Below are 144,179 nucleotides of genomic sequence, written 5' to 3'. Positions count from 1 at the left end.
GAAGATCCTGCCATTACACAGCAAAAAACAGAATCCTGAACAGAACGATGAGAGGGGAAAAAAAAAACCTTTGCTGTGCATGTCCTACCTGAAATCTTCCACTGAAAACATAGCCTATGGCGAGTCCTGACTCTACAGTCATGAGGATTTTGGTGTGAAGCAGGACAGTGGGTCACATTGAGCCTTGGTGCATTGGTAAGATGCTGTGCATTTCGGGAACGAGAGATCAGGAGAGGAAGGGGATGCAGTATGCAGGCAAAAACGATGGCTACAGCAGCTCTTGTGATACCCAGCTGCAGGAGAGCAGCAACGAGTCACGTGACCGTCCCTGATTAATGCAGAAGCTGCTGTTTCAGTACAGTCAGATAATGCGGCCGGCAGATACGGCTAAAACAAAAAGGAAAAATACATCTCATTTTGGCTGGTTCTTTTACAGTGGAAATGAAGCCACCGAATAGAAGAGACTTCCAAATTATAGAATCAATTTTACATACCAATCTATGCAAAGTACTAAGCAAATACGTTTTTTGAACTGTCGGAGGAAAATGGTTCAACACAAGAGAAACTCGCGAATGTGGGGAGAACATACAAACTCCACACAGAATAGGCTCTGGTTGGAACAGAACCCACGGCCCAGGCACCGATAGGCAGAACAGAGAACTAAACTGCGCTTCATCCGTATTAACAGACCAAATCATGGTAGACAGACGCCACCAGCAGGACTTTAGAGGGCAGCTGAGGCCTAGTTCAGCCTAGATCCAAATAGCCCCATCCCATCCGAGAGCCAACAGCCAACAATATCAGTGTCCTAATCATACACCGGGCATCCCTGTAAGAAGATAAATGATCACTCGCTACCCGAACGTGGCCATCGGACCTCTCCTCACTCTTTCCCGCGCACCCATCCGCCATTTTTATCAATGGAGCATTAGGAATTTAATACAATAAAACAAAATAATGCAGGGGCAAACGCAGGATTTGTAGAGGGGGGGTTTCCACACCACGCCACCAGTGGGCGTGACCAGCGTGCATGGGGGCGTTGTTATAATATTAGACAGTGCTTGGCTGCTCTCCAACTCTTCCTATCCCCATAATATACACTGGCAATGCTGCATGCACTACTGTTAGGTGCACACAGCTCTCCCTTTTCAAGCAGAGCTGTGTTAAGCGGGAGTAGGGTCCAACCACCTCAATTATACAGTTCCCCAGGCTTGGAGGTGGGTATCCAGGCACTAGGAACCCCCCCCTTCTCGGTTTGCCTACGTCATGCATCCTTTCTACCGAAATATGCTGTAAAATTCAGTCTCATGTGATACTGGGATTTTCAAGACCATTAGCTACATCATATTTAAAGCTATTTATAATCAGAGACAAAATCCATCAAGTTAATTTGCGGATTTTCTACAGATGCATAATAACAAACGGTCAAGTTGCTGTCACGCATGATGAAGCGGGGTATATAGATCCTATTATTTTCTGCTGCCGGGATCTCAAGAAACATTTTTTATTTCCGAGAATATCTTGTGAAGATATATAATTAGGTTTGGCAACATCTAGTAATGTGGTGCCGATAATGAGCTGATTGGAGCAAGGTAGAAGGCAATTAAGCAAAAGTTGACACATTGTAAAACAGATCAGTGCGTTCTGTGGAAGCCGTTGTATCAACAGCGATATAATATTATGTAGAGATAGCAATGATACATAAACCAAATATGAATAGTATGGGCTCGATTCATTAAGGAACGCAATCTGAACGCAACTTGTGTTTAAATAAAAGTAAAAATTTGCATGCAACTTGCACGAGCGTCCGCCCATATTCAAATGCAAGGTGATCTCAAGAAACATTTCCATTTAAATCTGGATGTAAGAACGCTCTGGCTGGATCAGGGGCAAACGCAGGATTTGTAGAGGGGGGTTTCCACACCACGCAGCCAGTGGGCGTTACCAGCAGGCATGGGGGCGTGGCTATAATTTTAGTAATATACATGGGCAATGCTGCATGCACTACTGTTAGGTGCACGCAGCTCTCCCTTTTCAAGCAGAGCTGTGTGAAGCGGGGGCAGGGTCCAGCCACCTCAATTATACAGTGCCCCAGACTTGGAGGGGGGTTTTCAGGCACTAGGTAATCCCCCCTCAGTTTGCCTATGTGGATATTACTTGCCAAACACAGGTTTCGCACATGCATATGTGCAATATCAAATCCCATGACAATGAATGCACACACAAAACAAATATTTCATAAAATTAATTTGCAACTCGCAATACTATACTCATTAATAAAAACATGTATCTGAGAGATACGCTGAACTTGAACCCGCCCTTACTGTACATTACCTACGTCAGTCCTCCCCTTCACATCCCCCATTCCACCCTTCAAATTTCAGAGAAATTTTCCGCAAGATACGGCACGTACACAGCCTTACGTTCCTTATTGAATCAGACCCTATATGTACAAATGTATCATCCTTTGGCACTGAAATAACTGAGAAAAGTAATTAATCCCTTAACTCCTCCGTAAGAGTTAACTGATCTCTATGAAGAGATCACAAACAGAATTTGATTGACATCTGCTTTAAAGAGTCACCTGTCATCGGGTTTATATTTCGAACTTACGTGTGTACTCATTATTCTGACAGCTTGACGCTGTTGAACCTACAAACTGTACAGTAAATAGATATCCGAACAGACAACACATATCTGAAGGTTTGTGTATAACAGCTGTATAGATTCTCTTGGATTTACAGGACATTATTTATAGGTGTATTTGAAATGCAAAAAAAAAATGATTGTATGCAACGGCTCGGCAGCTAAGAGCCTCATTCACAGTTCAACACAAGCCCATTTGAGCCCAGTAAAAACGCAGATTGCATAATATTTCCTGCACTGTGTATAAGCACATTGTGCAACCATATTTTGAGTTGTATGTATCTGGCATCTCCGCCCACTTGCGCTTGGAGAGGAGGGTGAAAGCGGTTGACGTGTAAGTTCAGTACGCTATGGGCATGCAGATAGAAGACCACTGTGCCCCTCAGGATGTTTTGTATTGGATACATCTTAAAGCTACACCTTTTTGTGAGCAAATGTGTGACCCACAGGCTTGGTGCAAGATATGTATTGGTAATGATGACAGACACATCCTTGCATTAGATTGACGAACGTCTATGCAAAAGTCGCAATGTTGTTTTGGAAACTATCTTACAATGGTAACAACTTGGCCTTTGTAAAATTGAATCTCCTAGTCCAGGGAACTTTTTTACCTTTTACCCCCAAATATATTTAGATACGCCGACGTTACCTCCTTGATTTGAAATCATATATTATTAATTATTGCAATTCAAAATTTTATTGAATCTATTCAAAATTTCTTTGAAAACTTCCAAGTTTTGGAGAAATGATGTTGCTTCATTTTTGATACGAGGGCATCAATATTGGGGCATTTTGATGTCAGAGCAATTTGGATACAGTCTTCAGCGTCCAATCGATTTCTCTGCTTTGTTTTTATGTTCGTTAGAGTGGAAAATCCTTGTTCGCTAAGGTAGGTTGTTGCAAAAGGCAGCAACTTTTTGACTGCATCCTCATGTGCAAATTTGATGCCTTTGCAGCTGTTGACATCCAAAAATATGACAGATCTGCTTTGGTTTCAAATGCAATACGTGCTTCATTATTGCATCGAAGCTCAAGAAGTGCCTCTGCCAACCCATGAGGCTCTTCTGGTACAACAGCAATTTCACATTTAAAGGGGTCTACAATCCATCTGACAGCATGTGAATCGGTAGCATTACCCCCAGGAATTTCATTTTTACCCCATTTGGGGTAATTTAGCCCTGTTCCCTGACCACTGTCCTAGACTATGGATGAGATTTCCTGTTATTCAACTCTGAAATATGTCTTGCTTTTAAAAGTAATGTTAATAATATTACTGAGGATAAAAAGCTGTACGTTAATGGAAGCCTGAAGAGTTTTTCCATGCCTAAGTGCCAAGGAAACAAGAGGAATGCCACAAGAGACGGATGGCAGACCAGGCACACATGCCAGTGCGTGTGCCAAGCCAGCGTGTGCTCCCAACTTTCAGAACGATCCGACGCTGCACACATTTCGCCTCCTTCTGTACTAATGACAATGAGGAACAGAGAACATTTATTGTACACTCTGCCCGATAGGTATTCACTACCATCTCGCTACCCACAATGCCTTGCTGAGCCTTTGTCCATCTGATGCACAGATGTCTATAGACAGAACAAAAGTCTGTTTGGAGCACGTACAGAAAGCTGCCACCTCATCTGTTATAGTCTGAGCTATGCAGGCGCCTCACCAGTTACTGCCTGACAGACAGCTCCAAGCAGAGCTAAAAGCCAGGGCACTATCATTATTCCTCCAAAAATCTATGCTATAATGAGCAATAATGTTTGTTGTGAAGCAATGTACAAGCATACTTGCCAACTCTCCCTGAATGTCAGGGAGACTCCCTGAAATAGGGGTGATCTCCCTCACTCCCTGAAGAGTCTGGCATTCTCCCTGATGCTGAGCCAGTACAAGACGTGGTTGGCTTCGCCATCTGTGGCATGATGACACAGTTCAGAAATTGTGTCCTATGTCCATGTATTGATGCCTATGGAGGTGGCCATTTTAATGGAGACCAAGATTTAATGAAAGACTGACAGGTAAGACAACATGACTTCAGTAATGGAGACAGAAATGTAAAAGACACTTCAGTCTCTAGAGATTCATTGGCTGCTTTTCTTTAGCGTCTAGTTGCCTACACTCCCGGAATGTCCGGGAGACTCCGGCATTTCTGGGAGAACTCCCAGTTCTCGTCCCCGCAATAGATAAGTGACGGGGGAGGGGGTTTAATTACGGAAATATTGTCATCTTAGCCCCACCCCCTGCTGTAACTGTCCAAAATTGTGACAATCGTTTAGGGGCATGGCCAAAATGATGCGATTTGTCAAGCCCCGCCCCCGCACGCCCACCTCCCCCGGGATCTCCCTGAAGCCAACGAGGAAAAGTTGCAAGTATGATGTATTCTCATACTGTATATACAACGCATATACGTGAGCTTACCCAGCACCATCACTGTGTGCAGCCATTTTGGGGTGGACCAAGTCAATATTGACAAGGAAGCATCCTATTAATTCACCAGGATCTAAGGACATGTCTGAGGCATGAGGCACTCGTGTCATACTTGGGTGGATGTATAATCTTCTTTTAAAAGGTGCATGAAAACTATCAAAATAAGTGTATATATATATATATATATATATATATATATATATATATATATATATATATATAATATTAACAATCCCTAGGTTTCAATAAATCTAAGAAAATAAACCACACATACTGATCCTGGATCCAGTGTAATGATGAGACAAGGGGAATACATGTTAACGTTTACTAATGGAAATTGGGACATATTAAGCCCGGCCCCCATCAAAGTAAACCACGCCCTAATCCATAGCACCACACTCATTTTCCATCAGGCCACACCCCTTCTGGCCACAAGTTTGTGCCTTCAATAGAAAAACATTGCAACAGTGACACCTGCATGGCAAAATAGGTACTGCACTCCAAAAATTATGCAGACATAAAAATACCACAGCCACGTTCCAAGGGATTACAGATCGTGGTACTCTCAGCTACTGTAGTCCAACCATAAAATACTGCTACTACATGGAAGAGAATGTCTCCTCAATGGCTATTTTAGACCCCTCACATTTATAAAACACCAAATTTACTAAGCAGTTATGCCGGGGTACAGTGCCACTTACAGTATCGCCCCCTACAAAGATGGCGTACGTGCACATTATGCTATTCGTTAATAGGAATGACTCAACAATGTAAAGAAGAGAGTGCACACAAAGCCGTGTCAGCTGTGTTTGGCTTCCTTACACGTGACTACATGTATTTTATTAATGACATGTTAGAGATACCCCCAATTACAGCGTTCTCCTTCACTTCAATGAGCCGGCAGGATATGCTGTCAGACGTGAGCCAAGTAGATTTCTAAAGGCTGCTTCAGCCTGAGAACATTCAGAGACAGCTCAGATTCTACATTTAGATCCTCTGCGACAAAACTGCAGAAGAATTGTAATCATTTTTAATTCTTACTTAAAGGTGACTTTGCACCATAATATAGAATGATCCCGTAAACGGCACGCTACATTAACGAGAAGTTCCTTAGGCTGACCTTTAGGCACAAATAAAGAATACTATTGAATTGAAATAATGGCATTTAGTTGCTATTTTTACTAGACTGCTGAATGCTTTTAACAAGCAATGAAATTGAAAATTGAAAGTTATATTCTATTATACCATTATATATATATATATATATATATATATATATATATATATATAATTATATTTATAAACACGGAGTCTGATTCATTAAGGAAAGTAAGGCAAAAAAAATGAGTAAGTTTTCTGCTGAACAAAACCATGTTACAGTGCAAGGGGTGTAAATTAGTTTATTTTTTTGCACATAAGATAAATACTGGCTGTTTTTTTCATCTACCGCACAAATACTTGATAGCTTTATTTGTACACTGAAATTGAAAGTTGATCTAGGACGTGCCCTACCCTTAAAATACTCCACAGTCATACAGTTTTTCTTCATATATGGTAATGCCAGTGTTTAAGCAGGTAAGACCAGGTGAATTATTGGCCCCCGGGCACAATTTTAAAGCCTCTATTTTAGCAAAAAGTGTTATTAAACCTAAAAATAAACAACAGGTTTTGACAACATTTTTTTTACGGTTTGTTTTCCAATATCTATATTTTTATATAAATATAATAATACTCTGCAGACAACAAACCACAATTTTCTTTATTATTAAACTTACAGCAGCTCCTCTCAATTAGCAGCGCTGCAACGGAAAGCCCCGAGCTCTCAGCCACGCAATGATCTGAAGCGATAGCAGAAATAACACTGGTTTCTTAATAAAACCCTGAGCGGAATGTCACTGCGATACGTGATATTGAGGAATTCACACAGCTGGTTGTCATGGAAACAGAATTTTTATATAGATATATATATATAGAGAGAGATAGATACACTGTGCACAGTAGAAAGTAATCTTGAGGAGGCATCGTTGCTGTGGGGCAAAGACTGTGCCCCCACATGCCAATTTGTGCCCCATATGCCAGTCTGGCATGGGCACAAACTGGCACGTGGAGGGGCATTCCCTGGCATGTGGGAGCACAAACTGCTACATAGGGCACAGGCTGGCAGGCAAACTGGTATGTGAGGGTATAGACTGGCTTGCGGAGGAACACTGCCTGGCAATTTTTACACATTGTTCCAGAAGAAGAGAATTACAGACCTACGTTTTTTCATCATCATCATCATCACAATTTATTTATATAGCGCCACTAATTCTGCAGCGCTGTACAGAGAACTCATTCACATCAGTCCCTGCCCCATTGGAGCTTACAGTCTAAATTCCCTAACACAGACAGACAGACTAGGGTCAATTTGATAGCAGCCAATTAACCTACTAGTATGTTTTTGGAGTGTGGGAGGAAACCGGAGCACCCGGAGGAAACCCACGCAAACATGGGGAGAACATACAAACTACACACAGATAAGGCATGTTGGTCATGTTTTGATAGAATGACCATTTAAAGGGCTGGCTATGTACAGCATCTCCATTTGATCTAACGAGTCTTTAATGAGCAAGATGCCATTTAGCCCCAAAATTATTTTAAAAAAAGATCTGGCACAGCGACAGCAGAAATCCATCAGCCGTCCGTGGAAACTAACTGTGCCATTTTCCATCCTCTGTTTCCCCTTGACCTTGCGGTATAACATTCCGATAAAGAATACCTCATTCATGTGAGTGTATTTATACCTCATCTGTACACCCAGGATTTCAGCATCAAATCTTCCCTGTGTTTAGTCTTCAGTGTGAAAGATGTTAAAACACCTGGAAAGTTTCCCAGAAACTCTGTCTGTGCAGACGACTCAGGGGATTAAACGTGTTCCGTAAATCTTCTGAGTAACAGCAGCCTTTGTCACATTATAAAGAGCGTGGCAAGTTGTACCACATAAGTGCACCATGCAGCCGTCCTGTGGCTTTATCAAGACCTGAAAACATAGAGAGTCGTTGTCCTCCAGACAGAATTTAAAAAAGTATAGTTCAATAGAATATATTTTCTGCTGTCTCTGGGTAACCTGAAGGCTGTATTGCTGCAGCGGGTATCCCAAAGGCTGTATTGGTGCAGTGGGTATCCCAAAGGCTGTATTGATGCAGCGGGTATCCCAACGGCTGTATTGGTGCAGCTGTTATCCCAAAGACTGTATTGTTGCAGCGGGTATCCCAAAGGCTGTATTGGTGCAGCGGGTATCCCAAAGGCTGTATTGGTGCAGCGGGTATCCCAAAGGCTGTATTGGTGCAGCGGGTATCCCAAAGGCTGTATTGGTGCAGCGGGTATCCCAAAGGCTGTATTGGTCCAACGGGTATTCTAAAGGCTGTATTGGTCCAACGGGTATCCCAAAGGCTGTATTGGTGCAGCGGGTATCCCAAAGGCTGTATTGGTGCAGCGGGTATCCCAAAGGCTGTATTGGTGCAGCGGGTATCCCAAAGGCTGTATTGGTGCAGCGGGTATCCCAAAGGCTGTATTGGTGCAGCGGGTATCCCAAAGGCTGTATTGGTGCAGCGGGTATCCCAAAGGCTGTATTGGTGCAGCGGGTATCCCAAAGGCTGTATTGGTGCAGCGGGTATCCCAAAGGCTGTATTGGTGCAGTGGGTATCCCAAAGGCTGTATTGGTGCAGTGGGTATCCCAAAGGCTGTATTGGTCCAACGGGTATCCTAAAGGCTGTATTGGTCCAACAGGTATCCCAAAGGCTGTATTGGTCCAAGGGGTATCCTAAAGGCTGTATTGGTCCAACGGGTATCCCAAAGGCTGTATTGATGCAGCGGGTATCCCAAAGGCTGTATTGGTCCAACAGGTATCCCAAAGGCGGTATTGATGCAGTGGGTATTCCAAAGGCTGTATTGGTCCAGCAGTGCGGTCTCCTACTACCATTGCTCTGACTCAGACATACAGTGGTGTTGTTGATGTCCCTCTACATGGGAAGTTTATGGAAGATAACACTGTTTGCTTCTCTACTCTCAGACAGATGTTCATTGGGTTATTTAGAGTAAGACATCTGCGTGCTTCCCTATCCCCTACAGATTCCTTAAGACTTGACCCCATTTGAAGAAAAAAAAAACCCCAACAGGTAGAGTTGTGATCTCTATGATTTACATTTTACTTATGGAATCTCACGGTTAACATGAGATAGGAACCCCCTGACGAATCTTGTTGGGAAGAGGTCACAGAGGGAACAGCTACCAGCCAAATATCCACAGGTAAAAGAAACCAGTGTATAAGCTCTATTACAGATGGTATTATATTCCCAAATAACTAAAATGTTCCCAACCTCTGACTCGAATTGCTGGCGAAACGGATTTCTCAGAGCCACAAAACTCAAATCGACAATAATTGGAAACAACAGGACCCTCCCTCTATCTCTGCCCTCAAAAATGGCATGAAATGCATCACATACAGCCTCCGTGATAAACAATCTAAATGTGATGCCGTAAGGGCCGCCTGGTACTCTAGACCAAGCACCCTGGCCGATGTCTACCAAGTTCACCGACATCCCCTGAACTTGCACAAATACCCATCACACCATGTATGAAGGACACAAATCCTTCTTGATATCTAAGCTACCTCCATTCTATTATATGTGTTACAGCCATGACAGACCCTGCCAATTATATGTTTAGAATATTTTATTGTTAGACTAGATTTTGAAAAGATACCTTGTTCTGTGCCTGTATCCACCCCCTGCACCTCCTCCCCAGTTATATATAGGAGAACCAAAATAACAAACAACACTGTTTGTTGTTATAACATGTTCATTGTTATGCTGTATGCAAAGGTTTCTTCAATAAACACAAAGTTAAAAAAGTAAATAAAATAAATCAAAATATTATCTGAAACTTCCATTAATCCTGACTGAGCTGTTTTCATGTAAAGCCTTTTAGTGAAAGATATGAAGTCAACGGCTGTACCTCCAAAGACTGCTGTAAAGACTGGGTTTAGACGCCCGCCTATGTTTCATGAATAAAATATACGTGTGTGTGTGTGTGTGTGTGTGTTTGTATGTATGTGTGTGTGCACTATGAGTGGTCAGCTGGAAAAATACTGAAAGGTGTGAATATTTCACCTAGTTTCCGATGCTTCATAAATATCTCTTTTGGGAGCCTATTTATTTATGATCGGACTTTTGCCCCGTTAATTACCATCTGTCAATGCAGCAATGGCAGACAAATTAACGTGGCAATTTACTACTGAAGTCATGTATGGACAGCGCCTCCGATAGACCTCATACCCACTGGTGGTAATTTTCATGGGTATCACTAGCTGTTGTAATGCTAGTTCACATGTGGGAAGCACAGTGGCTGAGTGGTTAGCACTTCTGCCTTATAGCGCTGGGGTCATGAGTTCAATTCCCGGCCATGGCCTTATCTGTGTGGAGTTTGTATGTTCTCCCCGTGTTTGCATGGGTTTCCTCCGGGTGCTCCAGTTTCCCCCCACACTCCAAAAACATACTGGTAGGTTAATTGGCTGCTATCAAAATTGACCCTAGTCTCTCTCTGTGTGTGGGTTAGGGAATTTAGACTGTAAGCTCCAATGGGGCAGTGTGTTCTCTGTACAGCGCTGCGGAATTAGTGGCGCTATATAAATAGCTGCTACTGCTGATGATGATGACGTCTAACATTTGCCCACACCGCAGAGTATTATGGAGACTGCGGTAATTTGCCTAATGCAGGAGATATCTCAATTCTTAAAACAGTAAATTTGATTAAAAATTCCTAAATCATGCAGAAAAAGCCTTTCTGTTTCCGCATAGTTTAGGGCTTGATAAAATGGCAACTGAAACTCTCAAAGTAATCCATAATGTAGTACTTCCTCCCATCTCCAACTAATTTATCTAAGGCCACATGTCAGAGCTCTTGATGGCCATATAGCCTCTTGTAGAGGACAAGAATGCAAATGACAGGTCATAGGTCAGTTATGCTCACTGAGAAATAACCGGTCATACACACTTATACCACCACTTCCCGCAGAACATGGCTCTTAGCCAGGATTCTGCATTAATCACTCGCAGCAAAGTAAATAATGTTAGAGAAGCTTTTGCTCTACTAAGCAGAGTTTTAAAAAATCCACTTTCTCCAAAAGAGATGATAGATATAATGTCGGACAGATGTATATACTCTAATTTGAACTATTTCAGTTGTGTATGTATATTCAGCTCACTCGGACGGATATAGATTAATATCCCATATTGGGACTCTTGCTCTTTGAGCAGAAACTCTTTTCCGGCATGGAAAAATATTACCCAATTCTGGGAACTGTGATAATAAAAACATACAAAATAAATCAAAATGTACTTTATATGCAAGATAAAACCACAAGTAATCACCAGGAACACCCCAGCTTCCCCTCTCAGCTAGATTCCCAAAATTGATTATATTTTGCTACAAGTGCATAATAATAATTTGAGATTTATTAAACCAATGATATTTAATTTTTACTTGACAATGAGCTGAATTCTGTCTCCTGTTGTTTGTTCTGAGCCCTGTTATTATGTAATCAGACAGCGATATGTTTCCTATATTGTGGAAACTTTCTATACAAAATGAAAGGACAGAACATTCTCTGCACCATATTCGCAGCCACTGTACTGTTTTTAAGCTTGTACCTTTTATTCTTTTTTTTTTTTATAACTAATTGATGTTTCTCGTGTGGGCTGGCCTTGCATTCATTTCAATCTACTTGTCAGAGTCTGAAGGGTATAACATGACTCAGTACAGCACTGTAACGGAGTATGGCTAAAGACTCCCTGTACCACTCATTCTCAGGATGACAAGAGAGGTAATGATTGAGCAAAGGTCCAAGCAGATACGTTGTTACATTATCAGGCAGTAACAATGGAGAAGAGAATGATTATAACAGTGGCTTAATCATAAACATTTAAATGTTCAAAATAGTAACAAATGAAATCACCAAACCATGCCCACAGGTGCCAAGCCCAAATTTCGATAAACCCGCACAACTAAAATCTGTACTATCGGGACATATACCGTAGCTAACTAGGGGGTATATTTACTAAACTGCGGGTTTGAAAAAAATGGAGATGTTGCCTAAAGCAACCAATCAGATTCTAGTTATCATTTATTTAGTGCATTCTACAAAATGACAGCTAGAATCTGATTGGTTGCTTTAGGCAACATCTCCACTTTTTCAAACCCGCAGTTTAGTAAATCTAGCCCTAGATCTCTCTGCATAGATAGGGGCTGTTGAGGGTGAAACGTCGCCAGTTTGCCTAGTGTTTCTTGCATGAAAATGCTCTGCGCAAAACCCAGAAAGTGTGCGTTCCGCATATGCTCCTATGCAGACTAGCACGACTATAGCACTTACTGCCAACCTGCACAGTGAAAAGTGGGACATGGGAGTGATGGAGCGGAAAAACGCAGGTGGAGTACACTAAAGACATGTTCACATAAAGCAGCTCTTAAACCTGCAGAAACACACTGCCCTATCGCAATCATTTCACCGGCGCCTAACAGCGGGTTTGAAGAATCCGGTTACTCAGTTCAAGATTTTCTCATTTCTCTGATTAAACAAAGGAAAAAGCTCAGCTGACCAGAACTAGCATTAAGCGCTCAGCTGTTTTATATACACAGGATTGAGAAAGATAAGTAAAAGTAAATGGAACTCTAAATATAGCACACCATCATGTGAAAATAATTCCACTATTATAAGTCACACTGTGTAAACGGAGTAGTTTTTCATAAGGTACAATATAGAATGTAAACAGTTATAAATCTGCGTGTAAACTTAAGGATCTTTTCTGGGAAGTATACAAAGCATGCCATATATACAATGCATTAATAAAGCTCTGGTACCGCGTTCTTCCCTTGAAAGGAAGCAGTCCGCAGCGTCGTTTGTCAAAGAAACAAAATTCAAACAATTCCGGCTTTAAATAGGACACATGGTGTAAAAGTTTAGGCTCATTTTATTTATTTAAAACATCTATTGAATAAATAATTTACAATAATATTTCTCAGGGTGACTGTGAAAAGAAAACTAATATTGTAATCACCTTTTCAACCCTCTCCCTAAAATTACAGTGGCTGTCACTATCGTTCATTTCAAAACACTGCAGTGCCGGACAGTTTTGCCCTCACCTCGCTCTTAGTTAATTCCCCAATTGATAAGAAGACATTACACTTTTATTATTGTTATTAATATTTACGTTGCTTTCCTATGAATGTAAACCTTAAAAGTTGTCTTCAACCTATCAACGCGACTGCTGAAGAATTCATCTGACCTTCATCAAGTGAGTTAGAAAAAGTTAGTAGACTGGACTCACAGCCACCTTCTGCCCTACTTAGTGTCAAATTGCCGTTCCTTTGTCTTTCTTTGTTGAAACAATATTGTGACACGCTAAAAAGATTAAGTGGCTTGTTCACACATACCCACTATTTTTTTTTGTCTTTAAGACGGAAGAAAGACCAATTTGAGTAAACGGCAAACTCTCATTATAATATAATTTATTGGTAGAAGCGCATGAAAAGCACATAGAAAAATGCACCACAAAAGCACAGATAAGGTTTTTTACACATTTTCCCTGAGCGCATCTTTGAACAAGCCCCTAAACTTATCAACTTCTCTGTACTGTTTTTCAAACCATAAGACCTTATACCCACGGGTGGTAATTTTCATGGGTATCACTAGCCTTTATAATGCTAGTTTGCATGTGGGGAGCACAGTCCCTCAGTGGTTAGCACTTCTGCCTCACAGCACTGGGGTCATGAGTTCAATTCCCGACCATGGCCTTTTCTGTGTGGAGTTTGTATGTTCTCCCTGTGTTTGCGTGGGTTGCCTCTGGGTGCTCCGGTTTCCTCCCACACTCCAAAAACATACTAGAAGGTTAATTTGCTGCTATCAAAATTGACCCTAGTCTCTCTCTCTGTGTGTCTGTGTGTGTGTGTGTGTGTGTGTGTGTGTGTGTGTGTGTGTGTGTGTGTGTGTGTGTCTGTGTGTGTGTGTGTTAGGGAATTTAGACAATAAGTTCCGACGGGGCAGGGATTGATGTGAATGAGTTCTCTGTACAGCGCTGCGGAATCAGTGGCGCTATATAAATAAATGGTGATGATGATGATTATGTGAGCAATTCTGACACTGTCTTTAACATGGACATACCCACTTGCATTTATGCAGCAGAAAACATTGACTTATAAATCACTAAGTTGGGGTATATAATTAAGTAAAAGCTGAAAGTAAATGAGAGGAATGAAAAAGTAGTTTATGAATGAAAGGTTAGCATGATACAGAGGTAGTTTCTGATGTGCTGTAAAATAGCTGACAGACAAATTGGTTGAAGTCGGTTTGGGTTCCGATGCCAATTGGTTATAAAGGCTAGTTAGTTACCCACTACAAAGTTCACATGGGTAAGACTAGGTACACACTGAAGGATTTTCCGACCGACGTGTTATCCCAAACGATTGTACTTACGACTGAAAGTCCGATCAGTCTGACGATTCATCCATACACACTGACACAATTTACCTTCAGATCTGTGCTCTTCTTCTGGTCCTCTAGTCTTCAGAGAATGACAGCACAATATTCATTCATTCATTATTGTCACACTGATTAAACAGCCTTGTTATAGCGATCTACATGTCCTAACGAATTTCGTTAGCTTCTGTGACTCTGAAACGAAACATTCTGTCTCAGAATGAACAAATGAATTATTCCTTCTACAGCTCTCTCTACATTTATTCACCGGGACACTCATCACTAGCATCGGCTGAAAAGATCCCGACTCTGTAAACTCTATGGAGATCATGAGCATGATGAGGGCGTACACACTACATGATCAGTCGGTGATTGGTCGGAAAATATTACACAGTACAACCAACCAAATGAAACGATGACCGGCACTTTGGAATGACTTTTGACCATCGTGTCACTATACACACTAACCCGACTCCTGACTGAACGGTCGTATGTCGGCTGATTTGCCCGATTATTGGACAAAAACTCTCCAGTGTGTACCCAGCCTAACTAACCCAAATGTCCAATTAGCATCAGAAACCAAATTGACTTCAACTTTTTTCTAGTTGAATAAGACAAGACATCTCTCAGATCAAACACCTGGTCAAGACATATGATAGGGGGAGATAGGGGTCTTCCATAGAAAGTAATACCATCAAAGTATGCACAAACTGGTACCGCTTATTTACATAACAGTCCAGGACCAAATTTCAGGATAATATTGACCCCAGACCTTATGGACTGAAACTACACCCAGACCCGACAAAACCACACCCACACAGACCAAACCACACCCACCCAGACCCAACAAAACCACACCCACCCAGAAATGACCAAACTACACCCACGCAGACCAAACTACACCCAACCACACCTACCCAGACCCAACCAAATCATGTCCAACTTTTTAGATGGCAACTCACAGAATAAGCCCCGCCTCTTTCAACCATGACAATCCAGATTGTTGGGCACATGTAGAAGGTTTTTAAATGACCACTAAACCCATCATACAAAATGTTTTATATAATACACTAATAACAGTGATAGTTTCCATCCCTTGACAGAACTTTTTATCTAGATGCCTAGTTGAAAGCACAAATGAATTCTTGTGTTATGTGGTAGTTTCTCAGAGAGTTTATAATCTGCATCCTACAATAAATGTTTCAATCAGCGCATGTCCCATTGTCACAAAACAATTTACTGACTATCTACTGTATCCGCCAAACGTCCAATGTTGGAAATATTTAATGCTCTTACTGTAAAGAATCACTCTCTCTGGGTAATTTCTATCATTTCTTAGAAAACTGGCATATCCCAGTGGCCTTTCCTTTTCAGAGTCCCTAAAAGCCATTTCACAGTCACTTTTCTTTTTCTTCCCAAACACATGACCCCACTTGCAGGAATCCGAACAATTCACAATGTTTAGAGAAGAAAAACAAACACAACTGGGAAATGCGGAGATATGACGGCTCCACCAAACAGCTACTAGCAATGACCTTAAATAAACTGAGATTACAAAGATCAGTTACAGGCAAATCACTCTTCTTGCATTACACAAACCCAATTTAAGCAGCATCTCTTCTGCAATTATTAATATTGAGAATGGAGCCTTTCTGTATTCCCTGTGGTCATAATGTGTAAAGTCTGAAGAAAACAGCGCTGCGTCTTTAGCAGTTTGCCAAGAAGAGACTTTAATAAATATAACAATGACATTAGTGATAACATTTTCATGTGGCCTCTACACTTTTATTTAGATTTCGGACGCGTTTTTTGAGGCCGGCTCATATTATAAGCACCTATAGATCCTTCTAGACTCAGATAGTAAGACAGGCTCCATGACACACATCTTGCAGAGGCTGATTATATCTTTTTCTTCTAAGATGCAGCAATACAAATCCTTTCATGCATTGGAAAATATTTATATATATATATATATATATATATATATATATATATATATATATATATATATATATATATATATATATATATATATATATATATATATATATATATATATATTATGTGAACAAGTTGCTTCAAATCAGCAATGTACACGGGCCGTCTTAAGACAAAAAGGACATAAATGGTGGTGGTGGTGGGGGGGGGGTCCCGCACTAGACACACTGGCTCTGATTGGCTACAAGGTGGGTTAGTCGTCTTAACAGGTCAATGCTCTGATTGGATAAACGTACGTCTGGCCCCGTGAATATTATAATTTTGTGACGGACTAGCCCACTAGACATTCTAGTAACTTAAGCTGTTGTAGCGCCTAGATCAACGATGGGCAACCTGATACACCACATGGGCCACGTGGGGGCCCCTTTTACCTTCAAAAGGGCCGCACACTACCCGTAACCTCACTAATACTACATTTAATCAAAGAAAGAGACTCCTATCTGTAATAACATATCAGCAGGCGGAGCTGGGGGCCGCAGGGGAAGGTGCGGTGGGCCGTCTGTTGCCCAATTACTGGCCTAGATAAAATGTGTTACTGAGCTGCTTCTCCCCCTAGCCAGAGCCCCCAGGGCTGCTAAATGCAACCATTTTCCTGGGGCTCTGCCAGTTCTGTGATCAGCAACTCAATTAGGGACGGAGAGGTAAAAGCCTGAGGACCAATCAAAAGCCACAATCTCTTCCTTTCATTTTTTGATTGGTCCTCCCCACACCCAGCTTTCAGCTGGCACTGTAAGAGGAATACAGCAGCCATTTTTCTGGGGCTCTGCAGAAGGGACATTAATAGTTAAAAAACTTGAAACATTTTTACACAGCTTTTTTTATTAATTTGCTTTCTCTACGCTTTTATCTCTAAATGTGTCCCCAGAACGTATTAAGGGGATATCAGTTTGGGACAGACAAAACATTTACACAAGGCAGCTAGACCACCAATCACAAGATGTTGGTACTGAGTACATCTCTGGCCTATTTTACAACAAAAATGTACAAATGTGTCCTATTACTACCTATAATAACACGTGACTGGTGATTTCACACAGACAGAATGAGACAACCCAAATAACCTTTCAATATCTAATACCCACGCCAGCGATGAAATGGTTAATGATGGTGACCTTTATAAATATGTAGCACAAGACCTAACTATTTTACCCAGATATTTGTATTTTCATAGGTACACATTCATTCTCTATGCCCCTCCTTCCTTTAAGTGCACTCTTTGTCTACACACAGTGCAGGCAGACATTTTGTCGGCTTAACCAATAGTCGTAAAGAATGGAGCCCATCAACTTGCTAGGCACGCAGACAAAATGGCTGCCTTCGCTGTGTGCGCACGCGATAGGTTTTCTGTGACGCCAGCCACAATGCAAACTAATGGGAGAAAACAGATGGTAAAGGCATTCAGTAATTTAAATAAAAAAGAAGTATAGACCCGGGGGTAAATGTATTAATGACACTGCAAATTATAGTTAGAGTCCGATTGGCTTTAAAACATAAGGTAATCTTGCCTTCAAACACATTGCCGTTTTAAATTTAGCTGTCAAAGTCGCTAAATATCTTCGATTCGCAAAAATCGCCTTAATACATTTACAACTAAGGATCTTTATCATCATCAACACCATTTATTTTATATAGCGCCACTGATTCCGAAGCGCTGTACAGAGAACTCACTCACATCAGTCCCTGCCCCATTGGAGCTTACAGTCTAAATTCCCTAACATACACACACAGAGAGAGAGAGAGAGAGACTAGTGTCAATTTTGATAGCAGCCAATTAACCTACCAGTATGTTTTTGGAGTGTGGGAGGAAACCGGAGCACCCGGAGGAATCCCACGCAAACATGGGGAGAACATACAAACTCCACACAGATAAGGCCATGGTCGGGAATTGAACTCATGACCCCAGTGCTGTAAAGCAGAAGTGCTAACCACTGAGCCACCGTGCTGCCTGATATTAGAAAGTTATTAAACGATACATGTTTGTTATCCCTACCTCATGTTTTAAAGCCAATCAGATTCTACCTATCATTTGTAAGAATGTATTAGATAAATGAGCGCTAGAATCTGATTGGTTGCTATGGGCAACACTTCCACTTTTTCTTTTTAGAAGTTTTTTTTCTACCCTCAAATCTGCTTTGATTCAAGGTAAACTGGATTCATCATCATCATCATTTATTTATATAGCGCCACTAATTACGCAGCGCTGTACAGAGAACTCATTCACATCAGTCCCTGCCCCATTGGAGCTTACAGTCTAAATTCCCCAATATAGAAACACACTCACACACAGACACAGAGAGACACAGACAGACAAAGAGGGAGAGACTAGGGTCAATTTTGATAGCAGCCAATTAACCTACCAGTGTGTTTTTGGAGTGTGGGAGGAAACCCACGCAAACACGGGGAGAACATACAAACTCCACACAGATAAGGCCATGGTCGGGAATTGAACTCATGACCCCAGTACTGGGAGGCAGAAGTGCTAACCATTATGCCACTGTGCATGTTTAATGGGTATTCAGATATCCCAAGTGTGAATGCAAATACATATTCAAAGGGCATAGGCATCAATTATCCCTGCAGAATAATAATGCACTTTACCTCTTTAACACAGGTCAAAAGTAGATGTAATAATCTAAATATAGCCTAATGTACTGCACAATATTTTATATGGTGTTCACGTACGGTTACTGGTCGGGTAATCACACTGTGGGTAATAACGCAAAATTGGGACAAGCTGAAATATAGGCGGGGTCGCTTAGAGGTAAGTAAGTCTTACCAGCGGGTGCTGGATATTTAATTCTGCAAAACCTAGTACTCAGCATTGCAGAATTACTCACTTCATTCGTAGCAATGATCTGGATATTAATATTAAAATGAGATCAAAGCTTACATATTTAGGGCATAAAACGAGCTGGGAGATGCCCCATAGGGAGCGGTGTTCTGGTAAAGGAATTGTTATCACCAAAGCAAACCCCACAAACCAAAATGTGAAAATGCAAAAATAAAAAAAAAATAAAAACGAAATCAATTAATAGATAACATAAACAAACTATTTTATTTGTATTTAACCAAGGCCAATGTCGCCCGTGAGGCTGTGGTAGACGGGAGTGATTTGGGAATTTTTAATAATTTTCTTAAAAAAGGGGCTCAGTGGTTAGCACTTCTGCCTCACAGCACTGGGGTCATGAGTTCAATTCTGGACCATGGCCTTATCTGTGTGGAGTTCGTATGTTCTCCCTATGTTTGCGTGGGTTTCCCCCGGGTGCTCTGGTTTCCTCCTACACTCCAAAAACATACTGGTAGGTTAATTGGCTGCTAACAAAAAATTGACCCTAGTCTGTGTGTCTGTCTGTGTGTATAATAGGGAATTTAGACTGTAAGCTCCCATGGGGCAGGGACTGATGTGAGCGAGTTCTCTGTACAGTGCTACGGAATTAGTGGCGCTATATAAATAAATGGTGATGATGATGATGATGATGATGATGATGGCTACACCTAGCAGCAAACTTTATACCACTGTAACGGGTGGCTAGTGGCTTTTATAATTTTGAATACCTGTATGATGATTTCTCAATCAGTGTCTGTCCTTATATAGTATCCCCCCTCCCCCCCCCCCCATGGAATAAGTGGAGGTGGCTGAAAATGGCCATAACAATGTATTTGTTGAGACGACTATATAATGTTCTATTAAAAGTCTTTATATTTAGGATGTAAATATTTTTTTGCTTATAAGAAATTACAGAACAAATTTGTTATTTGAAAAATAGACATTGTGTTCGTTGCACTAACTTCTTCAGGCAGGATGAATTACTAGTTTTCCTTTAGGTAGAGTGATTGTTCAGCCAGAAAAAAATAAAACATACTAATTATAAAACATAAGGCATATTGCTATAAAAGTGTTATTTCATGGTGGTGATAAGTAAAACACGCGCACTATTTGCTCACCAGCAAAGGAAGTGGCGAAAAAAAGTACAAAAAATTGGTGACATGAGGAGTACGGAGAGCAATGAAAGTCAATGATAGGGACACGCTAATGCAAAATGATCCATTCCTCATCTTCCACAGAACACCCCTCAAAGAGAAATACACCCCCTATATGTATAGACCATTTAATTCTGTATATGGTAAAAAATTTAACTAATTTTAAGATTTAACAGAATATGATCTGCCCAATTTGTCATTAATATTCCTCATAAAAAAAATTGAGGATTTAAGAAAATAAAGATTGTTTTTGAAAAGTCATTTGCCAATATCTATACAACGTAAACATGCAATGTGTTACTTTAAGGGTTTTGGATAGTTTTGTTGGGGAGCAACTGGCGATTCTATAATAAATATTATATATATATATATATATATATATACACATACATACATACATACACATACACACACACACACATATATATATATATATATATATATATATATATATGTGTGTGTGTATGTGTGTATATATATATATATATATATATATATATATATATATATATATATATATATATATATATATATATATATATATATACACACACAGGTGTGTATATATTAGTGATGGGCAACAGACGGCCCCTTCTGTTTATTGTTTGTTATAGCTTGTAACACTTGTTTAAAATGATGCTGCTGTTATTACAGATAAGGTGTCTCTTTGATTAAATTAATCATGTAACTTATTATTGAGATTAAGGGTGATGTGCGGCCCCTTTGAAGGTTAGAAGGCCGGTTATGCAGCCCCTGATGTGCGTCAGGTTGCCCATTACTGGTGTATACACCGAGCAGCAACAATAAAACCACCTGCCTAATATTATGTAGGTCCCCCTTGTGCCGCTAACACAGTTCTGACCCATTGAGGCATAGACTCCACAAGACCTCTGAAGGTGTCCTGTGGTATCTGGCACCAAGACGTTACCAGCAGATCCTTAAGTCCTGTAAGTTGCGAGGTGGGGCCTCCATGGCTCGGACTTGATTTTCCAGCACATCCCACAGATGCTCCATTGGATTGAGACCTGGGGAATTTGGAGGACAAGTCAACACCTTGACCCCGTTGTCATGTTCCTCAAACCATTCCCGAACAATTTCTGCATTATGGCAGGACGCATTATCCTGCTGAAAGATCCCACTGCCATCAGGGAATACCGTTGCCATCCTACCTTGTGTCAAAGCTGCAGGCTGGTGGTGGCGGTGGTGTGGGAATTTTTTTTAATAACAATTGAGCATTGTTTAAAGGCCACAGACTACCGGACTATTGTTGCTGACCATGTGCATCCCTCCATGCCAACAGTCTACCCATGTTCTGATGGCGACTTCCAGCAGGATAACGCACCATGTCACACAGCACACATAATCTCAAGCTGGTTCCACGAACGTGACGACGAGTTCAGTGTACTCCAATGGCCGCCACTGTCACATGATCTCAACCCAATAGAGTGCCTCTGGGATGTGGTGGAACGGGAGGTTTGCAGCATGAATGTGCAGCCGCCAAATCTGCTCAGTACTAGAACATGTTTAAGTGGCCACTTAATGTGTATGTATGTATGTATGCATGCATGCATGCATATATATATATATATATATATATATATATATATATATATATATATATATATTTCTGTGTGCAATATTTGCACAAACCCCCTTATATCTGTAAAAGATGTACCATATTCCCTCTTTATGTCCAATATTTTCGACAAGTATCTCCAAATATATCTATAAGTTTACCATGGACCCGCCAATATCTTTAACTATTTCCCAAGTATCCCTACAATTTGTATATGTTTACTGCGCTTGTAAATGTTTCATTCAAATTTCTATACATTGTATTTTTACACCAATACGGTAAATTGTCAATACGAGTTCAATTTAAAAAAGACTGACACACCCCCTCGAGACTGTTTTACCTACCCCTGGGGGTGCAAGGACCACAGGTTGAGAAATTACGTCCTGCAGACAATGGAGGCAGCCATCTTTGTTGCTGGCAGCATTGGTAGGGGGTGATTCAGTATTCATAATAGACAGCTTATCAATTTAATATGACCTAGAGCCATTACTGAGGACTCTGTGCCTCAGTGATGTAGCTGAATCTTAGTGAACTAAAAGGCTGAATATTGGCTCGGCCAGAAAATGGCTGCCTCCATTGGTGTAGGTGACAGGTACAGTTTAAAATGAGAGTATATATATATAAAAAAAAACAAAAACTATCATAGATTGTGGTAAATTAAGTTGTGTTAGTGCTTTGTAAGCTATAAATAAGAAGTGGCGCATTAATCAGTGGTGACACGAACATCCCTGTGCCCACACACTGAACCCAAGGCCTTCGGACAAGAATAGCTTTTCCACCTCAGGACTCGTCATAGTGATTCTGACATCAAAGTAAAGACTGAACCACGACTGGACGGCGATGTGTCCTAGCGACAGCCAATGTGCGTGAGCTGCGCCTTTCATTAAGGTCATCACGTGAGCAACAAAGTCCACTGTCAAAGTGTTCTCATCGCAATGATGGTGCCTCGTGGCTCAGTGCCTCATTGCAGATATAAAGCCACAAGTGAGGTCCTTATAACACGTTTAAACATGCAATATAGTCCGACTGGTCACCACACTGGGCTCAAACATGTAACTTTGCACAAATTCCAATGTTCAATATCTCACTGGTATAATTAGAGAATTAAAAATCGGATTGTGACTGAACCATTTGGAAAGAAACCTCAGACATCTAAATATTTAAAAATTACAATATTAACAAAACTAGTTTGTCTCGTCACATGTGAGAATTAAATAAAAATCAGCCTTTTTGAGCACTTATTCTCTGAAATATCAATGAAATGACCAGAATACTGTATGACATGACACCCGGGCTTGTGATTATATATTCATTTTTCATTGTTAAATATGTGGTTTGTAATGACAGCCATATTCAGATACAATCTCCACATAACTCACAAAGATACTGACAATCATCAGACACGGATGGATAAAATTAGGTCTTTACCTCATTTCACAGCTCTTGTACCTATTTTAAGCATGGCCGCCAAGCAACCTTATGAAAGGAAAAATGCCAGTACAGAAATAATGGTCAGACAGCCGATATAAGACCACAGCAATGTGTGTCTGTCCCTGAAACACAGGACGGCCTCTTGTTGCAGGATTGTAATACTATTGTGTCACCAAATGCTCCTACCTATGTAATGACACAAATATAATCCCCCCAAGTGACATATACAACTGTCTTCACATCACAATACACACACACATATATATATATATATATATATATATATATATATATATAAATATATATATATATATAAATATATATTTCTATTATACAAATACATGCAATTCTTCACAAATGATTGCTGCAAATAATCACTTACTGTAAATGCATGTCTGTGTCTGTCTTCAGCATCACACGGTGTGCACTAAATGATGTCATTATATGGGACACATTTACATTGGTTTGCTGGAATGAAGGTTGTAACACTTCCACTGCCAGGCAGGGTATAGAAAGACAGGGCAACAGCACGGCCCACTGTGGCTGCTGAAGGGTTAAATGGACTCCTCACATCCTCCCTCCCCCCTGCCAATGCTCACCAATATATCACACTGCCTATGGAGGTGGTTCATTTGCAGCAGGGTAGGGGTTAAATGCATGATCCTGTCCATGATGGATATAAATGTGTGTCAGATTGTGCAGCACACAACAGCCCCCCTATTGCCTCCCTCCTTTCTGGTATTGTATGTATTTGTGTTGTCTGTACACACAGTGACAGTGTGCTCGGGGGGGGGGGGGGTAAACCAAGGACTGTTTGCCCCCACCTCAGAGCTGAGCAATGACAGGGGGTCGCTCCATTAAGCCCCCCTCTCCCTTATCTGACCACAAGCACAATGAATGGACTCCTCAATCACAGGCAGACATGTATGCAAGGCTCGGGCACTGCAGCAAGCACCATGCAATGATACTGTGCATGCATGCATGCATGCAGACGAAGGTGGGGGGGATCCTACCTCATTCTTGTAGGCTTCTCAACCCGTATTCTTCCTTAAGATGGGCTGTTATTGTGGAAGCTCACAGCTTTACTGTGAGATTAGTGGCTGATCTCCTCTCTGTGCCTGTGGACTTGCTGATCATGCATCTGCTGATGGAGGAGGCTGCTCATGGACTGTCCTTAGTCGCCTGGATGTGTTGCTGATACTCTCACTCCAGGCTGCCTTGAAGCTCATGTTTGGATCCAGGTTAGCTGCAGAGATGGTCCTGCCCGGCTGACAGCTGTTTCTGAGATCCTGCCATGTTTTTCTCTGAGGTGAGGTTGCTGCAGCAGTTGGATACAAAGGCAGCTGATCTCTACTGCCCACTGCTGACAGCCCTGTGTTATAGGAAGATCGGGATACACTGTAACACAGGAGCCCCCCACACCCCTCTGTGCCCCCCTTCCTCTATTGCACACACGCCTCAGACACCTGCACCAGCGCTGGATATTGGGCAATTAGTGGACTTGGAGTTTGCAAACTAGATTGCTCATTTGCCTCAGCTGCTGCAGGACTTCTTAGAAAAACTATTTTCCTTGGCGTTTCTGCAACAGCCGTGGAGTTTGCTTCACTCCTCTCTGATTGACAAGGATTCAGGTTCATTATTTAATGACACACTTTTGCAAATGTACTTACAGATAGCATTTTTTTTAATAAATAAATATGTATTTATTTTTATTATGCTGTCTTTACAAATATCAGAACTGAAAGTTGTAACAGCATCTAAAGGAGAAGTAAGTTCAGGGATTGTAAGTGACTAGTAATTCTATATGTCCCTACTTTCCAGGGACAGGGACGAGTTTTAAAGATTGACTTCTATTTTTCCAGTATTAAACAACTGCACTATACAATTCTAATTTATTATATGCAAATCTTACCATTAGTTCTTACTATCTGAGGTTTATGTATTGATATTTATCAAATAGGAGTATTTAAAATGTACGAAAGAATATCATAATCAAATTGTATAGTATTGTGCGTGACTATGAAACATAGATTTTGATTGGCCCATCTACTCAGCCCAATTTTTAACCTATGGTGACTTCAAACCCTATTTGATCCTCAGTTCTTTATAAGGATATCCTTATGTCTAAGCAAATCATTATTAAATTGCTCTACTGTATTATCCTCTACCACCTCCAATGGGAGGCTATTCCACTTATACACTACCCTTTCTATGCACCCTTTCTGTCAATACAGAGAACCTTCATAGAAACTTTTTACCCCAAGGACTATACACAGGACACATGGTCACCCCCTAAGATTAGAAGAGAGGAATGTTCCCCAACCAGCAAAGGAAGGGGTTCTTTACAGTAAGGGCAGTCAATATATGGAATTCACTGCTAGGGAAGGTTGTGATGGCAGATTCAATTGATATGTTTAAGAAAGGGTTAGACAAATTTTTAGCTGAAAAAAGTATCCAGGGTTTCAACTGTTAATTATAATGAAGGATAGTAGTGGAGCCAGAGAAATATAGGACTGCAATGTTGGGTCAGAGAGATTTTTCCTGATTGAATCAGATTGGCAGTTGCTTTATCTGGATCAATTTCAAATATAAGAGATGGATCGCAGGAGATCCAAATATGTTGATCTTGATGGTGTCTTTTTTTAACCTCATCAATTAGGCTACATGGAACGTTTAAATATTATGAACTTGATATAATGATCAAGGGCAGAAAAGAGATTGCTTAACTATGGTTGCTCAATCTGCCCTCGCACATATACAATTGTTTTTTCGCAAATGCTCCCGTTTGTATGGATCACCACATGAATTTGTTGGCCAACATGGTGGAGATGTCAGTGGAGTAGAAGTTTGCATAGTCAGGTGAAAGGAATGAGCTAGTTTAGGATGTTCCTTGTTAAGTGCAGATTAGTTGCAGGAGTGCATCCAAATTTGCATTTTGGTGCGATTGCTTTTAACATTTTTGCCAGTGGTTGGTGGTTGCCGGGAGTGACAGTTGGGAGTGGTTGCCGGGGGCGACAGTTGGGAGTGGTTGGTGGTTGCCTAGGGTGACAGTTGGGGGTGGTTGGTGGTTGCCGGGGGCAACAATTGGGAGTGGTTGGTGGTTCCCGGGGGCGACAGTTGGGGGTGGTTGGTGGTTGCCGGGGGTGACAGGGAGAGAGGAGTGTGATACTCAGGACCAGTGAGAGAGATCCCTGTGTCTGGATAGACTGAGAGAGAAAAGATAGGGACAGAATGACAATGGGACAAAGTGATATATAAGCAGATTTAAAATGAAGAAAGTATAAGAAGAGAAGAAGTGAGCAAAACAGAGGCCGAGTAATAAGGAAAGTGCTGATAATAAATAATCAGTAGAGAGATCTGTGAATACACAACAGAGACTGAGCTATGTACTGAGGACAGTGTGAGAGGACAGAGACAAGTTGGAGTTGTACAATAACAGTTATACAGACACAGATCAGTATAACTCCCCCCAGTACATCACTGACACTGAGAACATCAGCAGTTACTTAGACACATGTTACTGATCCCTATATAGTATATACTGATCCCTATATACTATATACTGATCCCTATATACTGATCCCTATATACTGATCCCTATATACTGATCCATCCCTATATACTGATCTCTATATACTATACTGATCCCTATATACTATATACTGATCCCTATATACTATATACTGATCCCTATATACCTGAACTGCTCACTATAAAGAGTCAGTTTTTTCAGACAAAATACAGAAATAGTGTTTTTCCCAAAATCTTCTTGTGAAGGTCGAAAACCACTTAATAAAGTGACTGTTCATAAAGTACAACGGGATAAAAAAAAAGATATTTATGGGCCCCAACCACGTGCACCACTTCTACAAATAGTTATTGAAATATTTTATGTAGGTCTTAAAGTTTTATTGAGAAATTAAGTTATATATTAATGTTAGGTAAATTATATATATATATATTTGAAGATTAATAATTTATTCTGGCAGAAACATCTATAGACATAGAATTCCAATAAGATATCAGTGTTATTAGTATGGCGAATGTAAAGGTTTTTCAATTGTAAATAGTTTTAAAGTGATAAGATATTGTTTACAGATAATTGTGCGCTTCTAAAATAAATATCAGAAAACTTCTTAATAATAAAAGAAAATTAGTTCAGAATTCACTTGTGTCATTTTAAATTTATCTGGATAAATCTCATTACCTCTCTGGTGCATAGAAAATCTGAAGTGTTGAAACCAGATAGAGAACTATCTAATACTGGTAAGGTGCAATTTTAATGTAATACTCTAAATAACACCACACGGGGTATTACAGTAGGAGCAGTTGGCAGCCAGGTGTTTGGTTATAAATGCAACGGGCATCATCCGTGGTCATGACCACAGTCCATCTCGTTAGCCAAGCGCCAGGAGACCTAGAACAATGACCCATAAATAACTATGTGATGTCAGGATCGCTCTTTGTTACTTAATTACTGTCCTGCTGCTGCAGCATCCGGAATCTTATTATTTTTAAATTCATTGTTTATTACAAAGTATTTTTTTTTAGTCTTTTTTTGTTTCCTTATTGGGTATATTTTGCACTCGCTGTCAGAACCTAAATAGATGTTATTTGCCTTTGGGGAGTGAGAAGAATTGCTGTCTTCTGCAGATACAAGTAACACTTCTGATTGTCTTTATATCTCATATAAATTCCATTTTATGTGATACTTCTGTTACCTACTGATTTCTTGAGACTCTTTGGCGCTGCTCCGCTCCGGATTTGAAAAAACAATATCGTTATTATTGTATTAATAATTCAGAGAGCAGTAAAGCGGATATTACTTTGTTGTTTGCAGGTTTGACAGCAGAAAGTTACCTGGAATATACACTGTATCTATAAATAAAGTTTCTTTTCACTGTGTATTTTTAAAATAAATCTTAAAGTGGCACAGTGGTTAACATTGTTGCTTCACAGCGATGGAGTCATGGGTTCGATTCCAACCAGCGCCCTATCTGTGTGGAGTTTGTATGTTCTCTCCGTATTTGCGAGAGTTTCCTCCGGGTGCGAAATGGCAAATGAACATATTACCAATATTCTTGGGATTTTGTAAATTCTAATCCAGAATGGAGGTAACCACCTCATTCCTCCCCATATCTCTGTTATCACAATTTACATTAACATTATACATATCAAGGCTATGTACGTATTTGCACCCTGACCGCACGCAGGAAATGATGCATGCACAAAATAATGCATTTAAGTATAAGATGTGTCCAGCTGTAGAACCTGTGTTTGACCCATTTTCCTTAGAGCTGAACATGCACCCTGTACTCCATTACCCCCAAGTCTTGTGCATGCAGTAGGTGGGGTCTATTATAAGAAAAGTGCTGGAAGAAACAGGCAATAACATTGTCGAAAGGTCCAGGGCATGGCAGGCAACAGGTAAGAAGAGTCAGAGGTCAGGGCAGGCAGCAATCAGAAATGGTCATTGTCCAGGCAGGGGTCAGTGCAGGCAGCAATCAGGAATGGTCATTGTCCAGGCAGAGGTCAGGGCAGGCAGTAATCGGGAATAGTGATTGTCCAGGCAGAGGTCAGGGCAGGCAGCAATCAGGAATAGTGATTGTCCAGGCAGAGGTCAGGGCGAGCAGCAATCAGGAATGGTCCATCTATGAGATGAGCCCACCTACAGCTGATTTACTGCTAGCGATCATGTGATTGCAACTTAAGTTATGGGCCTGGATGCTCTGAAGCATTCCTAGAAGGAGAGGTTGGTAGGATCAGAAAGCCACATTGGCGTCCACTTGTGGCCGCCACTGATAGGAGACATTAGTGGGTAAGAACCCTTAGCTGTGGTCAACCACTTGATGAACTCAGTTTAGACTAGAAGTAGAATAGGACCAATTCTCTATGGAGAAGTACTCACAGAACCAATGCACAAAATAGCGTTTTCATGCGAACAACACCAGTTGCAGCATTCTGTGGATACTTTTCCGTAGGAGAATTAGTGTTATCTGAGCTGTTTTCAGCAAGCGTGTGTATAACATGCACTTTGAGAATGACATTTCCCATCCAATAAAATAACATTAATTTGAGTAATTGACTTGTGCATACAGGATCAAGGGTTTTTCTTTAAAAAAAAAATAAAAAAAATTCTAAGAATATAACACATTGCAAAACAAACAAGAAGTCATGCAGCCAGTCCTACATGTGGTAAATGTTGCAATCATGATTTAATAATTTTCTGCTTCCTGCATTTTAATACCAAACATCAGGCTCGATTGAAGTTTTTTTTTAGTGGCTGATGGGCGTTTACCCGATGTCATCACTGAAACGCTACAGGCAGGAGATTAAAGGGTGGAATTAATGTCCCAACACCCATGTCATTTGAATCTATTTCCTTTAGATAACAAGATAAAGGATTACTTGTTATATTTACATCTAGAAGAACTCTGGAGCATTGTACAGAAAATATGTAATCATTCAAGTCAGTCCCTGTCCCACTCTAAATTCACTACAGCACATACAAACCCAGGGAAAACATTTAAACTCCATACAGATAAGGCTCTAGTTGGAATCGAACTCATGACCTCAGCACTTTGAAGCGGCGATGCTAACCACAGTGCTGCCCCAGTATGTAAATAAGCCACTTCATGAAACAGACTATTGATAAATACCATTTCCAGGGCAGCCCTTTGAATCACTGCTTTACCTAGAGCGTGAAACTTGCAGAGAATTCCCACCTGAACAGAGAGCCCTAGCCTGCACTGACAAGCCCTGCCCCCCAATAAGGACAAAACAGTCTGATTGCAGGAGTTATTCTGTCTCTGCGGAGTCACTGTAGTTCCCAATACAACACCCTGAAATGGGTGATTAACATTTTTTGGCCAATTCTACAGAATAATAAGAAATATTTTATTTGCTTTACTTTCTTTAATGAATCAGGCCCAATATGTAGATCTGCGGGTAAATGTATCATGGTCCGGTTTTTTCAACTCGCCGATTTCCGGCGAGTTGAAAAAAACAGACCATGATACATTTACCCCCAGATGTGAGATAGGTGTCTCTTGACTCCAGATTATTGGGAACAGTAACACTTGAAATATTCCCAGGTCTCTCCTGCAATTGTTGCTCTAACATTATCAAAGGTGACACCCTAACAAAACACTCCCTGTGATTCTGATCATATAATTTACATTATCAAATGCTCTTGGGTATTTCTAGATGTTGGGAAACCACCAGGAGGTAAATGTATCAAGCTGCGAGTTTCCAGTGGGTTTGAAAAGTGGAGATGTTGCCGATTTAAAGCGGCAATGTCGGGTTAAGTGTTTAAACACTTAACCTTAGGGGTCCCCACATTGCCGCTTTAAATTTCTATTGACAGACGTCGCGATGACATCAAGCTGCAGTGCCGAACACTTGTCCAATCGGAATAACTTGCTGTCGGTCGTGGTGATCCAATCGTAGATCTCCAGCGTCGGGTTCAAGGTAAGTCTGTTTATTTTCCAATCGGTTTGGCAGAAATTCGGATTTTATTTGTAGGGCTGGTCGATGTCTGATTTTTCCTCATCGGTCAAGCGTTCCCCACCCGTAAAAATGATGTAAAATAATTCTCCCGTTCATACAATACTTTACACCAGGGTTTCCCAAACCCAGTCCTCAGGGCTCCCCAACAGTGCATGTTTTCCAGATCACATGTGACATAATTAGGACCACCTGTAGATCTGTTACAATGTGTCAGTCAGTAATGATTACACCTGTGCTCCAGTAAGGAGATATGGAAAACCTGCACTGTTAGGGAGCCCTGAGGACTGGGTTTGGGAAACCCTGCTTTACACTATAGTTTGACTCGAGGTTGGCATTCCAATAGAAATGGCTCCACAAGGCAGGTTATCAGAAGTGGGTAGCCATGCACGTTAACACGAAATGTGACATTAAACACGCTCATACATACTGGAATTACAACCACACCTTTGGCACACAGAGAATAAAATTATTATTTTGGCGGAGTGCATTTTCTCATAACATTTAATTAACTAACTAATTAATTAACCTATTTGCGTTTCTCAAAGTGACTTATGTAATTTTAATATAAAAAAAACCAAAGTTTTGCAGAACCGGAGGAACAGGATAGGTTGATCGTTCCGACCTACTCCCCATAGTCACCAGTTTCTGGGGACAGACAGAGAAGAGAATCTATTTGTGAAATGTGATCAATGTAATAAAACGGATGCAAGATGTCTTTATGAGACTGGCTTATTGATTAGACTCCCTGCAAGATCTCGGCAAAAGACCATAATTTAAGGTGGACATCTCAAGATAAATTAACATTTTTTTAAATCAATACTGTCAAATTTTCCTTAAGTGATTGTATTCTTTCGCTTTATATAGATTATTTAATTTGCTAATGGCAGCGTATGCAAAGAAAAGGGGATGGAGAAGTGGTTTTGGTTTTTAACCTTCAGGTTTTTTAATATTCCCTATTTACATTAGGTCAATTACGTGGCCAGGAATGATGTCAGACGTGGAAACGATTTGTAGAATTCTTTATTACACACAAGCATTCGTATTGGTTGGGAGTCCTTAGGTAGGAAGGTATAGCAGAATAGCACCCTAGTAGCAGTGTGCCAGGAACTCAGGATAGTACTCTGATAGTAAGGTTTGCAGGAACACAGGATTGCACACTGGGAACAGAGTTTACAGGAACACAGGATTGCACAATGGTAGCCGTGTGCCAGGAACTCAGGATAGCAGGAACTGGACCAAATCAGCAGAATCAAAAAGTTAATTGCTGAGGAGTACAGCAGGAATCGCGTTGCTGCTACATTGCCGAAACAGCAGAAATCTAAGGTAAGCGCCACCTCTGGTGGGAGTACGGTATTACAAGTATGAAATCCACAGTCAGCAAAGGCCGCAGCTTCAAGTCCTAACATAAGCCTACTATACTGTATATTGAGCACATTACTATATGCCTGTCTATAACAGACTACACCTATCTAGTTCCAAAACCACAGCAGAACGATACAGGTTGTAAAGGCTTAAGTCATCTTGCTGAGGTTATACTATTGCCTTTTGATGTCAGCCATTTTAGGCTTGGAGTGGCTCCCTACAGTGTTCTTTAGAAAACTACCTATATGTACAGTGAGCCCGACTGCCAATTAGGCCACATTATGCTCAAAATGCTGCATTATGGGCCAAACATGGCTGCCAACTCGACATCGGATTGAGACTGAGGAGATAGATCTGGTCTTGTGGAAAATGCAGTTGCAACAAGTGCGCTATCTGTGATCATCACGTGACTGCTGATTTATAGGATACAGCCGTTCAATCCAAGCGCTGGAGGGACGAGTCGCTCACATGTGTGTCTCAGATCTGGGTCTGGCGGAGTAGGCATTACAGACCAGACATCTAAGGATAGATTTGCTAAACCTTTTAAAAAGGAAAAGTGGAGGCGATGCCCATAGCAACCAATCAGATTCTACCATTTTCTAGACCAGCGATGGACAACAGCCGGCCCCCACTTACCTGTGTCCTCCCCCCCCCCCAGTCTCGTTGCTCTGACCAGATCCGTGGGTGTCACTGTGCCGAATGCAGGAACCATCATGTCAGCCAATACGAATTGGGAGTGCAGAAGATTGCAGATCAGCACCATGTGACCAGACTTCTTAATCCCCGAGTCCTGCCTGATCAGGTAAGTGCACGTTATTGTGTAGTGGTAATTAATGGTTACAGTGGTCATTAGTTAATTAGCAGTTATTAGTTGTTAATTAGTGCAGGAGAGCATGCAGAACAGGGGTCTGTGCAATGTGATGAGTTTTTACATGTGCAGATCTGAGTGGCAGGTGGGGGGGGGGCATGAGAGGTATGTGGGAGGGGGGGGGAGGCAAAGGTAAATTTGTGGATTTATTTGCATTTTTGAAAAAAAATATTGTGTTTTTGCAGGCAGGTATGTGGAGGGAGAAAAAAGTGAGCAGAGAGAGGAGGTGTATGTATGTATGTATGTTTATTATCTGTACTTTCTTGTACATCTCTAATATATTTATTTTATTTAGCGCTGGGCCTGATCCAATGAGCAGTACAAGAGTAGAGAAGCCATCTCCAGGTACGGCAGAGATACACTGACATAGATTCTTGGAACGCTATATTAAAAATGCATATTTTACAATAACACTGTCCTTTGTTTTTACTAATAGGGAAGCGGACACATATCAGAGTGGAATCTCTTTCTTTGATTAAATGCATTGTTTTAATTCCTTACAATTAAGGGTGGATGGCCCTTATGAAAGTAAGGGCAGCACATCCAAGTGGAACAGGTTCCCTATCACTGATTTAGACTGAACTAGATAATGCAATTAGCATTTTCGTTTAATAGTTGTTTAAGAGACATGTGACTCAAACAAAGGGTCCATTATATATATATATATATATATAATTACTTTCAGTGCTACAGGCTAAACTTAAAGAATCTGTCCTAATCTACTCACGTGAAACAATGAGGCAATACCGGGGTGGTACAACAGGGTGAATAAGAAACTACCCATAAAGAAAATATTTACTGAAAAGACCAATACTAGATATGTACACATAAATTTAAGAAACATTAGGATTAATGCAATAGATTATAATTTTCTATGGCTCCTTATTATAGTCTCAAAGGTTTCCTTTTACATCAAATTCAATAAAAATAAATGACAAATGTCAGTGTTCCATCCAATCAGAGAAAAGTGTTAATTACCCAGTAAACACCAACATAATTATAAATCTGTAAAAGTAACCATTCAATGTGCAATAAATATATTTGTAATACAACAAATAAAAGCAGCATAAAAAAACACCAACATATCTCTGCACATAATACGTTTTTATGATTAAATTGCTGCAATTAAGAAAATGGTCCGGGACAAAAGACCGAAAAACCCGTATGACAATGGACACAGAGACCTATTATGTGTAAAACAAATAGATTAACCACAGGCCACAATTCAGGAATATTGATGAACGTAATCTGATATCCTCTAATATCGATACGAATAAAATGCAAAATGGTAATGTACCAACGCACCCGGCAATTGAAAATGTAATAATTCAGCAAACAGCGTTAGGCGCGCCTATCAATAGAAGCTGCAAATAACTAAATGTGACCTTAATCCGTCGATTTGTTAATACTCTCGATACAATTTTAAAGTAGTGAAATGATGATGCAGTAAACGGACAATGGATAAAGCAAAAATTATAGATGAAACAGCGCTACCTACGCAGTTGTTTATTAGACCACTAATATATTTATTGCATGTTGACGCCATTTTCTAAATCTAATTATAATCGTCTTTGGACTCTTGGGATTTCATTTTTCATTTTGTTGACACAGACTTGACGGCGCACTGATGGTTTTTCAATTATTTTCATTGAATTTTCAGCAGGAATCATGAGAAAAGGGACATTTATCACCATTATGAGGAGCTGTATAAAATGTACATTTGTCGTATTCATCATGTTTATTAAATGTATTATTGTAAGGCTGGGGTCAGACTAATGTTCTGCTAGTTGAATCATCTGTTCTTTTTCGCTATTTTATTTAATAAACTGCAGACATATAAAAACCCTTAATAGATAAATGTAAAACATGATTTCTCGGTCGTGATTTCCCCATGTACCAGCTACACGGGCCATCAAAAATAAAGTGATTAGCTGTAAATTAAATGCCATCCCACCCAATGGAATTATTAATATCCTAGTTGTAGCCGTCCTTAGTAAACACGGCATGACCTATTGTTCGTAAATATGTTATTATGATGGACCTTACTCCCCCGAGACCCCTCCTTTACCCCCAATGTTTGTACAGGGCCCCCTCTTTGTAGCGACCTCTTGAAACACAGGATGAAACTGTATAACTCCAGTTTCGTCCTGGGCTTCAAGCGGTCGTGTTTACAAAGAGGATTACATGATGACATTAATACACTTTAATGCCCTTTTGTGCAGGAAAAATACCTGGTGGTAGCCAGAGGGTTTTTTTTATTTAATGCAAAACATAAAAAATTTGGACAAACTTTAATTTTTTTAGCATGCATTTTACGAAGGTCAGAGCACATTTGGGTCATCTATTGTCATCCGATGCATATTATTTTGAAGTGGGCAGTGACAGAGCAATAAACAGCCAAAAATCACTGGTGTTTTACTCTTGCAGAAACTAGCAACCTGTCCAGCGGCGCGATTGTGTGAGGACAGGGCTGCATGTGACAGGGGCAGTGACATGATGTGAGGAGGGGAATGGAGGCAGCAGGAAGCCACAGACTGAGTTATATAGAAGAAGGAGCAGGGTCCCCAGCAGCACGGAGTATTTCAGGAGACAAGTGATGTGTCAGTGAAGACAGGGCAACAGTGACATGATGTGAGGACGGGAATGGAGGTAGTAGGAAATCAGGAGTTAGACAGTAGAAGGAGAAGGGACTCCCAACAACACAGAGTAGTCACGTGAGGCTTTTGTCAGGAGGATTCAGAAAGACTGAAGACAAACCCGCCTCTATATAAAACCAGAGTCATACATCCAACTTTACAATTGGCAGTATCATCAAACACAGACTATGTATAAAGAGAAGAAAAAAATCTAGATTGGAGTTGGTCATTTTCCAGTCAGCCCAGGACTAGATCTAAATGTCTGTGTGACCACTGACGAACCAATCGTACAGCTAAGTACGACAATTCAGGTAACAAGGGGACTTCCAGAGCAACTGCAGAAGACGCATCTTTACCTCCTATACACGCAGGATAAGTGCAGTTAATTTGTGCTTGTCACTAATTGGTTGTTAGCATAATTGGGGCGACAGTCATTTACACAGTCAGAAACGACATCTTCCCTCTGTGAGGTTAAAGGACCAGAAAAACACACAAGTCGTCTTCTATAAAACAGCTGCAGATAACGATTCGCAAATTAAATTCACGCTATTAGCGACCAATCAGGAGCTTCAGTTTAAATTATACAATAGGTGCGAAAATAAGTAACACCATTACACACCTGTCCTTGTACCCCAATAAGTACACACAATGACACATTGTATTCATTTATTGAATAACAAACTTCAGATTTAATTTGTTTCCTCCATATCCCCACCATGTAAACAATGCATTTCAAGCCTTTTATTTAAACATTCATATGCAATAAAGGTTTCTTTAAGCATAATATAAACTCTCCTAATAAACATGAAAAGCCGCTAAGTGTTCAAGACCAGGAGGTTTAAACAGTTCCTAGGTAAGTGTGTTCCCTTCCATGCAAACGTATTACAATAAAAAGGCTTTTACATGTGTTGCACTTTTTAAAATACAAATTTACAATACCTCACGGAAATTAAAATGTAAAGCGTAGCTTCACTCTTCAATAAAAGCATACAGGGAAAGCTCAGTACAGTATCAGTGATAGTGATAAGTATACATGAAATATCCTCTTGTAACATTCTTGTCATTAATAGCAATGTCTTTGTCATGTGACCGCGACAAATTATTCAACCAATGTCTGATGACGTATCAAAGCGCCACCTCGTAAGGTGTATTGGAATTGTAACACAGGAAAGGCACTTGGCTATATTTTTAATGTTCGCCGTAATTAAATATGCATTTTAAAAGGTTTAATTGAACAGTCTTGGCATGCATTTTAAAAGAAGTGCTAAAAGTTGGATAGTTCATATATGTAGAAGTTGTAAATAAACAGCCAATCAGCAAAGACCTTAGAGGGTGAAACCCAAAAAGTATCAGTTTTTTATGAAGTTGTAGAAGTTAATGTACTACTGCTCGGATCTTATTCAATCTCAGGACTGTTCCACACCCGACAATGCGTTTCACAATCTCTGCAGCTAGGGATCATATTCGGGTCCCCCAGTGCTCCGATATAAAGTTTACTCTTAGGCTAATATCAGCACTTGACGCTACCGCCGTACAGCTAGGCACCGTAACACGGCAGCTCTAAATTCTATACCAGAGTTTAAATGGTTTATTCCATCTAGTGTTAGAGTAAGTTGGTGCCATGTTCATAGATGTCTTATCTATAAGCAAGTTCATTTTATTATAACTGTTGCAAGTTCCAAAATGATGTCTTAAGGCATAAGGCAAACTATGTCCTGTAATGTTTTATTCGGGAGGCCAGTTCCTTAACTATTCAACATCACTGAGACTTTCTAAACCAAACATGATTTGAAGGCTTGTACCGATCTAGCAATGGTCAGCTTCAGAATTGTATCCGTCTAGAGTTCATCCACTATCCCCGTACATCAAATATCATTGCCGTTTCCAACTGACAGAACCATTGTTGTTTACGCAACGTGTCCACAATTGGCCTAACAAATGCAAGGACCAGTCAGATACGACACTGTACATCGCCACCATCTCCTCTTCTTACATAAGGCTATCTACTCCCATCCCTTCCCAAGCATATTGGACAAGGCCCAACTCCACTAAAATACCTGAAATGTGCCTAATATCCCCATTTCTACACCTGCAACATGTCCAGCATATCGTCTAGCCCAGTGGTTTCCAAACTTTTGCAGTTCGCGGCACCCTTAGAGTCTCCAAATTTTTTCAAGGCACCCCTCCAAAATAATTATTGAGCAGTCCTGTTTTAGAAGTAGTTGGGTCAAAAAAATGTAATAAGTATTTAGGTCAGGACAGAAATACTTATTTAGTTGTATGCAAAAATGCCCCCTTTGCATCCAGACACTCTGCCCCCTCTGCATCCAGACACTCTGCCCCCTCTGTCACGCTGTCCCCCCTCCTCTGCCCTCTCTCACGATGTCCCCCCTCCTCTGCACTCTGTTACACTACTGCCTCTCTCAGGCTGTGTCCCCCTCCACTGCCCCTCTCACGATGTCCCCCCTCCTCTGCCCCGCTGTCCCCCTCCTCTGCCCCTCTGTCACGCTCCCTCTCACTCCTCTGCCGCGAGCCAGCTATAGGAAAAAACAAAGAGCACAAACTTACCAATCCGCGCGGCGCCGGGACCCAGCAGACTCCTCTCTCTCCCGCAGCTGTCACTGACGTCGATATTCAGTGACAGCTGCGGGAGAGAGGAGTCTGCTGGGTCCCGGCGCCGCGCGGATTGGTAAGTTTATGTGCTCTTTGTTTTTTCCTATAGCTGGCTCGCGGCACCCCAGTGACAGCGCCGCGGCACCCCTGGGACCCGCGGCGCACACTTTGGGAACCACCGGTCTAGCCAACACCACCAAAAACGGGTCCAGCATATATATCCTCTAGCCAGCAGTCTCCACCTCTACACCAGAAATATGTCCAACGTATACTCTCCAGCTTGGACCCCTCCCCTCTACACCTGCAACATGTCCAGCATATCTTCCAACCCCACCACTTGAAACATGTCCAGCATATATCCTCCAGCCTATCTTTTAGCCACCAATACTTGCAAAATGTCCAGCGTATGACCTCCAGCCTGCGTCCAAAATTCAACACACCCGATGTGTCCAGCACTCCGCTCCGCTGCCTGAACCTTCACCACAAGTCCAGCGTGCATCGCTGCTGTTATAGGAACACCTTGCAGGCCACCTCACCCTCATGGGCCATTTCTGTACTTAATGTTACACCCCGCCGTATCCCGATTAGCACCAGGTGAAAAACAGACACTTTTGGAAATTAGGGGAATTGCCATGACAGCCGTGACAGAGCTAGAAAGTGTAAAATATCATTTAAGAAGCATAGAAAACATTATTGCAGGTTAGACCTCACTAAGATGAAATGCACAAAACAGATGTTTGCAAGATAACATTCTGCAGCACGGAGACATGTACAATGCCCAAATATTGTGAACAATCTCATCGGAAATTAAATTTGGGATGTGCCTACGACAGGACGAGGACAAGCAAATACATTACATGCCAAAAGTTAAAATGACACCTATAAAAACATTCACATTAACAGTTCCTAGTATGCGAAGGTAATTGCAACGTACCGACTCCTACCATTATTATCAGAATACTGTTCATGGCAAAACAATAAGTACACAAAGTCTGATTATTATTTTATGAAAGACTTATTGTAACACAAATTTACAGTACGTTATAAACATTTAACATTGCGTCAGAACAGAATATAAGACCTTCAAGCTTGTTGAGTTACAATGTAATGCGTATCATGTTTTGCAGGATTATGCTGTAAGTGTAGACTATCCCCCTTTTTAAAAGGACACCGAAAGGTGATTCCGTCAGGTCTGATGAACGGTGAAAGGGGGTCCGGTTCCTGAGTTCTCCTCTAAGACGTCTCCGAGACCCTTTAAGAAACAGCCCACGTCAGACACGGAAAGAAAGGCATGTGTTGGTGTCACAGATTCTGTTGGATGTCTCGAGGGTTTGTCCAAGCTGTGGCCCTAGAGAAGCCGCCACTGCATGATACTCATGTCTTTCCCGCCCGTAGAGATTAGATGGCGGTCTTCGTGTAAAAAGCTGACGTTGGTAACGTGGCTGCTGTGTCCACCGTAACCGTGGCTGGATGCCTACAAACAGAGTGACAACAGCTGAGCACAGGGCTAGAGTACAAATCCCAAAGTGTGTTTCAATAAAATTGGTGCAATGGGCAGCCTACAGAATATGCCCGCTGCCAGCTTGCCAGTCCTAACCAAACATTTGACCAGGCGGCTTGAACAAGACAACAGGATCGTGCTAAAGTTAAATTTTATGGTTACCAAACCGACCGCATAAGGTAAATAGGTTTTCACCTTCACACTACTAAATGGGGGTAATTAAATTAGAATACCAATTATTTTATGTACTTTCACACAAACACCCGTAGGATTTACGTTTTGCCTTTACAGAGTTAAATATAAATTCTATCGATTCACAACACATACGTTCACAACGACCGATGGCATGCAACACAGAGCGACTGGAGACTTTACACAGACGGATGGGACAATAGCAATAGGTGTCTAAGTTAATTATGAAAGTCACTTGTATCATACCCGGAACTGTGAACAAGGATAGGAAAAGAGATGAACTTTGCCGAAATCATCTCCTGTCGCCAGAAGCTTCTGATCCGTCGATCTGCAGATCGCGTTCAGGTCTGTTCCATCCGAGCCTTCCGGCCAGACTCCTGTAGAAACACAAAGTATAAACGGATTGGGAAGTACTCGGTAATCTGTTTTTTTTTCTTTTAAATCATGCAATTATTTATATGGCGGCTTCAAGTTAACGGGAATATACTACATAAGTTATGTCAAAATAAATGCTTACAAATTATAGGTGTATAAATAGCGAGTTTGGATGTCTTTACTTTTATTGTTCATTAAGAAAGCATTCGAATTAGAAAAAAAACAATGCACCCCAAATGTAAGTATATATATGTGGTGATTGGCGGACGGCTGAGAAGTGTCATCACGCCAAAAACAAAGGTTGTTTCAAGGATCTACTGGGCTACCATCTCTATTTGGCTGCCGGACCCACTGAACGGTCAGTGCTCTGAATCACGTGTCCAAAATCTAGAGGCTGCCTACACAACTGTCCCAATCTCCACTGAGCCACTCTCGCTCCTCCCGCCTCAGTTGTACCCTTGTTCACTGGGGTCATGAGTTCAATTCCAGACCATTGCCTTATCTGTGTGGAGTTTGTATGTTCTCCCCGTGTTTGCGTGGGTTTCCTCCGGGTGCTCCGGTTTCCTCCCACACTCCAAAAACATACTGGTAGGTTAATAGGCTGCTATCAAATTCACCCTAGTCTATCTCTGTGTGTGTGTGTGTGTGTGTGTGTGTGTGTGTAATTTAGGACTGTAAGCTCCAATGGGGCAGGGACTGATGTGAATGAGTTCTCTGTACAGCGCTGCGGAATCAGTGGCGCTATATAAATAAATGGTGATGATGATGATTAGTTAAAGAATGCTGAAAAGTGAATATCACAGGACTCAGCTGTGAAGTTAGTCTTTTAACTTAAAAACTTAATTTGTTCTAAATGGCCAAAAACAGTAGTAACTTTAAAAAGCTGAATTTAAAAGCCACGCATGTAAAGATCTGTGCCAGAAGTGGTAGTTTTTCCTATGACTTGGATACCAAGATGGACACAGAAGTAGCAACCAATTACACCCCCCCCCTCCCCCATACACACACATCCTAATTCTTAATCCTGCAGGCCAATCCCAAATGTCTTTCCCAGCATGCAGAGTAGTAACAATGGTTTTTAAAATGACAGCTAAACTACACATATCAGACTATGACAAACAGACGTTTGGAGATTTGTAACGGTTGATACTATAAACTATTGTAGTGACTGGTTTAGACAGCTATTGGTGTTTTGTTGCCAGCCTTAAGTGATATTCCGGGCAAATTAAAATCCAAACGGATCTGGACCATAGGCTCTGTGCGACTCTGGCTAGCTCCGTGCCTCAGAGCACACAGTATATCAAAGTCTAAGCAATAGTTTACGCTAGATATAAACTCCTTGTTTTCACTTGTACAGAATGTAAAAGGCATTGAAGAGAGGCTGAATTGAAACATATAGAAAGTGCATATTTGACTGCTTTGTACATAGCTGTGGCAGATAGACTTTACCACAACTAGTCCGGCTAAAAGAAAGGATTTTTTACTAACCAAAAACTTGGAATCCCAGAGTACAGGTGTGTGTGGCCCATTCCAAATCTCTGGTCGTTTCCACACTGACTACTTGCTTGCAGGCTGTGGGGATCCCTGTAACAGAATAGAATATAATAATACAGGTTGAGACAGAGCTGCTCACTGGCACACAGTTCAAGGATGGCCCCTTCAACTTTTATAATCAAAACTGTTAATAGGTAAAATACTTGATGTCTGTATTATAGAGGATACAATACACAGGTGATCACAGTATAATATCTGGTCGTGGTGGTATATTCTTCTGCGGTCTGACAGCATGGACAACAGGCAGTGTCTAACCGTAGATTGGCGTGTTCTCCCCTCACTGACTGTTATTGTGAACCTGACCCATGATGCATCAATCAAGTAACAGAGACCTGCAATAGCAGATCCACTGTACAAACATAAAGGGTCTTAATACCTTTGGCAAAACACACCTGCTACCTATTCATTTTATACTGGGATAGTTTGAAACAGCTTATGCTGTCATAGGCCGCCCAAAAAAAATAATAATAAAAAAAAAAATTCCCCAAACTGGCCATTACATGCCGCCCCCCCCCCCCCTCCCCCCCAACCCCCCATTCCCCAGCATTTTCCCTGGATTTGATTGGCTAAGTGCTCATCCAGCAATTCCTCTACTGTCCCCACAAACATTTTGTCCTAGACCTTTTTAATAGATCACGGTGGAATTTTTGACATGAAAGTCATTTGGTCATTTACTGAGAATTTCTAATTAATCCTAAACTTAAGATGGTTTAGGTAGATACTTAGGGTAGTTTTGTAAATCGACTATTTTTAGTAAAATCTGTTTAAAATAAAAAATTCCAGAAATCAGAACAAGTAATTTTGTGACACTCACAATACAAGATTTCGTAATCTCCGGAGTTAGACATCAAATACTGCGAATTCACGGACCAGTCCAGGTGAGTAATAAAACTGGAATGACCCTTAAGGAAAATAAAGGCAGAGAGTGTTACCATTTATTAATTATCGTAAAATTCAACAAGATCTGTGATCATATAAATGTGTGAGACCACACATGGAGAACTTTATAAACGCACAGAGCACCTTATAATAATCTTAATAAGACACCTCACTAATCTTGAAGGAACATGCTAAACCTATACCAGCCATGTGAATCAAATAGACTAATAAGGACATTTACACTTTTATAAAGTGGATTCACCTCTCTTTAGTACATGTTTGGTGAAGGTTGCTTTTGGGCCCCCCTAAAGAAATTGGGTCTTGGGTCAACCCAACATGCCGTCTGCTAAAGTTAGATCCTCCCTTGTGAAGGATCTAACTATGGTAGACAGCACAGCAAAATGAAAGGGGGTCCCAGGCATGGAACCCCCGACAAACAACTAAAAAGAGGAGAGTCCATATTACACAAGTACGAGAAAAGTGGAGTTGGTTTGTTTTTTTAAGGAAGCCTTACTGAAAATGTTTAGCTTATCATACTAGATTGTACCTTAAAAACTTGAAAAAAGTTTAGCATTTATAGGCTTGATTAAATGAACACCTACCAATGGACAGACTATTTCCTTTTTTATGGTTTAAAATGACACCATTGACAGTATATCTTGCCCTACTTTATTTCTCCATTTTCCTTGTGGAAGACAAGGTGAAGAGGGTGAGTGTTTACGCCCTTATTTTGAGCCTTCCAATGGACCATGTAGGTGGGAGTTTATGGTCTGCTTTCCCCAACATTTGTTGGAAGAGACAGGAGTATAAAGCAGACTCATCATTTGAAATACACAATAGCATACAATTCAAATGCAACAAATGAGGATATTGTGTGCAGTAATGAAAGTAAAATAAAACCAAGTATACATCATAAAAATGTTACCCCCCGGTGATGTAAAGAATGAACACTTTCCTCCAGAGACACAAGTGATATGATCACAATAGGGGTCATATGAAGTTGTTGCCCACCAGTAGGCCTACTGGGTACAGATGTCCTTAAACAGCGCACCAAGAGGCGTGACAACACATTTTACAACTGCATATGAAACACACTATAAAATATGGTTTTAATTCACTTTATTGTTCCTCATATGAGGTAATGTTGCAATTTTTTTATTGAGCTATAACAGTCTCCACAACAAATAATTAAGGGACATGAAAACTGGGAATATAAACCTTTAATGCCTCATTATAGCAGAATAACTCACTGAGCATTTGCCAATGCGACTGTATTTTCTTCCATTCTCATTAACAGCATAAATATAGATGTAGTTGTCATGGGAACCGATTGCAAGAGAATTTCCATCTATTCAGAAAGAGAGAGAACGACAATAAACGGATGATGGTCCCAGAAATGAGTCAGCAGATTGTTCAGCCAGTTCAATTAAATAAATATTATACCAGAATGGTGGTAGATACGCTCTATCCTCATTGATGCTCTCTCCGAGGGTCAGTGGATTACTTAAACACCCTTCCGTAATGCTAAAGTGGACGCATTGCCTAAACAATGGGAGGCGGCCATTTTGTCGTGGGCTGAACCAATAGGCAAATACAACCAATCAATTTCCTAAGCTCTAGTGACATCACCGAGGCACAAAACAGCCGCTTCCAGTATGGGTGGCAAAAGGTGAACTTCAGAGGTTGCACGGCCCACCGATTCCAATGTACGTTCTTGGTATGATAACGGGAAGCGAAGCTGGCAGCGTCTGGTGATGGGTAGGGGACATGGCACAGGATGGGCAACGTCGCTTTCACAGCTGCAACACTCCTAGTTAATTACAGTAGAGTTACCCATGAAGCACAAAGTTGAACCATGGTTCATTCATAACAACTTGACCTAACCTGGGTCTGTCCTTGAAGTTCCTAGTAAATTCAGAAACTGCCCATACAATCAGGCAGAACAACTGAATCGGTCTCCAATGTGCTCAGGCTAATCTCAAGGCATATCTCCTATGGAGCACCAGGGGCTGGCTAGGGGGCAGGGGGGCATCTGCCAGTCCCATAGTGGGCTACTTTGGACTGTATTTAACCCCTTTAAAATATTCCAGACTGCTGTGTCGAGACTCACTCCTCCCCAGGCTAAAATTTGTCAGCCTGCCCCTGATTAGTACAGTCACTCGATGACACGTCACACTCACATACAGGGGTTGCCCGATTCTCTGCCAGCCCGGTATGACATCTGACTGATCCCGGTCACATACTGATTGGGTCTTCATTTTGACACACAACATTTTGACCAAATTGTCGTTACAATCTCTGCATTTATGACCGTCTGCATAAAGCCAACAAAGTCTCTGGTGAAGACCTCTCTTGTGGCTAAAGATTCTCAGCCGGATTTCTACACTTGTCTGGGTTTAGAATTATTTTCATGGATAATACACTAAATACATGAAGTTTAAAGACTTTAAAATCAACTGAGCTGTAGAAGCTTTGTGTACGTGGAATGTTACATCTGGACACCAATCACCGCTCAGTGAATACAGAGCTTCTATATCGTGTGGCAAAACAGAAGAAGACACTAAAAATAACAGAAGTACAAGCAGCATGAATGAAACAATGCGATGAGATACAGAGATCTTCAAGCTCCACTCACTTGGTACAATATGTAAGTAAGCCACTAGTGCTCAGGTTGATAGATTGGGTTTTTCGATAACATAAGCTTGTGCTGCCTAGTTACCTAGAGACAGCCTGTTCTCCCTTGTTAGGGCTCATCAGTGCAGGATAGGTTTTTGGGTTTAACATGTGAAGCACTATAGATAGAGCCTTACTGAGACAATGAGACTAGTTAGAGCGCTATGGACACAAGCCAGCCACTTCTCTTTAGTAAATTAGTCTTCTAGGAAATTAAATTTACATTGCAGTCCTTCCAGGAAAAGGATCAACGTTTGGTATCTTTAAAAGCTGATGCATCAGTTTCTGGTATGAAAACTCAATTTTTGACGTCAAACAAGATTAAAGGGATACACACCTGGGGAGTAAGACATGACCGAGAGCTGCTCGTTCCCATCTGTATGTACGGTAACCAGATCTTTGGTCTCTGTGTCTAACACAAACCACCTGCCAAACAAAATGAGATGCGGAGTGAGCTGGGAGATGACTGATACAAGAGACAGGGGAATCAGGGCCGAGTATGGAACACAGACACCCATCACTGCTTACTAATGGTATTCTCCTGTACAATTACAGCTAGGTTGGTGCACCATACCATACACGGCTGGCTGTCACCAAGTGGTCGTTAATACAGTTATAACTAGTGATTGATCGACTAAAGGGTTTGATCAATGAAGCAATTTTATGGCGACTCTTCGTCTTTGCTGAACAATGAGCCGAGATATTTACTTGAGACGAAATTAAGGGCCACTAGGGGGCGTCCTGTCTGCTTATTACATCACGTCAGCCTGCACCAGTGGAGTTACCGTACTGCAGTATAAGGTGTAAGTGTTAAGAACTGAATAATTAAAAGATGAATATGGAACCTTTATTTTAGCAAATGCAGTTAAGATTTCGTGAAATGAGCGTTTGCATTACTAGAACAATTTTGCAGTATATCTCTTTAAGACATAAAGCACCTACCGGCCTGTGAGGGTCCCTATTGCTACAACAGAACCGCTAGGGTGGAAACCAGAGGACTGGGCCGGATCCTGAAATAGAACGTTTTTTATTAAGATAACAGGTAAGATGTGCAAGAGACAAGTTTTACACCCATATTTCCCACATTTCACATATTTGGAAATCTTCCAGTTGTTTTTCTGACCCTCCTGTGTTCCTGTACCCTCAATACATCCTGTTTCTACCAATAAGCTGAGTAATTACCTAAGCCGTATCAAAATCACACATATAATAATGGCATTATATCAATACTATTACTGAGATAGCGGTCTTGAGTCACATTTACATTTGTATTGGAAGCTATGCAGGAGGAGTATTAGGAGATATTTTAAGCAGAAACCTTACGGAAAAATAAAAAAATTAGAGCACGTTTAATGGTTTCATGTATGTATGTATGTATGTATGTATGTATGTATGTATGTATGTATGTATGTATGTATGCTGCCGTAGGCAATGGACCTCTACATATTGGGCTTGATTCATCAAAGCACGTATCTGGCAAATTTGAGCATATCGTACACAAAATCACTCTGCGTACGCCCAGAACAGACGGATACGACGGTGAAACAGAGAGATACGGATGTGTACACAAGCAATGTGCATGCGATAGTGAGCGCAAGGAGAACTTCGTACAACTTCAGGGAGTGAACTGGGTGGGGAAGGGAAGTTTTGTCGTAGCCATTGTACAGTAGGGGAGTGTCAAACTTGAGCGCAGTCGGCCACGTCCGAATCAAGCCCTGCGCACTTCAGTTATTTATTTTTCTGCTGTATCTCTTGCTCCAGCTACAGGAATAGTCTAAGTCCTAATCAGTAATGATGTCAGTCTTGTATGTATGCTGTAACATGAGCTTGCGATCACGAGCACTGTAAAATCTATTTTTATGTTCAGTAGATATTAACATTCTAATTAATGTATTTCATAGAAAAAAATAATAAAAATAAATAAATTAAAATAAAATATATATATATATATATATATATATATATATATATAATTTTATTTTTTTAAACTATTTTATCACTAATGCCTCAATTATTACCATGTGGCATTAATTCTATAACGTTTTTATTTCCCTGTCTGTACCTTTGAGAATTATAATCCGCATAGGATTTGGGCGTATCCTGCAGCATCTTGTGTAAGAGCAGAGCAGATCTACACCCGAATTCAACAGCGCACGTATCTAGAGATCTGTACATTAATGGATTCAGGAGTACACAGAGCCACTCGGAGTGCGTGCCCTAATGGATATGGCCCATGGAGTCTTTCTTGTACCACTAATCTCGACAGAGGGTTTGTACAGTCACAGTACACAGGTCTTACTCCCAAGATTATATGTGGAATGCCGTGTACTCACCTCAATGATCTTGGACCAGATTGGACGATGACTGGTGGCATCCCACAATGTTATCTGCTTGTCATGGCCACATGTCAGGAACTGGGGCTTCTGGGAATGTGCAGCTAACCCCCAGAGTTCATCAGTGTGACCCTAAGCAAACCAAAATATATCTCCGTTATATTAGTGGCTTGAACTGAGGAGATCAGACAAAATATATGACACAGTGTATAGAGGGGGAGAAGAAGGGGAGAAGAAGGGGAGAAGAAGGGGAGAAGAAGGGGAGAAGCTCGAAAAGGGGGGAGCAGCTCGAAAAGGGGGGAGAAGGGGAGCAGCTCGAAAAGGGGGGAGCAGCTCGAAAAGGGGGGAGAAGGGGAGAAGCTCAAAAAGGGGGGAGAAGCTCGAAAAGGGGGGAGAAGGGGAGAAGCTCAAAAAGGGGGGAGAAGCTCGAAAAGGGGGGAGAAGCTCGAAAAGGGGGGAGAAGGGGAGAAGCTCAAAAAGGGGGGAGAAGCTCGAAAAGGGGGGAGAAGGGGAGAAGCTCAAAAAGGGGGGAGAAGGGGAGAAGCTCAAAAAGGAGGGAGAAGCTCAAAAAAGAGGGAGAAGCTCAAAAAAGAGGGAGAAGCTCAAAAAAGAGGGAGAAGCTCAAAAAAGAGGGAGAAGCTCAAAAAAGAGGGAGAAGCTCAAAAAAGAGGGAGAAGCTCAAAAAAGAGGGAGAAGCTCAAAAAGGAGGGAGAAGCTCAAAAAGGAGGGAGAAGCTCAAAAAGGGGGGAGAAGGGGAGAAGCTCAAAAAGGGGGGAGAAGGGGAGAAGCTCAAAAAGGGGGGAGAAGCTCAAAAAGGGGGGAGAAGCTCAAAAAGGGGGGAGAAGGGGAGAAGCAGGTGAGAAAATGAAGGAGCAAAGAAGTTCTTCCCTCCAACACTGTTGCCTAGGTTGAGACTGGCACCTAATTAATTAAAAAAAAAAAAAAAAAAAATACTATTTAAGTTCATATTGTAAAAAAGCAATTTTAGACTAGTCAGACACTTACCTGTGTAATTGTGGTAAAGACTCCCGATAAAGTGCCCTGTAGAACAAAGTTTCTAGTGGTTCCGATCAGCACAACATCCCCCTTTCCTTCTGCAACCGTCCGCACTGGGCCAAACTGTTCTGGAATCTAAGAGGAGATATTAAAATAGAAATTCTCTAATGTGCAATTATCTGAATTTTATGTCAGTATGTGTAACTCAAAATTACAATTTACATAACTAAAAAAGTACACTGTAAAAATGGCAAAGGAAAACCTCAGAACTATATAGATCAAAACGATAAAAGATCTTTCTTTAGTTACTACAGTATTTAGTAAGAGCCAGACATGGTCCTTTGTCCAGTCTCTGTGGATACAATATTCATATATATGTACATAAAAGGGCCCAGATTCATCTTCAGACACAACCTGCAGGTAACGAGCGGTTTATAAAACAAGGGCACGGAACTTGTGCGGAGTTCTGACCGCATTCAAATTCAAGCAGATCTCAATATACGCTTCTATTTGAATCTGGGTATAAGTGCGTTCTGCCTATACGTTACTTGCTGTATTAGACAGAACGGATTACAGTATACGCATATGTCCTATATAAAGTCCCATCAGAGCGCATGCAAAATAAATATTTTAGAAAACAAATGAACAACTCTTAATACAATGATCATTAACAAAAACATTTGTAAAAAAAAAAAGAAGGAAAGTCTAATGTCAATGTCTACTGTACATGCAATGCAGTTTTATAGTCTACTTTATTTGCACACAGTTGTGCTAGCTAGCAGCATACATGTAGTTTTTAAAACAAAGAAGTCGTTTAGTCCTCACTATCAGTCGGCACTTACACCTGCAGCTGGTGCGAGTGAGATGTACTTAAGAGAAACACACAACTTGAGTCAGCCGCCTCTGTGTGCAACGTCCGTACTGTACGTGGCCTAAATTCATCTGCCCCGTTCCGCCTCTCAAGTTGAATGCGGTCGTGTCATTTGCAGACATGAATCGCATACAACTGTGCTCATTGGAGTGTTGTTTCTGAGCACGCGCAGAGGTATTGTATACAAGTAACAGCACGTAAACGGACAGATCAGCCCCAAAATCTCTATATAGTTACAGTGTGTACATCTGTATATACAAATAGTCCCCTCACCTCAGCTACATTAAGCTTGTGATAATTTCCATCCCAGGATATAAGTTTTCTGTCCTTCCCTCCGGACACCAACGTTCCGTCTCTCTGCATACAAAGTGCAAAAATGCCACCGTCGTGGGCTCCCTGGATGGCGTGGGTGATCCTATTTGTACCTACAAATGCAAAAATGGGATTTAAGTGTCAAAATCAGAAATATATGTTTTACAATATCCAAATAATCTTACAGATGCAAATCAGGTACTTGAAATGGGAAGAGGATATCCTCAAAACTACAAATTTCACTTTTTTTTTTTTATAAATGGCTTTCAAAATTTGCCCCTACCTCTCATTCTCCAAACCTGATTAGTGTATAAGACATGCAGTTTGCCATAGTGAATAACACCAAGCCAACCCTCCCGGGTTATCCAGGACTAATTGAGCTAGGACTTACAGATGTTCTAATCCGCAGAAGGAAAAAACGGCAATTACAAAGATTAATATCTTATCAAAAACAACAGATTTCTTTTACCTTTTCCCCAAACCAGGAGGTTCCCACTCGAGTCTCCTGTGATTGAGTCGCCGTTCTCTGAAAAGGTGACGCACAGCACGAACTTTGGTTTCTCTTGTTTCTGTGTTGAATTAACGGAAATATGGGTGAAATCACAGAGTGTCTTTAAGAACGCTACAAACACCTCTCGGAGCAATCCCTTTAAACACGGAGAGAACATACAAACTCCACACAGATAAGGCCATGGTCAGGAATCGAGCTCATGACCCCAGTGCTGTGAGTCAGAAGTGCTAACCACTGAGCCACCGTGCTGCCCAAATATCATTCATAAAACACACACTTATTGGTTATACCAGTGGTTCCCAAACTGTGCGCCTAGGCTCCCTGGGGTGCCTCGGCCAGGGCCAGTAGTAAAGCACGGCGGGGGACTACTTGGAAACTATTTTGGCTTAGGGGTACCTTGAAAAAATTTGGGAGACCCTAAGGGTGCCTTGAGCTGAAAAAGTTTGGAATCCACTGGGTTATACTATTCTTTGGTATCCCTATAAACTCTGCTAAATACACTTCGGATATAGATTTATGACCCTTTCTAAAAGGGAAAAGTGGAGTTCTAGTGGAATGTTCAAGATAAATGACAGCTAGACTCTGATTGGTTGCTATGGGCAACGTCTCTTTTTGCTTTTTAGAAGGTCTCATAAATCTCTTAGGGGTATATTTTTAGTGCTGTACTAATTTATGGCAATAATAAGAGGCAGAATCCACATTAAAAACAATTTGACATACTACTGCTCCTTTTCCCCTATCTAAACATAACAGAAAACATCAGAACACTATGCTAACAGAAATTTGGCAAAAAAACAGTATAAAACTCACTGGCAAAAACAGTCATTTAAAAAACAATAAAAAAAAATTCATTGCTGCACTACCAACACATGGCATAAAAGTGAAATTTGGTTTGGCCATAAAGACATAAAATAAACTTGGCGGAAAAGGGGACATTTTTTTTTGAAGCGTAAAGAGTGACTGCCTTAGCGGAGGAATAGATGGGCAAGGACCAGATCCAAGTGGGTTGATTCCAGGACATAAGCAGCCAGCACAGGTAACCTATGCATGGTACATATATGTGTATAATATGCAGCATGTATTAATAACCACCTTACTGTACCTCAAATAATCCTTGCTTCTTAATCAAAGAATTCCCTTCCAAGGTCCAGAAGTAGAGATGCGATTTCCCGCAGGTCACTATGATGTTTGTATCCGTGGGGTGGAAGTCTGACACAAACACAGCTTCATTGGAGCACTAGAAAGTGAAAGTAAATTATAACCATCATACAGATTGCTGCACTGGGACACAGCGCACAATACTTCAAAGAGCCGAAAATTCTTCTCATCTTGGGGAAAACAAGATTAGGAGACAGTGAGCCCTGTGTGAGCATAGAACTAAAAATAAAACCAGCTCACGCATACATCCCCCGGTCCTCTACTGCAGAGAATAGACCTCTTCATCTCCGCTCCCCGGCTGTCGTTGTTCTATGCTCAGTTCTAGGCTGCGATTCTGCCGGTATTAACAGAATAATATTGCCTTATATGTGGCCCCAAAACAAGCGCGATGACTGAAAATCATCTGCTTAAAATAATATACGAACTTCATGCGTTCTGTGGACGACGGCCATAATCTGTACGTGGCTACACCTGCTGACCGCATTGACAGGAGCCTGTGTGATCCCATCACTCGGCCACTGTGCCCAGTCTCTCCACAACGGCCAGGTACATGTGTGGCCGACTTGTGACAGGTTCAGTCCACATCTGGCCAAGCTTTAGTTGTCTATGGTATCCCTGGCCAGCTTATGGTACTTAACATCCTATCTGGACTTGTAGTTTATATACTTAATAATGAAATTCAGCAACTGGGCAGAAACCAGGAGATGATTCATATTTAGAATAGATTATTTTGCAGTCCGCAAAATGACAATGTAGTTTACATTGTACAAGGGCCGGTATGTAGGGATCAAGAACTACGCTTAAGGTTCCTGCCTCTAATGTAGACTAGTCGGGTGTGTCACAGGAGAAACAATATTTAATAAATCAGTCAGTCACTGAAGTGCCACGTATGCCTGCTGGTTGTGCCCTGTGTGAACAGCTTCCATATTTCATTAGCTTAGATGTATAATGAATTAGGGTTGGAACTACCTTTAGCCAAACCTAGGTCTTTGCCTAGGGGGCCAATGGTTTGGCGAGTGTCATAATGTCACTGATCTAGTGCTCTTAATGCCCCCCTTTGTGCCCTCACACAGGGTGCCAGGCTGGAGAAGGAGCTTCTTGCATGTACTGCTCCTGTCACAGCGCCACACCACCAGTCTGAGAAGCTGAGTTTGCCGCCCCCACCTCCCGGATACATAGAAAGCAGGTGGGTCTTGGATAGGGGAACCTGCATAGATTAGTCACTCACCAGTACCAATATCTCACCCAGTACAGGACCTACGGCGGATAGAATCCTGAGCCATGAATATAAATATGCCTGCAGCAGAGATTACTGGTTTTACATCCGTTACCTTAACATCTGCGAGCTTTTCTTCCTTCTGCCAGTCCCACACCGAGAGCACGTGGTCGTTGGAGTCATCCACAGAACACAGATTTCCTCCTCCGTTCTAAACAAACCAGTGGGCGACAGGAGGGGGTGGGGGGTGTAAAGTATTATCACGGCTCCAGCAAGACCTTGCTGTAAAACATTTCTTACCAAACGTTAGACTAGACTTTGGCTGTCATGGGCCATTTAAATATCATCATCAGTTATTTATATAGCGCCACTAATTCCGCAGCGCTGTACAGAGAACTCACATCAGTCCCTGCCATTGGAGCTTACAGTCTAAATTCCCTGACAGAGAGACTTAGGTCAATTTAATAGCAGCCAATTAACCTACCAGTATGTTTTTGGAGTGTGGGAGGAAACCAGAGCACCCGAAGAAACACAGGGAGAACATACAAACTCCATACAGATAAGGCCATGGGCGGGAATCGAACTTGTGACCCCAGTGCTGTGAGGCAGAAGCGCTAACCACTGAGCCGCCGTGCTGCCCATAGGTATAAAAATAAATAAATTGGAAACCATTCTCTAATCTCAATACTTGCTTGATTTATCTATTGTTCAAGAAAACAAGAATAAAGAACCACTAAAATAATTGCTCAACCATTCACTCAAGTCTAAGATTTAGAACTTTGCAAACTGAACATATCAGTTCTAGACCTGTGTGACACCAAAATTAGATTGCAAAGCCTGGTTGGGCTCAGGAATCAGTGTCAATTTTAAGTTATTGCTACAAAGAAGAAAATGATAATATAAATCTACACGGACATTTTCTTTTTGCATGCCCAACAACCAGTAGTGTTGGTCAATTTCTCTTTTATTACTTACGGATTTAGAGAAAGCAACACAGGTGACAGCTCGATCGAAGAAACCCATGCCGATGACGTGTAACGTGTTGAGCGTGACGGAATCCCAAACACGGACATGTGGCGGTAATTGCTGGAAAACAATGGAAGGAAAAAACGCAATATATAAAAGTATAAAATGATTGATCTGAAAGTTCTCCAAAATGATCTTTTGAGATTTTAATAAAAAAAAATAAAAAAAAAATACATAGAAGTAAATCTACATTTTGTGGTGTTTTCAGTCTGTAAATATTTTGACATTATACTAAAAGTTTTCTTGTAAATGCAAATCCTGCTATTACTTTACAGGGGCGGATCTAGACTTTATGTTTAGGGGGGCGAGTTTGCATAATCACGCCCCTCCGTTGCTCTGATTGGCTGGCCCACATTTAGCCCCGCCCCCCCGCTCACGCTTAGCCCCGCCCGTTTTAATCGGCGGCTGGGACCTAGCTTTTTGCTGCTAGAGGGGGCGAATGTTCCGACCGCCCCCCCCCCCCTGGATCCGCCACTGTTACTTTAGTTTCTTGACAAAATGTATTTTTCTGTACACAACTTTAGTGACAATGTAACAAAACATTTTCCCTAACCCACTTTTATAGAACCTCCATGTGAAGTACCCATCAGGCCATCAGAGAGGTATTAAAAGACCACATGAACCATAAAGGATACACAGCAAAAAAGTTTAAAACCTCAAACTTCTTTTCTTTGCATCACAAAGTCAGACAGTTACTGATTACCCTGGGCTCCCCCTGGTGGTAACTGTGTGTTATACACATTAAATATTTGGATTGATATTAAGTCAATATTGGTGGCACAGAATCATAAAATAATGGATCTCGGTTTGGTTGCTTCTCAGGGCATGTAAATAAGAAGGTTATATAAAACTGCTTCATTAAAAAGTATACACCGGTCACCTACACTGGTCTCATTATAGAGGCGTTAAGTACTGTGTAGAGATGACGGATACACTGTAACTATGAGAAGTACGCTCTGTGTTCTAATACAAGCCCGGAGCTGCTGTTCTCAAAGTGCACCTTATAATACATAGGGGGGTCACTTACTTTTCCATCCTTCGACGTTCCTGCAACCTGGCCTGTTGCTATGGTAATTTTATCCGGATGAATGGCGAGGCTGCGGGGGAAGAACATATGTAGACCACAGCAAGGCTATTAATAAATAATAAAGATTTTGTACAGACGATAAAATGACATCGGTCAGAGACACGGATGACTCACTGGCGGACCAGCATCTGCTAAGCACAGTCTTATCGTCAGCCTCCTATGGTGTAGTATTTCCCACCAAGAAAAACAGTTTATTCTTGGCTGAAGCCACAATGAATGTTCTTTAAAATACAAGTCCAGTAAGTTTGATGTAAGAAGTTCACACACACGTGGTTAGTACAAGTCCCCTCTGTGAAGGACATACGAGTGTTTTAGGAGTAAATTGCTACACCATTCTGTGGTAGGGTGTACCCCTGGGGTACATCAGACAGATACAAAGGGTACTGCCAGTTAAATTAATTTCACTTTACTTGTAGGTTAAACTATTGTTAATATACAAGTAAAGAAAACAAACAAAAATGAGAGGTTAAAGACAATTGGAGAACATTTACACACATTTGGGGGTACTTGTGAAAACTTCAGGGCACTGATGGACAACAGATGGCCCTAGGGCCACCAGGAACATGTGGCCCTGCCAGTTACTTGTGGCCCCTAGCTCCTTCCAGCTTTAAGCCCTCGTGCCAACTTATTTGAGCTTCTCTTGTGGCCAAAGTAACAAACTTCAGAATAAGACTGAATGTGATTGGAGCAGCTGACGTACGCATCATGTGACCTCCTACGCACAGCACATGGAAGATCAGAGTAGGAGGAGTCTAAACAACACAGTCTCCTCCTCCCTATGCTCCACCCACTACTAATATAAGATTAGTGACTAATTAGTGGTCATTAGTAGGGGATGGTCACTGGTACTCGCAGTGGGGGGGTTAGCCAAGCAATGTGGGACCTGAGGGCATGTGGGGCATTTTATGGTTAGTGGGAACAATCTGGGGCTAGTGGATCTATTTTGGGGCAAGTGAGCGACTGAGGTGGGGGATGCGGAGGACTTATTGGGGCAGTGATTTTTATTACCAAAATTAAGGGTACTATGTAGGGCTTTTGAAGGTTGCATTTGGGTTTATACACATTTGAGCTATGCAGGATAAATGTACTTATACAACAGAGGATGCTTTACAAACATTGACAGTAATAAAGTAGTAATGAGGAGTAAAGGTTGAGAAGTGTGTGCCATTAGACATTAGCTATGTTTGGTCGCCCATCCATGCAGCCATGGCACCCCCGATATACATTCCAACCCCCCAAATTAGGAGCAGTCACTGATGAAGAACCCGTCAGCCACGGTTTGGCCTCATTTAATTCCCCTGTGCTGCACGACAATAGCGGAGACCCATTCTGTTATTTTTGCTTTTTTCTTTACTTTTTAATTCAATGGTCTTTAAAGTCAATAAACAATAACAAACAAAAACAAAATATGATAAACTAAAAATTATAAACACACAAGTTATCCTGCCATCAAGTAAAAAGACATAACATTTTTCCAGACATGTGATCAGCAGACATGGGTAATCAAGCCATCAAAGAGGACTGCAAGTGCGTAGACAATGAGTTTATACAAGTTGCAACGACCGTCCTAGTTCACAAATCAGTACTAAGAAGAAAGAAAACGGGGCGAGACTTCCCAGGAGTCCAGTAATAAAGTTATACGGTATTTACAGACTAGGAGATTGACTAACTTCCAAGTCACCGGTGTAGCCTATATAGTGGTTTATACCAACGGGACCAAATATGTGGTATTTAGACTTTGCATTTCTACCAGTGTTCATGTATCGCTCATGGTTCATTGAATCATTCACAACCCCACTCCAGTTACGAAAATCAGGAGAGTCAGCAGTCACAGCCTTTGTACCAGTTCTGCTGTGAAATATTTACAGTCCTACAGCAATATAGTAGTTGGATAAAGGCCCAGAGAACCATCAGGGTTTCAGAAGAATTTTGCAATTGTTCATATTTATCTCAGGACACTTAATTTACCTTTATGGAGGAACAGCAATAAGCCCCCCCCCCCCCCCCCCCTTCTCTCACTACAGCCAGTAACAAGGGCATGATTTAGGATTCAAGCATTCTGTGGCTAATGAATATTCATGACCATGGAAAACTCTGCCACCTTCCCCCACCAGTCGCCAGCTAGCGGGATGCAAATATTTAATTCAACTGTTGGCACCACTTACAGGATATTTCACATAAGGTGTCAGATCTCTGGGAGCAGAACACATGATTACAATTAGTACAAGTTCCACGTACATCACTGATCTATTAGGACTTACCACTTCACGTCGTCATTGTGACCAGTGTAATGTCGTTGCAGCTGCTCTTCCACGTTATACAACACGACAACAGAAGCTATAAAATAAACCGTTTCCCCGGTAGGTAGCAGGTACAAGTTAGTGCGGCAGTCCCGGCCTCGGTAGCCATAGCTGGGGAAGCGGTAAAGGAAGAACAATATGGAAGGTGATAAGATACAGTTGGAAGAGACATAATTTTAGGGGCTTTACATGTGACTACTGGTCTTTACACGGGGGGGGGGGGGCCTCATATTACACCTACACAGTAGTAGCATCTCGCAAAGGACAAGAAACTCTTGGAATTCTAGACATCATTCCTTACACTTTGATGTCCATGCACTAGAATGAGGATACGCTCATAGCCAATAAGCTGGTTCTGCCGGAGAGACGATACCGGTATCTAAGCTTGAGTGGCCTCGCCGCTATAGGATTGTGTCAATGGGCTACAACATCACAGTCACTAGAAGAGACAGGTAAGGGGGTAGTGCAGAGGCGATTGTCAGGAGGGCTGCTCATGGCAGCGATGACCAACAGATGGCGCCATACTGCAGAAATGTGCCAATTACTAACCAACATCATCCAAAACAGACACATTTTTAGAGCAGCAAAAGTGTAAGTGGAAGTGTAATAGTATATTTGCATAATTCAACCCTAACAAATAAAACATCACCCTTCTCCCAACGGGCCTTTGCTCCCACAATCTCCATACAGTTCCTGTTTCACATCCTCCTAACCTACAATGAATAAGTTTTGGCTAGGTAAACTGGTAATTGCAGCCCTATAATCTAGATTGCATGCAGAATATTTGCAGATATAGATGACAGAAGATTGCCCTAAGTGTGTAACGCTTACTGGCAGCTGTGCCAAATAAACATGGAGCTTACGTATGAAACACAATGTGCCTGCTCAATGGTAAAAGATAAAACTTATCTGCTGCTCACTGTGGGCTCAGATGTATGGTTACTGCTGGAAGGGATTTGTATGGGATGGCTATATTACCCCTAGCATTTTTGCTGCCCTCCCCCATGTGACCCTTAGGGGGAAATTCAATCGAACGCGGGTTTTTCTTTTACACCGCATTAAGGTTATTTTAACTCGGTTTTGACTCATTTTAGAGCGGGTTAAGTTTACCAGATATTCAATTAAATTTTTAACACAGCGTTTTTTTTTCTTACACAAACGGTCCTATCGCGGACAAGTAGAAGATCCAGTGAAAGTATATGGAGGGAGGGAGAAGCGTTTAAAGCTATTCAATTGTTTTTAACGCGACGTGGTAAACTGTCAAATCTCCAGTTTTATCTCGCACCTCTCATGGCTGTGCAAAAAATTTAAAACATAAGAAATCTATTTGAAATCATGTAATAATGTAAAAAAAAAACAAGGATAAATTATATTTATCAGTAATGCATCACATGAAAAAGGCAATATTTTTTTTTTTTTTACAAAAAAGCATGTAAAAAAAATATTTCATAAAAATAAACACACTAATCACTAATCTATTTATGTTATTTGTACTAATATGTATGTACTAATGTGTTTTGTCATGATATAGATGATTGTATAGTAAAAAAAAAGTTAAAGTAAAAAAAAAAAAAATAGTAAAAAAAAAAAAAAGTACTGTATGTAGAGATTATAAAATAGAAAGGCTGTGTAATACAATAACATGTATGCCAATGCATTTTTTTTTATTATAGATGACCGCGTTAAACCCTCCCCTTCACTCCCCAAAAAAATCGCAAGCACCAATGATTAATGCGCGGGGGCTGACTTTCCTGTTTTAGAATTAAATTGCACGATTTTTATGCGATAGCTAAAAACAGTTGTGCCAGCGGGTCAAAACCCGCGCGGATCAAAACCCGCGCGGATATTTTTTTTTATTTTTTTTTTAACCCGGCAACAAAAAGAACAAAACAAAAAAAAAAACTGCGGTCAATTGAATTCCTCCCTTATACTGTATCTTGCTGATGGCGACATTGACCACCGTTTTATCCATCCAGCAGATCAGAAAGTTCTGAGATATATACGTAACAAGCAGTGTGTAACTCTCACTAGTGCAGGGGTAGGCCAACCTGTTGCTCTCCAGGTGTTGTGAAACTACAACTCCCAGCATGATTTGCCAGTAGATAACCAGCAGATAGGTGGCAAGGTATGCTGGGATTTGTAGTTTCACAACACCTGGAGAGCCGCAGGGTGCCTACCCCTGCACTAGTGCAACGGTCACTTCTTTCTTGATCCTAAATGACTTCCGGAGGAACAAAGCGCGGTCACGTTGAAAGGATAAGCTGCACTGTGCATGTAGACAGCTACAGGGTTAAGGCTTTATTTTTTTTTTTAAAGGATACACCCATTCCAGTTTAAGTCTTTTGGCTGGAAGTTCGACCTTCGCCTCCAAATTGTAGGACTCCACTCGATCTTTGGGCAGGTGCATGGTAACCGGGCGTCCTCGCAGGAACATTTTTACATAACCTTCCTCTAGAAACAAAAATCAGAATGACGGGAATTATACGCAGCACAAAGATAGTGAAACCGTCCTCTTAATCCTCTACACTTATCAGATTGTATAAGAGATGTAAAATAGCAATTTAGACTAAGCCAAAATGAAAATCATAGGGACATTTTTAAACAAGCGCAAAGGAAAAAAGAAAAGACACAAGACCACTTAAATAAGTTTAGTAATTCTTTAATAAAATTAGCAACATGCACATACAAAGTAAATGTTCATGGATGTGGAACCTACAATTAGTACAACACAAACATAAAACAGAAGTCTAGAAAAAAACAACACAATACACCAGGGATACACAAGCTCTGACACAGAAGCCGTTTCCTGGACTACAACGCCTGTACAGGGGAGAGGATCACTACTCTCATTGTCCTGCGTATCTAAAGAGGTATAGACAAGTGTCAAATCTGGGCCAACCGCAAGCCATGGGTGAACATACAACAACTACAGAATTCAATGCTATCCAATAAGTAACCAAGACCGTAGATATGTTGTAGGGGAGGATCAAATGCATGGTTTTGCCTTTCCATGAATATAGCCGTTTCCTCACAACATCAAAGTTGCCCAATGGGCGCTTCCATATGTCCGTGGATGTCTGTCTTACAACCCTAGCACCTAACTTGGATCAATCAATAAACTGCTTCAGTAGCAGCAATTTATATTACAGTAGATCCTTTTACCTGTTTAGCAAAGAGTTTCTTTTGTTGTAGAATAGTATACGATGGGAGAATATAAAACATGGGACCCACAATCTCTACCTACCTCCCCCCCGTGACCATCATCAGGGTCACAGTAAAAGCAGATACTGATGAACGGATGGAAGTCACTATATTAAATCAGTCTCACATGTACGACCTCTTATACAAGGACTTTTCATTTAGGGGTTTATTCCCCAAGCATGGACGAGTTGTAATCCAGGAGACAGAGGGGCAGAAATTGAGCATCACTGTTATAAAAAAAAACCACTTCATTTAGAGAAACAAATTCTGTATCATCGGGAAAACACAGGAGTGATATTGGTTATTGGACATTTCCTACGAAATCTGCCCTGTAGAGAACGTTAATAACAAAGCTGGAAATAGCTGCTGGAGGCCCGGGGGCTTTTGAAGCTGGGAGATGTGGGGAAGGGGGCACCGGTCTGACTGGGACTTTTAGTCAGTGGCAGGGACAGACTCTTGGGGGCGTTGAACGGCAACTGTCCGCATTCAGGACTGAACTCTTGCGGCTGCGCGAGGTGACCAAATGATTCGGCCTCGATCATACAGGCGTCAAGCAGTTGCGAAGCCATCAAAACCTGCACAGTTACTAAATTACAGAGCAGACACCACAAAGAAAGAAGACGGGAGGACACAAGGTACACGTTAATTCCATTTACTGCGCAAGAGGAGGTTATGCAGATATCAGTGGGCGACTGAGGTTCGTGTGGTGTTGTACAATAGGCCTTATTAGGGGGATATTGTGTTCAAGACGCTAACGAATTCCTCCTATGGAGCCATAACCTACACGGAGTGGAGCTGCCATATTGTGGGCGGTGCCTAGTAAGTGATAAGGCCACATATGGGTTCAATCTACAACATTGCCGCTCCACTCTTTAGGTGTAGAGTGAAAATGTATATAGCGGTCTGTCCACCACGCGTGAGCATGATATTTAGTAGAGAAATATGGCTGCCTAGAGCCACAATAGCCTTCGGCAAGTAACCTCAGCTGAATGTATTGTACAATTATGGGACTTGTTTACATGAGTGATTTTTGAAATGCAATTTGCAAATTTATTTTTTTGCAAAGTTAAAAAATTGTTTTCAACAAGTTACTTGCGGTTGCTCTCATTTTTTGCTCAATTTATCATCTTCTTCTATTTCTGCGTTTAACGCCATTTGAGACCTCACTATTGCCAATAGAGGTGTTTGTATTGTGATTTAATTAAACATTTAAAAAAAACAAACAAACCTCTAAATCCTCAAGAAACAACATAAAACTCAGCATGTCAGAACGTTTAAAAACACAAATATTAAAGACAACTATGTTTTTTTTTTCCAAATGGACCTAAAACAGTTCTATCGAAGTCAATTACTTAAAACCATGACACATTTTACAAGCATTTACGCAGGTTTTGAATGTGTGCAAAGCACTTAATAATGCGGAAAAATACACTCATATAAACAAGTTCTATAAGGTGGCGTTGAAGAACTTTATACTGTGTTTATTGCGCTGCTCAAGTACAACAGCCAACTGGGCATCACATGAAGATTCTATTTAGCAGTAGATGACCTAAGATTAGCCAACCTTAACGTTAAACAGGGCAGCATTACGAACCCCCAAAATTTGGGGTAGTGGAATAAATGAGGTTTTGTTCTTAGAGAATTGTGGGGATCAACATGTGACGGTACCTAATCAAAATCAATACCCCCCCTTTAGTAATACCAGCTACTGCCATAGTTTAGTGTCAGACATAAGTGTTGCAAGTTAAAATTAAGAAACAGATATAGAGGAGAACGCGTAGGATGATATTGGTAACTAAATCATCAATACTTAGATATACTGGATTTTATTAAACTATCTGTTATTATATATGTATTCATACATGCGAGTGATAAATGGGATGAGGTTGTACATATTGGATACAATACTGTATATACTGGGAGCAAAGATATGACAATATAAATGCTCTGCTTCATTTAAGGTTTGATGTGAAAGTAGATCAAGATGGTGAAATATCTGCTCTAGAAATTATTACTAGTAAAAGAGCAGTTTATTAATTTATCCACATTACTGGCTAGAGGTGTGGGATGGATTTTTACAGAAATATAGCAGCATGCCATGAACAACTTCTGAATACATTTTTCAGTAAACAAAGCTGTTATTCTATTAAAAAGGGAGGCGAGACGTTTACTCTCTTCTATAATATACCTGGGCTTCCAGGGCCACACATGTGCTGGGCCCCATGATAGACGCTGTAGAGCAGAGCAGGCCCTTAGAGCGAGAAACATCGCTTTTATTGTGACAGACGTATAATGCTCAGCCGCCACAGTGATAAATACTCCATGATGCTCTCCCTCACTCCTATGCAGCAGCCTGCCATCTAAGGAGGGAGGAGCTTCTCTATCTAGGCAGATAGTGAGACTGACAGGCTTGCAGACTTGCTGTGCAGAAATGAGTGGGATTGGTGTATTTGTTTACAGGACCAGTGATGTTACAGTAACTGAAATGCCTGTAGAATGAGAATATTTCACCCATATGAGACCCATTCAGGACACAGTTGTATTGGAAAGCCAGGTAAACACTGAACAATGTACTTTACCTCCATGTTTCATATCTAAATGATTTAATTTTGGAGTTTAGTGGACCCTGAATCTACATTAAACAAATGCAATAATTAGCAGAGGAGTGAGCAGATTGCTTGTTTTTGCTCTCCTCTTTGTCAGAACAGCTCTTACTACTGCTACCATATTTCTGTGACCGTCCATCCTACATACCTTAGTCACAGGCTGAGTGATAAAAATAAACAAAAAAACACCTTGTTAAGGATTAGTTGATTAGACATTAACCATATTAATAAGGATTAGGTGGTGAAAAAGAAAAAAAAAAAATGTGCCCGACATCAACAAACTATAACTGGTCATTAAACAAACTAGGATGGATTGTGCAAATCAGTATATCTGTTAATTTACATACTTTACATTACTAAAAGGCAGCAAACAGCATTTCATCTTTGTGAAGGGTAATGCGCCAAAAATCCAGTAGAGGGCGCCAAGGTACTAATCTAGATAACGTAATGTTAATATACATCCACAGTAGAGCAATGAACTTTTCTGCAGACTTACATTTCACCTTTAATTATTGAAAATTATCCTTCCATACATGAAATGCCATGCTTCCTGCCCATCCGTGTAAGAACTAAAACTACTGTATAAAAAAACGTCAGGGTGCATAATCTGTATTAAGGCAAATGACAAGCAGAGCAAAGCAAAAAACACAATGCTAAATAAAGACAGGAAAAGCAAACACTAGAGGTATCTAGGAGCTGCTGGCTACAATTAGGAAGCGGGTACACTACAGGCACAAGTCCCTGGGCAGGCACCACCTCTCGCTTGCCAAGGTTACACACCATTTGTTTATATTTTTTCCCCATATACTTTAAATATATGGGAAAATTTAGTAATATTCCATCTCTATTTCCCTTAGGAAACAAAGGCAGGGAATTGTATCATCATATTAACCCTGTCAGTGCCTCTCTGTTTGCGACACCGAAAGGCGTTAATAGGAACCGCCCATCACCTTGGCAACAGTGCCGCTCAGAGAGCGTGCCGGGCCCAACGCCAGAATCCTACCTTTGCAGTGCGTCACTCGCCGCTTCCCTTGTGATTACAGAGACAGAAAGAGAAATCCGGGTAAAGATGTGTTTATGGCAGCGGAGTTAGAGTCACCTAATGCCCATTTACCCTCTCTTGCTCCCAACGGGCCAATGGCACAAAGGAAAACGGACCTGGTGGGGTGAATGGGGCCCACAAAAAAAACAGTAGACGCACTGGACGTAATTTACGAAGCTCTGAGTGGGAGCCAAACTCAAGTGGAAATGACTGTTACCCTCTGCACAGCCTCTAAAAATGTGCCACTCACTACCCTTTTATCTCATTTCAATATTCTCACTCAGGGAAAGGAAATGTCATTTTTGCAGTGCTCCGAGAAATAGTTACATCTACTCCGTAATCAAATCACATGTGTTATATATTAGGGCATTTTAAAAATAATTCTTGTGAGTTGTATTATTACTAAAGTCGCTCCAAAAGGAGAGTAGATTTCTGGGTAATGTCATTTACAAGTTAAATGCCCCATCCTGTGGGCTTTAGGAGTTGGGGAGAGGTTAGACTCCTACATGCAGTTTTGTTCTTGTTTGGAATTTAATTTATTTCTGCAAGATGGGTTATGCTGGTCAGCATATGAAGCGCTATAGAAACACAGTCAATAAACATCCCACTTAAGAGAAATTAAAGCTCACATAAGCCCCCAATGACTGGCAGTACAAAGCCCTGCATGGGACTCCAATATTCTCCTGGCTAAAGTTGTCCTTGTTTTTGTCACCGAAAAACTTGTTCTCATAGAATTCAGAAGTTTAATAGACCTGGAAATAGTTTGACTGAAATGTAACATTCGGAAATACATGTATGATAACTTTAATGGACTTGGAAAATGCGCTTTCAAAAGAATTCTCCTGGATTTTTAGTCATTTGGGAAAAAAAATAATAGAAATAAAAGGCGTCTATGTAACTCTCGATGAGTCATGTTCTAGGAATACCAGCAACGCTCAGCAGCTGACTATGACCCAGAGAAGATGATGGAACCACAGAGAGAATCATAAAAGTGGAAGAAAAGGCATCGCACTGCATTCTGCAATAACGATATCGCCTTAAAAGGGGTTGGAGACAAACGGGTACATGATAATGTTTATCGTGATTGGCTGGCGGACTAGGCAATCCCAGGGTAAACCTGGCCAATGAGGGCGTCCCAGGATTAGATAGGAGAGTCACGCAATAACCTTATATCTAACCCAGGTACAAACCACTGCTGCTTAGTCCCCGGCCGCATTGCTCAATTTATTAAACTGTCAGTTCCCTGATCCTCTTCATCGCTGCAGCAAGTTTTACATTTCCATAATACATCAACTACTCCGGGAGAGACTTTATTACTTACTCTTACTTTATAGGACAAATAAGACCTTCTTGTTGGTATCATCTTGGAATTCATATTTGAATTTTTCGATATTATAAAACAAAAAATTAATAAGAAAACAAATCTTTGCACTGGGTTCCATTTGTTGCTAATGTACAGTTTGTGGAACCGTGTGTGGACAACTCCTCAACTCTGGAATTTTTTAAAGACCTAAAGAAGACTTATTAGAGCCAACGTGTCAGCTTTGCAAATTAAATACCAGCCTAATGTGTGCCACATGCACTGTAATATCAGGTCATCTGTCTAATATCTCTGTGCGTGGCTACCAAGTGATAACGAAGCCCAATAATGACTCTTCTGTGTTTGACAGAATGATTATTGGGAATGTCAGTAAATGCTGCTGAAAGATGATGGCTACGGAGACAGACGTGTGGTCACATTCTGACTGCCGACATCTCACGGTGACACCGGAAAGGATACGGCCACGTGGCTCACAGGTGTGTGGCCAAACTGGACAAAGATTCCATCATTCAGCTCTTGGGACCAGCAGCTGTATAGCCAGGTGTGTTGTCAGATGGAGTTTTGTTAGATACAGTACAGTCTCTATTGGTGCGTATCTAATGCTAACTGCAACTCAAGGGACGGGGGCATCAGTTTTCTGCATTTTTCCAGCCCCCACTGACACGCTAATCGTCCAACATCAGCAGTTCTGAAATTAGTGTAAAGCTAGGTACACACTACACGGTTTTCGTCCAATAATCGGCTCAATCAGCAGACATACGACTGCTCGTTCAAAAAGTCGGGTCAGTGTGGTCGAAAGTCTGCCCAAATGGACGATTATCGCCTCATTTGGTTGGTCGTACCGTTAAATATTTTCGTTCCAATCTCGTTTCCGCTGTGCAGAGTGTATAAACTTCCGACCGATCCCCAACAGTGAGTACGAAATTACAGTCATTGCTCACGACAACATGGCTGTAAAAAGTCGCTAACGGGACGTCCGCTCTTCCCTTTCTCGTCCTAAACAAGGCTAGTGTGTATGCAGTCCATGGACCGAGCGATCGGACCATCGATCGCATGTAAAAATCGATCGGCATAAAAAGTTGGTGGAAAATTCTGTAGTGTGTACCCAGCTTTAGTCCGCTGAATTCGGGCAGATGAAGCAATAAAGGCCAATTATTTGCAGAGAATATATCCTGCAGGTAATGTTAGATAAATTCTATTCTAGAGTGTATCTAACAAATGAAAGTTAGGCAGGTATTTGCAAAACTGACCTTTTGGTTCTAATAAGATTAGTTTACTAAAAAAAAAAAACCCAAACAATTATTATTTGGTCTTAAGAACAAAAACATGTAACTTATATTAGATGGATGAAGACTGATTGGCTGCTATCAGCACATGTGACCCCTGAGCCCCACGTAATTAATTAAACCTTATGTTCGGTTAGTGGACTAGATAAGGACTCACCAGCGCTGAACATCGGCTCCTTGGGTTTGCTGAAAAACATAAAAAAAAAAAAGAAAACAAATGTTTAAATTGTTTACATACACTAAATCAGACAAACATAGAAAACAATCCAAATTCTTCAGTCCATTCATCAACAATGACCTTCACTGTCATTTCACATTATTACAGAAAACTTAATTTATGGACATCTATGGTTTGATTTCTTTGCATGTGTGGATTGCAAGGATTATTGCTAACATTTAGTATAAATTTCATTACAATAGCCACATTATATATATATATATATATAAAAAAAATAGTTATTTCTGATGAAGCCAATATAGTCCGTTCTAGTAACTATGATGCAAAGTACTTACAGTCAAAGGGGTTAAGAACACAAATTTGATTAAAAAAAAAAAAAAAAAATGCAATTATCCCCAAAACTATATTATGGTCCCAGCTGCCACAGACAGAGGACATGTTTATTAGAGTGAGGATATTGGGCGTTGTACAGCATCACACAGATATACCGCTATGACCTGGCTCCTCTCCGCTCTCATCCAGTACAGGGATGAGCTCAGTGCACTCAATAGGATCCCACTGCAAGATCTTTACTAAATCCCAGAAGTATTTTGGTGGTGGTCCCTCTACTTAGCAGCACCCACCTATAGCCAGACCTCGGCCAATCACCACTGGCTCTCTTTGCAGCAGGAAACAACGCAGTGGTTCTGACTGGAGTGTTCCAGCTGCTGCGCACATCTTCTCTGCTCTACAGAGATCAGCGCAGCCTTGGAGGCGATCGCCAGAAATCCCGGGTATAGGAGAGCGTCAGGATCCCTTCCCCACTATTATTGGGAAGGGGTAAACTTCTTTAAAGTGAAAAAAACCTGTTCACAAATTGACATGTTCGGCCTACCGCCACTGTCTTCTTCTTGTAGTGCGGAATAGGCTCTGCGATATAATGCACTTGTCATGTGTCTGCAGTGAGGTGCACGACAGGCAAGTAATACACGTGGCTCTTCACGCACACACATCATGACTGACCTTCGCTCCTGAGTGCAGCTACAAATCAATACATTCAGCGCAGACGACCACATAACACAGGAGAAGCAGAGTGCAGGCTGCATACCTGCAGATATCCCCACTGTGTTTTTTAACGTGCTAGGAGCCTACTAATTCACTTATAAACCACTAAAATAAATGCTAGCCCTTCCCTCGTTTACATCATAATTATACCAGCCTGCTGTAATTTGTAGCAATAAACTGCATTGCAAGTGTAGATCGTAGCTGCATAAACTGCTCTCGTCCTGAGAGCACAAAACACTTTCTAGGCTGGAGTAAAATCAACGTTGAAATTAAGTCGTGGACTGAGACAACACATAGACACAGCTAAGCTTTCTAAGCATCAGTTTGAACTGCTCCTAAAAGTTAAAACCAGACAAGTATTTATTGACTTAATATATTGGGCTCTGTTGGTGTTGTATGCAGGCTTTTTGGGCTATAGAATACAATTTAATTTTATCATATGCCACACATTGTTAGGTATGATCTGCTAATCTAGAATACCCGATCCATAACGCACGTGGCTTGCAAACTTGCTGGCTCCTAGCCCTGCTCCGGCCAGTAATACTTTCATGTTACACTGACAGAATCTTCTCTGCGACCATCCATTAGATCCCTACCTTACATTGTGACTTATTCTCAGTCAGGGGAACAGCGGAATATGATCAGTTGCGAGAACATTACTAACCGTTTTATGCATCAAGCTTAAACCAACTGAGTCAACAAATTCTAAGTTTGCACAAGACGTTCTATAAAATGAACAGAAAAGTAAATATACACCACAGCTACAAATGACTTCCAAGACAGGACAAACTATAAAGAATAAATGTAAATGGGATTCCTGTATCTAGACGTGTGTCCTTGAAGAGGTTGTGATTTTATTCAATGATGGAACGTAGGAGTTGATAAAGAAATGGTTTTGGACTACCTCAAAGGCATTTTATTTTTGAGGGGACTCCGTTAATTAAAAGAGATTTCATTTTAGTTTAGCAGCTTGTAATTATAGTTAATATGCAAGTGCATCTTGTTAAATTAATACTTCACAGCCCCGATAGATGAGCTTTACCCGTATACTTTACTCACCAGTTTTAGACTCTACATTATCACTCAACAAACCTGGAGTAGCTATTTCTGAGTAGCAATCTCTGTGTAGTAGATTATAACAGTATCTTAGCAACAACGACACATTAGTTACTCATTAAACAGGTTTATCACTGCTAATGTTAGCAGGTGTGTTCCTAGCCAATGAGCAATGTTATCGTTATGGAACCATACAATGTAACTGCTGCTACCAAACCTCACAAGCCTTGGGCTGGATTTACACGGGACAACTTTTTAAGATCTGCAAAAACTGGGGCTTTTTTTGGAGCAATTGAAATCATGGATGATTTTTTCCCAACCTGGGTTTTACAGGTTAGGTAATGAGTAACAGTTAAATGGGCCACATGGTATCCATTATTTTGCATAGGGCAGATCTTTAGCTTTGCAGTGTTGATGGTAAATTCTTATTTGAGATATGGAAAGAAAAAAAAAAAAAGAATTATGTTGAATCAATTTACTGTAATCAGTGTGAACTCAACAGTGTAACAGCACAAATCGTTTGCAACCTGCAGATGGTAGAATGGAAGCCCTAATAAGTTTCCCTATGTAACTTCAGTTATGATAAGTTCCAGAAACTGTCCTATAAATATATATATTTATGAAGCGATTGGGTCATGAGTTCGATTCCGACCAGGGCCCCATGTGTGTGGAGTCTGCGTGTTCTCCCCGTGTTTGCAAGGGTTGCCTCTGCAACCTTAGCGTGTGCGTGTCCCCATGTGGCAGCAAATTTAGATTGTAAGCTCCACCGGGGCAGGGACTGAGTGATTAAATATTCTCTGTAAGGGGCTGAGTAGTATGTAGGCGCTAAATAAATAAATCTTAATAAATAACTGGTAGCTCGTTTGTGTTGCTGTCTTCTGTTTGCTGTAGGACATATCTATCCAGCATCCCATGTAACGTGCACAGCAAGAAGCCTTTACCAGGAGCAGGGCCGGATTAACCATAGGGCTAACTGGGCTACAGCCCAGGGGCCTATGGCATCCAGGGGGCCCTTGAAAGTGCTTAGCAGCAGTATTGATCGGTCGGGGGCGGGGGCGCCCCCGGTGCGATCAGTGCTGCTGAGCACTTTCACTGCGGTCCTTCTCCGGCGCGCTGTAGTCTCCTTACTGAGGAGATCTCGTGAGTCTCACTCTCATGAGATCTCCTCAGTAAAGAGCATACAGCGTGCCGGAGAAGGAGGTAAGTTTTTCAGCTCGGATCACGGGGGGGGGGGGGGGGGGGCTCACGGGGGAATGGAGGCCTCCTTAGCCCAGGGGCCTGCATTCCCTTAATCCGGCCCTGACCAGGAGCCAACACTTCCTGATTACAGGACACCGTCAATGTAACTTCCGGATGAGGAAGACGTCCTGCACACAACCACAGTTATTTAATAGCTGAAATATAAACACATCCATAGGAATGTCTACTAACAAAGAGAGATTGCATTCCAGGCTATAAATACATTTCTTGCTATGGACGTCCTCTTTGTGTGTGTTGAAAAAAAAAAAAACTAAGAATGCTGTAAAAATGTTGTATATCCACAAACAGCAGCATAGATTACCGGTATCATAAATGTACTTTCTGTGACCTTTAATAACTCGCACTAAACATCTTACAAAGAAGGTCATAAAAGTCACCAGGATAGTGTGACATGTACAAACACACACTACAAGAAAGTAGACTTAAATTGACAAGCTTCCTGGTTTACATAATATTTTAATAAACCACAAACTAAGGAATACAGTCAAATAAAATAATTGTATATTCTTATGATATGCACAAAAATGACACCTCTCCTTTTAGTGCATTACACGTTTACCCACAGTGGGAGCAGACATTTTGTGGGAGGAGCCAATACTCATGAGAATACAGCCTATTGGTTCACCGGGAAGTGACATCACAGAGTTCCTGGTTCCAAGTGAACCAATAGGCTGCTTTGGAATAATTGGTCCTGCCCACAAGGAAGCAGCATCCTCCGTGCATTTAAGCACTGTGCTGACAGAGGTGGTTGAGACAGATTACTGTTCCTACCTCTCACTGTTCTTTTTGCTGCTGGAAGAGCTGCTGGTGGACCCAGCGCGATTACGGCTGTTTTTGGGATCACCAGTGCTTTCTCTTCGTCCCCCAGGAGAGATGCGTTCTGTAGAGTTGGTTCTTTTCACATTGCTAGGAGCAAAGAGGACGATCAACATCATCAACAAGAAGGTACATCAAGACGGATATTTATGTATATACTATATAAATTACAGAAATCAGAAGGCAGCACATTAGGACTAAAGCATGTAATGGTCATCAAAATCCACAATGCTCCACTCTTCCCCCCCCTCCGCAAGGAGCTCTAATTGACCTAGCATCAAGACCATTGATCCCTATGGTAAATTAATCTTTAGTGTACACAAGGGTTTCTAGAAAAACCAATGACGCACCTAAAAACCCATAAACACAGTATCCACCACTTAACTGTTCATGATCCACCGCGCACTCTCTAAATACCCAATGTGTATACAGCACATTAGATCAGCATAAGGATCAATCACCCGTACTTCTGAACAAGTTAGTTGGACCATCTATCTACATCCGTAACATCAATAACAATAAGTATACTCGTTATTTTTTTATTTTTTATTTTATTTATTTATTCTTTTTTCCCAATATCTACTCAATTTTGTCTTGTTTGGGAAACCATAGCGCAAAAAGGTGATTTATACATTTTTTCTATCCGTAGGATTGCCAGAAATAATAATAATATGTAATATAGTCACATTTATAAAAATATTAGGTACTCCTGAATGCCATACTAGATTTCTTATTATTTTTCCAGTTACTAAGATGGGGAAGAGAGGGGGTATCACTGGTACCTTGAAAACAAAATAAATAAAAAAAAAAAATCTTATTTCATCTATTTTAGCCATTCCATGAATTCATACCATTAGTTCTCACAAAATAATGTAGTATTTTTTTCTAGCTACGAACCTTTGATGAAACTGCCACTGAAACTGGTGTATGGAGACAAAGAAACTGAGAAGAATTGTAATTCTAACACACAACTCCCTTCCACCCTCCCAATCTGCAAACCCTGGGGGTTGGAGTGTAAGTAAATGGGTTAATTCTACAAATACTTCAAAGGCAGGAGAAAGGTGTATAATTGGAGACATGTGGCATCCTCTGTAGTATGTGTCCTGTCCCATATTTGGAGGTTTATGTTTCAGAGACATTATGTCTCCCATGATTACAGATTAAATCAACACGTCAATATCAAGGATCATAGGCAGGCACCAAATGGTGGCGTCAAAGGAGGCAATGCTGTGGTCATTCTAAGTCCAGTCCTCGTAATTTCATATACTAAACCCTCCCCTCCCTCCCAGGATTATAAACTCATAGAGCCTTTCCACCTCACATTCTCCAGTGAGGTCACCAGGAGGGGGGCAGATAGGGGAAATGTGTTTAAAAAAACATGAACTGTAAAGAATTGTCAGATTTCCAGGGTTCAGTCTACTACTGAGAAGCTGTCCATTTTCTTACTAATCCCCTGGCACAGAATACATGAAGACACACGAGTTTGTTTTTCGGTTTTAGATCAGTTTATGTTTAAGAACTGTTTTGCGGTTATATATTGTGTGTCGTTTATGCTTTTTATATATAATCGTTCATTAATCATTGTGACTTTTTTCGTCATTTTAAAGTCCTTTTAATGACGCTCTGTCCGTGTTCTTAAAGGATTCATGTGCCAGATAAGTTTGGCTAGTTATAAATGCTACATAACTGGATGAATTGTTTGGTTTACAAAAACTGCTTTAAAGTTGAGAGAATACAGTGATAGAAGTCAGGGAGTAAACAATGGCTTCCTGTAAGAGGGTTAGCTCTTGAAACGAATCTTGTCGGTGGCAGTAGTTAAAGAGGGAGTGCGATATAGCATTTTGGGGCATTTTAGTCATTTTTACACATACCAGGTGGTTTGCCTCTGAGTAACCTTTGCACTCTTACAAGTCATACAGGGTCAGGTGAGTATTAGTGTTTTCCAAAAATGAGGATTTTTTGTAAAGCAATGTTTACAACTTTCCAAATTGACTTTTGAGAACTACTGGTTAATAATTTCTTCATAAAAAAATAAAATAAAAAAATACCATTTACCTTGTTGTGGCTTTAGTTATTTTACATGCATTCAAGAGACGTACAGACTTGCTAGAGCCAGAATGATGCAGGAAAGAAGCAGAGTGTAAATGAGTGAATTAAAAGTTCAGCAGATACAAGACAGACACAACAACACACAGAGAGAGAGACGTACAGCTTTACTCAACATAGAGCAGATTTTGTTGTTTGTCTGGAAAATCTGTCCATAGAGGGATAGTTCTTACAGGGGAGAAATCTCCTCCATCAAGAATAAACTATGGATCTATTTCTGGTGCTCTCAATTCCAGATAACTGAAACACAAAACTGTTGTCTGGAGGAATCAAGATTTTGGAACCCAGAACATTAAATAATTGATATAGAGGTGAAGCAATTCCAGAATTTGGATCAGGATTTTTTACATTCCGAAAACGTTTGGTTGAACCACTAGGATTAAGACAACAAAATCCACATTTCCTCTGCAATGTTAGCACGCAGGACACGGTCTGATCAAGATGACCAAGCTACAAACTCCACCTTATCTTTAATAGGAAATGATGGTTCAGGTTTCGTTGTCACATGACACTTTTGCAAAAGGACTTAATATTTGGCCAAATTCTAAAACTTTGATTCTGCGCATATCTAATCTTACACCTTCCATCTCCTTTTATTTCTGAAGGAAACGACTAACTGATGACCGTCTTCCAGAGAGGATGACTTAGGGACAAGGGAGGGAAACGTATCCATCGGCCACTTTGCTAAGAGGGTGGCGTGCGGCGGAATCTCTCCAAAGTGACCAATAACATCTATGTGAGCTTTTGTCTCTCCTCCATTTATCTGTCAAAAATCAACGCTTGTGTGTACTAGTCCTTACATTGACCAATCTAATTTTTGTTGCCAAGAGGAATACTCAATAAGTGAGAGTAGTGGCGGTGGGGGGGCCTGACAAAAAAAACCCAAAAAACTAAGTTTCTCTGGACAGAGAACATCTATGGAAGCCATACTGGTACAATATTATACTAACACTCTACCTGGAGGCAGACATATTGCTGCTCCCTGGAGGCAGACTTATTGCTACTCTCAGTTGCCTCCTGAGCTACAGAAGAAAGATGGACATTTATCTACTTGGTATTTGTGTAATAGGCTTCATGTGCAAATAACTAGATTGTGTCCTTACTGCAAAAACTAAAGATGGCTCCATATGCAGTTTAATAAGATATATATGTCTACAGGGGTAGGATCAACCTAACCAGAGAACAGACAGATTATCTTGTAGTGTGAGAGTGCAGCAAGCTAGTGAAGGGCTGACAATCAGTAAAACCTGCCTGGATCCCTGGGTTAGACTCATATTTTCGGCCGGAGCTCTTACCTTTTGGATGCTAGCGGAACAATATCTTTCCTGGTCCCTGAGGGAGATGGGAGAGTGCTGCTTGGTTTCTTTGGTAGGATGGTTTCACTGTTGACAGCTGCTCTCAGTGGCAACGTCTGGACCAGAGGTCTGGCTGTAAAAAATAAAACATACAATTACTAAATGACTTCAATACATTTATGGGGTTCATCCAAGAACAATGTGAGGCACGTTGTTAGTGAGCCCGGTGCTAGTTCTTAAATAAAACAAAAACAATTTAGTGATTTATGGAAAGAAAAAACAAATCCTAGTGATTTACCAAACCAGCAATTGTCAAAACAGGCCAAAAAGCATGAAATGACGGAATTAATGATACGAATGACACCGAGCAATGTTCACACAGCTGACACTAGGCACTGGCACAACTTCATCTAGTAATAAGACAGACATATCTTAAACACAGGGTTTACTGGTTAAACATCTACATAGCAAACCATCAAATTCATATCCCTCAATTAGTAACAGGATTTGCAAATCTTTGTAATTCAGCTTTCTCCTAGTGAACATAAAGCGCATACTAAATCATTCAATACAGGCCTGGCCATCCTATGGCTCTCCAGGTCTTGTGAAACTACAAGCCCCAGCATGCTTTGCCAGTAGATAGCCCACACTTGCCACCTTTGGCAAATAATTTTCCAGGAGGTCCAGGGGGGCAGGTGGGTGTGTGGGGCTCGAATAATTGTCAATGGCCCCGCCCCTAACCTGTCATCACCATTTTCGACCTATACCAACAGGGGGCGGGTCCGCGATGACACCTGAATTGCTTCATTAAGCACCGCCCCCCTCCATTTATTTTCCCGAACGCCCGGGATCCGGGAGGTTGCCCTGCTCTCCCGGGAGTCCAGAAGGACTCGCAGTAGTCCAGGAGCGGGAGTAGGCAACTATGTCAGTCAGTCCCTGGCAGGGCATGCTGGGACTTGTTGTTTTACAACAGGAGAGCCACATTTAATACTACTTGATGCTGATGGGAAATCCATATATTTTTTTAAAATTGTGTATCTTTATTTGAAAGTTTCCAATACATACAAAACATGTTATCAAGTAAGAGTGAGTGGAGAATAATGCCCCCAATTACTTATTTAGAGCGTCACAGAGTCTCGTTTGTATCGCTGTGTTCCATGAGGAACAAAGAACAAACAACTATAATTTGCAAATCAACTTATTAATTGGAGGATACAAATTTACAATCAAAAAAGGTGTGTTTATCCCCCTTTAATCATGATCAAAGTCAATTCTTCCTGCAGTTAATCATTCCCACAAAATCCTCAGTGAAAAGGTGCATCGGTGAACAGACAAGGTCCCTATGTCAGCGTCACCCAGTACCATGTTACCGGTGGGAACATTGCAGGACACCAACTCCTATTACAGTGCTTTACAAGTCAGAGTCAAACTGTGCGGAATGGACAATGTGAGTGGGTGGGATCTGCTTTATGGGTACACACAGACAGCCAGACAGGATGGATGAGCCCCTACGTAGTGTCACATGGCAGATCACACAAATGTTTATAACAATCCCCAATACATTTATATTGGGGTAAACAAGTGAGGAATAAGAACATTGTTGTGTGAGCCCCATTTCTATGGTTACATTAAAAAAACATGCATCATTTCATCACATTGTTTATCACTAGCATGGACTCCAATGAAACAAATAAGAAATCGTATTGGAAGACGTTGCTTGTAGATTACCTTTTTGTTTTTCCTTCCCAAACACGGACGCTGTATGAAAACAGATAACACCTCATATTTTCTAGAAGACTGGGTGTGTTTTTAGCACATCGTATAGTTAAAAATGTAAAGAAATAAAGATATTGCGAACAGATTTAATAATCATCATCATCTTAATTCATTTAAAGGGCGTCACCAGATCTGCAGCACACTCAGCAGAAATAAACAGAACAAAAAAATAAGATAAGGGACAAGAGAAACAATAGAATGTGTACAAATCGATACAAGAGACTATAGAGAAAGCAATTACATAAGACACAACTAGGACAAAGGAAACATCACAGAGAGGATGATGGGATAAGGAGGTAGAGGGGGCCAAACTTGTGAGAGTAGGAGGATTAAGGTAGTGAACGGAGACGATAGATGTGGAGTGAAGGGGCGGGTGGAGCATAAGGAGGGGATGGTCTACGGATTGGGCCGGTAGGTATTTTAATGACCTTAAAATATTGCACTGTATCTATATGCCATTCTTTACTAAGATAATAACAGCAAACAACGACATTTCATTGAACAAACTTCCTTTTAGGAGGAAAGCTGGGTAAAGTGTTTCATCACCTACAGCCAATACAAGCAGCACCAACATTCATCTCAATGCAGTCAATCAATTCTTCTGGACCCAGTGACATCACTGAAGCATTAAACCCTGTAGAGGCAGCTGGACCAACAGCCACACGACTGCAGCCAATCAATTTACCAGAAACCAATGACATCACTGAAGTGCACAGTAGTGGCAGTGAAAGAGTGATGTCACTGGTTCCTAGGAAATGGATTAGCTGCTTGGTCATAGATATTGGTATAGTCCAAGATGGCTGCCTCCATATAAAAGCAACATGCACTTTGCAAAGCCTTGCATATGCAAGGAAGATGTTAATACAATGGCCTTTGCTTTTCAAGACTATTGTTTACAACAGGAATGCAATATAGGGTCTATTATATATGTTAAAAAGGGACATTATTCTGAAATGCTGTTATTGCTTATTCTGTAATGTTATTGATGCTTTAAAGAAACAAGTTCCCTTTTTTTTTTTTTATGAGAGATGCTTTGTTAAGTGGAGGTAACTCTACCATGTTTCCTGAACATTATAATCCAGTTGAACAGTATTCAAAATACACAAATACTGCAAACATGCACATGAAATTATGAGGATCACCACAAGATACATATTGCAAGGGTTAAATAAGATTACAGTTTTCTGTTTAAAGCTCCATTACCACCTAGGAAACACTTTTTTCCCCCCCAATATGCCCTCTCTGCCCTAGCTGAAGTCCTGGAAAAAACGGGTGACCCAACAGAAACACAGAACCAGCAAGTAACTGAAGATCACCCTCTTTATTTAGAGACGGAGGTGGGGGTCAGCAGAATGACTAGTCACCAGCCGCAATATGTGGCTTGTGATTGGTCCTCCTGCTCACACCCCAAAACCCCTTCCCAATTTTCGTCTCGCAGCCCAAATTGCTCCAATCAGGAAAAAGGGGTGTCCTAGGGAAACATTTTCCTACGGGGTAATGCAGCTTTAAATTCCCCTACAGCCAGGAATTTCGTGCAGTACTTATTAGAAGATAGAGGCACACCTTACCCCAAAAACACTGCATATTAGAACTATGTTAAAATGCACATTTATTATTAATAAAAATGACACTTGCATATGCCAAAAATCCGTTTTAGTGTTCACGCAGTATAATTCCTTATTATCTTACCTGAACCTGCAGAACTGCAATGCCTGTCAGTATCTGACCTCTTATGAATACTCTGATCTAGAGAGTAACGGGGTACTCACATTATAGGGGGTAGAACACAAAAACACTTTAAAAGAGAAAAAGAAACAAAACAAGGATAAAATTCTGCAATCTCTGTAACAATCACAGAAATTCTACAGTTTGAGAAGAAACTAAATATGTTGTGACTATAATATTAGGAGGCAGCCTCTGAACAACTCGGGGAAAAGATTTAAAGGGACATTTTTTGATCGATATGATCTTATAATATCCCAAGTACAGACTCAATAAGAATTTACATGAATTTGTATCAACTATTTTACTGCACACAGAAGATTTCTATTCTCTCCATCCTGCAGTAACTTTTGCTATCCCAACGTCCATAGGACAATGAGAGGTATATAAAACCAGCTTATATCTTTCAAGACAGTTCATCATAGCGAATTCTTCAAGCGACATGACAATACACTACTTAACCACTCTCAATAGGGCTGTTAAATGCTAAAGATCTATAGTTCTACCCTCACCACTTTACAAGCTTTTCTTTTCACATCTACCATCCTGTTAACAAAACACTTTTCTCTGCTCTACAAAATTTTTAACTAAAGCTGAATGAAGCTTTTTTTAAGTGACTGGATAGCCACAATAAATGGGAACTTCAAGCGATCCGAAACAGAAGCCATAGCTGTGAGAAACTGTGGCACCGTCTTCAGCGAGACGGAATTCTAAGTTGTGCAAAAGATCAGGACAAGTTCCACACGAACGCCACAAAGTTGGCACGAGAACAAAGCCAGTGAGTCAGCTCACATCCACGTTGGATGCCTGAAAATATATTTTAGGCGCTATGAAGTCAGGATTCACTCTGAGCCTCCCACACGTTATGCAGCCAATGTCATCGTGTGAAGTTATTTGTTCTGGGACTTTCAAAGTTTATGGTGGAAATGTAGGATGACACAGCGGGAAAATAAAGGCGGATAGAGAACAGTTACCTTGCTGTAGGCGGTCATAGCAAACACAACTACCTCTCCCTAGAAAGTGCATAGTGGTTATTCTATTTGAAAATACACATTGGGCATAGAAAAAATAAATCTAGCTGCAAGAATATACAGTGGAACGAGTGCCACTACCAGCATTTTACAGACCTTTTTGCTCAGTACACTTTCCAATGAAGGATTACATCACTATGACTTAGTGCGACAGTAAAAATAAATAAAAATAATAATAAATAAAATAAAAATAAAATAAATAAATAAATAAATAAAAAATAAATAAAAAAAATAAATAAAAATAAATTATATATAACTATTTGCAGAGTCTGTTCATACAAACGGGAAGCTGGGGATACAATATAACGCACCTTTGGTGGGTCCTTTCCGGCTCTGCATGGCCTGCTGCTCTTCCGAGACATTCAGCCGTCTCACGACATCAGCCAAGGCCGACTTCAGCAGCTGTATCTCGTCCTCCTGGATCTGCACTCGCTGCTCCAAGGATGCAATGCGATCGGTCACCTCCATACTGCTGGAGGCAGAGGCGCTGTCATCTGAAACAGGAGCAGAGTTCAGGACACCGGTAAACACACAGGCTGGGCACACGCTTCAATCTGCTACTGGGCCATTTACTAAATACGTCCTACCGACTTTCTGCCAACGACACACAACATAACTAGCTCCAAACTGGGGAAAACAGAATCGCTTTGTAATTACAAATAAATATTACAATATTATAGATATGCCAAGACTCCACTCTTGACCCACTAAAAGGTAATTATTGCAGTAAACTGGTTTGATTAGCAACTGGACAAAATCCAAGAGGTCTTTGAAAACACTTAGCACAAATTCAAGTGTGAACGCGTGTTGGCAAAGTTAATGCAACGTCTCAGCAAATTATCACCAGCCGTTCTGGCCGAATGCCAGAGATATCTAAGGATCGTCTGTAAAAACAGATGAGCCATAATTAAGGTGGAAATTTAGGCTTACCTTAAAAATAGTGAAAAACCACAATCACTGATACTGTAGTATTTTAGTAAATATGGTTGTTGCTTCTGTCAACTAAATCATTTGTGCTGCCACACAATCCCATACAAACTACTGTGTCTTGTAACAAATTGTTCTTTGCCAGATAGAAAAACCCTGTGACATTTATTATAGGTTTTCCATTCTGAATTGAATTTAATTTTTCCACCACCGACTTGAATGTTATGAAATGCATCTCTTGACCCCTCATACAGCATCCAAGTAAACGCATGACCTCATCCTCTCCCACACCATTTACTGTAACATCCTCATTTAATCTGTCCTCTCTATTACGTCGCTTAGGATTTATTCCAAACCCCACTGCTCAGATCTCTTGGCACAACTGGCTTTTCCCCTCTAAAACTATTTCATCCATCATCCAATTATATCTTTGAAGAATCTATACTCTCCTACTCCATTTATTTTAATTAGCCGCTCTCCTTGTCTCCTTCGTCTAGCCTAGCTCTCATCATTTCTTTAGTAGTAGAACGAGAATCCACTTAATATTCAAGATGTACTTTCTGGTCTTTTTCAAATCCGATCTGTAAATTCCCCTCGGAAAAGAATGCTCGAACTGATCTGCACGGTGCAGGAAAACCCCAAATTAATTCATTTCCCTGAACTGTGCACCTGCTACCCTGCCTGACAGGTCAGTGATGGTCATACGGTGAGGAGTGTCTGCATGTCAAGTGAAGCACACGCCTCAATTATAGATGCACATGGGTGACACATGTAATCCGTACTCACTAGTCCATGGGAGAATACAACAGACTGGGCTGGGTTTTCTTGGAAAATGCCATATTGTCCCATGGGAAAGTGGGAATAGAGGGCTTTAGTCCTCGGTACGGATGTGGAGTGTAATATAAAAGCTTGTCCCTGTTTTTTCTTTATCTGGCTTAGTGAGCATATGATACAGAATTCATAAATGCACACAAATTGCAAATGTAAGCCTATGTGCTTTGAAACTACACAGTACCACTTCCCTAGTCCTTTACAAAATAGGAGCAGGTGTTTAGAGTTATATAATGAACTAGGGAAGAGCGCTCTGCAGTTCTACATCTTATACAGACAATAGGAGGGTTTCTGCAGTGAGGTTTGAAAACTTGTCTCAGCCACATCAAAGTACTTCCAAAAGTGCAAAGCCGTAATACTGACAAACTGCAATGTCCTCGTTTTTTTATGCAATGTCAGCATCTATTTCTATTTTCTTTGTAAACTAAAGTTCTACTGAAGTTTAAAATCAAAATACGGTGATCACATTCATACCTCCCACACAGTGTCCTGAATATTTACACTTAAGCGACCACGTTACCTGTCTATCTTATCATATTCTGACTGGCGAGGCCGGATGTTATTCTATATTGTTCAACCTTACATTTATACAGTAATGCTACCACTATGCTTTAATGAAGAAAAACAAAAGTAGTAAAAGACTAACTGGCTTTAGCATTGAAGATCATTTATGTACAAGAAAGAAAAAGCAAATCCTGATTTATATAATGTGGCCCTTCCTGTGGCCCTGTTTACACAGTAAGCGCATGGATTTATATAACCATAGGGTGTAGTGTGCTGGGGTGTAGAATTCTGCATCTTCTGATTGGATGAGCTGGATGGATGGGATTGGGGAATACAGGCCGGACCCACTTCTCATATCGCAGCCACATACAAAATCTACATTTTATTGTATGGGACAAGATGAGAATTGAGGCGTTTACAAGCGACACAGAACTTTTTTCTCGTCACTAATGGACGTTATTTTTACACATCCTTAGAAGTGGTGCAGACAGACCCCAGTCTGTCAATGGGGACACCATTGTAACCTCCCAAGCAAACTGTACAAAGGAAAGCGCACTTAAAAGGGGAAATTCTAACAATGAAGTAAAACGTACAATGGCAGCATCCGTGATAAAGACAGAGGAGATGTCCCCTCACATGATTAATGTAAGTTATAATCAAAGCTAAACCGAGCAGTAAAGATGAGAAGGGGGAACCAGCGGCGTGGTCCTAAAATGATAATAGACCGGACTTTGCAGTGACATTTTCACTCTCTCTACAATGCGCATTTTCAGCAGGAACCACAATGAGACAGAAGCAGGTGCAGAGTGAGTTCTGGGGACAGTTCCCAAAAGCAGGATGCGGGCGTACGGACAAATAAGCGCGGTGTGAAAAATTAAAATGTACTATGGGGGAGTCTATCCCCGGGATTATACGTTACCTCCATCCTGTCTACTCACCTAAACAGGGTTTCCCACTTCCAGATGGGAAAAGAGTTTGCAAGAGAGCATGTATAAATCAATAAAGTAATCAGAGGGTGGAAAGGTGCTTGAAAGGCGCGATAAATATTGTACCACGCATGTACACGCCATATTCTTTTTATTTCTTTTAGCAGAACAAGTTTGAAGCAGGTGAAACACTTAGAACATCCATAATCCATTACGGACTTGATAACCAATACACTGTAGCAGAGAATTCCAGTCTCACGGTCGCCTGACGCCCAGTAATTACATAATGACTTCGGATCAACTTTTTGACGGAACAGAAACTAGCACATAAGAAACATCAAAACAACAACAACGACTACAGTAAATGTTACACGTTGCTGAAGATAGATCTCATTCCTGAGTGACGATAATATACACGTATTTGAAGTGAAGCCAAAATGTTGTGGTTATGTTCAGTTCCTCTGCATTCCTCGTCCTAATGTCATAGTCAGCACTTTTGAGTCTACTGTAAAGATTTTCTGGGTGATCTTATTTAGAACGATTGGGGTACATAAATTCCTGTTGTCCAGGGTACATTCCGCAGCTTCAGAATGTGGATAGAATGGACTTCAAAATATGAAAACATTGTTCTTAACGAAGATAATTCTGTCAGTACACACTGACATTCAATGCAGAGGCAGAATGAGTCACATCTCCCCTCACTGGGGGATTCTAGTGGCTCTGCCGTTCATCTGAGTGTGTTGCAGAGTGTTGTGTGGACGATTTCCTTCTGTCCATGAAGTCACATCCACTTTCAGTTTTGTGAGTGGCATCTAGAGATACCATTTGTCCTATTGCCAAGCCCAAATCACTTTCTAATGCCCACACAATGGGCACGGATGCAGTTTCTTATTGAGCAAAACATAAAGGCTACCTGCTATTTCTGTAGTAGATATCATTTAGAGTTCAGCTAGGGCGTGTCCCCTCTAAACTCTAAATCATACTGGCCTACTCTCAAAATCATATCTTCTGTTCCCAAATGAGACCTAATCTTTGCACAGTTGTAAGTAAACAGCATTATCCTCCAACTTCCTGGGAGCCGAGCTGATTAAGCGAGATCTCTTTGTGGAGGTCTACCCACAGGAACAGAATTTGCCTGCTTTTTCATGTATTTCGTCAATGCAAATCCGCACCAAGGCTCCTATGGCCACAAAATGCTGAACCAATATGAAAAGGTCTGAACAATAAACCTCCTGCACAGTGCACAGATTGTATACTTGTACCGCAAGCTTAATATAGGAGACTGGGCACAGTGCATGTTACCTAGACATGTGCAATTATTCCCAATGCCACCTGCAATAATTAGTGTCACAAAGTTGTATAAATCTGGGTGTTGCACAGTTCGGGATAAAAGACAACCTCCCAATAACCTTGTTGTTCAATAAATGACACATTTCACCATAATCCTAGTCCCTGGAATGTCCAGGAACTAAAATTGCAAATATAAAACAAATGGTTTTTGTGATGCAAGAATCAAATCCAGCATCCCTTAAGGCGGAAGTACTGGTTAAAGTACAGTATCTAAACAGAGGAGGCAGTGTTCAAAAGAACACAAGAGGGTTTGGGGCCACTGGCACCAGTAGGCTTCACCTCTATAACTGGTCACATGTATTTACTAGGTTTAAAAATTCTAGTTAAAGTATGTTTTTATCATAGTTGCCAACATTGGCAACTTGTGTTCCGGGAGGTAGGTGGGTGTGTGGGGGTGGTGCTCGAAGAATTATGTCGTTAGTCCCACCCCCAAAACCACATCACTTTTTCCAGGCCAATAAAAAATAGGGGGTGGGGCCACAGTGACGCGTACATGCCACCACTAAGCCCCACCCCCTCCATTTAATTTGTAGAGCCGGCCAGGAATCGGGAGAATTGCCTGCTCTCCTGGGGGTCCGAGAGACCAACCCAGACTTCGGGAGTCTCCCATTCCAGGAGAGTTGGCACATATGTTTTTTATGCCAGTGGGCACAGACTAAAGCTGGGTATACACCTATGCAATTATCGTGCAAATCACATAATAAAGGACCATTTGGTCAGATATTGCAAGAGTGTGTACACATCCACGATCATGTTTTATCTTGCAAAACCACATCACATCGTTTGATTTGGTTTTATAAACTTCCTAAAAATTACAATCAGCAATGGAACGATGTCAGACAAACGTGGAAGTGTGTACGCACTCACGACCAGAAGTGTAGACAGATATCTGTAGCGTGTACAGCATACTTGTCAACTTTTCCTCGTTGGTATCAGGGAGATCCCGGGGGAAGTGGGCGTGCGGGGGCAGCGCTTGACGAATCGCATCATTTTGGCACCGTCCCCTAAACGATTGTCACAATTTTGGCCAATTACAGCAGGGGGGGGGCTAAGATGACAATATTTGCGTTGTTAAGCCCCGCCCCCGATCTATTGCGGGGGTGAGAACCAGGAGGTTGCCCTGCTCTCCTGGGAGGTCTCCCAGTATGTGGGAGTCTCACGGATATTCTGGGAGATTAGGCAACTATGCGTTATAGAAAAGCAGCTAATGAATCTCTAGAGACTGAAGTGTCTTTTACATTTCTGTCTCCATTACTGAAGTCATGTTGTCTTTCCTTTCAGTCTTTGATTAAATCTTGGTCTTCTTGAAAATGGCCACCTCCATAGGCATCAATACATGGACATAGGACACAATTTCTGAACTGTGTCATCATGCCACAGATGGTGAAGCCAACCACGTCTTGTACAGCATCAGGGAGAATGCCAGACTCTTCAGGGAGTGAGGGAGATCACCCCTATTTCAGGAGAGTTGGCAAGAATGGTATACAGAGTCACTATCTTCTCAGCAGAAGGTTATGATGGACTAAGATCACAGATCTGAAGGTAAACTGTGTAGGTGTGTACACATGAATCAGTAAAATAGTAACAGAACTCACATCTGATGTAAGGCTGCATAGGAGTGTACCCAGCTTAAGATAGATAAAAGCGCAGTTTATCTCATACACAACACTGAACACTTTCACTTCAGCTGAATTACAAGGGAGCAGCCAGGAAACTTCCGCACAAGATTCTAAGTGAACTTTATACTTTTGTAGAAGTCTGGCCCAACGTTGGACATTTGAACGTGACATTTAAACATTATGACATAATCTTCAAATAAAATCAGACAACGGTTCATTGTGCCTCAGATCAGAACACTCTGCAAATACACACAAAACAAAGATAAGAACAAATGCCGTTCACTGCAAATATATTACAAATAAAGACTCCCTTTTAAAAAAAAAACAAAATCAACTCTTTTTAAAATTACATTATTTTAGAGGTTACCCCCATTTTTATAGCATAGTAGAAGAATTGAATGGTGGTCGCTAGTTCTAAGACTGCACTCGCCTGTGTCTCCAACACAGATAGGAAGCTCTTGGCTCACAAGTTTGTGGGACTACAAGTCCCAGCCTGACGAGCCACAGTTGGCCCATCTCCAGCCTCTCAGTCCATTATGCCACTAGAGTAAAACAAACCAATGTCTTGGATTATAATGTCTCTCACGGTAGGTGACTGCTAGTAGTAATGTGCCCTCTGTCAGTGGTTTGCATCCTCAGTGGTCTTGTGGTAAAAGTGCCACACAAGTCATTTTATCATGGCCCAATGTTAAAAGTTTTGTAAATTACAACTAATCTTTACATCCTATGAAATCTTTCAGTCTGATATTGTGAAATATTACATATATCCCTACACAATCATTGGGAATAACTTTTATACCATTTCAAATACCTCAATACTATTTAGACTAAGATTTTACATCTACGTGTCTCCACTTGTGGAAAAAAAATATTTATTTAGATACATTTTTGAAGCCCTCTAAAGAATTAGTATCCGTGTCTATGGAAAAATCAGCATCGCTGGAAAATAAAAACATTTTAGTGCAGTGTAATTTGAAGGACATGCTTAATAAATATTTTTTGATAAATCATACTGTGGGCGACAGTACCTATAAATGCCGCGATACTCCTCGCATTTACTGTCTAGTAACACAATATTGTCACTAAGACAGAAGGAACAGCATCTCTCATCCTGTTACCCCAAGATCACTATAATTGTTCCAAAAAGCAAAATTAACCTGCTGTTTAGGATTAAACTACTGAAGCTGTTAAGATCGTTGAATAAGTGGTGTACTTGTGGCATTGCTGAATAATGCCCAAATTATGTCAGCTTCAGTGGGACGTGGAAACAAAGTGTAACAACTTCTCTACACTAGAGATTAGGGTTTAACTAAAATAACTGTATGCAACACTGACGTGACAAGTGCAATGCACAACAAGGAACGGATCAATGTTTAACCAAATGCAGGTCGGCGCTAATAACACTACATTTATACAGTGTAACTTCTACACAATCCAGAGACTCTAACAGTTCTCTCTCCTCTTTTAGAAAGGTAATTATCACTTTCCTAAAAGTCATGTTAGGAGACGATTACTGGCTACATATATAACTAGGCTGAGATATTTTTACATGAATGCAGTGCGGATACTGACGTTGACAGACAGGGCCATCAGACATGTGGAGAGGTCGGAGGGGCAGTTGGGGGTGATCAAGGAAATGGGGGGGGGGGGGTTGAGGTGGTAATGCAGACACTTTCATTTGTACTGGGTTGCACAGTTCTGCTGGCAGACAATGCTTCCCCTGTATTAGTTGTGTCCAATTCTGTTTATAATATTATCATTGATTATATCCTAGTTATCCAGATATATAATGGCCTATACGGCTGCTCGGCTTTAGGGCTAAGCAGCTGGAAGCTCATGCCAAAACAGTGAGACCATCCAGGTTCACAGTTATAGTTCATGCTGACTGGAATAGACAACAACCTCTTCCAGTCCATAAAAGTTGTGATTTGAATCCATTTAAGTCTAACTCCCTAACTGGCCGGCAATCTCAGTACGTATCACCATTTATTTATATAGAGCCACTGATTCTGCAGCGCCGTACAGAGAACTCACTCACATCAATCCCTGTCCCATTGGAGCTTACAGTCTAAATTCCCTACTATACACACAGACAGAGAGCGAGAGACTAGGGTCAATTTTGATAGCAACCAATTAATCTACTAGTATGTTTTTGGAGTGTGGGAGGAAACCAGAGCACGCGGAGGTAACCCACGCAAACACGGGGAGAACATACAAACTACACACAGATAAGGACATGGTCGGGAAGAATTGCACTCATGACCCCAGTGCTGTGAGGCAGAAATGCTAACCACTTAGCCAACGTGCTGCTACGTATCAGCTCCTTTAAGCGGACATTAATCATTCACTGTAAGAGTTTTCTTAATAGAACTTGCCCTGTACACATATACTTATCACCGGCGTGCCCGTCCTATCAGTGTATCAGTGTATAACAGAACAGTACAGTCTACTGTGTTACAAATGTACTTTGAGAATATAAAAAAAAAAAAATGATATAAAAAGGTAAAAACTAGTGCACACAAACTGACACTGTGGGTTTGTGCCAAGTCATAAAAACTCCCAGGAAACAGTATAATAGCTGGACAAATATCAGACACAAGTAGCATGTGTTATTTATATGGTGCAACTCTATAATATCAGGTATTTTAATTCAAGCAGATCACTACACCATGAAGCTAACAATCTAATCCGCAGGTACATAGACACGGACGTCGGGGCCAATTTAGTCAGGAACATATTAAACTACCAATATGTCTTTAGACTGAGAAAAACAGGAGAGAACAGAATGCCAAGACTCGGTCACTGTGCTCTACAAAAATATAAAAAATAAATAAACATTGAGGGCCTGAGTCATTAAGGAGAGCCAAGCATAAAAAAGGAGTAACTTTACACCTGGGCAAAACAATGCTGCTTTGGAGGAAGAGGTAAATTTACAATGAGGGGACAGATTTATAGTTGGGGTAGGGCATGTCCTAGGTCAACTTTATATTTCAGTCTAAAAATAAACCTATCAAGTATTTGTGTGCTACATGAAAAAAAACTGACTGTATTCAACTTATGTGCAAAATAATAACTAATTTGCACCCCTTGCATTTTAACGTGGTTTGTCCAGGGGAACATTTACTCCTTTTTTTTTTGCCTTACTTTCCTTAATGAATCAGATCCGGAATATACAAAGAAAGTAAAACTAACTCAGTGGTTGATTCTCTACCAGATCACATTTGTTCAATGTTTAGTTTGCAGAAAAATCTTTAGAGATATATTGATTGCTAAATATGCAATATAGTATATAAAGTAGTGCTTAAAATCAGAATTAAACCACACGGACACCAGTTAATCTAAAGCTGTCTACATGGCTTTTGTAATTTCTGAGCACAAGTTCCATTCATAGAACTATCTGATCTTTCACCAATTCCGGCATGCGTCTATCAAGTTTTGGTCGGATCTTTCGTTCAGACGCAATTTGCGTCACTCAAAATCAACCACAATTCAAATTGCTTTTGCTTTTCAACGCTTGTGTGAGGCATCACTTCCAGTGTCCCACCGCAAAAACAAAAAAAAGCTTCCGGTCCAAAAAACCCCCCAACAAATAAAGATAATACATTTTCTCTCTCGATAATACACTTTCTAACCACGGGTAGACAGGGCTGGGGGGGCTCTGCCCCCCGGGCTAGCCCCATAGCGTACTACCTTGGGCTGGGTAACTGGGCCGCCAACATTTTTTTCTTTAAAATAAGCTGCCGAGTTGAGTCTTGTCCCCCGGGCTAACATTTGCCAGCCCTCCCCTGTTTCTAACTGCGCCCACCATGCGGCTATCTGCACTTCAGGTAAAACTCTGTAGTTTGAGCTACAACATATGGTCTTTAGTGTTTTAGGGCAAACTATTGTGAAATTGCTGGCTCTGCCCCTGTGTATTAATCCACACAGTGCCTGTGACTCACTGTGCAGACACAGAGAAACTCCTCCCTCCCAACATGGCAGCCTGCCGGTGAGCAGAGAGAGATCAGTGGACATATTTAGTTACTTACAAACCCCCCAGTTATTACACAGCCTCTGAGATATATCCGGGTCACTAAGTGGCTTTACTTACCCTTGGAGAGTACAAATTAGAGGATTGAAATGTTCTAATTTCTCACTGGAGATCCAACCAGTTATCGCACTAGTCGCACCATTAAGACACTAATTTTGTCTTGTTAAAGATGACAAACTATTTGGCTTAGGAGCTGGGTAACAGACATAAATCCTCCGTGCTCGGATACTTGCTCGCATGCCATGTACTCACACCACAGGTGCCCAGCACCACTTGGCAGGTCTGCCAGGGAGAGTCACTCTAGGAGAAACTTCTTGGCTGTTATATGATGCATAAAAATATGTTTCAACATAGAGAGTCTACTACTTGCCTTACTGTAATCTCCAAATCTAAAGTCATAATTTAACGATAGCGTTCAATGATGGGAACAAGAAGAAAACAAAAAACTGTTTAAGGCAAAGACTTAGGGCTCATTCACACTGCATTGGGAAACTGGGTGGGGAACACAAACACATGAAATGCACAGTATAGTCTTATTGCCTTTTTTAATTTTTAATACAGCTTTCAAAAGTTCACAATATGCAGTAAGATTGCTCCACCCGGCTGGTTTCATTTGCCACCCAGTTCTTGGATCCCAACAGAAACCTATTATAATACATTAAACCATTATTTTTCCTATTAGAACAGGCACTAGGTGAGCAGTACAGCCAGCACTGTGTGTTACACCACTGACCACCAGTCCGGCCTCCAAAATTTTTCAATATTATTACAAAATATTACAACTGCCCCCACCTGGCTACTTCTCAATGCCACCCGGCTGGCAACATTTTCTGGGGACAACACTGCAAGTAATCCCATTTAGAGATCAGTGGGGGTAAATGTATCAAGCTGAGAGTTTCCGGCGGGTTTGAAAAGTGGAGATGTTTCCTATAGCAACCAATCAAATTCTAGTTGTCATTTATTTAGTACATTCTACAAATTGACAGCTAGAATTTGATTGGTTCCTATAGACAACATCTCCACTTTTCAAATTTATATAGTGCATACATACATATTTTACAATTTTAGTGGTACTTATTTAATGAGTAAGTACGCCTATTCCTTGGGTTCTCTTTTCAGACTGCTTAGATTAAAGAAGTCTATCGGAGACATTTCTGCAACTGGTGCAAAAGAAAGATGGTGTTGCCCCATGGGAACCAATCAGATGCTTGCTTTCATTTTCTACAAAAATAACAATAAGAATCTGACTGGCTGCTATGGGTAACACTACCTTATTTCATTTGCACCAATTTTCATTAATGTTCCCCTCTGCTTTGTATATAGTTTGTCCTACCCTGACCTAAACTGGAGTTTAGGTATAGCTCATCTGGTGCGGATTAGTAGAGTAGACAATTGGTATGAATTCTATGAGAACTAGCCATGCTTAGCAGACGTTTTTTCGAGCAACTACTTTAACCTCATGTACTACAAAGCTAAACTAAATTCAGGACACAGCGTGCAGAGAATCACTGGCAGCAGACCTTCAGCGAGTCACAACGCAAAGAGCGCCACATGTTGACACCGGACAGGAGCACATATGTGTTTTATCAGGGCAGCAGGCCATGCTTTCTCACACTACGGCCAGAACGGACCTCAAGTAAACGCCACAATCCGCAATCTATCTGGGACGGCTGGAAATTTATAACCCCTTCAATTACGGAGATAGGTTTCCTGTGCTGAGCTCATCAGTAATGATGGAGAGTGAGCCACTTGTGTAATCAATACACGCAGCCAATAACATAATTGCTCTTACTGCTAAAGCATTTTACTGGCGAGCTCTGATTATTTATTGAAAATCACTTTTGATTAAGACGTAGATGTCCTTGGCAAGACTGGTCTTATCCTCTGCAAAAATATAAGAATACAACATACCTCCCAAATATCTCGCTTGAGGGCTCTCGCTCCTTTCAAAGTGTCTCTTTTTTGGGTCTGATATCTAGGTAAGAGATATTCTGTATATTATTATGCTACAGTCAGTAGTTAAGTGGAAATTTAAAAGTGGCGGAATGAAAAATGTAATGGGAATGTAAGTGAATGTATGTAATAGTGTTACAATGAAGGCAGTAGGAGAAGTGGCGGTATGACGTACCACCGTATACACCCCACTTAGACCACTGGTCTCAGTGCTTTGAAGGTGTATATAGTAAAATATATACATAGAGTTTTATTACACCAAAACCTATGGACTTATTCAGACCTATCCACTATTAATGCGCTATTCAGGCTGCTAATGACAAAGTCACCTTAAAAATAGGATAAATGTTTTTGTTGTGGGCTCTGTCCCACCATTACGCTCTAAGATTTTAACGATGGATAATCTATTCCTCATGCGTTAACACACTCCACCAGTACAAGAGATTGTATTCATTCAATTCCAAACTATGGCCTTATCGTTGTGGAGTTTGTATGTTCTCCCTGTGTTTGTGTGAGTTTCCTCCTGGTGCTCCGGTTTCCTCCCACAATCCAAAATCATACTAGTAGGTTAATTGGCTGCTATCAAATTGACCCTAGTCTGTCGGTGTGTATGTTAGGGAATTTAGACTGTAAGCTCCAACGGGGCAGGGACTGATGTGAGCGAGTTCTCTGTACAGCGCTGCGGAATTAATGGCGCTATATAAATAGATGATGAGGATATGTACAATGCATGGAAAAGTGCATCTAAAAAGGACATGTTAGTTACTATGCAGTCTACCAGTTCATATGCGTGAATGAGTCCTAAGTTTCATGAAATGTTCAGGGTCAGGCAACAGGCGGCCCTCCAGTCATTATGGCGCTATAAGCGACAGCAACGGCTAGAGAGCCCAAGATAGTAATTTTAGGACGTATAAGTCTGGAACACGCCAGATGTGCTACAACTTCCTATGTGCATCATGGAAAACGATTCGCTGATTTAGAAAACAGTCACTTGGACAACCTACTAAGTAAGGTACTTGTTAAAGTTGCAGTGAACCATTGAATTGTTTGACCTTAATATAACAGCGCAGCCTACAAACTAGTACTCATTCACAACTGTGACCGTAACACCTGCAACAGTGCATTTCCCAAAAGAATAACCTCAGTTTCATCATGCAGTAGCTTTTTCCTCAAATAACTGCAAGTCATGTTTAACCTAATTTAAACTAAGGCCTTGATAACTCGGTGGTGCTTAATGAAAACCACGTTCTAGGTATATTATAAACCAAACCCAGAGTACTAGAACCAGTTTATTTAGCATTTTCAGTTAACTGAACCCCTCTTGCTGTCTAACAATGGGCATGCATAGTTTAATAACCAAGTAGAAACGCTAATTAAACTGCCACCTTTCTGGTTAAAATTGCATGGGTCATTTTCTATTCCAGAAATCCTATACCTGCAGCAAATGACACCTTGTTTCCCTGCCCCCATCCTCCAGTGAAATATAATTCCTAAGGCCTTTTCACAAGATCCTTTATCCATCTCCCAAGTTGTTCACAATACCCTTCAATGAGCATGCATTCATAGAATCTCTTTATTACATCGATGTATACTGAATTGCACATGAACACAAGCCACTTAATAAAGCATGCAATTAAGCAATATGTCTGTTGCTATGAGGTTATTGTAGTTTTCGTTTTGTTTCCCTGCACAGTTTTAACTAGGCAGTTGATTTATGCTCCTCTGTATCATGCAAATTATTGGTGTATGTAGTCATTCGTACTCAGAAGGTCCATCACGAAAAGCCGTGCAATGCCTCATTATGTTTCACAAGCCCAGCAAGCAACTATACAACTGCTGTTCCTCTGTGTTACCAAAATTAAATAGGTGCCATTTAAATTATGCATCAAAATAGAACTTTATAAATCTAACCGAACATACAGATCCGATTGCCCCAAATGATCATTTTTTAGCTCTAATTTCTCGCATAGCGTTTAGTTTGTAGACAACTACAGTACTGGTTAATAAGGATCAAGTAGGTTTGTAAATTTGTTTATGAAGTTGCTAATAGCCTTGTAAGTTTGTCTGTCATCTATAATACCTGTTGTTACAGACACTGTCACTTCTACGCACGCTAGGATTCTTCAAACGGAATTCATTTCAGTCAGCTCTAGACCCCTACGCTGACATTGTTGTGTGTACTGTCACAGACAATCAATATATAGTCCAAATTATATTAAATGTAGGCGTTACCTTTATACAGTGTCTGATGGGATGGATAAACTATCAGTTCTGCCAAAATGTAGATTAAAATACAAAAAAAAAAAAAAGTAGGCAATTTATAATTGCAGAGATAATTGTACGCCAAAAATCACCTAAAATTGCCTTTAGAAAACCTGTCATACACATAGGAGCTCTTAGAGACAGAGTCAATTGGGCGCAATTTGCACCGATGTTAAGGCTGAAATCTCTGCTTATTTTTCATCGTGAAAAATGAGCGGAGATTCCGGTACCGGCAACGTCCGCTCGCCACTTCGCTGGCAATCGACTCTCCCCCTTAAAATCCATGTTTTTGACCTCAGTTTACCTCAGTAATATCACTAGTTTATCACTAGGCTGCACTGTCACGGATGCCCACAAAATGGCTTCTTTCAATGCGATTATCTCTACGAACAAACCTACAGATGATAGCTCTCAAGCTAAACATGGCACCAGCATCCGAATGAGCTACGAAACCACGACATTTCAACACAGCGTGTCAGAAAATCGCCTACCTACACAGAGCAGGTAGCCATTTTGTGTGCCAAAACAATATTCTGCTATGAATTCACTATAAACTAGTAACATCACTAAAGCAAATGACTTAAGAATACTAGTCCTAGTGATTTGATGGGCTGCATTTTCATAAAATGGCCTCGTCCGCAGTGTGTAGTCGACAGGTACATTTTAATCCAGTACAGTCCAAGTATCTCCATGATGAGGCGTGTGCAAGGGCTTAATACAGTTAAAAATAATTCAATAGATTCTATGAAACTTTCATTAAAGCTTTGACAGTGAGACATTAAAACATGATGCATACCAACAGTTCCTCAAATGTTCCATATACTGCTGTGCTGGAATGTATTCATTGGCAAAACAATTCATTTGAAACTTAACCACATTTACAAAAGTATATGCAAATTGGCTCTGAAGGAGAAACAATGAAATGTCCTTTTATCTCTGGGCCCCGAAAATCAAGGTTCAGCATTGCAGAGAGCTCTTTTTGCACCTGGGTCATTCTACATCAGATCACCCAAAAAAAAAAAATGAAATGTCCACCACCCATCTCAGATTTGTTTGAAATTTTTTTTACTTGTGAGGATGTCAAAATAACTATTTCTGCCAAATATCTCGAATGTCTGACAATTAGTTGATTAAATATTGATTTTTCAATTTATTAAATAATTTACTAATTGCGGCTTCTTTATCCAGTTTATTTGAAGTAACACGGGTGTTTATTAAGGAATCACCACAAAATTTGGACCCCTAAGGTAACTCTTCCTCCCGAATCTAAAAATCCAAACCAAATTACTTTATCTGCCTCATGTTTGCCTTATGGCGAAAAGGCATGTTTTTCTAATAGAATTAAAGACGCCAGACTCAATCGACATTAGGGATCCCATTTTTTTTTGGGAGGGGGGGGGGGGTGTTTAAAAAAGGTATACATTACTACCACACACTAAAAAAAATAAAAAAAAATATGCAAAGTACTCTGTTTCATAGTGGAGAAAAATAAAAATAAGAATAGGTCTATTCTTGTGAAGGTTTCTGTTCCTGCCCCATTAGACGCTGTTAAGCACTGTGTTTCATTGGTAAGATTTCAGGCAGTATTACATTAGGTATATTTCAATGGAGAGGTATTATATCTGCACCTATTAAACACAAATCTAAAAGCTGCAGCAAAGGACAGCAGATTTCTCTAGTTTTATGACAGTAGGCTGCAAGGGTTAAATAAACTGGTTTGTTCACTCAACATATTCATTCAGCATTACCTTCACCTCAATCCCAGTTTAAAGAAAGCGCCTTTCTCCAACCTAAAATAGCAAGATTATGGTTCAGACAACAATAAAAAAAAGTGCTTTCCCCTATTGCCAATTTGTAGTTACCCTACCCCCAAACTAATCCTAGTAAAATGCATGATTCAGATTCACTGGAGCCATTCCCACAGAAAACATGGACAGGAAGGAGTTGGATAAACTTTCCTACATGAATCCCCATCTCTCCAGCAACGCTGGGGGGTGGATAAACCCAATATTATTTTATGCACTTTTACCAGTTAGCATTGAAGAGCAAGCGGTAAGATCGTGTTCATTTGAAAATAAACATTATTAAACACGCTTCTTTTAAAACTGAATGCAGAAGGCATCTATAGATCTAATTTTATTCCAAATTACAATACTTCTACAATTTCAGCTTTAGATGACTGGGCCCAGTCATGAGATGGTTCTTGCTGCAGAGGGGATCTAAAGGAAAAAGTAAATGATATCATGATGGCAATTTAAGATACAAAATAGGTATAAGATTGTAAAAAGAAAAATCTGATATAGCATATATTAAAAAGAATGATACTGCCATAGAAGATCACAGCATAACATGTGTCTTTGCTTAGGCCTGCTAGTTTCTCTAAGGAGCTGATGAAAATCCTGGCCTGCGAAATAATGGATGACGGACATGTGTTTTAATAGTTTTGAGATATACGGATTGCATTGATGCATATTAAGTAGTTAACGCCCCAATCCACACATCTGTCAAGAGAGACTGTGCATACCTAGGCAAAAGCCACTTTGGTTTGCGAATCAAAGGTGCCTCCCGGGCCGGACCCATAGTGGGCTACAATGGGATGTGTCACCTGCAATTTTTTTTATAAATTTAAAATAGGTTGCAGGGTTGAGCCTTGCCCTCTGAGTTAACATTTGCCAACCCTCCCCTGGCGGTGGTGTAAGGGTAACGTCAGATTGGTTCAATTCACAAAGTTAGACATGAAGTCACAAAGAGAAAAATGGCCTCTATGTGCCATCCATTTATAAAAATTACCGCAATTGTGCACGATTAGAACATCTCTTCTTAGGCACGTCACCTTGTGGCCATGATATTTCTTAGAATATATGATTGTAAACAAATTAAAGAAGATATAACTATTAATCATTTACAGACTAGTCCAACCAGCCACAATTACGTAACCGTATAATTCCAGAGCTGAAACCTATGACACACCCTTCACTGATAGGTAAAATATGCATAATATGACAATTATATTATAAACTATTAATACAACGCCCACTTTCATACTGCACTCTTGAAGGAAATTCAATCACCAGTACTGCACTTAATCAGCACATCAACATGCAATTGAACATCCTATACTTTAAGGAGTGACACCCTCACATCATGAATGTGAAACATTATAAAGTAACTAGCTCTTTGAGGCTCCATGCCATAACAGAAGCCGCAATCCATACCGATTAGTTACCCAGAGACATACAGTCTGAGTTTTGATATCTCACAAAAATCCATGACTGACTGTGTGAATTTCTGGCACAAAGCGAAAGCAGATTCTCCGCTTCCATATACACAGCTGAGCATTTCTGACAGAATCTGTGTTACCAGACAATGACTCCTGCCAAAGGGATCATAGTCTTCATTGTGCCAAAGTTTACCAACAAAATGTGTTCACTCCCTTGCAGAGACCCCACACACACACAACACAAGATACATTGACACACAATCCTTATATTATGTTACACACTGCATGTACTATTGAATGGAGGAAATACAAAGTGACAGTAAATACCTATAAACTGTGACAACCTTTGATCCTGACAGACTTAACCCAATATACTACAGGTAAACCCCATGAGAAGGTAAAGGGGGCATATAATAATACAGTAACAGGTGTGGTGGAACTATAAGTCCCAGTTTGCTCTGTCTGTGTATGAGCATGCATGCTGGGATTAGTAGTTCTACTATATCATAATCTACCTAAGGACTGCCAGGAGGGCAAGAGGCATGCCTACAAAGGGTACACTGCCCACATATGTGGAAAGGGGCAAGATTATGGGGGTTGGTCTCATACAGGTTGTAGCTCATTGCCAAGGGGTCTACCCCCTAATTATTGCTCACCATTGCAGAACTGGAAGAGAGAGGTGGTGTCATAGAGGCTGCTGTTGTAGCTGGAGAACCCGTCCTCCATCCTGGGTGATCTTCAGACCCTCTCCTCTAATAGTCTCTGTGGAAAGCCCCCCCTCTCTGAGCACTGGAGCCCCCCCTCTCTGAGCACTGGAGCCCCCTCTTCTTGCAGAGGGTCAGTAGCCCCCTCCTCCCCGGGGCTGGGGTCCTGTCTCCGTCCTGCTGCTGCTGCCGCCCCTGGTTACCATGACAACCACTCTGAGGGGCTTCCGATGCCGCCGCTGTCTGATTCCCAAAACGAGGAAGGGGGGTTTCCTCAGGGCCCCCGGGGAGACCCAGAGCCCACCGTGTTACCCCCTCCAGCAGTCCCGGCTCCTGTCCTGCCTGTAGCCCGGGGAGGTGCTCGGCTGCGGGGGTGGGAGCAGACAGAGGCCGGCTCCGGGATTTTGGGATGAGGACTTGAAGTTGCTCTGTCCCCGCCCCCTCTTGTGAGACACAGGGACGAGCTTAACCCCCTGCTCCCCTCAGCTGGGTGCAGGATCTGCCATCATATACTGAATAATACGTCAGATGTTACCCCTAGCTAAGTATAGGGTGTGACACTGACTGAGACAGAACTATGTCCATGTATTTACATAGGGAATATACATCCATGGTAGATATTTTATTTTTTACCACATAAAAAGGACATTATGTTTTACACAATTAATCTATCAGGGTTTGATACTGAATGCAGTTTATCAGGGGATGGGGGGCATATGCCCCCATAGTGGGCTACCTTGGGCTGGTTCACTGTGTGACCTGCATTCTTTCCCTATTTAAGCACTTGTCAGCATCCTTTTAATGCTAAGTTTAAGCTGCATAGTTCAATGTATTTTTTTTCTTTAAATGTCCCATATAAATATTGTTTATTTATCACATAATGTATCATTAATCTGTTGTAAATTGACCCTGCCTCTCTCACCCAAGTACCGGACAGTTACTCTCCTCCTATTCACCTTTAAACTAATCAAGCGGCCTCACAAGATATTACAAAATTCAGTTTATCAGGGTCAGGGGGGCATCTGAACACCCCCACCCCGGGCCAGTCCTATAGTGGGCTCCCTTGGCCTGGGTCACTGGGCTACCTTGGGCTGAGTCACTGGGCTACCTGCATTTTTTTTTCTTTAAAATGTTCCTAGGGCTAAAATTTGCCCGCCTGCCCCTGCAGTTTAGCCCGTCTCCGTAGGTCTGAAGCAAGATTGCAGAATGCAGCCATTTTGCTGTATGGAAAACTAATCATTTTGGGGTAAGTCCAAACAAGTTTTTTTTTTTTTTTGTAGAGTATCTTTTGCGCTTTTGCGCCTCAGACACGCTCCTAATAGCCCCTCAATTAATTTGTGTGTTGTTTTTTAAAATACACTAGGTTTCGGCGTGGAAAACGTGTCAGCTTTTGGACAAGGCGCGAGGGGAAATAATACTTCTGTCTCAATATACCCTGAAGGTAACAAGCACATTTTGTGTTGGCATTGCTTAAGAGTTTGCAAAATTCACCAGCCTTTCTATCACTTCTATACAGTTACTATAAGTTCCAAATCTTATTATTATTATTATAATTTAAATATTTAAACCAAACTAATGGTCAGTTCTCAACTGCTTAACACTAGATTGAATGAATGTACCACCCAATTCAAGTGTCAGCTACCAAGGTTTATTTTGGGTGAAGTGACCGTTACCAGCAGAGGATGGGGTGAGTTTGTCAGGAATAGCTGGGGTCCAAGTGGGAGGAGGGGATTGACCAGAGCCGTAACTTAGAATTCTAGTGCCCTGGGCGAGAAAGACAAATGCCGCCCCCCTAGCCCTCAATTTTAACCAAATTAATCTAAAATATTCCTAAATTGCGCCCCCCTTCAGCGTTGCGCCCTGGGCGGTCGCCCCTGTCGCACAGCCCTAGTTACGGCCCTGGGATTGACCAATAAAAGAAAATTGAGAAAGAAGTTTGGTTGGACCTCTTAAGTTTCGGAGAACTACACCTTCATAGAAAACCTGTCTTCCCAGCACTTCTGATTATATCCATAGCCCTGAGACACAACCACATACATTGTGTGTAGATGTAATTGTAATGCACAGACCTGAGGTTATCTGTTCTTGTATCCAAAGGCGCGGGACATAAATCTGCCTGAAAGGTAAACTTTACTGAAACTATAGTCCTACATCTCTGCTTTTCACCCCTCAAGATGCAGAGACCAAGTATAAAATGAATAGGTAGGGCAGCATGGTGGCTCAGTGGTTAGCACTTCCACCTCACAGCACTGGGGTCATGAGTTCAATTCCCGACCATGGCCTTATCTGTGTGGAGTTTGTATGTTCTCCCTGTTTTTGCGTGGGTTTCCTCCGGGTGCTAATTGCATCATCATGACCCTCTCCACTTGATGTTCATTAAGGTGGATGGGACTTGGTGTTTTTGTCACATGTCCCCGCCCACCTCGCAGATGAAACGCTAATCCAGGATCTAACAGCTCTCCCAGAAATCATGAAGGCCTCACTTTAATCCTGGAGTGTCCTTGATATTCTAGGAGAGTAGGCAACTATACAAGATCCCCAAAGTGCTTCTCAGCATCCTTGTAATGCTAAATTTAAGCTGCATTTTTAATTTTATTTTTTCTTTAAATTTCCCATATAAATATTGTTTTCTTTTTCATAATTTATTTTAATCTGATGTAATCTGCCTCTCTCTCACTAAGTACCAACAAATTTATCTCATCTGATTCTCATCAACTACTCAATTGGCCTCACAAGATTTCTCTCCTCTCACTGTCCCCCTTGCCCTTCACTCCACCAAGACGGCCCTCACCAAAGTCACCAACGATCTTCTCTCTAAAGATCACCCCCCAAAAAAAATGAATCTAAAGGTCACTTATCCGTGCTCATCCACCCTTCCTTCATTTGGCTTTGTGGCACTGTTTTCTCCTGGTTCACTTCCTACCTCTCCAACCAATCCTTCTGTGTTTCTACCTCCAGCTCCAGCAGCCTCCTCTCCCTGTTGGGGTCCCACAAGACCTTGTCCTGGGCCCTCTGCTTCTCTCACTGTAGACCTCCGTCCTTGGTGAACTAATCAAATCCTTCCGTCTCCAGTGCCACCTCTACGCTGATGACACCCAAATCTACCGCTTCTCCCCTTCACTCCTTTCTCATGTGTCCAGCCGTCTTTCTGCTGTTTCCTCATAGATGGACCAACGCTGCCTAGAGGTCAACTTATCTAAAACTGAGCTTCTCATCTTCCCTCTCTCTGGAATCTCCACATCTCTCCCACCGCGAACAACGCTATATTCTTCTCTGTTCCTCATATCCGCTGCCTGGTTGTCACCCTTGATTCCACCTTCTCTTGTCTCATCCAGTCTCTCGCCAAAGTCTGTTGCATCCGGCTTCGAAACATTGCTGGGATAAGACCTTTTCTCACTACTGCAACCTCCTCCTGTCTAGTCTCCCTCTCACCCTCATTGCCCCACTTCAACCCATCATCCGTCAACCTCTACACAGGCCCCAACTTGCCTACAGAATCCTCTCCAAAATCCTCACCCTCACAAAGCTCCCCCTCTTTTCTGGTTTCCCTCCTGCCCTCTTCACTCTGCCAATGACTGGTGCCTCAACTTTTGCCTCCAAGACGTGCTTGCTGCATCTCTCCAGTTGAACACGCTTCTATGCCCAGTCACACACTCCAAAAGCCCCCAAAGTTCTAAATAATCTTTAAAACCCAGCTGTTCATCAAAGCCAACCAGTCTAACTCCAGTCTCGCTGACCCAGCCTGTTTCTGGCCACTCCCCGCCACCTTGTCTCAGCCTCGCCGCTCCCCATTAGATTGTAAGCTCTCATGATCAAGTCCCTCTTTCTCTTGTTGCATGTTCTGCACATGTGTTTGCTATATATCTTACCTCTTTTGTCTTATGCTTCTTGAATGTCCTGTATTTTGTCTATTGTTCCCCTACGACTTAGTAATATATCCCACTTGCCCATTGTAGGGCACTACAGAATTTAGTGGTGGCATATAAAGAAACAAAAATAATAATTTATTGCTGTCATTTATCCAATTCTTCCTGGCTGTCAGATGATCTAGGAATTCAATAAATGCATTGTGTATGTACAACATTGCTGGTGAATGTATTTAGAATTGTACAGCGTCGCTGACTGTGTTGGAGCCCTACTCTCCAAGAATATCTAGGATCCATGGCTGGGAAAGGAACAGCCATTACTGCTGGGACATTTGACTGGCGAAGTGTGACTTACTGGTTATTTAAACCACAACCAACGGCCGATCTGCATAGCCCCTCCTGTGTGACCAGTAACCCTAGCTGGGAACTGAGAATTCCTTCTCAGCATAACACACAAGCCAGTGATCCGATCTATATGGGAGGGAGAGTGGGAGAGTGAGCCCAGAGCCGGGGTACTGTCTGTTTGTGGCAAAGTCTGAGAACTGCCCGAGGCGGGTTATGAGACCAACACCGAGAGATTTAAATGCTTTTGTGAGTTTTGCATGCAGGAAGCTACGGCTTATCCTACAATAACATAGTTCAGAAAAGTTTCTGGTGTGAAAATTAACTCACCCTTTCATTATCCACTGGTTCTTATAAGGGGGCCGCACTTCCCTTCATTTAAGAGTGTCACCTAATTTCTTTTGAACCTGCCACATGAAAAAATGACTAAGTGGATAAATAGTGACTGGTGAAGCTCGATATTATAGATTCTCTAATTGCAGCTGTTTAGTTTACCTCTTGATAGGTTCCTGAACGTCTGTACAGCATTCGTGTAACTGATTTACAGTCAGCGTCCACAGACATCCATGGTAATGGCATCAGGTTTTCAAAACAAACAAAATGGGTAAAATAATAAAGAGTAGTAGAGGGTGAAGTGTTTATCCTGGTGTCAAAGCAGCTGTGTTTAGTTAGGAAATCATATACTAGTTGCTCATTGCATGCTGCCATATTTCTGTCAAATTCATTTTACAGCCAAAGTCACAATTTATCTGTAAATTACATGGGTGTAATTGGAGCTTTAAGCCTCATACCCACTGGTGTCAATTTTGTGCCTTGTAGTGGTGTTTTTAATGCTAGTACAACACATACAAACAGGCCTGAAAATGGATACTATTGTGTGAGAGTAGTATTATTTTACTATGTAATCTTAGGCTGTCTACAGTGACTGGTTCATCTTTCATGCTCAACCTTCCAATATCTCCTCCTTCCAATCGTCCCTCACCACCGGTACAGGAATGCCAGTCGCCAATGTCTTACAGTAGTCACACTTTTTTTTATTTTATTTTAAGCGTTTATACATAAAAATGAAGTATTTTACATGGTTATGTGTTACGGTCTGTTATTGCTTAAATGAGGATAACAGAACAGGTATAGCCCTAAGCAAAAATGAGCCCTATTGGGTGAAACTTCCTGTTATCACTGGTTCATAAAGCCCCACAAAAATATTACTATTATTATCATTTATTTATCTAGCGCCACTAATTCCGCAGCGCTGTACAGAGAACTCACTCACAGTCCCTTTAGGGCTTACAGTCTAATTTCCCTAACACACAGACTAGGGTCAATTTGTTAGCAGCCAATTAACCTACCAGTATGTTTTTGGAGTGTGGGAGGAAACCGGAGCACCTGGAGGAAACCCAAGAAAACACGGGGAGAACATATAAACTCCTCATAGATAACGCTATGGTCAGGAATTGAACTCATGACCCCAATGCTGTAAAGCAGAAGTGCTAACCACTGAGCCACCGTGGTGCCCACACTAAAAAAGACCAAAATACAAAGCATAAAACAAGTATTTAGTGTAACACGGATCTGTGGGCGGTTTGAGCTGTGTTGAATAGTTTTTGCCAGGTCTACAGCATATCCCTGATGTGTGTTATCAGGTGAATTCATCTCCTAACCACTCCCATGTAAGTCATATGCTCTGTCGATTTTACTTTCTCAATTTAGTTGATGAATCGTACGGCTAAAAACACATTCACTGATGAAAAGAGCAAACTTTTTACTTTACCCTAAATACAAAGCCCCTTGGTTTGATGTCCACAGAATGTCATTTTGTCACATACACACAGGGGCGACAGCCAATTTGTGATCTTAACTAATATCCACCAGAAACAGTTTGCTTTTAGAAAGCTTTATTCCTTGTTTCTATATTAAACGTGACTATTGGAAGATGATTCCGTCAGATGTGCCAGTGGGGGGTACACGTAACGCAGTATGAACTACCCCGGCCTCCGTGACATTCCGTGGTATTGGATACACTCTATTTATGCCATCATTTAAATTGCAATTCAGCCACAGAAGTGCAGCTATATCCGGCGGAGTCGGCGTTCCCACACAGCCAGCGGCCGAGGGTAACGGTGCCAAAACAGAGAATATGGTTCACATGAGAGACACAGGGTGCAAGACACTGATGCAATGATGTCATTCCCAACCTCCCGCACGGCCCTGTCTCATGTGTCACGTCTGTATCACATGCATCTTTTATCTGCTCCCAGAGTTTAGAATTTACTCTGCTTCCTTTTCTGGAACTAGATGATCTAGTTTTAGTAAAACAAGTAACAGATGGTGGTACGTCTACTTCACCTGTCACCTGGGTGACACTGGCAGAGATCCCGCAGATCTTCTGTTGTCTTCTCTGACCTTGATTTGACAGTTTAGAAAAAGAAATACAATTCCTCTCACAGCTGATTACTGGGAGATATGTTATATTGCCTTTAATTATAACCATATTTTCATATACAGTTTTTTTTGTTATTATAAATTTATATAGTGCACACAGCATTTTACACACAACACCATACTCAATAGCATTCTCTGGCACCAAAACTGGGGGGTGGCTTGGTGATTTGTGGGTATGGCTGAGCAGATTGGAGGGGCTCAAACCCAGTCCTCAAGAGCTACCAACAGGTCATGTTTTCAGGATATCTATCTGTAGAAACAGGTGGGATAATTACTGACCCAGTCAAATAGATTAACCCACCTGTGCATGATTAAAGACATCCTGAAAACATGAACTGCTGGTAGATTTTGAGGACAGCGTTTGCGCCAACTGCGTTGCAGTGTTGAAATGTTTCTGGGACAGAGGAAGACAAAGGGGTCTATTTATCGGAGGTAAATAAGCCATATATTGTGTGAAAACGTGAGTTTAAGGCTATCTTCAGCAGGCAGCCAACGCTGGGGGCTCCTGTGATGCTACCCCAAGTCAGGATGTTTGGCCGGCATGGTATAGTGCGTGATGTCCTTACATTCCCCGGCTTAGCAGCAAAGTGCCACTGAAAATTCATTTATAATGTTAACAAGTATGAGCCTAGCAGACCCTAACTCATATTAACCTCATAAATGTTGCCACCGGCCTCAAATGGTTGCATATTTCCTGCCAGAGCTTGTTTAACCCCTTGGTGGTAACATCGACGTCGTGCAGTCTGCCAAAGCTCGATGAACGTCTGCTGACATACTAGTAATAGCTGCATGGCTTAGTCATCACTCTTGGTCTCTGCGCCATGGGCATGATTCATGTATTTCTGATTAAGTCGGTTAGATACAACCCAAAGCACATTGCTGCCGGAGACTTTCAGGCATTCAGATTCTAGCTGTCATTTAATTAGTACATTCTAGATTCTAGAATATGATAGGTAGAACGTGATTGGTTGCTAGGTGCAACACCTCCACTTTTCCTGTTTAGAAGTTTTAGAAAAATCTACCCCTAGAAGTGTTTTCTCCATGCAATGCCAACATGACGTGAACACTTGAGAAGTGGTACTGTACAATTATCCACACATATAGAATGAACACCAGTAGCATATTATAAAAGAGAAGTTTTAAAGCGATCGCAGGAGTATAAGGGTGTAAGTATCCTTTATTTAAAAGGGTATATTTACTAAACTATATATATAGGGGTATATTTACTAAACTATATATATAGGGGTATATTTACTAAACTATATATATATAGGGGTATATTTACTAAACTATATATATAGAGGTATATTTACTAAACACCAAGGAGATGCAACGAAAAGCGAGAAAATCTCACAAAGTTCATTTAGAGGGGAGCCAGTGTAAGGCAAGACAGAGAGGGGAGGCGGAGGAGGAGCGGCGTGAGAGAAAGATGAGTCGGGCAGTCACATTGAGTATAGAGCGTAGGGGGGAGAGGTGGGAGAGGGGGAGGCCAGTGAGGAGAAGGTTGCAGTAGTCGAGGCGGGAGATGATGAGAGCGTGGATGATTGTTTTGGTGGCATCTTGTGAGAGAAAGGGCCGGATGCGGGCGATGTTACGCAGCTGGAAGCGGCAGGTTTGGGCTAGAGATTGGATGTGGGGGACAAAGGAGAGAGAGGAGTCAAGGGTGACACCCAGGCAACGGAGCTGGGTGACATATATATATATATATAAAATTATATATATTAGGTTATTGTTTAGAATAGAATTAAGTTTCATTTACAGAACAGGCACTGCGGCGTCGCTGGTGAAAGTCGACAAATCTTATTAACGCCGCTGGCAGCATTCTCACCGACAGCCCGGTCTTCCTAAAATTGTGGGAGGGGCGTCACCTGTCTGTAATGAAGTAGGGAGGTAAGAGGTAATACCGTACTGTGCACTTATCACCCAGCAATGTCTTTTACCTTCATCTTTCATAGCTGAACAGTTCAGTTTTTTACTTTAGTGATCCTTGAATTCTTGTCATAGTTGTATCTTCTAAACTATCCAATTCCATGCGTTACAAAGTCTCACATCTTATTCAGCAGGACAACTACTAAAGCTTATACTTCTTGTTTTATAAAAGGGAGAACCTTGTTTATATGGGAAAAACCTAAAATGGGTTAAAACATGAAATCGTATCCAAAGGACAAAGGCGCTCTCTGTATGTATGTAAGTAGCTTGTAGTTCAGGCCATTTAGAAATAACGTCACACTGACAAGCTTGGGATTGCTATGGACATTGTACTGAAAATCTCTTCCTTGTGCTTTAATTCTTATGGTTTACAGAACTGAGAACTTGGCACATTAACCAGTTCTTCCTCTGTCTCATAAAACGCATATTTTTTTTGGACGCTTTTGTCAGACAGTGACTTTACGGCCTCTTGTAGGTTTGTTTTGTGTTGCTCTGGTAATATTAGACAGGACAAGATGTCCTGCAAAATATGACATTATACTCAGCTCTACAAAGTCGCACCTCCCTTTGCAGCGTTATCGGGACGCACAGCGAAGGGGGCGTGGCAGTGGCATGATTTGTGGGTGTCCTTGGCACGTTCTGAGCATAGCCACACCCATATGGGGCGTGCCTAACTCTTCTGTAGTGCCAGACTGCCCTCCACCCCCTCCCCTCAAAAACAGTATAATGTGCACCCAAATATGCGTGCTACTCGCTATCACATAACATTAGATAGATAGATAATTAAATATACTACATAAATGCATTGTACAGTACACATTGAAATCATCTTTACGTAATGTAAAAATTAATAATTTAATGTTTATAAAAATGATTATGCTGATAACTTATTTTTTTTATGCATTCTGATGTGACCTTTTATTGTACATACGCTGGTGCCTACACTACAGTCTTTTCTGTCTGTCTGCGTACAACAAGTACTGTTTAGCCAGAGGGTACTTACACCAAGATTCAAATGGGAAGGTATCTTATGATGCACTTGGATCTGAATAAGGTTGGAACTACGCACAAGTTCCGCGCTATTTTATCAAAAGCAAGTTATGTGCAAGTTGCGTTGGGACGTGAGTGAGGCCCTACGAGTGCTGGATGTACAGACTTGGTTCTGCACCTGTGCACTTGGATGGTCCACCCAGCTCAAATCAAGGGCCACGCCTAGTCTGCTCCCAGGAGAAGCCTTTGCAAACAAAATGTGCACCGGATGGAGAGTCGAAAACATCTCCAGATGAGCCCTGTGCAAAAACCTATATGTCCTATCCCTTTACAAGTTATTATTATCTACACCTTTCTGGTTTTCTCCAAAAATACTGCTTGTTTTAGCCTCATATTTGGCTTACATGAATCCTGAGAGGATATTCAAGTCGAGGGTAGGTGCCCCGCCTGTGGGTGCCCCGCCCGAGGGTGTGGTGCTCCGCCTGTGGGTGCCCCGCCCAAGTGTGTGGTGCCCTGTCCGTGGGTGCCCCGCTTACAGCAGCTGACTTATGCAAACTGCATTATCAGTTTTGATGCCAATAGCGTCTTTGCTCTGTGGCGGGTGGGGTGTGATTAAAATAATCGCGTCATCATGCTGAGCTCCTCCCACTTGTTTCCGGCTGACCAGGCTTCTGGAAGAGTGCGGAAATCTCTCAGGAATCCGGGAGATCACCCACTATTTTTGAAAGTATCACAGACATTACAGTAGAGTCGGCAAGTTCGAGTTAGGGTGCCCGTAAAAAATTTATATTTTCCCCCTCTGATAATTCCCATTGTATTATAGATTTTACGACTGGAATTTCCCACGTTGAAGCTCTGCGCCTTTCCCCGTAGAAGGGATCAATATGATATCTGCAGGTATGTATACCGCGACCACATAAGGTGTAGAAGCCGTAAATACCATGTGACCTCTGCTAACTAGACAAAAGTAATCTATTTCAGTACAAGCATACAGGTGCGGATAGAGGTGAGAGCAATCAGTGTAATACAGTAAAATGCCAGATAAAATCCTACAGGGACCAATTACACAGTTACCTTTGTTTGCAACAAACATGTAACCTTAACTACTTAATTGTGTTAAATTTATGTTCGAAAACATTATGAATACCCTGGATGATAAATAACTGGTTGTTGTTGCTTTTGTTTAATTGTTGCTTTTATTTGTATCCTAAAATGTTCAGCACCATGCTACAACATACAACAAATAATACCCTCTTTTTTTAAGGCAATGCGGTCTATTTATTATTGGGATAAAAGCCCTATCGCCAACTAAAACGGGTGTCAGCAAGACTGATCATTTTATTCTTCACTTGAACCTCATTTCTGTATTACTGTACATTGCTCAGGAAAATAAGAGCACAGTAGAGTGGCAATTGTTTCCCTTCTCTTCCCCATAATATTTTCATTTTAATTAATGAGTGATAGTGATCTCACAATTTCAACAGCTTTGAGGTGTGGTCTAGAGACAAGGGATATGTATAGTGTCCTGAGAAAAATATATCATGGTATTCCCAGGTACAGAAATAACCTAGGGCAAGTTGCATTGCAGAAAATAATCCTTGTTTAGCCTATTGGCTAGAGTAAATAATGGCTGCTTTACTAAGGACTTGTTCTTAATCCTGAAAATAAGATGCACAGAGGTAAAATCTGGATCAACAGGTGTAAATACAGTTATACAATGTCCCAACAGGGGAAAATCTCCTTTGTGTTCATTATTTTTAGCAAAGGGGCTTCTTTACATAAAAAAAGCAATAGGTCAGCATTATTTGACAGAGAGGCAGTCTGGTTTAAAGGGCTTATTCACCCTCCCCCCTGCTATTAAGGACACCCCCTCTCCCTTCAGCGGTGGTTCCTTCTAGATCATTGCTACTACTGGAATATAGCAAACGAGCTGCCTGCACAGAGATATAAAACATACTTTATGTAGGTTAATGAAAGGGGTGGCTTTAAAGTGGTAGAAGGTTGGGCATAGAGGGCCTGACTCATTTTTCTGTCGTATCACTTGCACCTGCTGCAGGTCTGGAGCAATTGTAAATGCATTATGTGTACAGTAGACATTAATAATATCCTGATAAATGTATTTTATGGGAGAAACAATATATTTATATATTTTTAAATGTTTAATGACTATGGGCCTGATTCATTAAGGAAAGTTAAGCAAAAGTAAGTAAGGCAAAACCATGTTGCATTGGAGGGGGAGGTGAATTTAAAATGTGATGGCAGATTTATAGTTGGGGTAGGGGATTTCCTAGGTCAACTTTAAATTTCAGTGTATAAATAAGCTATCGAGTATTTATGTGCTACATGAAAAAGCAGCCGGTATTTTCCTTGTGCAAAGTAATAAACTAATTTGCACCCCTTGCATTGCAACATGGTTTTGTCCAGAAATTTTTTTTGCTTAATTTTTTTTAATGAATCAGGCTCTATATTATTATCATGTGTCAATCATTGAGTAATTTGTTTTTTTCTGTGGGACTTTATATTAGATTTATTTATTTAAATGTTCACTGACCCCTGTGTTTTGGTTTTGGTTTCGGATCTGGATTAACTTTGTGTTTTGGTTTTGGCAAAACCGCCCTCATGTGTTTTGGTTTTGGATCCCTATTTTTTTTCTAAAATCACATAATTTGGCTCTTTTTTTGTTCCTACATTATTATTATTAACCTCAATAACATCAATTTCTAGTCATTTCCAGTCAATTTTTGTCACGTGACAAGAACACTGCTACCCCTCCTGTTTCTGTATGAGCAATGGCACTGAGCAATGTCACTGGAGAATGAAGAGTGACAAGAACACTGTTACCCCTCCTGTTTCTGTGTGAGCAATGGCACTGAGCAATGTCACTGGAGACTGGAGAGTGACAAGAACACTGATACCCCTGTTTCTGTGTGAGCAATGGCGCTGGATCTCCTGGGGAGAAGGTACTTATGAAATCCAAAATCCGCGAGATCCGACAATGCAACAATGACGTTTTACCTCGATTCAGACACTAAGTTCGGGTTTGCTCAGTTTTCAGAAAACCGAGCCCCGAGCATCTCTACTTTATATTGCACATATGCATTGGACCTTTATTTTGCGTGCCTTATTGAACCAGGCCCTAAATATACACCACTGCATAGTGCGCCTCTTCTGATTTCTCTGCTTCAGAGCACAACTTGGCGCACTTCTAGTTGGCGGAAGGGTCACCTGAGAGGGTAGAGTAGGCGGCACCTTGATGTGCGCTACTGAGCGGAAGTTTCAATCTCCTCCCACTATTTTCAGTTCTCTGTCAGCGATGCTTTCACCCACCCTGGAAAATAGGAGTCGGCCTTCAACAGGGTTTATGGTTGGTTGAAAAATTCTTATAGTCTGCAAGACGATTTCACTGCATTCGAAATTGGAAGGTCCTGTGGTCTCTGTTTCCTGATCGGTAGTTACTGAATATGGGTATTGACAACTCACTAATATAACTCCGAAGTCTCTTCTCTAAGGTCAATAAGACAATTCCATACATTACATTGCTCATAACACCGTTACATAGCTTTTGTCAATATTCCCCTATCGGATACAGACAGGTTTTTCAGAATAAACTGGTCCAAAATGTGTCTAGTAATGATATTATGCAAACAATGCTAATTCCATCTCTCAAAGACGCTGTGAAAATACAATTTCCTCTCTTACAATTCTCTTAAACCGTGTGCACTTTCCAACAACTTTTTCTTAATCGTCAACATACAGCTTTTTTTTGTCATATGTTTATATTGTTGTCCACAGTGGTTAGCATTGCTGCCTTATTGCCTGACCAGGATGCTATGGGCATGGGTTTGTATCATCATCATCATCATCACCATTTATTTATATAGTGCCACTGATTCCGCAGCGCTGTACAGAGAACTCATTCACATCAGTCCCTGCCCCATTGGAGCTTACAGTCTAAATTCCCTAACACACACACACACACACACACACACACACACACACACACACACACACACAGAGAGTTTTAGGGTCAATTTTGATAGCAGCCAATTCACCTACCAGTATGGTTTTTGGAGTGTGGGAGGAAATTGAAGCACCCAGAGGAAACTCACGCAAACACAGGGAGAACCTACAAACTCCACACAGATAAGGCCATGGTCGGAAATTGAACTCATGACCCCAGTGCTGTGAGGCAGAAGTGCTAACCACTACACCAGGCCTGTCCAACCTGCGGCCCTCCAGATGTTGTAAAACTACAAGCCTCAGTATGCTTTGCAGGGAGACAACCAGTTGAAAGCTGGTAGGGCATGCTGGGACTTGTAGTTTCCCAAACATCTGGAGGGCCGCAGGATGGACAGGCCTGCACTACACCACTGTGCTGCCCTCCCCGAGTTCATTTAAGAATTCTGTGTACCCCATAGCTGCTCACATTGCAGTATTAAACATTAGGGTCATGGTAGGCCATGCTCCTTATCCACCCAAACCACTCCCATAGCTCCTCAAGCCAGGCCCATTTCATGAGACACCTCCCCTTTTTTCTGGATGGGTACACCAATTTGGCTGTCGAAAATCTGCACTCTCCCAGGAAAAATCAGTTGGTTAATTGGTTTCAGCGAAGAAGGAGTTGTGCATCTTTGTTACATTCTGCAGAAAGGCACAGCCGTCCAAAATACTTTTAGCATGAAACTTCTTAAAAAATATGAACTGAATATATGAAAAGTGAATGGCTCAAATGGTTACTTTTAAGTACATTCAGTTTCAGCACATAAAGAACAGCGCCACCTGGTGGCCAAGTAATCATGCAGCATAGCAAAAAGTAATTTCTGAGATTTGCAAACAATCAGTAGTGTTATTAGAACCTGTACTTTTATCCCTGCCGAAACACAACAGGACGACTTATCAGCACCGGTATGGTAACGTGTGCATTGGGAAGGGGAGATACACTATATGGCCAAAAGTATTGTGGTCACACCTGTTAATTATTGAATTGAGGGTTTTTAATCAGACCCGTTGCCAGAGGTGTATAAAATCAGGCACCTAGCCATGCAGTCTCTATTTGCAAACATTTTTTATACAAAATAGGTCATTCTGAAGAGCTCAGTGACTTCAAGCGTGGTACCGGGATAGGATCCACCTTTGCAATAAGATGGTTCGTGAAATTTCATCCCTGCTGGATATTCCACGGTCAACTGTAAGTGATATTATTAGAAAGTGGAAGCGTTTAGGAACAACAGCAGATCAGCCACAAAGCAAAAAACCACAGAGCGATGACTGCTAAGGCACATGGTGAGTAAAAGTCGCCAATGCTTTGCTGATTCCATAGCTGAAGAGTTCTGAACTACCACTGGTATTAATGTAAGCACAAAAACTGTGCGGCAGGAGCTTAATGGAATGGGTTTCCATGGCCAAGCAGCTGCATGCAAGCCTCACATCACCAAGACCAACGCCAAGCATAAGTGTAAAGCACACCATCACTGGACTGTGGAGCAGTGGAAACGTGTTCTGTGGAGTGACGAATCACACTTCTCTGTTTGGCAGTCAGATGGGAGAGTCTGGGTTTGGCAGATGTTGGGAAACATTACCTACCTGATTGAATTATGCCAACTGTGAAGTTTGGTGGAGGAGGGATAATGATATGGGGCTGTTTTTCAGGGTTTGGGCTAGGCCCCTTATCTCCAGTGAAGGGCAATCTTAATGCTTCAGCATACCAAGTCATTTTGGACAGTGCTATACTTCCAACTTTGTGGCAACAGTTTGGGGAAGGCCCTTTTCTATTCCAACTTTACTGTGCCCCAGTGCACAATTCAAGGACTACAAAGACATGGTTTGGTGTAGAAGAACTTGACTGGCCGGCACAGAGCCCTGACCTCAACCCCATCGAACACCTTTGGAATGAACTGGAACGGAGATTGTGAGCCAGACCTTCTCGTCCAACATCAGTGCCTGACCTCATAAATGCTCTACAGAAAGAATGGGCACAAATTCCCCCAGAAACACTCCAACATCTTGTGGAAAGCCTTCCAAGAAGAGTGGAAGCTGTTATCTCTGCAAAAGGGGAACCAACTCCATGTTAAAGTATATGTATTTGAATACAATGTCATTGCAGGCCCTTGATGGTGCAATGGTCAAGCAACCGAATACTTTTCTCCATATAGTGTATATATCATTATTATCAGCTATTTATATAGCGCTAGTAATTTTGCAGCGCTGTACAGAGAACTCATTCACATCAGTCCCTGCCCCATTGGAGCTTACAGTCTAAATTTCCTAACATACACACACACTCATACACAGAGACAGACACTAGGGTCAATTTGATAGCAGCCAATTAATTTACTAGTTTGTTTTTGGAGTGTGGGAGGAAACCAGAGCACCTGGAGGAAACCCACGCAAACACAGGGAGAACATACAAACTCCACACAGATAAGGCCATGGTCGGGAATTAAACTCATGGCCTCAGTGCTGTAAGGCAGAAGTGCTAGCCACTTAACCATCGTGATTTTATATATATATATATATATATATATATATATATATACACACACACACACACACACATTTATCTATGTCACATGTTCCTTAATAACCTATTGAAGAGGGTTAGGGTTGAAAAATTATTTTTTATTCCTATTTTAAAGTAATGCAAGCGTTCGCTATGCTTGAAAATCCTAATTACCTTCCTTACTCATAGCAAATTACTGCACATGTCCTCATGAACTGACTGGGGACTACCATTTCTATATTATATAGGAATTACACACAGAACACAATTCTGGTATATTTCAAGTGCAAAGGAAAGTGTATATAACAGGCGGCCAGAAAACCTAATTCTGTTTGTAGTCCGGGGATAACACAATCCCTTCTTATCACCAAGAGAACCACTAATGACATTAGCACTCAGTTAGCAGCCATCTGTTACATCTTCATTTGTATCACTATGAAATAAGTATAGTACAGCTAAGACCTATATGTATAACAGGATAGTTTATTGATCAAAGTTAGTGTCAAACAGTAAACAATAAACAGAGAGAATCTGACATCCAAAGAGTCCGAACAGTACAGAAAATCTGAGTAAAATACAAAACATTAAAGGTTTTAAGCTTTTTACTGAAACAAATATTGCAATATTCAATTCTTTATTTTTATCAATTCTTTATTTTCAATATGTTTTATAGTAAAGAGTAAAGTATATAGACATACAAAACAAAAAACATGAAATAGGATAAATGTTATATACACTAACAACTAAATAGAATGATTTAAACAAAACGTAAACAAGAAACAAGTGAAGAACGGAGAGACGAATCAAAGAAGAGCAAGAAACAGAGACGCCTCCCTGCCCCCAAATATTTAAAAAATTATATTTTTTAAGTAAAGTTGTTTTTCTTTTTTTCTTTTTTTAAACCAAGGAAGTCGGGACAACTGATATGTTTCATAAGTGTCACAAATATTGTGCATTGATTGGCTGTTTCGTGTGCCTTAAATGTTCTATGTTATGCAACCAGTCTGAAAAAGTGGGGCGGTAATCCCTGAATTCATAGGTTTAAAAGTAGACCTTATATACCTAGAAAATGACATCTGGTGCAGACGTAACATCAAAAGGGAGGAGAGTCTGAGGCCTCTCCTGGAAGTGTTATTAAACCATTGTCCAACACAGGCATCACTTGGGTCACACAGCTAAATTTGGGGTACGGGCACACTCTAGTCTCCTGTGCTCTTGCAGAATAGCAGAGCTTTTCCTGCATGTACGTGGATCTCGCGACTATACAGTAAACTAGGTCTTCACAGTGCATGTGCCGAACCAGGGGGAGCGGGGGCCTCAGAGGAGCCACACTTCCTGCAATGGTGTTAGTTCTGCTATTGGTTCAATAGGACTGTAACTAAGAAGTCCCCTTGAGGATGGTTGCACCTTCAGTAATTCGTTTTTTTGTGGGTACAAAGAATGCATGAAAAGAGGCCATCAATACCATAGTGCACTGACATATCCATATACCATCTCTGGGGATTTACTGTGCATTCGACGCTCCCCTATACCCCGGTACCTATTCTGATCCCTGCTCTATGCAGGGACTCGGATGCTACGTGGGCCACTGCTGGCAACAAAAAGATTTTTTCGGGGCTGGTTGAGCCCCCAGGAACGCGCGTCAGGAATTAGGACTTACCGTTTTCCGCTGGCCCAGACCATAGTGTTAACAGATTTAGGGGTCTTTTTATCACAGCTCGCCATCCCTTAAATCCAGATTAGGGCACTATTTAACGATCAAACTTATTTATCATTACTGTAATGCAGCAGATATCGGAGATCTCTCGGGCGTTCAGTACAAAAACATTTGCAAGAGCTGTCCCTATAGTTTACTATGGGGACTGTGAAACAGGCCAATTTAACAGCTTGTCTCCGATTGCTTATCTCACCCAAAGATGGCTTTTGCAGCTTTTTATGAAAGCCCAGTTGGAGAGGGGTCTTACGCAGAATTAGGTTCGCACATGCGTAGATACGTCATGAAGGGGAGAGCCCCAAAGAGAGTTTCACAGCTGCACTTAGCTGGGAGAGTCTTTGCCGGGAGAGCATCTTATCTGTGCTATCCTGGCATAACTTTAATGATAAATTAGTCCGAAACAGCATCTGTTATTGCTGCAAATAGTGACGACAAGAGAGGCAACTTTTTTGGAGGAAACATAAATTCACTCCTAAGTAGCATAATTACAAGAACAAAGGTGTTTTGATTGACTTACAAGAGACCAGTAATAAAACTCATCTATTCCTTCACCCAAGATTTGGGACCGTCTTCTAGCATACATAAGCTGGGTACACACCAATGCAATTATCGTGCCGATCACACAATAAACAACTATTTGGTCAGATATTGCATTAGTGTGTACGCTCCCACAATTATGTTTTATCGCACCAAAACACATCGCATCGTTTAATCTGGTTTTATAAACTTCCTAAAAATCACGATCAATGATGGAACGATGTCGGGCAAATGTGGAAGTGTGTACACACTCACAACCAGTAGTGATCATCAGGAGTTTACTTATGGAATGTATCTTGCAACAAAAAGCACGGACTGGGTATAAACATATTTTCAAAACATGTTAGATTCCTAGTGACATTTTTATGGTGGGTACAAGTCATTAATAAGTGCCAAATATAGAGGTGTTGCCAAAAGGCGTTCCCTGCCTGGGGTGCGATTTCTCTTTTAGCTCCGGGAAAGACCATAAATGTTCTTCTTTGAAAAACTGACCCACTGTGAAGTCTTAAGGTATCGCCCAGTTTCTAATCAGATACTATGTAATCCTGGGGACAGCGCCAACATACATAGGACAAGTTATGACATGAGATTTCCAAGTTCTACCCACTACAGCTTTGGTAGCATTTCCAGCTAATAACAGATAATAATAAAGTAGGTGATTAGACTCCTGCAAATCACTTCTCGATTTTGGAGAAATAAATGTTTTACGAGTATTACTTTAACCTTGGTTTTCTACCCGCCAAGATGTAATTAGGAGTAATGGATTGCTAGTCTTTACGAACGGAATTAAATAGGAATTTCAGAACAGTTTGAAAGAAGTAAAGTATCCTTGGCAATATATTCATTAGGATCACATTAATGTTTCCAATTATCCCTTGCGATAATGCTTAGTAGTGGCGAGAAATTTAGCTTCCTCAGATGGCTCCAATCACTCCAAATTTGCACTAAAAGGGGAAGATTAATTTTAAAGAAATGACCTCGGGGATGTGAGATATTTAAAGCTTTGGACTTAGAAGCGTTGACCTTAAAGTTAGAGAGCTAATTAAATAAACTAGAATTTCTGGAGTCTGTTAACCAATGAAATGCGTGGGTTCATAATAAAAAGTAGTAAGCCATCGTAAGTAATATTGCTTAATGCAATGGGTGTCTGACATAGAACCATTAATCAGAATCAGAATGTATTTGCTGGCGCTGTCCCAGCATGATCTGAATGTTTAACTTTGGCGAACCATTATCTCAACAATAAGCAATGATAAAATATAAAAGTTATCGCTGCAATGGGGCAGTGATTGATAAATAGTAACACTAGTATTAAAATGCATTAGTATACCTCCCAGACATCCCAGCATTTATCGTGGCAAAGTCGGGATTAAAAAAAAGCCCGTCCACTGACCCGTACAAGCCAAGCCCCCACCTCTAGGAAAACATGCCCTTGTCCGCAAACCCCACCCACATTTTGTCAAAACCCCACCCACTTTCCTGTAAACCCTCCCTTTCCACTAGTCTCCTACCTACAACGGAGGCTGACATTTTATGGGTTGAGCCAATATTCATTAAAGTCAACTGAGGCAATTTGCCGAGACATTTTATTTAAAATCCTACTGATCAGATCAGGAAAGCATATGGGCTTGGGTTAGTCCCATGAGGTTATACTAGTTTGCTAGATTAATGACTTGGTCTAATAAATATAAGTAAAACACTATATTTTATGTGGTCTGTGCACTGTCTATAGCAGTGTTGGCTAACCTGTGACACTCCAGGTGTTGTGAAACTACAAGTCCCAGCATGCTTTGCCAATATATAGCAGCTTAATGTTGGAAGGGTATGCTGGGACTTGTAGTTTCACAACACCTGGAGTGTCACAGGTTAGCCAACACTGGGCTATAGCAAAACAACCAACTGTACAACTTCTTAAAGGAACATTAAAATACTACTTGACTCAAATAAAAGAGATAACAATCTTCATAAACAATTGTAGAATCTGCAAACCACACTCCCAGGTATATTATTATTATTATTATTATTATTATTATTATTATTATTAATTTTCATTTATGGAGCGTCACACAGTGTCCCTAGCGCCGTACAAGAACAAACAATAGTAAAATACAAGGTGAAACAGCACGGTACAATTAACAATAAGCACTGTAACTCAGGAAGCTCGATGCACAGCTAGAGAGATAGGGTGAGGGATAATCAGTACAAGTTGGTAACCTGAGCCCAAGAGGGTGGGCACGGATGACAATTTGAGAGGTGCAGAGAAAAGACAGAGGAGTCAGATGGCAGAAAGTATACGGTATTCTTCCATTATACAGTTGGTTGTTTTGCTATAGACATATATTGAACATTGCTTGCAGAACACAAAACTAGAGAAGTGGTACTGTGCAATTCTACATAAATACAGAAAAAGAAAATGCAAACAGAGGTAGTACTATGCAGGTCTCCATACATACAGAATAAATATAAATGCTGAGTATTATATCTAGCATGCAGAAAAACTATACTTCATCAATACTTAAAAACGACCAACAACTTCCAAGGAAAAGTCTTGAAATTTAGTACTGGAAATCAGTATACAGAGTTTACTTGGGACAATACCCCAACGTATAACACCACAGTCTAACAATTCACAGCATTCAGTATCATTCTGGTCTCCATCATAAACTATGATCTGTTCCCATGCACTAAACTATTAGTCTGTAGAACAGTCTACAACGTCTCTTCTCTAGCAGAATAAAGAGATATTGGGTATCTCCAGTAACCTGATCTGGGCTCCTGTCCTCCACCGTGACTGGTCTGGAAAGACTCTTCAGGAATAGACTTCATAGTGGCTTCATGTACTGTGTTCATGGACCTGTATTCCTGGGAAGTTATGTAAAAAGGTTACAGCGAGGGAACTCACTCAACTCGCACCTGTTCATAGACGTAATTCTTCCTTAAACCCAAGTATTATGGTGATGTCACTAATGCGGCTTAGGATTACAAGGTCGTTGGAAAGGAGTATTCAAATAATGTCACTGATCTCATTTGCATTACAAATATCTCGGATCAAGTAGTGTGTATTATTCCGGGAAGTGATTGCTAACTAATCTTACTGCATATTATTGCTGGGTCAGTGTTAAATAAAAAGCTGTAATGTAACATACGTCTTGCTGGTGCAGGTACATATGCAAAATATATTAAAAGAACAAAGCCCAATTGGGAAAGAAAGTTATTATTTAGTTTCAACAGGATAAACCACTAATCACTGGAATAGCCTGTAGATACATACAGTTGCGATGTTCCTTAGTATTGGTCCCGTGAAAAATAAACACTTTCTGTGGTTTAGATCAAGGTGATGATTCAGTGGAACAAGTAGCAGTTCACTCGCTCTTGATGCATCCAGACATTGAGTCCTAAATTGATTTCTTGAAGTTTGCGCTTTCTCAAAGACTGATACTGTTTTAGTAAATCCAGTCTTTCTGAGTTCGATATCCGCGCGGGTGATTATCCGTCAACACTCCTGCGTCTATTGCCGGCTGACTTCTGCGCATGTGCAATGTGTAGAGTGCCTCCGTAGAATGTAAAATTAAAAAGCGAGCTCGCCCCTAAGTGTTCCGTTCATAAACATTTAATAAATACCATGTATTGATAATGAACAACTATTTATTTTACTTTTACCCTGAATTTCGTGCGGTGCCCCAGTAACAAACATGAGATATAGCAATTTAAATTTATAGCACAGACCATAACCAGTGAGGCAGTGATAATAGATTGAAAAATACTTCCAATCAAATGAGATTAGGCTGTCAATGAAATCTGAATAAAAACTAGGTTACTGACTATGAAAAATGTAATTTTTTAAGATGAACAATTGAACAGCTATTGTAGTAATTGGTAGTTGAAATTAAAAATAACTTATATTTAATAAGGTATACATTTTTATAATCATTTTTATAATACCCGATGAACCTGTGGTTGGCCAACTCCTGAAAAACTGACACCGGATTGGGAGTCTTTGGTATCTCGCTTTACGACAGTTATAACAGTGACTGTAGATATACAAACGCAAGAAAAAGGGACTCCAAGCCCTATAATAGTCCTTGGCCTTTTTGCCCCCCCCCCCGCCCATAAAAATATTCATTCCTACGCCTCTAGGTGCAGGCGATGGGGTACACTTTAGCACACAAGAAGCAGCAAAGCTGAAAGTTTTAAAACCAAATAAGTCCTGGGAAGAAAACAAGGACTATTAAATATATCCAGACAGTTTTACTGAATATTCCATAACAATATAATCACCGCTTACTCTTTATAATGAGATCTATTGCGCACAGCGGCTAAAAAAAATGAAACTGATGCTGACACTCAAATAATCTCACGGCCGATGCTGCAAGTTGATCAGCAAACAGTGGTTCATATTGACTGTCTATAGCTTTTCACCAAATTGGATTTATAGACGTTCGATGATAAATTCTAGGCTACACTTCTATAAATCACTAGTAGGGATGACCGATGGGACAAACGAAGGACGGGAGGGAGGAAGGAGAGCATGGAGGAAGTGAGATACATTGAAGTGTACAGAAAGATTGGCAAAAAAACAGTACAAACATCCAAAAGATGCAAATACTGAATAGCAAATAAACATTCACCAACTACTGCAAACACATAAGTTCTATGCAGATTTTTCAACCCACTATTTTATTATTCAGTGTTCAATAGATACATATTTTTGCATCTTCCCTGTAACATATACACAAGTCCTATTTATTTTATTGGTACCTATATCATAGATGATGTACACGACCTTAATATATCCTAGATCAGAGGTGCTCAAACTCAGTCCTCAAGAGCTACCTACAGGTCATGTTTTCAGGATTTCTTTAATCGTGCACAGGTGAGTTAATCTATTTTTCTGGGTCAGTAATTATCCCACCTGTTTCTACAGAAAGAAACCCTGAAAACATGACCTGTTGTCAAACTCTTCAGGGTTTGAAAACCTCTGTCCTAGATGTGGGGTGTAAGGGGTGTTTTTTTGTTTTTTTTTAATATTCATTTAATATAGTAAATAATTTGGGAGTAGATTTTGGAAGGGATCTTGTTGTACCCCTTAAGCAAGTGAGTACCCCTCTCTTGCTTAGGGCAGAGCTGGATCATAGATTAGGCAACCTAGTCTTTTGTCTTGAACCCAGTGGGAACTGAGGACCCAGATTACCCTAACCTGTTTTTTTTAAAAAATTTTTACAAACTGAGGGAGTTGGGGGCCCAGTATGTTCTCTAGGGCCCCGTGGGGTCTTACTCCGTCTCTGCTCTGACAGATAAAGTTACAACAGAAAAACAAACAATTAATAATAACAAGTTATGTATGAGCCTCTCCACATACCATCCGATTAACATACCTAACACCTTTCCCTAGGAAACAAAGCTCATACAACCAACTTCTTTTCATAAACTTATTTAATCTCAGGAGTGCTCTAACGTCATGAAATATTACTTTAGCATTTGCTTTTGTAATAAAAGCAAATAAAACCCACTCTGGTGGCACTCGGATCCTGCAATATTTATTACATTGCAATATAACTATATACCTCAAGTAAAAGTTCTGCTTATAAATGTAACTTGAATGTCACTCTTGGTGCTTTCTGTAATATTTCTGTTCTTTTTCATTCTTTAGTACAAATAATTCCGCTAGAAAATAAATTGTGTTGGTTGATGTAATGTAAAGTAAAGCCAATATATTAGAAATGTAATTTTTAGACGATGGCAATTTTGCAGGCAGCCAATTAAAATGCGTCTCCAGAGAGCACATGATTAATGACTTGCCCAATCAGCTGTGTTTTTCATTTGACTGATGTGTCCTTATAGTAATGTAAGAAATAAAGGCACAGTCAGATCGGGTCACGTTATGTGACACTTAGTAAGGCCGCTCCCAGTATCACGCTTTGTCTTGTCAATTTTCTGTACACATTAAAACAAGTTTGGGATCATCCAGGCTCATAACAGCTTGGGAACCGCAGGAGGTGACACTGTGGAAGTAATCTGCTAATGGAAGGGTTAGTCCTTAATTCTTAAAGGGGCTTATACCAGCAATTTCCCATTAAAAAGGCATTTGGTTTAAAATCCTCAAATCTTATCAATTTGGATCATTTAATGTGGGCAGATGTGTTCTCCTGCCCCAAACATGCCATCATTAATTATTTTGTTAGATGAACTGCTTCGTGGGAAACAAAAAGTTGTCTGTAGGCGTGGGTTTGTCCAAGCAGAAGATAACATGTGAAATGTAACTGTATGCTCAATGATTTTAAACATCTCAATTTAAATCAACTCGCACCAATGGTAACATCTCCAAATTGATGATACACTGGATCCCAGCACCAATTCAGCCCTAGATGGACTTTCATCGGACGAACTAGAATACTTGTGTTATAACATATACTGTATATATATATATATATATATATATATATATATATATATATATATATATATATATATATATATATATACTGTCAGATAATCAGACCAGGGTTACCGTCTTTTGGGGTAAATGGCTGCACTTTATACAGATCAGCCAAGGATGTCACACCAGCCAAGTGTTTTTAGTTTTTGGAGCTGCAGTTAGTTGTATTCACCAGCAATAAAGCCACGTAAAACTTAAACAAAAAACCTTGCCTGTCTGGCAATAACTTAGCACAGGATCTCCCTCTCTGAAGTGAGGGACCTAGTGTCCCACACACACATTCAAAACAACAGAACTGGCTATAAATTGTAGCCTCAGCAAGCATCCACCTGCTCCCCAGACTGTTAGAGACTGAGTGAACTGCCTAGCAGCTTTATAGCAGCCCCTCATCAGGTGCAGCTCCTGATTAGCCAGCAAATTGCTAGCTCTCTGGAAAACCCGAAACGGACCATATGAATGGAGCCCGCCCTCCTCTCTCCATTCAAAACTCCCAGGGACCCTTACCAGTTTTTATTATAACTGAAGACAATCTGGGAAGCTTTCCCCAACCACAAACACTCTACCTGGGGATTTAACACACAAATGACAGAAACTCAGGACTTATATACCTGTCATTCACTACTATCCCAGTGTTTTTAAAAGCACTCCTTTTCATTCCGGTGGCGCCATCCTTTAGAGTCCTTTTCGTTCATACAGTAAAAAGTAGAATCTTAAAAGGAAGAAAGATAAAAGGTGCCTCCTAGTGTAGAAACAACAGTCATGCGCCCATCACACCCGTGTATAAAAGTGCATACCAAATATAAAATCATAAATAGCTTATCTGTATATGACAGATCCCGGATACCTGTGCAGATGTGGTGGAAATCAATATTACATGATAGAAACTTTAATATATATCAAGGGTTATAACAAGGTACAGGAGGGAAACATTCTACAAAGGAAGTGAAGTATTAGTACACGAGGACATGTACTGACACTGGGGGGAAGAGAAGTATTAGAACACGAGGACATGCACTGACACTGGGGGGAAGAGAAGTATTAGAACACGAGGACATGCACTGACACTGGGGGGAAGAGAAGTATTAGAACACGAGGACATGCACTGACACTGGGGGGAAGAGAAGTATTAGAACACGAGGACATGCACTGACACTGGGGGGAAGAGAAGTATTAGAACACGAGGACATGTACTGACACTGGGGGGAAGAGAAGTATTAGAACACGAGGACATGTACTGACACTGGGGGGAAGAGAAGTATTAGTACACGAGGACATGTACTGACACTGTGGGGAAGAGAAGTATTAGAATACGAGGACATGTACTGACACTGGGGGGAAGAGAAGTATTAGTACACGAGGACATGCACTGACACTGGGGGGAAGAGAAGTATTAGAACACGAGGACATGTACTGACACTGGGGGGAAGAGAAGTATTAGAACACGAGGACATGTACTGACACTGGAGGGAAGAGAAGTATTAGTACACGAGGACGTGTACTGACACTGGGGGGAAGGAGGTTCAGAGGGAATGTGAGGAAAAACTACTTCACAGAAAGGGTAGTGGATAAGTGGAATAGCTCCCATCAGAGGTGGTAGAGGATAATACTGTAGAGCAATTTAAACATGCTTGGAATACACATAAGGATATCCTTACACAAAATGAAGGACTAAATAGGGTTTAAAGTTACCATAGGTTAATAAAACAATGGGCAGACTAGATGGGCCAAGCGGTTCTTATCTGCCATCAAATTCTATGTTTCTATGTAAGCAGATATGTATTGTACATCTGCATATTCAGAGCTGGATTATAGACATAACAACTGGATGCTTGCCACAAGTCCCACACAAACTAATATGTCATTCTTCTGGATAGCAGCAGCGTGGCATGCATAGTGCACAGAGGGCTGTGCGTGCCCGTGGCTGATAGCTGTACTTGCCCTGCATCGCCCACAAACCGGATCGCCCACAGCCCTGCAAATATTTTGCAGTTGTTTTTGTTACTGATGACTCACAGAACTCGCATACCGCAAATTTTTTTTCAAATATTTGTATCTCCCTCTCCCTCTGATTTATATGTGTTTGTTATTTCCTCCACGCTGACCTCTACATATTGCTTTCCACTGTCCTGACACAGGACTCCACCCTTGCTGAGTGTTACAGGACAGACCATGGGAGGCTGTGTGTACTGTTACATGCAAACACGGACCTCTTCATCCATCATTGATGAGAGCGAAACTTAATATATGGACAACAATCTGTGCAGTGTCAACATACAAAGGAAGATGGGTGCATAGAGGGAATGGCCACTAAATTATTCATGTCTCCTGCTTTATACCTCTTTGCAGGAATGCCAGTAATTGGCACTAATGGACAAGCAGCCGAACAGACAATTACAGACTGGATATGGTGTCTGCACTTTTCTGTTAACTGTACAGTTGCTGCATGCATTTCATCAAGGGCAGAATGGTGGCTCAGTGGTTAGCAATTCTGCCTTACAGCACTGGGGTCATGAGTTCAATTCCCGACCATGGCCTTATCTGTGAGGAGTTTGTATGTTCTCCCCGTGTTTGCGTGGGTTTCCTCAGGGTGCTCCGGTTTCCTCCTACACACCAAAAACATACTGGTAGGTTAATTGGCTGCTATCAAATTGACCCTATTCTGCATGTGTGTGTGTGTGTGTTAGGGAATTTAGACTGTAAGGCCCAATGGGGCAGGGACTGATGTGAGTGAGTTCTCTGTACAGTGCTGCGGAATTAGTGGTGCTATATAAATAAAGGATAATAATAATTATATCGTCATCTATTTCCTTTAATTACACTCAAATCCTGTTTTTTTTTTTAAATGCCCCCTTTGTATTTGCCTAATATAAATATTAACAGATAAATGTATAATAATATGCTGATTATAGAACTTATTTTCTCTAAAGATGGTACTAAGCCTTCTTACACAGCTCACTATTCAGTAGACTGATAGAGATCACCTGTCAATCATTGTTCTCCTACACAATGCAACAGGTTAGGGTGTGGCCTAGTGGCAAGAGGTGGTATGACACCTGTGGGTCCTGTACTATCTATTCATATGCAGTGGATAGAAAATGGGGGAGGGACATCACCAGTAGCCAATGGGATTAGAGTACTAAGGAGCTTTTGGTGGAGTTCTATTAACATTCAATGTAATTTTTTTTTTATATCTCCAGTTCCTCAGCTTAGATGAAACATTGGTTATGTCTCGCACACCCTGGTACTTCCCTGTTGGGGTGTGCAGAGCCAAATTTGCCAAGTGTTACACACAGGATTTAATGGTAACATACTAAACTCCACCCGAAACTTAAAATCAATCAAGTTAATGGAATCAGGACTCCAACCTGGAGCGCTCCATTAAGAATCTGCTGTTCAGTGCAACCTATATAAAATGGATTCCTTTAATAAACTCCACCATTGGGCATGCCTTTTATTCTGTTTTCCCAGACACAATGTTGCTGGGTCCTATGCGTCCCACATTTTCAAAAAAGCTTTGGGCAAATTGGATTGGGCATATTGATGCATATTATAAACAGATGCTAACGTGTTTCCATGAACGTGAGAGGAAAAACACAACTATATATATATAAATTGTGCTGTATTTAGTAACTCATTTTACTTTTCTCCTAAATCACATTAAGGAATTGATTAAGCAGCTAATTGCCTTCTAGTCCAGCGATCTGAAGGTTTAAATACAGGGGATGATATGCATTTAAATGGGATTTATCTGCATGATAACTTTAGAATTTTCCAATTTTTAGTACTTTCCTATAGAGCTTTCCTATATACCTGTAACAATACGTCTAACCATTTTAGCTGATTATGACTAAACTGGGCCAATGTCCCCCTCTAAACAGAGAAATCTGCAAATGAAAGAATTAAAAGCTTAATTTAATTTAACAACAACTCCTTCTGGGCTTTATGTATTGACGATCTGCTGTTTGGTGCAACCCTTGCTTTGAATTTTCCTGATAAGTTTGGTTATTACGATCCCTCAGCAGGAGAAGGGATTGGATCAAAACAGACACTGAGCATCAACAATCAGCGATCAAATCTGTGCTTAGCAACACCCGACAACTTATTGAAAGTTTGGATAAACAAGACCCCCCTCACAATCAACCCAAATCACTTTTGTTCTCACAATACAACACCCATTTTTTATGAGATCACACCCATTTAAAACAAGACCACATATTCCATAGCACTTTACAATTAGGAACAAAGAGTAATAAAACAATACTGGGTACAGAGAGGTAACAGTGTGCTGCCCGCATCCTTATAATCTAGGGGTAAATAAAGACTTTAACGTCTAACCACCTGTGAGCAGGAGATGTAGAAAACTGCACTACTGGGTTCCCTTCTGGGCCTTTCTGTATTACGTGAAGACAAAGTAACATTGTTTCTCTTTAAAGACATCTTGCTTGTTAAAGAGCTGATATAAAGGACGGTTAGACACCAGTTTCCTTTTTGGCAACATGTGTTGTTGAAACGATAAAGCAAATAAGACAATAAAAATAGCCGGTCACAGGGTGTGTCATACATTGACATCTCCATGTAACACTTACACTTCTAAATGTAACAACCATTCAGATGTGATGACGCACATAGATACAAGGCAGGAAGAACAGTTCGGGATGGAGTTACTATAAACAGATCTGTAAGAACGAAGTTCCCTTCATTAGAGGATGAACAATAATCCAGTTTTATCCATTCTTGGTTTCCAGGTATAAGATCAATGGCGGCATTACTGAGAGTTTAAGAGGTGCAGTCGGTATAGGTGCCCGGAGATGAGGGGGGGCTTGCCACTACCTCCGAAGCCCCCCGCATTTTCATCCCTTCTCGAGGCCCACTCAAGTCTCCACATGTGCAGTGAAGCACCTTTGGGGCACCCTCCTGCCACTTTTACCAGGCCTACAGTGTGCCGCCAGCTCTGATCGCTGGGCACCTACCCAAGTGATATCACTGGTTCCTAGTGAATTGATTGGCTGCAAACATTATAGGTCCGCCCACATAATGTCTGCCTCTACTTAGTGAAAGCATTGAGCGCACTTTAATAAGCCACACTTGCCTACAAGGGTCAAGTTTGGGGGACGTGATGACGTGATTTCACTCATCATGGCCCCGCCTCCTTCTGTGCAATGACGCAATTTGCATTATTAGGCTCCATTGCGTGAGGATGCAAATCAATCAAGGCCCGCCCACATCACAAGAGAGCGATGCATTGGGGACATTGGTCTAGGTTAGTATGTAATAACCTCTCTAGACATCTGCAGAACATTGCCTTGTGTCATATACCTCTCAGCAGGCACATACAGGTATATTTCACAGAACATTTCACACTTAAAATCAAGACAAAGTCCCAAAAACCGGATTTATTTTACAATTTCCTGCAGTTCTTAAAAGAAAGCCCTAACTGTGAAGAATTTCTCCCAGGAACTGCTTTCCTGCCATCTCACTGTACCCGTCTGCAGGCCTCTGCCAGGCAGACAGTCGCCAGTGCTTCCAGTATAGTTGTAGGACAGTGAAACGTGAGACTGTGCTGCCAGTGTATGTAAAAATAAATCTGTGACTTACCCACAGCTAGCCCTTCACTGTCCGACATCCTGGGAACAGACGCTGCACAAATGCAGAATAATACGTCCAAACCTTCCAAACTCCGCTCTCTGTGCCTGACAAACAGCTGTGGTTCTGACTTCTCATTACAAGAAGGAAAGAAGATAAGGATGAATCCGTGTAGCAGGACAGCCTGTGATTGGAGGCTATAATTTGATCTCCCCTCCCCCTTGGACTTTCCATTTCCCATAAGACTCCGCACACAAATGTAATATTTATACTGGACTGGCCCTAAACTTTTATTGAAGTATCTGCAGCTACACAACAGATGTTCCTCTATCCCTATGAACTAACAAGCAAACATTGCGTGAATCGACATGTGTCCCTCTATATCATTATTTAAGTTCACAATTGTAAAGAATTCAGTGCATGTTTAATATAGTCAAATTTAATACAGCAGTTTCCAGGCGACAATTATCCAATAGGTCGATTAGGCTGCAGGCTAGGGCTTCAGGCTTTTGGGGGCAACATTTTTGGGTGGTGCAAAATTGTGACAGGCAGAGGTATAAACTGAAAACCATTTCAAATATAAGAGAATCGTTGTTCTCCAAAATAAAAATAAAACATGAAAGTAAAATGTAAGGTTTTAATCTTGACGTATTGCCATGGTAAATGCTGAAATCAATGAGTCATCCCCAGGCGGGCACTTGATGATAAGCGAGTAGGAGAGACAGGGATGGAGACAGGCGCAGGAGTGACAGCCTCTCCCCCATCACAACGTCACCCTCAGTAGCGTCGTTCCTGCCTCCGTTCTGCTAAACAGTTCTGATTTTAGTAAAAACAAAATGAGTGACAAAGATTGTTGTGACCCTTTTAAAAAGACAAGTGGTGCTGAATTTAGAAAACACAGGAACATAAACATTGTTTTGCGGTGGGGGGTGAAGGAAGCCAGATTTTAAATTAAGGACGAGTTTGTATTCACCTACCGCGTCTTAGCCTTTCATGCTGGGCAAGGGGGCACCATGTACGTATTAGCCTATCATGATCACCATTTATTTATATAGCGCCATTGATTCCGCAGCGCTGTACAGAGAACTCACTCACATCAGTCCCTGCCCCATTGGGGCTTACAGTCTAAATTCCCTAACACACACACAGATGGAGAGAGAGAGAGACTAGGGTCAATTTTGATAGCAGCCAATTAACCTACCAGTATGTTCTTGGAGTGTGGGAGGAAACCGGAGCACCCGGAGGAAACCCACACAAACATGGGGATAACATTCAAACTCCACACAGATAAGGCCATGGTTGGGAATTGAACTCATGACCCCAGTGCTGTGAGGCAGAAGTGCTAACCACTTAGTGCTAACCACTTAGCCACCGTGCCGCCTATGGCGGGCTGAATCCTTAACCAGGTTCTGTCAGTTACAGAGAACACTAAACAAGAGATGAAGATAGAAGTAAATGAAACATATATTTTGTTCCAAAATCAGAATCAATCTTGTTTGCACTTTACTTTGTAGGGATGGCAGCTCATTAATGAGGCAGCTCGTTAACAAGCTTTAGGATGTAATATGTAGAAAATTCTTAAAAGATCAATATTCTCATTCAAACGTCATCATTAATGGCTTCTTGTTGGTAGAAATAGTGTTCATTGAAGTGTCAATACTATCTTACATATTGTAAAGTACACTAATATAATTGTATATGTTAGGTTGTGTGAGGAAGGAATAGGAAGGATATCATTGTATCCAGCGGTCACATAGTAATGTTCTTCATCTGTAGGTTACAGTAATTGTAACCCCCTCCTCATCTGGTGGGTGGTGTAGGTTCCTTTTCTGCTCTGCATCTTGGGCCTGCCCCCTGGGTTCTAGCACTGTCTGTCCTGTCTGAGATCCTCGTGGTCGGTTCAGGAGACCTGGGCCGCTGCACATGCAGGTTTGACAACATCCCTAACAATTGTAGCTTTATTTACAGCCCAACAATTTACACTCCAGTATAGTTCCTAGTTTCTTGTCAATATGACATTCTTGCCGAACTTTCCATTCCGTGATTTGGTGTCATCGAAGCTCTGCCCTCATAGTGCAATGCTGCAATTGTGTCATCGTGCCACTAGGGGCAGGGTTAAGGTGACGCAATTTTCAGCCAATCGCGTCACCGAAGCTCCAATTCTGCTCATTAATAGGTCACTGGGCTACTTGCATGTTCATAATAAGCTGCTGAGCTGAGTCTTGCCTCCCCGGGCTAAAATTTGCCAGCCGACCCCAGGTTAGAGTCAATTTAGACTTTGACTTAATCAGAAACACATCTCCAAATGCATCACGGTGGCTCAGTGGTTAGCACTTCTGTCTTACAGCACTTGGGTCTTGAGTTCAATTCCCAACCATGGCCTTATCTGTGTGGAGTTTGTATGTTCTCCCCGTGTTTGCGTGGGTTTCCTCCGGGTGCTCCGGTTTCCTTCCACACTCCAAAAACTTACTGGTAGGTTAATTGGCTGCTATGAACATTGACCTTAGTCTCTGTGTGTGTGTGTGTGTGTGTGTGTGTGTGTTAGGGAATTTAGACTGTAAGCTCCAATGGGGCAGGGACTGATGTGAGTGAGTTCTCTGTACAGCGCTGCAGAATCAGTGGCGCTATATAAATGAATGGTGGTGATGAAAACCCTCGGGACTCCCAAGCTTTCCAACCCCTGTAATACAATCCATCCACACCTAAAGGGGACATAATTTTAGTACATAATTTACTGCCTCTCTCTAGAACACAGTAACATGTTCTATATCATCTTGTGTTTCAACATATTCTAAAACTACTTACTAGGAGAGGGTACTTATATACTTACAGCATTAGATTAGTTAGCAGGATAACGTAATATATTGTAATGAAATTCCCATTACTTCCCCATTATCAATGACAGCGCCATTCATTCATTAACAAGAGGGTTGTGACTGATAAACCAGAGTTTTGTACAGCCGGGAGCCGGCTCTATAGATCGGGTTACTTGCGTTTCTCGCTTCATGCCGAGATAATCGAAGATGTTTAGCTAATCTTCTCTAAAGCCTTGAAAACCAATCCCCCGGATGGGACAGCTCAGTATTGATCCGGTGACAAGGAAACCGCAAATATACGTAATTATAGAGTGGAGATGTTAAATAGAAATGGACTACATGGAGATCTATATAATACCTCAAACAACGTGTAATGTGTTTTTGCGGAGTCTGCTTAGTTCAGGTGTTGGCTGTGGCTCGATCCTCACATCCAAGCTCAGCGCATTTCTAATAGTTCCTACAATGCGCCTTGTAGACAATTTGAAGTGACAGTAAGAGGGGAATTGAATTCAGCGGAAGGTCACGTAGGAGCCGCGTGCGATGCGTCTCTGCGGGATGTTCTGGCAGTAAAACATCAATGCTCAGTGATACTGTTATACCCAGATGTGCACGAGGGCGCTCGTTGTGTGAGGCACCTACGGGATCTGGCGCTGGATTACTGGGTTTGTTCTAATTTTAAAAGCACTATGGGCCTGATTCATTAGGGAACATAAATGCCCATACGTGCATATTATGTGAATTTTGCTTGCCCAGAATCAGAACATACGCCAGTAAACGCAGCAACGTCCAATTAATTTTCATTGGACTGGGCACAGGCACGTAGTCAATGTACAGTAAGGGTGTGCCCAGCTCGAGCGCACGCAGCAGCGTCCAATTCAACCTTTGGGCATCTCGAAGTTGCATGTTTTTCAGTCGTATCACTTGCACCAGCTACAGGTCAGGTGTAAGTGCTGATTACTAGTGATGACGGCTGTGTATACAGCTAGAACATGTGTTTACAATCAAGAGCAAGTAGAGCAATTTATTTTATGTACAATAGACATTAATAACATCATGATAAATTAATTTGGTGGTGAAAAAAACATCTTTTTTATTTTTTAATGTTTTGTCATTAATGACAAAACATTGAAAAATAAAAAAAGGTTGTCTTTTTCTCCATAAAATACATCATTACTATACTATTGACAGGTGACATTAATTTAATAGTTATTTTTATATATATGTGTATATATTCCACATATATATTGGATGTATCCTGCAGTGTCTGTTAGAGCAGAGCGGAGCTAGACCCATATTCATCACCAGACGTATCTTCACTTCCCTGTTGAATATGGACTTGTGTACACCCAATGTTCATGCGTTTTGCGCGTACATTCTGTTAATTTTGCGTTTGTTAATGAATCAGGCCCTACATGTCCCCCCCAAGCAACATTCAGGAGGGTGTAAAATTAGGCAGACCTCACTGCCAGTACCTGACATTTCCTAAAAACAAAAAACTAATTGATGAGCATTGATTTATGTTTTTTTTAATCATATTACAGTGAATTTCTGGGGGGGTTTAGCAGCATATGTGAAGCATCAGTGCTACAGGTACGCTCCAAGAAACGGTCTTCTGGATGTACCCTGATAATAGAGGACGTTTCTATTGATTAAAGTTGTATTTAGGAATCCTGTAAGAGTTTATGTATATCCAATATGTTTCAACAATCAATTCAGAGAAAAGAAGAATGTTCATTTCATTTAACATTCTAAAAAATGTTGCAAATTCGGGTGACAATTACCTTCAGGGACTTGAAGCAGAGGACACTCTCGGGCTGCGATATTTCTGTGTATAAATAAAGTCAGGGTTATTCAGGGAAGAGAGAACAGGCAGCTGGTCAGTAGAAATAGAGCATTTAACTGGACATCCTCTCTGATATCTCTGATGTCCTGATGCTGTCCTTACCATACGCAGCTCTTATGACATTCAGCTGAAGACAAGGCAGGTAATGACTTTTCTAGATGAATAAACAACAGCCAAGCACATTACAGAGATGGATGATTGGATACAGTACACACCCATATAAAGCACTTTCAGGTCATTTCATTGTGTGATTACGTCCAGGAAATGTCAGTGAACTGGAAAATATTTAGAATCCTCCCGGTGTTTCAGATGAAAATCAACTTTCAAACTTGATAAAGAGCTTGGAAGATTAGAAGCCTTATGGCTGTTTGTTCACTTAGAGCAACAGATGGGCCAGCAAGCCTTGACTTCCCGGGGCCCCAGCTGATCTCTGCATCACATGACCTCCACAAAACACAGGGGGGTAGCGCAGCACAACCAATCAGAGGAGGAGGGGAGGGGGCTGTGTATTGTGTACCATGTGGTCTCCCATCTTCCTCTGTCGGCTCCAAACTGAGGGTCTACCGTGCAACATTTAGACATCATCATCATCACCATTTATTTATATAGCGCCACTGATTCCGCAGCACTGTACAGAGAACTCATTCACATCAGTCCCTGCCCCATTGGAACTTACAGTCTAAATTCCCTAACATACACACAGACAGAGACTAGGGTCAATTTTGATAGCAGCCAATTAACCTACTAGTATGTTTTTGGAGTGTGGGAGGAAACCGGAGCACCCGGAGGAAACCCACGCAAACACGAGGAGAACATACAAACTCCACACAGACAAGGCCATGGTCGGGAACTGAACCCACGACCCCAGCGATGTGAGGCAGAAGCGCCAACCACCTAGCCACCGCGCTGCCCCAGATCTGCCCAAATCTGCCCAGACATACCCACTTTTTGTGGAAACTCCTCCCAGTTCCATGTAAGCCCCACCCTTTCCTTTAAGCCCCACCCTTTACTCTAGGCAAAACCCTTTCATGTAAGCACCACCCTTTCACATATGCCCAACCCTTTTAGACAAGCCCCACCCTTTTACGTTAGCCCCAACCCTTTCATGTAAGCCCCACCCTTTCACGTATGCCTCATCGCTTTTGAGGCCCGCAAATCCGTCCAGTTGAGAGGTATGTCATTTTTAGGCTTTAATTGGATGACTAGATTATCCTGCAGGTGGTTGAGGTTATGTAGAGAGCTTTGAGTGACACGTGGATAAGTAGAATGAGGGGTATATTTACTAAGCTGCGGGTTTGAAAAAGGTGGAGATGTTTCCTATAGCAGCCAATCAGATTCTAGCTGTCATTTTGTAGAATGTACTAAATAAATGGTAACTAGAATATGATTGGTTGCTACAGGTAACATCTCCACTTTTTCAAACCCGCAGTTTAGTAAATATACCTCTGAGTCTCTTTTAAAATGTAAATGTTGCCAGGCATTGTCTCAGATACAGTCTTGGCTGCTCATGAAGGGTTAAGTGAATGTGGCATAATCACGTTGCCTCTCGTTTTCCAGAGACGTCAACTTGAGTGGTCAGAAATCAGAGAGACAATATATCAAACAAATTTGTGAAAATGAAATGTGTGAAACACAACACACCTCTATCTTATACAATACATTGTGGATTCTAATGACTGATATACAGTACGAAGAGCATTCTAATAACTGATATTCAGTACGAAGAGCATTCTAATGACTGATATACAGTACATAGAACATTCTAATGATCGGTATACAGTACATAGAGCATTCTAATGACTGATATGCAGTACAAAGAGCATTCTAATGACTGATATACAGTACGGAGAGCATTCTAATGACAGATATACAGTACAGAGATCATTCTAATGACTAATATACAGTACGAAGAGCATTATAATGACCGATATACAATACAGAGAGCATTCTACTGGCCAATATACAGTATAGAGAGCATTCTAATGGCCAATATACAGTACAGAGAGCATTCTAATGACCAATACACAGTACAGAGAGCATTCTAATGACCAATATGCAATACTGACAGCAATCTAGTGATTAAAATAAAATACCGAGAACATTCATGTGGCCTTTCTACAATTTGCCCATTCCGACTACTATATGCATGGCCAGGACTGTCATTAGGCAGACCTAGGCTGTTGCCTAGGGTGTCGAAGATTAGGGGGCACCTAAAACACTGAATGAGTGACATGTCAGTGTTACACTGGGCGAGTGGCGCTTGGCTATGATGTCACAGTCAAGTGCCACAATCTCAGGATTCCGACCCCACGTTCCCACCTACCTATAATGTGGCTCTCCAATACAGACCCCAATCTCTGTTGGATATTATGCATTTCAGACCCCAATCTTCAGTAGCTATTAAATGCAGACACCTGGTGGCTAGTATGCAAAAGAGACTTCCAATCTATTGGTTATTATATAATACAAAGGGGTAAACTCCTGGTTAGTTCTGCTCTTAGTCATTTAATACCTAAGTAAACCAATTTGGTTGCTCTCACTAAGTCACCATGCTTGTCCTCACTGTTGGAGTTAGTTACCTACCTAATAGATTGACGGGTTGACCTATGCATATGTTTGCCAAACTATATTACTTCCTATACTTGTAATATTTATTCTAGAGGTAAGTCATTTATTTATTGAGTGCCTGATGGATTTTTGTCTTGTTCATGTGCAATCATTTGCACCACCCATAGAGCTATACATGGAGGCTGTTGATAACACTTTATCTGTGCATTGATCACAGGACATTAAACCTGTCTGTGCTGCCTCCTGTCCCAGGGACTGTCCTCTGCTATTGTCCTGTGTTTGTGTAATGGGGAGGTCACTTAGAACATAGTGTCTGTGTAAGAATCATGTACCAGCATCATCCATCAGAAGTAATTAAACCAGAAAAGCGACACAAAGAGCATAAGACTCCGCTCAGGGCTCAATGCATCTAATTTGTTTTTCTTGCTCAACAAATGGAGCTAATAAAGCATAAATGGGATTAATTTCTCTTTTCTGGAACCGTGTTTGACGAGAGATTAATGAGCAGAGTTAGATGTGCGGCTCGTATTACTGGAAGTGAGAAGTGTGAGATTTGTGATCATGTTACAGAGTTTCTCAAAGCAGAGTCCAAGTGGAGCGGTTTGGGAAGGGGTTCTGGTTTGAAGGGTGGCTGGCAGTAGTAGAGAAGGGTGATGGAAATAGTGGAGTGGCAATATTGGTGGAGAAGGGTGGGCAGCAGTGGTGGATAGGGGGTAAATTGTGGGCAGCAGTCATGGAGGGGTCACAACATATGTCCAGGTTTCCTCCCACAGTCCAAAAACATACTGGTAGGTTAATTGACTGCTGACTGAAATGGGTGAGTGTTTGGGAATTTAGGGCCTGATCCATTAAGGATCTTAACTTGAGGAACTTCTTATTTCAGTCTCCTGGACAAAACCATGTTACAATGCAAGGGGTGCAAATTAGTATTCTGTTTTGCACATAAGTTAAATACTGACTGTTTTTTCATGTAGCACACAAATATCAACTTTAAATTTCAGTGTACAAATAAGCTATAAAGTATTTGTGTGCTACATGAAACAGAACAGACAGTATTTAACTTATGTGCAAAACAGAAAACTAATTTGCACCCCTTGCATTATAACATGGTTTTGTCCAGGAGACTGAAATAAGAAGTTTCTTAAGTTAAGATCCTTAATGAATCAGGCCCTTAGACTGTAAGCTCCAATGGGCAGGGACTAATGTGAATGAATTAGTATTTTCTGGAAAGCCATGAGTAATACGGTGGGCGCTATACAAATAAGCAATAATAATTATAAGCTAATGGCAGATTTAATAATAAATAGTAAATAACCTCTCATGCCAAAATGTATTGTACATGTCTTTGCAAACATTATCCACCAGGTGGCAAACTTTCTCTTTGCAGAAAACAGTTACAAAGGCTGACAAACTATGCACTCAGTTCTGGTTTATTATTATTATTATTATTATTATTATTATTATTATTATTATTATTATTATTATTATTATTATTATTGTTATTGTTATTATAATAATAATATTTACTATTGTCAGGAAATAAATGTTTTTGTTTTTTTATCCAGTAATGAACCTATAGAGCAGCCCTAACCATGATCTGTATGGGTGAATGTGATTCATACGTCACTTGGCAAATTTAAAATGTGCAGACAGATTTTGGGCTAGATTTACTAAACTGAGGGTTTGAAAAGTGGAGATGTTGCCTATAGCAACCAATCAGATTCTAGCTGTCATTTATTTAGTGCATTCTACAAAATGACAGCTGGAATCTGATTGGTTGCCATAGGCAACATCTCCACTTTTTCAAACCTGCAGTTTAGTAAATATACCCCTTAAAGTTGAAAGGGGACGCTTCCTGGCTCAACTCTAAATTGCAATGTAAAATTACAATTGCCCAGTGTTTTTGGGCTACATGGAAAAGCAGCCAGTATTTTCCTGCATGCAAAAATGCATTTGCACCCATTACATTGCAACATGGTTTGTCCAGGAACAAATTAGCTCCTTTAAAAAAAAAAAAAAAAAAAAAATGTTGCATTTCCCCTACCTCTAAAGGAAGCTCTGATTAAGTAAAATTTTTGTGAGTTTTTTGAGATGCCCATAATGTTAATTACGTGGCTGTTTGCAAAATTCTTGCTGCTATTTCACCCCTTGGAGTAGATTTATCAAACCTAAAAAAAATTAAAAGTGGAGATTCTAGCTGTCATTTTCTAGACGGCACAAGATAAATGACAGCTGCACTACAGTAATCCTCTGGTGTTACGCTGTTCGATATGACATTGTTTCTTATTTTGTGGCAACGGAAGTAGCAGCAATTAAAGTATTGCAAAGTAAATGTTTTATATTTTTGGTAAGTACAGTACTTTTCTGTACAATATTTTGTTTGCGTTGAATATGTTTGATAAATATATGTGCAGTACAGTACAATAGTGTAGTCTATAAATGTTCTCAGCTATCATTTCGTTTTATATATTTTTAATCCTTTTTAATTAATTTTGATACAGCTTTCTGGACCTTGGGATCAAAATAATTCTATTAATTCTAATGGGAAATCAATTTTCGTTTAGAGCTTTTTCGTTTTGCGCTCAAGAATGTACTAAAAGCAGGGGACGGCTGTATTTACAAGCCCATTAACACCGAAAAGGAAAAAGCACACTTAGTACAAGTATTGCGTACTGCACGGCCTTATTAGATTTTCCTGAAAGTCTTGTGTATTTAGGCAGCCGAATGTTAAAAAAAAAGTTTTTTAAAAAAATGTGTATTTGGGGTGTGAACTCATTTACAGGGTACTAATATTTTACAGCGTAATTGTGTACACAATCCTCCCCCAGCTTGGCAGAATTATACATAATTGTGTGATCTATAAGGACAGGTTACCTGCCCTGCAGCTATTTTAGTTGTAAAATTAACAATATTGTTGATTAGTGCATTTGAATTCTATCCCCACTTTCAGTATTATTACCCACATTACACTATTCAGGGACTCACACTGTGTGATTGCCATTAGAGTTACTAATCAGAGTGTTTCGGCCAATGTTTACCCCTGGTCTGATGTAGAGTCTTCATTAGATTAATGAACAGTTTATCTGTGTCTTGATTTACTCTAGATAAAGGATTTCAAGAGGAGTGTAAAACTGTGGAATAAAATCATACTGGTGAAATTTCTTTCACACTGCAGGTAATTAGGTGATTATATGAGTCATGTACGGACTTCACCACTGGACATGATCATAATACAATTCTATTACACTCTATACAGACATAGGACACTACACCCCCAACATGACCTGACCACTGAACATGATCATAATACAATTATATTACACTCTATACAGACATAGGACACTACACCCCCAACATGACCTGACCACTGGACATGATCATAATACAATTCTATTACACTGTATACAGACATAGGACACAACACCTCCAACATGACCTGATCACTGGACATGATCATAATACAATTCTATTACACTGTATACAGACATAGGACACTACACCTCCAACATGACCTGACCACTGGACATGATCACAATACAATTATATTGAATTATAAATATAGAAGTAATACCCAGCAAATAGCAGTGACAACATCCAGATACATTTTTTAGAAAAGAGAATTTAAAAGGGCAGAACGTTAAAGCTTCGTACACTCCCTGGAAATCTGTGATAGCTAATTATTACGTTTATACAACAGTTCAGTATAATAAGCAGAGGTCTATGACCTGACCAGGCAATAAATATCTGTTTCTTAGGTCAGGTCACAGTGAGAATCTGCTGTGGGCCAGGAACCCTCTTACAGCTAATTGTTAGGTGGTCCTGTAATATCTCCTCACTAACAATGGTAGTTAAACAATTACAGAGTATTAGTACCCAGGCTTTGAAGTCACAGTACAATGAGCTGGTTGTTTTTTTATGCACACAATTTCGACGTTTTAGTTTTTGGATCAGGCCTTTACAAATAAACAAATCTAGTTCAATATTTACAAGAAAAATAAGATCAATTCTAATTAGATATTGCATATATAGAACTATCTAGACATAAACTATTTTAATATATTCAAATATTATAAAACAATTTTTTTGCTAATAATGTGCAGGTTCTTCCTGATTAAGACAAGGATGGAGACACTTCTAAAACAAGTATTTTAAAAGTGAGTGAAAAATCTACAATACAGACGTTTGTAATGAGAGGCTGCAGTACTCTCCTGTAGCCTGTGGGGGTGCTACATGCTATAGTTGTATTTAAAAAAGTTACTTCACCTGTATTATCTCCCACCAATGGCAAGACAGCACCCACTTCTCATAACTAGCCCTCAATGGTAAAAACAACAAGGGTCTAGGGGGAAATTACCCTACTGTCAGCTACGCACTGATTCCCACCAACGTTGTTGTGTGTTGCACAAACAAACAATCTAACGCCACATAGACTGAGCGCTATTGGTGAGTTGTGCCCCATAGTGCAAGTGTACTGACACTGGGAGGGAAGTAGCTTCAGAGGAAAAACTACATCACAGAAAGGGTAGTGGATAAGTGGAATAGCTCCCATCAGAGGTGGTAGAGTATAATACAGTAGAGTAATTTAAACATGCTTGGGATAGACATAAGGATATCCTTATAAAGAACTGAGGATCAAATAGAGTTTGAGGTTACCATAAGTTAAAAATTGGGCAGACTAGATGGGCCAAGTGGTTCTTATCTGCTGTCAAATTCTATGTTTCTATGATAAAGTAAAGATGTTTGTGACCTCCCCATGGGGTTCAGAGTATTTATCTTAGTTGATGGAGAGAGAGATGGAAAAACAAAGACAAAAAGTTTAACCACATACCCGTAACGGAGTTCCAGTGAGTCTGTTACAGTTTCAGCGTTGTCTGGGTTAAGTCCAAGTTAAAGTCCATCAAGGTAACTTTGACCCTGTCAGATAGTCAATGGAAGGCATGCTGAGAGGAGTGCTGACATAGATGCAGCGGGAGAGGACTGCACTTGAGAGATTTTCTAGGTGGAGCACCAAGTGACAGACTAATAAGTGTTGCAGAGGCACCTATGGGGCAGAATTCAAGTCTGAATGCATCCTTTGGGCCCTCTGACAGTATGCATATGGGGGTTTCTGTGTAAGCTGCCTCTATGGAGGAGGGGGCAGGGGAAAATATTAGTAATCCAAATGGCAAAATATAAAATAAAATCCCCATAAAAGTGAAGGCTCATTTTTAGGGTAGTTCCACAACTGCATTCTGCAAAAACGCAAATTTTGCACCAGCTCCCAGCTAGCGGAGACCATTTATTGGGACACATTCCAGTAGCATTTTGGCAGAGAAGCTAATTTCTAGGTGCACTTTATCCCTACTTCCCAGCTGTCCCTATTTTGGTTTACAGTCTCGTTATTCCCCAAGTCGGCACGCCTGACCACTAAACATTGGGGATTCCTCTGACCCCCCATGTGTCCAACCCTACAAATTCACCGTCCAACCCTACAAATTCTCTCATTCAAATCCAGGCTCCCCAGCTGAAATTTGCGGCCTTACCTCCATAATGGCTCTGAAGCTGAACCAGAACCAGTGTGCCACGTAACCATATATACCTGGGGTTTAATACCTACCTCTAAGATTAGGGGGTATATTTACTAAATCTCGGGTTTGATAAAGTGGAGATGTTGCCTATAGCAACCAATCAGATTCTAGCTGTCATTTTGTAGAATGCACTAAATAAATGAGGACTAAAATCTGATTGGTTGTTATAGGCAGTATCTCCACTTTTTAAACCTGCAATTTAGTAAATATACCAATAGGACTGTCCAAGCCACCATCTAGCACACAATACAATGTACAATTCCACCACTGTTAAACTTCGCTGCCCCCTTGTGGCTTCTCAAGGAACTTTCAGATTTTATGGTGAGATTGAAATCAGTAATTAAGAAACACTAGTTCCTTATATAATGTGATTCTGACTGGGGGAAAATCATGAGCACACAAACAGCAAACCAGACGTGATTGTCTTCATTCATTTCCTACCAATAGTCATATTTTTGAAATTCATTCATTATGTTTCATCCTGATCAAAAAAAATTCTATCAACCTGATATGCCGCAATATCTTAAAAAGAGAAATCTGACCCTGCTCCCAGTTCCAGAGACTCCACAAATCCCCTTCATCATCATCATCTAGACAAGGACATCAACCCAGATACTGATTATTCCACTATATTGCAGGACATTAAACGCACTTTCCAACAGGAGACTAAAGAAAGGCAGTTGAGGAATTTAAAGCAGAACTGACATCACCGGGGAACAGGACCGATGCCTTAGAGGCTAAAACCAACGGCCTGTTTTGTTCCAAAAACAAAATGAGGGATGATATTAAGGTGCATATTTATGAAGTGGCGCTAGCACAGTTTCACTATCTTCACTAACGCAAGTTGGAGTGTGCCGCATATTTATGAAAGGTGCATCACAGCTGATATCGTGGATATCTGCTGCTTTGCATTCTGCTTCGTTTTTGGGAGCAGTCTCCATTCTAGTATGGTGACTGCTCCGTCTCGCAATCTAACAAGTTTCGAAAAAGTTTTTTCCGGTAACTTGTTATGCTAATGTACGTACATTATCATAATTGAAAAATTTCAGTGCTGTCCAGGTCTGCTCCGAAGAGCGTGATCCCTCCCTGTCACTCACCGCTCTCTCCGCAACTATAGTTGCAGAGACAGTGCGGAGATGTTTGTGCGCATGCGCAGGTCTTTGAACTGCACATGCGCAATTTCAGTAAGAAGAGAAGCGAAGAGGACAAGGAGGAGATCAAGGGACAGCGCATCCCGAAGAGGCGGGGTAAGTATTATTTTTTTTATCACAGAAACAGCAGTTTATCGGACCTGCTGTTTCTGTGTTGGCTTCTTTATAAATTTGAGAAATAGTTCAATCCTTATCAATGCGATAAGGATTGAAAACTATTTTTCACTTTATGCAAACATTAATAAATGTGCCTTAAAACTGAGCTCAAATGGATGAAAGAAAAGCAGGAAGACCTGGAGAATATCTCCAGAAGGAAATATATTATTCTTAAAAACATCCCGCAGTCAGATGATCAATACTATATTAAAAATCTATTAAGGCACATAGCTCTGTACAGTGCTGCGTAATTTGGTGGTGTTATATAAAGCATTATAACACTCATTGCCCCAGAGCTCCCAGTTGGCGGTGTTGTTTAATATCATAGGATATTCTAGTCACCTCCGCCAAGGGCTCTATTGCCAAAGCAAACATTAAGGGGCACCTGCGTACCTCTCTAGATTGAAAAGCACTTGGATAATAAAACAAAGTTGGGGACACTGGCAGAAGGAGAAGAGTACCAGGGGTGTAGAGCTTCCAAACTAAATATCCAGAGTGTGTAATAGATAAGACCAATGAATACGATCAACTGCTTTTTACGTACCTCTCCACATAGAGGGGTGATTAGATGTCTGTTTGCTGAAATATGTATCTGCACACTTGCATTTCCTTGTTTGTATTTTAAGTTATACACATCTTTAGATACCTGCCACCTTAAATCAAACGTATAGATGCATCCTGGCATCATTTAATCTCCCCCAAGAATATTTATTTTGTTTTTCCTTATTTTCACTGTCTTTGCAATAGTATTCACGTCCACCTGGAGGAATCGGGAACCAGAATCAGTGACGTCATAAGACGTAATTCTGGGCGATGGGTCAAAATGAGAAAAAAAGAAGAGGTACTTTCAGAGAAGGGAATTTCCTGAGGCAAATGATCAAAATTGGGGGACTGCCCCTAAAAATCTGTTTACCCAACACGTTTGTAGATGAAACGAACTCTATGACCTGGCCAGACAATAAATATCTCCTTTAGGTCAGGCCACAGTGAGCATCTGCTGTGGGCCAGCTAATTGTTAGGTGGTCCTGTAATATCTTCTCACTAACAGTACTAGTTAAACAATTACAGAGTATTAGTACTCTGGCTTTGAAGTCTCAGTATAATGAGCGGTCTTATTAACTATTTCTCCTCTAAAGGTAATCACTGCTTCACCGTGATAGCCGGTGAGAGACTGGGGGCGGAAGTGATGTGATTATAATGTTAGTACCAATAGCGAGGGCAATTATTGTAGATTGAACGCCTGCTGGGCAAGTGAACACTTGTTGGTTAGGAAAACATACGCTAATATGTTTATTGTACAGTCAATATAGAGCACAAAATAAGAGTAGCACATTAGCCCAAGGTTTTAATGTCATGTTTGCTTTTGATAACTGGCAGATCAGGGATGGTCAAACATTGGTCTGTATTTATTTATATAGCACCAATCTACAGATAATATGTAACCACTCATGTCAGCCCCTGCCCATTGGAGCTTACAATCTAAATCACCTACACTAGGGTACATTTTGCCTAAAGCCAATTGAGGTATTTGTATGTCCTTGATGTGTGGGAGGAAAAGGGGCACTGGGAGGAAACCCACACAAACACAGGGAGAACATACAAACTCCACACAGATAGGACGCTGGTCGGAATCAAACTCATGACCTCAGTTCTGTGAGGCAGCAATGCTAACCACTGTGCCACGGTGCTGCCTTCCATGTCTTCTGGTTTTCCCAGACAGTCCTCAGCGTTCCACCCAGAACAGGTAAAATACGATGCTTAGATTCCACACGCATCCAAATAACCGGGAATTCTGGGAATAGGGTCCTCTAAGGGTTTTATTTTATTTGGGACACAGAAATAAGTGTTGTGGTTTTTACGGAGTGAGGAATGTTCATGGGTGTCCTGGTAATTCGTCTTACAACCATGGGAGCCTTAATCAAAGCATTTTTGCAGTTTACTATTATTATTATTAATTATTATTATTATTATTCATTATTATTGCAAAGTCCTCGTTACCTGTAAGTAGCATTGCGCCCATACGGGTGATCCTACTGAAGGCTCCAATGGCCGGTGCTGGGCCCCCTCTCCTACTGCAACCTGTCTGGTTCAGACAGGCAGTGGTTTGGATCCCCCCCCTGTCACGTTCTCATCAA

The 144,179-nt window shown here is 41.0% G+C and overlaps 2 protein-coding genes across 17 annotated transcripts in view; both read right to left on the bottom strand.

Moving 5' to 3' along the window:
- The window catches only part of EVL (Enah/Vasp-like), a 111,610-nt gene extending 86,683 nt beyond the window's left edge, over positions 1 to 24,927 (bottom strand). For 2 of the 10 annotated variants that reach the window (XM_075192392.1, XM_075192393.1), the window contains exon 1: positions 23,950 to 24,045. In XM_075192392.1, coding sequence (XP_075048493.1) covers positions 23,950 to 24,008 — 59 coding nt within the window. In that variant the 5' untranslated portion in view covers positions 24,009 to 24,045. Of the gene's footprint in view, positions 1 to 88; positions 302 to 23,949; positions 24,108 to 24,580 lie in introns of those variants that run through there. The other 8 variants (XM_075192385.1, XM_075192382.1, XM_075192381.1 and 5 more) reach the window with 8 other exon arrangements.
- A 14,619-nt stretch (positions 24,928 to 39,546) lies between these two features.
- EML1 (EMAP like 1) lies at positions 39,547 to 118,842 on the bottom strand. Of its 7 annotated transcripts, XM_075193536.1 has the most exons (26): positions 97,558 to 98,023; positions 79,591 to 79,773; positions 78,216 to 78,272; positions 76,479 to 76,508; positions 74,751 to 74,883; positions 73,405 to 73,455; positions 71,305 to 71,439; positions 67,153 to 67,181; positions 64,350 to 64,376; positions 59,861 to 59,990; positions 57,501 to 57,650; positions 55,180 to 55,249; positions 54,102 to 54,212; positions 53,242 to 53,337; positions 51,855 to 51,989; positions 50,711 to 50,810; positions 50,203 to 50,354; positions 49,068 to 49,193; positions 48,063 to 48,194; positions 46,672 to 46,739; positions 46,067 to 46,155; positions 44,307 to 44,404; positions 42,992 to 43,079; positions 42,112 to 42,207; positions 40,495 to 40,625; positions 39,547 to 40,029 (listed from the first exon to the last, which is right to left on the bottom strand). In XM_075193536.1, exons 1-26 carry the CDS (start codon positions 97,625 to 97,627, stop codon positions 39,904 to 39,906), a joined length of 2,613 nt encoding a protein of 870 aa, XP_075049637.1. In that variant the 5' UTR covers positions 97,628 to 98,023; the 3' UTR covers positions 39,547 to 39,903. The 7 variants fall into 7 exon arrangements, with proteins under 7 accessions (XP_075049637.1, XP_075049638.1, XP_075049639.1 ...); XM_075193537.1 differs by lacking the exons at positions 76,479 to 76,508; positions 97,558 to 98,023 and adding an exon at positions 118,687 to 118,842; XM_075193538.1 differs by lacking the exons at positions 78,216 to 78,272; positions 97,558 to 98,023 and adding an exon at positions 118,687 to 118,842.
- Positions 118,843 to 144,179: the final 25,337 nt, after the last annotated feature.

Source organism: Mixophyes fleayi, chromosome 12 (genome assembly GCF_038048845.1).
Source record: "Mixophyes fleayi isolate aMixFle1 chromosome 12, aMixFle1.hap1, whole genome shotgun sequence".
Taxonomy (NCBI): Eukaryota; Metazoa; Chordata; class Amphibia; order Anura; family Limnodynastidae; genus Mixophyes; species Mixophyes fleayi.
This window is presented reverse-complemented; position numbering and strand designations above follow the sequence as displayed.

Bases quoted from the DNA above. Each gene is read 5' to 3' on its own strand.
- EML1 (XM_075193536.1), bottom strand. From the start codon at position 97,627: ATGGAGGACGGGTTCTCCAGCTACAACAGCAGCCTCTATGACACCACC. The intron at 43,080-44,306 runs GTGAGTTATTCT...ATTTTCCTTAAG, and splicing joins GTCGCATTGGCAAATGCTCA to GGTCATTCCAGTTTTATTAC. The intron at 42,208-42,991 runs GTGAGTGTCACA...ATTCTGTTACAG, and splicing joins AGATTACGAAATCTTGTATT to GGATCCCCACAGCCTGCAAG.